This window comes from Monodon monoceros, unplaced genomic scaffold (assembly GCF_005190385.1).
Source record: "Monodon monoceros isolate NGI ecotype Baffin Bay Population unplaced genomic scaffold, NGI_Narwhal_1 Super_Scaffold_13, whole genome shotgun sequence".
NCBI classification, from domain to species: domain Eukaryota; kingdom Metazoa; phylum Chordata; class Mammalia; order Artiodactyla; family Monodontidae; genus Monodon; species Monodon monoceros.
The window spans coordinates 70,789,370-70,908,759 of NW_021703769.1; the positions used below are offsets into that span (position 1 = coordinate 70,789,370).

Below are 119,390 nucleotides of genomic sequence, written 5' to 3' on the forward strand. Positions count from 1 at the left end.
GGCAACGGCAACCTTGTACACAGGCATATAAACTCCAAACTCCTAGGGACAGGCACCTGTCTGTTCCCACAGCATGGCACACAGGTAATGAAATTTTGTTGAATGGTTGATGCGAACCAGAGTAGCAACCCAAACCCAAGACTTCCTGTCATTTCTCTGGGGTGGTTCTTGGCAAAGGGCTATAACTGAACATCCCTCCATCTCAACACCCTGCAGCCACAACCCAACCCAATCCTCCCTGGCTGATCTAGAGCTCAGGCTAGAGGCTTCTACAGAGAAAGATACTGAGCAGAGTAGCTGGCTTGAGGACCAGAAGGGATAGAGCACTCTGAGGGAAAGAGGCAGTTTTTATCATCCTCTTTTTACCTGCAGCCTGAGACTTAACTTACTTATCAGGCACTTTCAGATGTGCCTTCTCACTTGATCTTCTAAGTCTATTTTGAGGCAGGCACGACAGGGTTTATCGTTCCCATTTTACAAATGAGACCTCTAAGGCCAGGAACAGTTAAGCAGATGTGAGCCCAGAGCCTAAAGGGGTCCAGAGTTTCTTAAGAATAGATACATGGATATGCCAATCTCCAGCCACATCACCTGTCCCGTGGGAGGCTGGGTGAGGCCTCTTGCCACTGGATCAGCACACATTGGCCACGCCTGGGGTGTGTACACAGGTGGTGGATAAGGTAAGAGTTTTTGAAATGGTAGTCACAAAGGTGACTGGAAATCCTCCCTCTAGGGTTATTTCCAGAGGCAAGGCCGTGAGGGTGTGAAGGCTCGTCACTGCTGGCCTGGGCTGAGGGCCAAGAAACCACAGTCCACCTTATTCAATTTGATGAACTCCAGCACCCCAAGTTAGGATCATAGGGCTGGGCCCTCCCCGCCAGATTCTCAGGCCCTTTCTTTAGGCTACTTCCTTTGCCCTCAAAACTCAGATCAGGCTTGCTCGGCCCTTGAAAGGTTTTCATTGCCCTGGAGTCTGGGAAACACCTGTGTATTTAAGCAGGAAAGTGAAAGCCTACAGGGGCCCTCTCAACTCATCAAAGTTGAGAGGGATCTCTACTCACAGCTGGAAGCATCACCATACCAGCAGGGAACATCCTCAGGCACCTGTGTAGCCGGCCCTGCTCCAGCGGGGAGAGAGAACACTTCTAGTTGGAAGAGCTGTTGCTTATTCGCACCAGAAGTCTCACCATGCATTTCCAGAGGCCCCAGCAGGCCTTGTGCTACAGAGAGTCACTGTAGTCCCAGAGACCTATCTGGATGAGTCCTTGGTTAGAGTCGGGAGTCTTCATTTTCCACATCAACTCTTACCGATGCTGTTCTTTCCATATCTTCCTTTCTGGATCATTACTCTTATCACTCAATCCCATAAAAGAGAATTATGCTGGGCTGAGTAGGTCACTCCGCACCTTCATCTCAGACCCAGGATTCTAGCCTCCAGGCTTTTTTGTTCTATCAAGAAAATAAATACTAGGGAATCCCCTGACGGTCTAGTGGTTAGGACTCCCAGCTTCCACTGTAGGGGGCAGGGGCTCGATCCCTGGTCGGGGAATTAAGATCCCGCATGCCCTGGGAGCGCGGCCAAAAATAAATAATTTTTTTAAATAAAGAAAAAAAAGAAGAGTACTAGTTTGGACCAGGGAATCCTGGGGAAGGAGAACTAGTGGAGGCATGGGCTTTGGTTAGGCAGTGAGGGCGCCTTCACAGTACAAGAAGCCAGTACATGCCCACTACCTCCCCACCAACAGCAGGCTCCTGGTATAAAATTTCCGTGACGCAGTCTCTCTAAGCAGCAGGATTCCATCCCCGATCCTCTACTACTAAGGACTATTTACACACCCCATCAGCCAGGCCCCTCTTGAAAGAGGGCTCGTGGGAGCCCCAGAGAAAAGCGGACCCATCAAGCACGCCAATGGTCTCCTGCAATGACGCCTCTGTACTGAGCCCTCCATAGAACACTCGGGTAAAGTGAAGCTCAATGCCCCACCCTCTTCCCCACTTTGACTGAGCCCAGTCTCTCCAGGCCACCGTGCGAGCAAAGGAGCCTGAGGCGGCACCAGCCCCAGCCAAACTCTTCCCTGCAACGTGGGAACCCGATTCAGGAGCCTTCGATGGTACTGGAAACGGGCTCAATGGGGCCTCTCTAGGAAATTGGGAATTTCACATATCGTTAGCACTCAGTTCACGTTTATTGGCCTAAAAACGAAAGAACCGGAAGATGCCCTTAAAAAACGTGGCGGCAACCTAGCTTCAGGACAGTTTCCTCAATAGCTCGAGAAACTTGCCATAGTCTTCGGCCACTCACTGACCGGAGAAGATGACGCCGTCCGGTCTACTTCGGTTCATCTGGTTCAGCGCAATCTGCCCTCAATTATAATGGCGGCGCTGCCAAATTTGGCTCCTTGCCCCTAGGGATGATGGCCGCCAGGCGGCTTCACTTAGTTTCTCACCACCCCGGAAGACGGGGACCGGCGATTGGGCGGTGCCCCAAGGCTTCGAGAAGAAGGCCCTCGGCGGTTGGGCAGTGCTGGGTAAGGCTAGTTTTAAAGGAGCCGGAGGTGGGAGCCGTCGAAGACCCGGGATCCGCGGGAGGCGGCGGTGAGCGGCGCGCGGGGGAGGGCACCGAACGGCTGCAGAGAGGGCGGGAGGAGGGAGGGAAAGAAACTTTTGAACCATCTGGTCCCCGGCTGGGGAGAGAGCTGGGCGGGGATCAGGGGAGGGCGGAGGGAGGGGGTCTGTGGGCGGGACCTCCCGGGATTGGAGTGAAGGGGGGGGTATCTGCTTGACAGTGGATCCCCAGGGATCCGGACTGAGTTCCTGATGCTCAAGCTCGGGCCGCCCCTGTCTGAGTGGAGCTTTGCGGAGCCGAAGCTCACAGGGAGAGGAGGATCCTCGCGCGGCGTCTGTTTGGAGGAACCGCGCTGTAGGATTCTTTCCGCGGGGGTCTAGTCTAGGGGATCTAGTGGGAGTGGGGAACCGTCGGCGTGTGGGAGTATTGCTTCGGAGTCCTCGGCCACTCGCTGGGGGTGGATGAGAATTGAAGAGGGTTCCGGCGGAAACTGAGCCTCCGAGGACTGGGATCCCAGCTGATCCCGGGGGAATCTCCGGGCGGAATCTGCAGGGACAAAGGCCCCAGGAGGCTCGGGCCGTGGGAGAACGGGGGCCGCAGCAATCCAGGTTTTCGCGGCCCAGACAGGGCGCGAGTGATCCGCTGGTCGCTGCGGCGGCAGCGGGAAGACACCCGTTCCTGGCAGCCAGGCGGGGGCGCCCTTACGCGCCCCAGGGCTCCGGCCCGTGAGCTACCGGGAGCCGCGGGCGGACCATGAAGGGCGGAGCCCCACGGGAGGGGCTGGCCTTCACTCCCGGCTCCCCCGCTCCCCCCCCACCCCAGGCTGGAGCCTGGGATCCCCCAGGGACTCCCCGGAGCCGCCGCTTCCCCCATGGACTTGCCCGGGGACTCCAGGTGAGAGCGCACCCCGCCCGCCTGTCTTGAGCCCGGGAAACGGGGAGCCTGGTGGCCGTACCGGGGAAACCACAGAGCCAACAACAGGCTCAGGCGACCGTCCTCTGCTTCTCTCATCCTCCAGCCCGCCTGGCCGGCAGGGTCTGTGCCGCCAGCCCCTGGCTCGAGCGTTATGGGGAGCCAGGAGCCCCAAACGGCCGAAGCTGCAGCCCCTCGGGGCCCCTTCGCCGTTGGAAAAAGCCTCTCGGCGGGTCCTGGCCGTGGTCCTGGAAGATGTCATGGCTGCCCACATGGTGAGCCCCTTGACCTGAGAGGCCCCCTTCTCCCTCAGGTCCCCTCAGTACCAAAGTCAAACTAGATCACTAGTGAGGATAACTGAGGTCCAAACACCTCACACTCACACTCGTCCATCAGGCAGCCTCCCTAATGCTTTGTTTTTCCTTGGCTCTCACTCCAGCCTGGAATTGGGCAGTGTCTCCAGTGCCCATTCCCCACTACCAACTCTGTTGGGCTGAAACCACATCCCTACAACTCTTAAGTATGAGAAACCCTTCTGCTTTCTTCCCAGCCCAACTTCTAGGCAATCCTTGGGAAGCAGGCTGAGGACTTTGGCTCCATTGCACAGATTAGAAAAACTGAGGCCCCAAATAGGGCAGTGACTCACTCCAGGTCACCCTCTCCTGTTCATTTCTTCAAATAGCCTGGGTGACATTATCCAGCTCCCACACCAGCAGCTCAGGACACTGTCATATCTGGCCCTTAATTGAGGGCCATCACTGACCTCTTCTTTGGGGATCTTGAATGAATTCTAGCCACGATTTGTGTCATTTTTGTGGCATAGGGCACTGTTAGGCACAGGGAGGTCCTGTCCAGCCTCATTCCATCACCTTGCTCTTGACACTTCCTCCTCCCCTAGGTCTCCCTGGTGCCCCAAGAGGAGATCTCCACCCCACGGCACTGCAGCAACCGTCGGGATTCTGTCCACAGCCATCCACCTGCCTCACCACCCCGACAGGCCACATGGTCCCCACAAGCCAGGTGAGCATGGCAGGATGGGGGGTAAGCTGGGAACACAGCTGAGCCCCACTGATATTCCTGGTCCCTCTCTAGGCCTCCCGACCCACTGCACTTATGCCGAGAGCCCTTGAGCCGTGTGCATCGGCCCCCTTCCACACTGAGGCGGCGATCAAGGACAACACCTGGCCCAGAGGAGGGCCCTTCACAAAAGGTGGACCAGGCCCCCCAACCCACTCTGGTGGTGATGCTAGAGGACATTGCCAGCTCCAGACCCCCAGCGGAGGTATGGAAACTTCAGGGAAAGATGTCAGGAGTTCAGCTGGGGGCAGGCATGCCAGTGGGCATAGAAGACAGGGGTAGGAGGGCTGAGTCTGGGGTGGATTTTGCTCAGATCAAGGAGGACAGCGTTTTAGGGTGGAAGACACTGTCTGAGCAAAGACCTATATGAAAAAGTCTTTAGTGTGAACCCAGGCAGGAATCTGGAGACCGAGAGAGTCGGGATGTGGGAAGCTACGGAGACCACAGGGGGCTTCCCTGCCTCCTCACAACCATCCCCTGTTTATATCCAGGGCTTTGCCGATGAGACTCCCAACTTCACCGTCCCAGCGAGAAGGTGAGAGGGCTGGGGAAGGGATTATCAAGATGTGCAGGCAACAGCCATTATCCAGGCAGCCAGAGCTAGGGACATCAGAATTTTCAAGTCCAGTCCTTCCTTGTAGCACTTTCAGAAGCCTTAAGGGACAGGGGATGTGCTGGCTCAGGTGGGATCTGAATCTGGAAGCTTCCTCAGCCTTTAACTTGCCCCTTCACCCCAGAACTGAGCCAAGGATGATGGTTCACCAGCCAAAGCCTCCACCCAGGGACGTGGAACCCTCATTCCAGCCATCTGCCCTGTCTGCAAACCCTCTGGAGAGCCCACCACCAGGTAAGGGCTCAGATGGATGAGACTTGGGGTTCTGGAACATTCTAGCTGAGCTTAGAGGTGTGAGGTGACGAGTTGGGGATGGGGCTTAACCCCCTCCCGGGGCAGAGCTTGGTGTATGAAGATGGGGTTTAGACTTCAGAGACCTGAAGCGTAACTTCTGAATTTAGGGCTTGGTATTTTAGGGATGGGCTTATTCCTCTGTGGGCAAAGATTAGTGTTTGGGGAGGGACTAAGGCTACTGAAGTGGGGCTTAGACACCTGCAGCTGAGGAATACCCACCTGACCCTCTCCTTTCCTCAGCCCCAGATCCTGTTCTGGAGCTCCCATCGACCCCACCGCCATCCAGCCTTTTACGCCCCCGCCTCAGTCCCTGGGGCTTGGCCCCCCTCTTCCATTCCGTCCGCTCCAAGCTGGAGAGCTTTGCTGACATCTTCCTCACACCCAACAAAGCCCCACGGCCCCCGCCCCCATCACCCCCCATGAAGTTGGAGTTGAAGATTGCCATCTCAGAGGCCGAGCAGTCTGGGGCTGCTGAGGGCACTGCATCTGTCAGTCCCCGGCCCCCTATCCGCCAATGGCGGGCCCAAGACCAGAATCCCCCAGCACCTCTCCCTAAGCCCTCTCTGGGCCGAAGCCACTCCTGCCCTGATCTGGGGCCCCCTGGCCCAGATACCTGCAGCTGGCCCCCTGCTCCACCCCACCCAAGCCGGCCACGGCCTCGGCGGCACACTGTGGGTGGTGGAGAGATGGCCCGAGCCCCGCCACCCCCTCGGCCCTGTCTCCGGAAAGAGGTCTTCCCTCTTGGAGGAGTGGGAGGCTCTCCTCCCCTCGTCACATCTTGCTCGTCTACCACGTCCACTTCTTCCTTCTCTGAACCTGCAGAACCCAGGTAGTGCTCTTGATAAACCCTCCTTAAAGCTCTGGCCATAGTCTGGGCCCAGCCTCCTTCCCTAGTATCCAGTGGGCAGGAGACGGGGATGTTGCTGTGAATGCTGTTTGGCCCTGAGCTTTGACCTTCTCTGCAGGTTGAGCTCAACCAAGAGGAAGGAGCCAAGGGCCTCAGAAGACCAGGTGCTTTCAGACCCCAAGACCAAGGTAGAGGTACAGATGAAGGGGGAGGAGACAAGTGGGAGCCTGAGCCCATGCTGCACTTTTACACTCTGCCCCGTTTTTGCAGACCATGGGAAAGGTTTCTCGATTCAGAATACGCAGGACACCGGCCCGTTCTCAACCAAACCTTACACCAATGGGGCTGCCTCGACCAGTCAGGTGAGAGGCTTCTTGTGCATGGAGCTGCCTTGGCCAAACAGGTGTAGGCTCAGATCCCCTGAGTGTGGCTTCATCTCCTCTCAGGGAGCACAGTCCAGCTTGGAGGAGTCAATTTGGTCTGGACATGGTTTATGCTTAGAACCATTTGTCTGCCTCAGGCAGCACTCCTGGCATGTCCTAGAAACTGAAATACAGACCAGGCCTTGATTATCCCTTCTCCAGGCCCACTGGCCCCAGGTTTCTCAGAGGCCTCTGCTCCTCTTTGCTCACAGGTTGAACAAGAAGGAGTTCAGCTTGGAAGAAATTTACACCAACAAGAATTACCAGTCACCCACAACCAGGAGGTGAGAAACTTTGAAGGCTTGGGGGTGACAGAGGGAAATCTGGAACCAGGGGGCGTGCTGGTAACCAGCACTCCTCCCTGCCTGGTCCAGGACCTTTGAGACCATCTTTGAGGAACCCCGGGAGCGCAACGGGACTCTGATTTTCACCAGCTCAAGGAAGCTCCGGCGAACTGTAGAGTTTCGGGACAGTAGTCTTCCTCGATCCCGGCGGCCATCTCGCGGGGCCCGGGCTGCAGCTGGCAGGACCCTTACTCCCAATCTGGCCCCCAGCCCAGATGTAGGACCCCTGCTGCAGCAGCGACTGCAGGAGCTGGATGCCTTGCTCCTGGAGGAGGAGGAAGGGGATCGAGAGCGGCCCCATCGGACTTAGAAGCTCCATCTGTTTGTCCATCCATCCTGGAGGGAGGGGAAGTCTCTGAGACAGTTATATTTTTTTCTCTGTGTTTCTAGTAAAGTTTTCGATATGTTTCTGATTCTTTTGTATGTCTCTAGCTGAGTTTGAGATTAACTGGCAGTACTGGCTGGTGTTTCTACTTTGGCACCCGAAACTGGGAAACGGGAGGGACCAGGGAAGATGATGAAGGTTGGATATAGGGAGGGGGTAGAGGAATGGTCATTGGAGATACCCTCTTGATTTGAGAATTTTCCTATGTGGAGGGATACTTCTGAGTATGCTCCAGAAGCTAATGTGACCCTGGTCAGGGTTCTCTCAGTTCACTTACATCAAGGAGGAGACCGAGGGAATTTCCTGGAAGTCCAGTGGTTAGGACTTCGTGCTTCCACTGCAGGGGGCACGGGTTTGATCCCTGGTCGGGGGACTAATATCCCGCAAGCTGCGCAGCGCGGCAAAAAACAGGAGACTGAAAGTCCCAGAGTGGACTAAGGCCTTGTTCAAGATGGTCCTGAGTTCCTCCTAACACGCAGGCCAGGAACCTGCTGCTGGATTCAAGAGCTAAGAGTAATCAGCTGTAATTAAGCACCTGCAACAACCTGTCACAGGTAATTGACCTACACATAGCCCCGTGAGAATTATACTCATTTTATACATAAGAAAAGCAAGTTGACTGTCAGTGTAATGTCCACATTAAAAGGGTAACCCAGGCAACCAGAGGACACAAGCGGCACTCTACATCTTTCATAACTTAGAGGCAGAACAGAGCAGTGGTAAAGAGCACAGCCTGGAGCTAAGCTTCTTGAGTCCAAATCTTGTTAGGAAACTAAATGTGCATCAATTCCCTTCTCCATCTGTAAAATGGGGCCGACAGCAGTACTTTCCTAAGATACTCCTAATTGTCAAATGAGTTAATATGTGAGGAGGTGCCCGGCACTATTTTTTTCTTGTTAGCACGCGGAGACCACAGGCCAGCACGCTCCCACTGCACCGAGCGATAAACGGGATGCGGTTTCCTTCCCGCGCGGCTGGCGCTCTCAAAGCACGCCGCGTGCTCTAGCCACCACGCACGGCGGGGGATCCCGCTGAGCTGCCAGCCGGATCGTGGTATCACCACGCGCGTGCGCGAGAAGCCAGGCTGCCTGTGGGCTAAGCCAAGCAGCGGAAAGGGAGAGAAGCCGTTGCTGGCTGTCGACTGGGACCTTCCGCGACCGCGCGCCGCCCAGCGGCCAACCGTCCCCTAGGCCTCGCGCACTACATCCAGATCCTCGCCTTGACGCCGTCAGGAGACGGGCCAATGAACGAAGAGCAGGAAGAGGCGGGGTCATCTGGAGAACCGCCCCAAGCACCTACTTCTAACCAGTCGAGTCACAAGACTTGATGAAGGGCGGAGCTAATCTGACATACCCAATCCAAGATTTGAGGGCGGTTACATATTACTCACTCCCCCTAGTTTGACTCCGCCCTTCGTCTTGACGTACACTTCTCAACCTATCAACGACTAAGGCTGTAGAGGGGTGAGGGGGAAGGGGGCGGAGAGTGGGAGGAGGCCGAGAGAGGAAGGAGGCGTAGGCTGAGAAGGAAGAGGGAGGAGGGGCAGGGAAGTCCTGGCGGAGAAGAGGGCCAAGACTCCAAAGGAGACGACAGGAGGGTGAGCTGGAGTTCCCTCGCTGCCCAACAGCCGTTTCGGATCCCTTAAGACGCAAGTCAGACAGAGACGGAGGAAAGGAGGAAGAGACTTTTATGTCGGCAGACAGACAAGCTTTACCCGTCACCGTTGCCTCACATCCGGGGCTTTGGAGGGCTGGCCCCGTGGCCCCGCCCCCCCCCCCGCGCCTTTCATGGCGACCGGAGGCGGAGGCTGGAAGAGCTGGGCCTGGAAGAGGCCCCTTTAAATCTCCTTAAAGGGGTGGCCACTGATCTCGGCGGACTACAACGCCAGCCTTTAAAGGGGAAGCCACCGAACCAGATGCTGACAAATTGAGAACTGTACTGTTGGGAGAAGTGGAGCGAGTGGGAATTCTCACCGCCCCTTCTCCCCCACGCAAGAAGTCCTTTAAATTCAACTTAAAGGGGAAGTGGCCGCTTGTGGAGGACTAGAAACTAACTCCCGAGCCTTTAAAGGGGTGGCCTGGTGTTTGGAGAACCCTGGACTCTTTAAAGGGGTGGCCTCTTTTAGCCGGCGGACTTGAGGCACTTTTAAAGGGGAGGTCTGCGATTCGGGGCGAGCTTTCGGCCCCTGGTAAAGGGGTGGCCCTTCCTCTTCCTCGGGGAGAGTTGTCTCGACCCCTGGCAGGGGGCGGCCACCGAACTAGGCCGGTCGGACACCGTTGGGTCGTCTTAAAGGGGCCAGGGGCTGGACAGCTTGAGGCCTTGCCTTAAAGGGACGACCGCCCCGTTTTCGCCGTCTCGGCCCCGCCGGCCCCACAGGGGGGGCTCTCAGGCTTGTCGCCCCGGGGGCGGCGCCGGCTCCCCGGGCCTTGGCCTTGGGGCAAGCTCGGGGCCAGCAGATCCTGCTTTAAAGGGGAAGCCGTGGCCCTCTCGTCCCTGTGCAGCCGCCAGCGCCGCGCCTGCGACCCCGGGCCTGCGGACAGGCCGTTTCGGGGCCCGCCGCCTCCGGATGCGGCGCTGAGGGCGGTCGCCATGGAGACGGCAGCGGCCGCGGCTCCGGGCCCGGGCTGGGCCGCTGAGGGGGAGCGGCGGCGGCGGCGCTGCTCGCGCCGAGACCGAGACCGGGAGCAGCGGCGCCGCCGAGGTCCCGGCGGCGACGCGCCCCGGGCCCTGTTGGCCGCCCCGCGCGGCTCGTCGTCGTCGTCGTCGCCGCCGCCGCCCGCCAGGCCCTGGTCGTCAGCTTCGTCTGGAGAGCGGCCCGGAGGCCCGAGACGGCGGCGGCCGCGTCCTAGGCCTCGGCCCCCACGACCCCGAGCTCGGAAACGGCCTGCTGGCTCGGGCAGCCGCGGGGAGGAAGAGGAGGAGGAGGAGGAGGGGGGCGCAGACGATGGGGAGGCTGAGGAGGAGCCTGAGGAGGAAGAAGAAGAAGAGGAGGACTTGATCGATGGCTTCGCCATCGCCAGCTTCGCCAGCCTCGAGGCCTTGCAGGTGGGGCCTGATGGGGCCGGGGACCTTTTCAGAGGGCCAGAGAGAAGGGTACGGTGCCTGGAGGGGGTGGAGTTGAGGGGGGAATGCTGGCACCCCAAACCAGAGCAACCGGCTCCTCTGGCCAGGCTGCTGCCCCACCCTGGGGTGGGAGGAGGTAGAGCTAGTCTCCAGGGACCAACCAGGTTACCTGGCCTGAGAGCCACTTTGGTAGCCTGGTCACCCCTAGAGAGGTCGGAGCTTTCCTTTCTCCATCTACTGTAGTTCCACCTTCTCCTCCACAGAAGGATGCGTCTCTTCAGCCCCCAGAGCGACTGGAGCATCGGCTGAAGCATTCTGGGAAGCGGAAGAGGGGGGGCTCCAGTGGGGCAACTGGGGAACCAGGGGACAGCTCTGATCGAGAGCCTGGCCGGCCCTCTGGGGATCGGGCCCGAAAATGGCCCAATAAGCGGAGAAGGAAAGAGGTGAGCTTGTCCCAAATCCCTGTCCTTTAAAACTCTCTGCAGAATGTTCTTCACATAGATCCATTTTCCGTCAGCAGTGCTGCTACCCATGGTAAACAGTGACCCCAGTCTCTAAGGGCAAAGAGAAAGGCAGAGCAAATTTGAGCTTCCACTGACCCATCCAGGTCTGACAAAGACATGTCCGCAGTCAGACTTGCCTGCTTTTGGCCGACACTACGTCTGCCTCAAAACATATTGATAATTCAGAGATATAGCAAAGGGACTTAGTTGAATCATAAGTTAGCTATGGTCTCTGCACACCTTTTCAAGTCGGTGTCAGTATAGCAGGAAAGAAGCAGTCTTTGAGCAAATACCTAGACGAAAACCTGAGAAGCAACAGAAGGCAGAGATCTGGGAGAGATGCTGCAGAAGCCCACATGAGGAAGCCACTCATTCTGTCTGGGGGATGGGAGGAGGGTTGTGGTTAGGGAAAGCCCCCTGGGATGTCTTAGTCAGGCCTTGAAGGATAGTCATAAGTTTGCTAAGAAGAGAAACAGGGCTAAGTTGTTTTGGGCGAAAACACAGAGATGTGAGAATCTGGTATATTTGAAAAATTGCCAGAGCATTGAGAACAGGGGGTAGGCAGTAGAAAGGGATTGAGAATAGGTCATGAGGGGCCTTGAGTGCCTTGCCGGGCAGTTTAGACTTTATCCAAAGGCCTCGCCAGTCAGCCTCCCTTACCTCTGGACTCTGGTCTTTCTCAGGCCTCCTCCCGTCATTCTCTGGAAGCTGGATACATAGTAAGTGCTCTCCACCTGTACCAGCCCCTCCCCTTTCGCTCCCTGTCTGAAATTCCCCTCTCGACCTTTGCCCCCACTCCTCTTCCCTCTTGTGACACCTCTGTCTTTCCTTCTCCCCAGTGTGACACGGAAAGCGATCTGGACGAGAGGGTGAGTGGGGCTAGAACTTGTTGGGTGGGCAGTATTACAGTTCGTAAAATGAGCTGCAGCTTAAAAGTTTCCTTGTGCAGCAGACAGAGTCTCCCCTTAAGTGGGGAACGTGTGTTAGGTTGAGCCAGAATTAGATTTTTAGGGAGGAAGTATGGGGCAGGGGATTGAGGGAGTAAGTGACAAATTATATTTGGTAACTAGAGCCAGTTGACCAAAGAATCAAAGGCCCATGCCTTGCTCTGCCATCCTTTCCAAAGTCCTTGGAGATGCCAGTGGTTCTCCACGGAAACCTGGAGTGGCTGTGGAATCCAGTTGGTCCTTCCTGCTAGCCATTAGTCTGTTCCTGTAGATTAGAGTCTGAGCTGAGACGATGGTCAAGGCAGTGAGAACACTAAACCATTGTAGTCAGTTTAAGAATGTATCCTGTAAAGGTATATTTCATTTTATCCTTAGGGCTGATGTGCTAATTTTGAAACAGTGTGTTCTAACGGTTGGTGCTTTACTCCTGTAACTAACTAAATTTGTACTCCCTGATGTGTGTCTTGCTGTAGTTTAAAAAGTTGGCTGGACAGGAACTGTGGTGAAACAAATAGTACTTGTCTATCCAAACGGGGCAGCCACTATTGGGAGAATAGCGGCCCATTCTCAAGAGAACCTGCAAGTCTGAGTTTTTATGAGGAATCTCCGGATTTCTAAATATCAGCAATTAGTTTAAGAATTTTGCTAACGTTTATGGACCAAACAAATCTATAAGCCAGGTAGGCATCTGAGCCAGCAGTTAGTGATATCTGACATTTTTGATTTGCTTGTTTCTCTGCTACTTCCATGCTGCCTCAGTTCAGTCCTCCCAGCCTATCAGATTCTCAGGCTCAGTTGCTCTACCCTTTTCCCCAAGCATAGGGCCCCCTAGAGCCCACAATCTTTGGTGGATTTCAGCTAAGTTGATGGAATAGACTTGTCACCACTACCAGTTCCTAGCAGACTCCAGAGGCTGTTGGCCTTCCTGAGTGAGGGCCCGACCTGACCAGAACCTGACCCTGTCCCTGTCCTTCTTCCCCAGGTCTCCGATGATGACCTTGACCCATCCTTTACTGTCTCAACCAGCAAAGGTTGGTCCCAAGGGCTGGGGTTGGAGACAAGGGAGGGAAATTGGGTGAGCGTGGACCTCAACTGAATACATCTGCTGTCCTGCCTTCACAGCCTCGGGCCCCCATGGCGCCTTCAATGGGAACTGTGAAGCAAAACTCTCCGTAGTCCCTAAAGTGTCGGGCCTGGAGCGGAGCCAGGAACAGCCCCCAGGGCCCGACCCGCTGCTAGTGCCTTTCCCCCCGAAGGAACCACCGCCTCCACCGGCCCCTCGGCCTCCTATCTCACCCCCTGCACCCTTGCCGGCCGCCCCCAGTCTGCCACCCCCACCCCAGCCCCAGCTGCAGCTTCGGGTCTCGCCTTTCGGCCTCCGCACTTCCCCCTATGGCAGCAGCCTGGACCTCAGCACTGGCAGGTGAGTGGTCCAGGGGTTTGGCCTGGTCTGGAAAGGCCTGGTCATTTTGGTGTCAGCCCCTGCATTCTGTGGCTGGGAGATGGGATGGTACCTGTGGGATATGACTTGAAAAGGGGTTCGGAGGCTAAAAAGTTTGAGAGATGCTGGGTGGAACAAATCTGAAGAGATTACTACAGGACTTATCAGAACCCTTATATATTCACATAGAGGGGAATCCAGTTTGTGCCGTTTCCCAATCTTATTTGCTGGTGAGACATTTTTGCAAGGCACATCTGCTAGGAATAGTGTTCTTTGGAACATACTTTGGGAAATGCTGACATCATGATTAAGAGTGCTGGCTTTGGTGTCAGTCAGACCTGGATTCAAATTCTTGCTCTGCCACTTAATGGCTGTGTGATTTTCGACAAGTCACTTAACCTCTCTGAGCCTTGATTTCTTCTTTCTGTAAAGTGAAATAATAGTACCTTCATTGTAAAGCTGTTGTGAGGATTAATTACGAGTTAATGCAGTGTTTCCCAAAGTGTGTACGGTCTTTGTTAGTGGTATGTAAGTGCATTTTAGATGTTATGCGAGTAAAATTTTTTCAGCTCTGATGTGCTTTAAAAAAATATGAGTAGTTCCTCAATCCTTTTATTTCACGTGTTACTGCTTGGTGAGGCTAAGTAAAAACAAACTGAGTTAAGTTAAAGAAGTAAACGGTACAGGGGGTTCCATGGATGCGGCAGCAATTGGGAAGGTGATGTGGAATGTTGGAGACTTGGATTAGCATATAAAGCAGGTGACAGCACTTGGCCTACAGTAAGTGCTCACTAAAGGGTAAGAATCACTGACACTGTTATTATCATCGATGCTGTCTTTGTTATTATTATTATCATCATTATCATTCTCTTATTATTGGGAAAACTAAGGCTCAGAGAGGGGCAGTGACTTGCTCAAGGTCACCCAGGGTGTTAATGGCAAGATGGGCCTAGAATTCAGGTCTCCTGACTCCTAGGCCAGGCCAGGGCGGTGCTGCTTCCACTGTCTTAGGGTGGGAACCCAGGTGGCCTGTCGTAATTAAGCGTCAAAGTGAACGATATGTTTTGTGCTGTGGTCGAGTCAGAAAAGGGAAAGTCACGTGGCCAGAGGCGTCAGAGGCAGCTGTGTGGAAAAAGAGACCTAGAGAAGGAGAGAGGGGGCTGTTGGGTGTGGGAGGTACCTCAGTCTGAGGCTGGGTTCTCTGGGTCGGCGGGTGGGGGTCCTGGGGGCCAGGTTCTACCACCTTCCATGTTGGAGAACCAGGGTCAAGGTATCGCCCAGGCTTCTGACCCCCTCCCGTCAGAGCTGGCACCTCCCAACCCCTCACTCATCTCCCCACTTCTCTCCCCAGCTCTTCACGGCCGCCCCCCAAGGCCCCGGCCCCTCCCGTGGCTCAGCCTCCCCCCTCATCATCCTCTTCGTCCTCTTCCTCCTCATCTGCCTCCTCCTCGTCCGCGCAGCTCACCCACCGGCCCCCGACGCCCTCACTGCCCCTGCCTTTGTCCACCCACAGCTTCCCCCCACCCGGGCTGCGGCCCGCACCCCCACCCCCCCACCCCTCCTTATTCTCCCCTGGCCCCGCCCTGCCCCCGCCCCCACCCCTGCTGCAGGTGCCAGGGCACCCTGGGGCCTCAGCCGCTAACGCCCTTTCTGGTGAGTTTGGGGTCCTGGCCGGGGGGTGGGGGGCCATGGCCCCGGGCTTGGGCCCAGTTGGCTTCGGGGCATCTGGACCTTAGCAAGCAGCAGGGCGTGAGGAGGGAGCGGCCCAAGGCCAGAAGGGAAGGCCAGTCACCCGGGCCCAAGGAGGCTGACACGGTGGCTACAGATGTTAAAGCCTTCTCCCCCTCCCCTCCCACAGAGCAGGACCTGATCGGCCAGGACCTGAACTCTCGCTACCTGAATGCCCAGGGTGGCCCCGAGGTGGTGGGGGCAGGGGGCTCTGCCCGGCCCCTGGCCTTCCAGTTCCACCAGCACAACCACCAGCACCAGCACACCCACCAGCACACCCACCAGCACTTCACCCCTTACCCCCCGGGCCTGCTGCCACCCCACGGCCCCCACATGGTGAGCTCCTCATTGGGCCGGTGATGAGGCTCAGAGACCTGGGGGGAGGGTATGGCTTCCAGGGGAAGGCCCTGGGTTCCTGGCTGGCAGCTTACTCTTCCCTTCTCTTCCCTAGTTTGAGAAATATCCAGGAAAGATGGAAGGCCTTTTCCGGCATAATGTGAGTGTGTGAGAGTGTGTGTGTGTGTGTGTGTGCGGGTGTGTGTGGGTGTGTGGGTGGGTGTGTGGTGTGGGTGTGTGGTGTGTGGGCATGGATGCATCAATGCGTGTGGCCCTGATTGTTGGGGTCCAGTCTTCAGCTTCAAAAGCAAGAGCCTTGAGCCTGGGAGAGCTCCCTGGGGGGGATTTAGGGTGGAGGCCAGAGGACTGATGGGCAGACCACAGATGGGCTGCACCTCCACCCCCAGCTTGGACTAGTCCCCTTCTCTCCACAGCCGTACACGGCCTTCCCTCCCGCAGTGCCCGGCCTACCTCCGGGCCTCCCGCCGGCTGTCTCCTTTGGCTCCCTGCAGGGGGCCTTCCAGCCCAAGGTGAGCTCCCAATCCAGACGACACCACCACCTCCCACCCCTTACAAACCCGGATACCCCTGGATCCATTTACCTTCCCATTCCCCAAAACCATGCCCATCCTCCTGCCCTCCCCTTGTGGACCCAGGTTTCTCCAAAGCCATGCTCTCTCCCTGTCCCAGCCCCCAGCTTGGTTTTAGACCCCTCTTATGCCTGGTGTCAGCTCTCCTGACTGATCCCTCCACTCCCCTTTCCCAGAGCACGAACCCCGAGCTGCCACCACGACTGGGGCCAGTGCCGAGCGGGCTTCCCCAAAAGGGGACACAGGTGAGGGGGGCCAAGGCAGGTCCTCGGGCAGCTGGAAGATCTGTTGAGGGAGAGCAGGGTTGACTTGAGAGTGAACCACTGATTCCTCCCTTTAATATATGGTCAGGGGTGTCCCTGAGGACCTGAGAAGAGGGAATTTCTATAAATGAAGGATTTCTCAGGCATGAGGGATAGGAATTTCATGAAGTCGCCCCAGAAATAAGATTCCTAGGATGGTGGTTTTTGTAGGGGTTTTCAAATTTTTTAAGTCACAGCACTCATTTTTTCAAATGACATCATACCAGGAAGTTCTGTCCATAAAACAATGAAAAGATAAGCTGCTTCTTTGTGAAGTGACATGGGGAGCAGCCTTAAAGCCCAGGGCTTTGGGAACATCTTGAAAAGCACAGGATCTGTTTCCTAAAGGAGAGACTAGACCAGAGGTTTTCCAGCTTCTTTTAACAATAGTAAAGGCTTTTTTCTAAAGAAATCTTAAGCACATCTTCATTATATAAAGCTGTTTATCAGATAGCTGCTCTTCTTCTCTGAGAAACCTGTCCTGCCTGCCCACTAACCCACTCCACAGCCTTCCAAGCAGGGCACCTCCTTGGAGCCAGGTTCAGTAACTTGGTGCTGGAGGGGAGGTGCCCGGAGTGGGAGAGATGGGGAAAGGAAAGGTTTGAGGGAGCCGCACACGGTCTCAGGGAGGTGTTTGGGGGGGCATTGGGGACTGTGGAGATGAGGTGCCCAGGTCAGTAAACAGGTCTGAACTGCTGCCAATCTCTGCTTTGCTATTCCCAGATCCCTGACCATTTCCGGCCACCTTTGAGGGTGAGTTTGGTGAGGACCTCAGGCTGCATGAGGCTGGGGGCTGGCGTCAGGGTGTTTGTGTGAGGGGAGGGTCTTGCTTGGGAATAAGCAAGAAGCCCAAGACGTGGAGGCAGCCAGATGTGGAACAGCAGGAAGCGAAAGGCTTGCAAACCGCAGACCTGGGTTCAGACACAGCTGGCCGTGGGACCTTGGGCAAGACAGTTTATCTCTCTGAGCCTCAGTTTCCTAGGCTGTGAAATGAACCTAGTCATCCCTCAGGTGTAGGGGTGATGAGTGGGGACGTTGTGTGGCAAGGCTGGGCCCAGGGCCAGGTCTGGAGTGGGTGATGAGTGAACATTCTTTCCTTCCCTTTCCCTTTGGTCATCCTTCTGGGGCGGCAGAAACCAGGGAAGTGGTGTGCCATGCACGTGCGCGTGGCTTACATGATCCTGAGACACCAGGAAAAGATGAAGGTACTGGGGCCGGAGGGCTGGGGAGAGTGGGCCTGCCTGAGCTCTGGGCATCTACCTTCAGCAGAGCTTGGCAGAATCTTGGCCAGAAATGTTCCCTCCTGTCCCTGGTCACTGCCTGAGCAATTCCACAGTTAGCACTAGGTTCTCTTGCTAACTGGGGGGTGGTCAGAGAAGGCTCTGAGAGGCAGAGGCCCACCCAAGCCCTGTCTTGGTGCCAGGCAGCCCTCGGAGGGGGCCTCGGGGTGGAAGAGCAAGAGCGGGACCACACCTGGCTCCTCACTCACTGCCCCTCTCCCTGTCCCACGCAGGGCGACTCCCACAAGCTTGACTTTCGGAACGACCTCCTACCCTGCCTTCCGGGGCCCTATGGGGCCCTGCCCCCTGGGCAGGAGCTCTCCCACCCGGCCGCCTCCCTCTTCACTGCGACTGGTGAGTCTGGCCAGCCCTCTCTGGGCCTGAGGTTGCCCACCTGTAGCCCGAGGCCCACCTTGCGTCCACTCAGCCTCATCAGAATCTCCCGCCTCTCCGCCCCAGGTGCCGTCCACGCTGCAGCCAACCCTTTCACGGCAGCTCCCGGGGCCCACGGACCCTTTCTGAGCCCCAGCACCCACATTGGTAAGAGCCAAAGGCATGTTGGGCAACCTAAGCCTTGTCCCTGAGTTCCAGGAGGTGTTAAGTTGGGGATAAAAGTTAGACCTGAGAGGCAGCTGGAATGGAGGGTAGACCTGGTTCCACTTGCTTTGTGACCTTGGGCAGGTTACTCTACCCCCTCTGAGCCTTGATCTCATCCTCTGTAAAATGGGATAGGGAAGGGCAGAGTAATCGCCAATCCCTGACAGCTCAGTCACTGTCTCTGAAACTAGCAGTGGTAGTGGGGAGTGTGCCACCTGGGAGAGTGGGGTGGAGGAAGGCTGTGCAGGCCCAGCGGAGAGCATGGTCACTGGCTCCCAGTGATCTTGGCAGGCTTCTTGGGGAGATTTATCCTGGGTTTGGATGGACGAGGAGGAGTTAAGCCGGCTGGCCTAGGAAAAGGTGTTCCTAGAAGAGGAAATTGTGAGGTTCCCGCAGCTTGCTAGTTACATGTTCTGACTGGCTATATGACATATATACGAAGTTAGGGTCAGGTTGGGAGCAGCCCTGCATGCAGGTGGGAGGAAGCTAGCTGAGGCCTTCAGGCGAGTGGCTTGCTGTAGAGCTGGTCTGGGTGGCTGGCGTTGGGGGCTGTGGGGTAAGAGCCTGACCTCTGGAGTCAGAGGCCCTGGATTGGGGGTTCCACTCACTGGTTAGATGACCATTGATTGGCAAGTTACTTCATCTCTCTGAGCCTGTTTAATCATCTTTAAGTGGGAATGCTCCTGTCTGCCTCATGGAGCTTGTGAGGTTAAACAACACGTTGCACCTTAAAGCTCAGTGCTTTTCTGGGGCCTGCTTGGTGATCAGCCTCTTCCCTGCCAGTCCTTGATGCCTGCTCAGAGCCGGCCGCCCAGTGCTCTGACCATCCCCCTTTTCTCCTACAGATCCCTTTGGGCGTCCCACAAGCTTCGCCTCCTTGGCTGCCCTCTCCAACGGGGCCTTTGGAGGCCTGGGCAGTCCCACATTCAGTGAGTGCTGGGCGGGGTGGGGTGGGGGCAGTGGGCTCCTGTGCTCAGGCAGGGGCTGGGAGGACGCCTGAGCGGGACCTCCCTCTCCTGGCTCCCATCACTTTCTACTTTGTCTTCTGTCTAGACTCCGGCGCCGTCTTTGCCCAGAAAGAAAGCCCAGGGGCCCCACCAGCCTTCGCCTCCCCGCCAGACCCATGGGGCCGCCTGCACCGCAGTCCTCTGGCCTTTCCTGCCTGGGTCCGGCCCCCTGAGGCCGCCCGGACACCAGGCTCAGACAAGGAGCGGCCTGTGGAGCGGAGGGAGCCCTCTCTCACTAAGGAGGAGAAAGACAGGTGTGCTTCCCCGCCAGCCCTGCCCTCCTCCCTCCCTTACCTCAGTCCAACCTCCGGAGTACCTTCATCCTCTCCTCCCTGCCCCCAGGGACCTCCCCTTCTCACGGCCCCAGCTCCGAGTTTCTCCTGCTACTCCCAAGGCGCGGGCTGGCGAGGAAGGGGCCAGGCCAGCCAAGGAATTGGTGCGGGTAAAGGAAGAGCGGAAGGAGGAGGCTGCTGCTGCCGCTGCCGCCGCTGCCGCCGCTGCTGCCGCCGCCGCCGCCGCCGCCGCCGCCGCTGCCACCACCACCGGGCCTCAAGGCCTTCACCTGCTGTTTGAGAGGCCCCGGCCACCCCCCTTTCTGGGCCCTAGTCCTCCAGAGCGCTGTGCTGGCTTCCTGGAGCCAGCCTGGTTGGCAGGGCCCCCTCGCCTCTCTAGGCCACCCCGCTTCTATGAGGCAGGTGAGGAGCTAACTGGACCAGGGGCTGTGGCTGCTGCCCGCCTCTACGGTCTAGAGCCTGCCCATCCCCTGCTATACAGCCGCTTGGCTCCACCGCCGCCACCAGCTGCGGCCCCGGGAACCCCTCACCTTCTCAGCAAGACCCCGCCAGGAGCCCTTTTGGGGGCACCACCTCCGCTTGTGCCCGCTCCTCGGCCTAGTTCCCCACCTCGGGCCCCTGGCCCAGCCCGGGCTGACAGGTGAGGGAAGGGGAGGGGCAGGGGCATAGCTCCATCCCCCTTTTCTTTTGACAAGGTCCTAGAGCTGAGGTTTCAAGCCAGGGCTGGAGGGCAGAGGTCATGACCTCACCAGCCACCTCTGAGGTCGTGGAATCTGGGAGCAGTAAGCCCCAACCCCCACTGGATCAAGCATCAGTTGGATCTTGGGGTCACTGGGAGGGCAGAGGTCACAAGCCTTTAGAGAGGTGTGTGTACATGAGAGTGGGGGTCATTTCAGAGGTCATAGCTTGTGATCTCCTGAGGTGCACCATCGACCCTTCTGAGGGCCCCTAGGCCCTTGGCCTGCCTCCCCAAGGGCTCACTAAGCCAGAGGCCAAAGTGCCCCCCTCCTCTTCACCTACCACCCAAGTTCTCATGCCCTCTCAGGGCTGGGGGAGGAGGGGCTAAAGGAAGGGGGGTTCCATGTACATATTTATCTCCTCTTCCACATAGCCCCCCAGACCTTTTGTACATTTTTACAGGGGTGCCCCTCCCAATAATCCCCCTTCCTGGTTAATTAAATCCTAAGACTGGTGCTGTGTTCCTAGCCTCTGGCCTCTCTGTGGGGGGAGGGGGGATTGCAGTGGGGAGAGCTGGGAGGGAACAGGCAGGAACCCAGGGCTTATCCCTGGAAATCTGGGGCCCAGCAGGAGGTGGACCAACAGGAAAAGGGACCTGGGTACCTAGGCTAGAAAGAAGGGCAAGTGCTTCCTGCTTGGCTGTCAGCCCAGGTTCCCCCCACCTGTTCCTGTTACCTCTGTGTGCCCCCATCCCCAAAGGCGCAACCTCTAAGCTTCAGACTCCACCTTAGTGGCTTGGTCCCCCCCACTCTATTTCCAAGTGCCCCCAGGATTCCTGGGCCTTGCTCTCCAGAACCCTGTTCCCCAGAACCCTGCCGCAGGCTCCTTAAGGGGGGCCAGAGAAGGTCACCATGTACCACACACCAAAGAAGGGGGTTGGCCCGAGGGTGGGCAACACAGGCAGCTTCTTCAGCAGCCTCTTGGCAGCAGCCCCAGCCTTCCCAAAGCAGCAGGTGCCCCCAGGCTGGGGCCCAACCTAGAAGGCAGGGGTCGGTTTAACAAAAACATAACATTGACTTTTTTCCCCAGTGGGACTTATTCTGTAACATGACTTGCGGATATTTATATAAAAATGAGTGTTACAATGAGGCCCCTTGGCTCCTCTTTGTGTGTGGGTCACCTGGGGGGGATTGGGCTGGGTCCTGGGGTTGGGGAGGGATGAGGACAATATTGTCCATGTCCTGATGAAGGTTTTCCCCTCCTTCCCACCTGGGCAATTTGTTCTACTTCTGGATGGATGGATTGGAGTGTTGGGCACTGAAGTTTTTCACATTTTTCTACAGTCCAGGAGCACATATTCCAGTTGACCCTTGAACACGGGTTTGAACTGCACAGGTCCACTTATACGTGGTTTTATTCCCAATAAATACCTCATACAGTACCACATGATCAATGGTTGGTTGAATCTGTGGATGTGGGACCACAGATATGGAGAGCCAACTGTGGGACTTGAGCATCTGAGGATTTTGGTATCCATGGCAGGTCCTGGAATCAATACCCCAGGGTCAACTGTGTGTAAGATTCAAGCAGTAGGGCTTCCCTGGTGGCGCAGTGGTTGAGAATCTGCCTGCCAATGCAGGGGACACGGGTTCGAACCCTGGTCTGGGAAGATGCCACATGCCGCGGAGCAACTGGGCCCGTGAGCCACAGCTACTGAGCCTGTGCATCTGGAGCCTGTGCTCCGCAACAAGAGAGGCCGCAATAGTGAGAGGCCCGCGCACCGTGATGAAGAGTGGCTCTCGCTTGCCGCAACTAGAGGAAGCCCTCGCACAGAAACGAAGACCCAACACAGCCAAAAATAAATCAATTAATTAATTTAAAAAATACTTTATAAAAAAGAAAGATTCAAGCAATAAAGACAGCAAAACTAGATCTCCCGTTCACGTGTCAACATACCCCAGCCCTGCACCCTTCCCAAGGTAACCACTGTCAGTCATTTGGTATTTGTGTTCACCTGCACATATATATGAACATGGATAGTAGTTAATGTTAGAAAAGATAAAAGATCTATAATTTTTAAAAAATCCGTATTGGTTTTTCTTTTATACATGGTCATTATAAAACAGTTCAAATACACAGAAATACATAGTACAAAGAGAAAGTGCCTCATAATCCCATTCCTCAGAGATGGCCACTGTTAACTGTTGGGCATATTCTTCCAGTTATTTTACTAACTGTATGCTCAAAATATAATGAAAAAAATGGGATCCTGTGAAATGTACTATTTTACAACTATCTTTTTACACTTAACATTCTTTGATGTAATCATTAAAAACCAAGTGACGACTAAACTGAGCTAGAGAAGCTGGCTCCCACCCGAGCCACCCAGAATTGACTTGTTCCGAGTATACCCATCACCTTAGGAAAGATGCATCCAACACTCTCTGCTACCACCACACACACCCAAGACTTCTAGGGAGGACTCAGGTCTACCTTGCTCCAACAAGTCAGAAACGGGTTGACCAGGAGAAACTTGGCTTGCAGACAGTATTTCACCTGGCAGTCCTTGTTTTCAGCTTCTCTTGAAAAATCCAAAGATCTGTTAACATTGTACCTGCTCTCCCTATGACTGTCACTTGAGATGGGGCGTATTCTCTCCAGATTGTCACTGTCCTTTCCACTCTATTGTCTAGGAATGGGGCATTGGCATGATTCAGGGCACTTCCCTGGTCCCTGTAAGCATTTGGGTATGGAATTCTCAGTGAAATATTTTCTAGATACATATATCCAACCTCTCCTAGATCTCTCCCGCAAGTACCTCAGATCTCTGACGCTGCACACCACCCCACCCCTACTCCATTTCCACCTCTGAGAGTTTCATCAGCACCAAAGTCAGAAACCTCCCTCTGTCTGATTCCCTGTCTGCACTGCCTCTTATTCTTTCAACTGCTGTCCGCTTCATCTATCACGCCAGGCGCTGAACTAGTGACTGGGGATACAGAGGTAAAACAAAAGTCCAGCTTTCCTGGAGCTTACATGCTACTGTGAGAGAGGAGCAATAAACTCATACGAGAAGAAAGAGTGAAGGCAAAGAATCCCAAGGGCTATACCTTGTTAGGGCCTATCCTCAATAACCATTGTCTTCCACTGACCCATCTCTGGTTCTGACCCTAACTTATGCAGCTCCTTAGGCAGAGGTAAAATGACAGTCCAGAAAGGACTGTCAACATTGGGGAAATACAAAACAAAACCCAAATCATTCACCATCAGGCTGCTATTTGGAAATGTGTTTCTTTGTTCTGAATGAGCTCAGCAGAGTAGCTGTGTAATCTTAAGCAGTGTGCTCATTTCTGTGCCATGGTTTCCTTATTTGCAAAATGGAGGGTTTTAAAAACAAATTTACTGATATGTAATTCACATACCGTACAATTCAACCTGTCTTTTATGACTGGCTTCTTTCACTTAGCATTATGGTCTCAAGGTTCATCCCTGTCGTAGCTTGCATCAGTACTTCTTTCCGTTTTATTGCCAAGTAACATTCTCCATTGTGTGGATATGCCACATTGTGTTTATCCATTCTTCAGTTGATGAACATTTGGGTTGTTTCTTTTGACTATTACGAATAATGCGGCTGTGAATATCTGTGTGCAAGTTTTTGTATGAATGCATGTTTTCAGTTTTCTTAGGTATATACTTTGGAGTGGAATTGCTGGGTCATATGGTGGCTCTACATTTAGTATTTTGGGGAACGGCCAAACTAGTTTCCAAAGTGGCTGAACTATTTTACATTCCCACCAACAATATATGAACCTGGAGTTTTAATGGTTTCTTCTACCATTACTGCATGAATTTGCTACGTTAGTAAGCATAAAGTTCTTAGAACTGTGTCTGGCACAGGGTACATACTCCAAGAACGACTGCTGTCATTGCTGGTGATGCCTTTCTGATCGGAAACCATAAAAAAGAACTTAAAAGCTTTTGCACGGCAAAGGAAACCATAAATAAAATGAAAAGACAACCCTCAGAATGGGAGAAAATATTTGAAAATGAAGCAACCGACAAGGGATTAATCTCCAAAATATGCAAGCAGCTCATGCAGCTCAATATCAAAAAAACAAACAACCCAATTCAAAAAAATGGGCAGAAGACCTGAATAGACATTTCTCCAAAGACGACATACAGATGGCTAAAAAGATGCTCAACATCACTAATTATAAGAGAAATGCAAATAAAAACTACAATGAGGTATCACCTCACACCAGTCAGAACTACCATCACCAAAAAAATTACAAACAATAAATGCTGGAGAGGGTGTGGAGAAAAGGGAAACCTCCTACACTGTTGGTGGGAATGTAAATTCGTACAGCCACTATGGAGAGCAGTATGGAGGTTCCTTAAAAAACTAAAACTAGGGCTACCATATGATTCAGCAATCCCACTCCTGGGCATATATCCAGAGAAAACCATAATTTGAAAAGATGCATGCACCTCAGTGTTCATGGCAGCACTATTTACAATAGCCAGGACATGGAAGCAACCTAAATGCCCATCAACAGAAGAATGGATAAAGAAGTTGTGGTACACATATACAATGGAATATTACTCAGCCATAAAAAAGAATGAAATAATGCTATTTTGCAGCAACATGGATGGACCTAGAGACTGTCATACTGAGTGAAGTAAGTCAGACAGAGGAAGACAAATATCATATGATATCACTTATACGTGGAATCTAAAAAGAGGGTCCAGATGAATGTATCTACAAAACAGAAATAGAGTTACAGATGTAGAAAACAAACTTATGGTTACCAGGGGATAAGGGGGTGGGGTGTGTGTGGAGGGATAAGTTGGGAGATTGGGGTGGACATATACACACTACTATATCTAAAATAGATAACTAATAAGGACCTACTGTATAGCACAGGGAACTCTACTCAGTACTTTGTAATGGCCTATATGGGAAAAGAATCTAAAAAAGAGTGCATATATGTATATGTATAACTGATTCACTTTGCTGTACACCTGAAACTAACACAATATTGTAAATCAACTATACTCCAAAAAAATTTAAAGAAAAAAAGAAAGAAACCTTAAGAAAGGGATTTTTAGAGATTGATGAAAGAGAATGCTTAGTTACAAGCAGTTTGCTGGGGAAGCACATCTTTCAAAATGGGCTTTGGGGTGGGAAGCATCTACCAACGGGCATAGAAGAGGGAAGGAGGGATCTGAGCCAGTGGAGGACACAGGTTTAGAGCCTTTTACATCAGATATAACGGAGTTTGAATTTGGTTTCCACCAACCAAAGCTTTGTGTCTTGGTGTAGTTGCAGCCTCTTTCCATGGTGGACAAAGAAGAAAAATGACAATCTTACCCCACAGTTTCACTGTGATGGTTGCACGGGAATAATGCATGTAAAGGGTGCCTAGCATAGAATTTAGTACACAGTGAACATTCATTCACTAAATGAGAGTGTTGTTATTGATTGTAGTTGGAAGGATTCAAAATAATTTCCCTATTTCAAGATGGGGAAATTGAAGTTCAGAGAAGTTATATGACTTACGGGTTCAGAGAAGAAAGGAGACATTCTTATGTGGAGATGTTAAAAAAATAAACTTTATTATTCAGAAGTTTTAGATTTACAGAAAAATTGAAAAGATTGTACTGAGGGTTCCTGTATGTCCCCCCACTCAGTCCTCTATTAACATCTCACGTTTGTTACAATTAATGAATCAGTACTGATACATTATTATTATTAAGTCTATACTTTTTTCAGATTTCCTTAGTTTTTACCTAATGCCCTTTGTCTGTCCCAGTGTCATCATGTCTCCTTAGGCTTCTCTTGACTGTGAGTTTTCCAGGTTTCCTTGTTGTCTTTTCTTTTTTCTTGGCATAATGTAGTGATTTTATTTTATTTTATTTTATTTATTTATTTATTTACTTATTTTTGGCTGTGCTGGGTCTTCGTTGCTGTGTACGGGCTTTCTCTAGTTGTGGCGAGAGGGAGCTACTCTTTGTTGTGGTGTGTGGGCTTCTCATTGCAGTGGCTTCTCTTGTTCTGGAGCACGGGCCCTAGAGTGCAGGCTCAGTAGCTGTGGCTCACGGGCTTAGTTGCTCCGCGGCATGTGGGATCTTCCCAGACCAGGGCTTGAACCCGTGTCCCCTGCATTGGCAGGCAGATTCTTAACCACTGCGCCACCAGGAAAGCCCCTTGTTTTCTTTTTTTGTGTGTGTGTTTTTTAAATTAATTTATTTTTGGCTGCGTTGGGTCTTCGTTGCTGCGCGCAGGCTTTCTCTAGTTGCGATGAGTGGAGGCTACTCCGCAGCGGTGCGCGGTTTTCTCATTGCGGTGGCTTCTCTTGTTGCAGAACACCGGCTCTAGGCACGCGGGCTTCAGTAGTTGTGGCTCGCGGGCTCAGTAGTTGTGGCTCACGGGCTCTAGAGCGCAGGCTCAGTAGTTGTGATGCACGGGCTTAGTTGCTCCGCGGCATGTGGGATCTTCCTGGACCAGGGCTCGAACCTGTGTCCCCTGCATTGGCAGGCGGATTCTTAGCCATTGCGCCACCAGGGAAATCCCAGGTTTCCTTGTTTTTGATGATCTTGACAACTTTGAGGATTACTGGTCAGGTATTTTATAAAATGTCCCTTAATTGAGATTTGTATGTTGTTTTCCCTAGAAGTAGACTAAAGGTTATAGGTTTGGGGAGTAGGCAGAGGTAAAATGCCATTTTCATCTCATCATATCAAGGGTACATGCCTTCAAGATGATTTATCACTTTTTTTAATTTGCAATTTTTTTTCAGGTTGTATTTATTTATTTATTGGCACCACACAGCATGTGGGATCTTAGTTCCCTGACCAGGAATTGAACCCGTGCCCCCTGCAGTGGAAGCACGGAGTCCTAATGACTGGATCACCAGGGAAGGCCCAAGATGATTTATCACTGTTGATGTTAACTTTAATCACCTGGCTGAGGTAGTGCTTGTCAGATTCCACTGTAAAATTACTCTTTTCCTCCTTTCCCTATCCTACTCTTAGGAAGGAAGTCACTATGCACAGCCCAGACTACAGGAGTTGAGACATTATGCTCCACCTCCTTGAGGGCAAAAATATCTACATAAACTATTTGGAATTCTTCTGTACGGTAAGAATTTATTTATTCAATCATTTATTTATATTATATTATGATGGATTTATGGATATTCATTTTATACTTTAGGTTAAACACTAGTACTACTTTTATTATTACTCTCCAGTTTTCAGTTGGCTCCTGTGTCCCTTTGATGTACCCCCATCATTGTGGGTTTTTTTTAAAAATAAATTTATTTATTTATTTATGGCTATGTTGGGTCTTCGTTTCTGTGCGAGGGCTTTCTCTAGTTGTGGCAAGCGGGGGCCACTCTTCATCGCGGTGCGCGGGCCTCTCACTGTTGCGGCCTCTCTTGCTGCGGAGCACAGGCTCCAGATGCGCAGGCTCAGTAGTTGTGGCTCACGGGCCTAGTTGCTCCGCGGCATGTGGGATCTTCCCAGACCAGGGCTGGAACCAGTGTCCCCTGCATTGGCAGGCCGATTCTCAACCACTGCGCCACCAGGGAAGCCCCATTGTGTTTTTTGTTCTGGGTGTTTTGGGTATTTTTAGCAGAGACTTACTTTTTATTATTATCCTTTTATGTTTTTGGATTTTTGTCTCATGTGCATGTATTATCTGCTTTTCTGCCTAGGGTAATTAACATTAAAGTTTGTAGGTTATTAAAAAAGGTAGAATAAAAAGTTTTCTTCCTTCCTCTGGCCGTCCTACCCTGCTCCATTTCCCCTTCCCCGGAGACATCATTTGATTTCTTGTTTGTTTCTGCAGAACAATTCCTTTTTTTCTTTCTTTTAAACAAATGTTTACATATAGTACATGCTGTTCAGCACATTGCTGTTTTCAACTAACAGTCTCTTGTGGGTTATTCCATTTCAGCACATAGAAATCCATCTCCATTTTAGTCTCTACATAGTATTCCATTGTAAGGCTATACCATAATATATTTAACCAGTCTCCATCAATGGACATTTACGTTCTTTTTAGTCTTTTACTAGAATAAGGAGTGCTGCAGTGAATACCCACATCTTTGTATACTTGAGCAAATAAACCTGCAGGATCAGTTCCTAGACAAGGAATTGCTAAGCCAGAGTGCATGCTTTCAAGATTTAGATGCTGCTAAATTGTCCTCCACAAAACCTTTCACCAATTTTCATTCTCACCAACAGTGTATGAGAAGACCTGTTTCTCCACACCCTTGCTAACATGGAGAAGTAACAAGCGTTTTGTTTGTTTGTTTGTTTGTTTGTTTGTTTGCGGTACGCAGGCCTCTCACTGCTGTAGCCTCTCCCATTGCGGAGCACAGGCTCCGGACGCGCAGGCTCAGCGGCCATGGCTCACGGGCCCAGCCGCTCTGCGGCATGTGGGATCTTCCCGGACCGGGGCACGAACCCGCGTTCCCTACACTGGCAGGCGGACTCTCAACCACTGCGCCACCAGGGAAGCCCATAACAAGCTTTTTGATCTTTGTTAATCAGATAGGTGAAAGATGGTGACTCACTGAAGTTTTAATTTGCATTTCTTTTATTATGAGTGAAGGTGAACATCTTGCCAGACGTTTACAAATCACTTGTATTCTCCTTTTCTGTGAATTGTCTCTTCAGATCCTCTGCCCATTCCCCCCTCCCCTGCCCTTTAGACTTTTTCTAATCTTTGTTTTGTGCCTCAGTGAAAGCTACTCATTCATTAAGTCCATCAATATTTATTATCCTCAGTGTTATAGCAACATGCAGTGAACAGAAAAGACAAAGTTATTTTTCTCTGGAAGATTAAAATTCTAGAGGGGGCAGAAAGAGTAAAGAAATAAATATATGTCAGTTGGCGATAACTGTTAAGGAAAAAGAGTAGAATATAGGCTAGAAAGTTCTGGGGTGCTATTTTCTTTTATTTTTTTCAACATTTATTTATTTATTTATTTTTTGGCTGCACTGGATCTTAGTTGCGGCACCTGGAATCTTTTGTTGCAGTGCGCAGGCTTCTCTCTAGTTGTGGAGCTCAGGCTTAGTTGCCCCTCAGCATGTGGTATCTTAGTTCCCTAACCAGGGATCCAACTGGCATCCCCTGCATTGCAAGACGGATTTTTAAACACTGGACCACCAGGGAAGTCCCTGGTGTGCAATTTTCTATAGAGAGATCAAAGAAGGTTTCTCTAAGGGATGCCAAGGGAGCAGAGTGGGAATGAAGTGAGGAAAGGAATCATGCAATACCTGGGAGAGGAATGCTCGAGGCAGAGGGAGGAGCAGGGTGAAGTCCTTGAGGTGGAAATGTGCTGGGTGAGCTGGAGGATCAGCCAGGGGACCAGTGTGGCTAGAGCAGAGTGAGTGAGAGGGAGAGGGATGGGAGATGAGATCCAAGAGGTGTGCGGGGACGAGATCGTGTAGGACCTGGCAGGCCTTTGTAGGGACTTGAGGATTTTGGCTTCTACTCTGAGTGAGATGCTAGCCATTACAGTTTATTTAGGCTGTACTTTTTTTTTTTTTTTTGAGAATTTCAGAACAGTGGAAAGACATTACCTGATTTAGTTTTTTAAAGGACCACACAACGGCACAACAGTAAGGTCTGTGAAGGGGGTTATTACAGTCCACCCGTGATGGGGGCATTTCCCATCATTAGCCTGTTCTAACTGGACGATTTAGGGGCCTAGCCTGCTTTAAGCAAATCCAATGTGTGAAAATCCAGATGGACCTAATTTTCTCTAAGGGACAAGGTGGTCATTGCCATAGGCATGTGCTCAGTGTGGAGAGGGTAATGCAGAGATCCCAAGCCTCTCTGCGTAAAAATAAGCCCCACCCTTCTTCCCATTGGAAGTAATCATCTCCCTAAAGCTTATCCACCGCACCTCTAGAGGTGCCTCCTGCTGACACATTCAGGCAAGGCCATAAAAATATGTGTTCAAGAATGTTCCCAGGGACTTCCCTGGTGGCACAGTGGTTAAGACTCCAGGCTCCCAATTCAGGGAGCCTGGGTTTGATCCCTGGTCAGGGAACTAGATACCACATGCATGCCGCAACTAAGGAGCCAGAGAGCCACAACTAAGACCTGGTGCAACTAAATAAAATAAATAAAGTAAATATTAAAGGGGCTTCCCTGATGGCGCAGTGGTTAAGAATCCGCCTGCCAATGCAGGGGACCCGCGTTCCAGCCTTGCTCTGGAAAGATCCCACATGCCGCGCAGCATCTAAGCCTGTGGGCCACAACTACTGAACCTGCGCTTTAGAGCCCATGAGCCACAACTACTGAAGCCCACGCGTCCTAGAGCCTGTGCTCCTCAACAAGAGAAGCCACCGCAATGAGAACCCCATGCACCGCAACAAACAGTAGCCCCTGCTCACCGCAACTAAAGAAAGCTCGCGTGCAGCAACAAAGGCCCAACGCAGCCAAAAATTAATTAATTAATTAATTAATTAATTATTTAAAAAAGAAGTGAGTTGGAACTTTTTAAAAAATAAATAAGTAAATATTTTTTTTAAAAAAAAGAATGTTCCCAGAATTAGGTAGTGGTAGTAGTTGTACAACTTTGTGAATATACTAAAACCCCAAACCCTTGAATTGTATACTTTAAAAGGGTGAACTTATGGTATATGAATTATAAGTCAATAATAATAGTAATGTTCCCGGAAACCCTGTTATCATGGAAAGACTGGAAACAACCCAAATGTCTAGCCACAGGCATCTGTTAAACTCGTAGGATCATCAATGGATAAATATGGAACAGTTAACAAGAATGAGGTGTGTCTGTACTGGTTGGTGTGGCAGATAAGGAAAGCTCCCTGTGATGTAGTGTTAAGTTAAAAAAATTAAGGGAAGGGCTTCCCTGGTGGCGCAGTGGTTGAGAGTCCGCCTGCCGATGCAGGGGACACGGGTTCGTGCCCCGGTCCGGGAAGATCCCACATGCCGCGGAGCGGCTAGGCCCGTGAGCCATGGCCGCTGAGCCTGCCCGTCCGGAGCCTGTGCTCTGCAACGGGAGAGGCCACAACAGTGAGAGGCCCGCGTACTGCAAAAAAAAAAAAAAAAAATTCAGGGAAGAACTGTGTGTATAGTTTGCTACCATTTATGTGAGAAAAGTATATATCTATGCATGCATAGAGTATTTCTAGAAAGATATTTGAGAATTGCTCAATAGGAACTTCTAGGGAGTGGAGATAGGGCTTCACCTTTACGGATCATGTTCTACTCTTTCTACTTAAAAAATATATATATTTATATGTAAAACTTTTACAAAAACATAAAATTTAATTATCACAACAAAAATTAAAAATACAAAAATTGGGAGAGGAATGCTTCAGGCAGAAGGGGGAGCAGTGCCCAGCCAGTCCTTGAGGTGGGAGCGTGCTGGGTGAGCTGGAGCCTCAGCGAGGGGAGCCGTGTGGGCTGTTGCCGGCTACCGAGTGAAGAAGAGCCTGGGAGCAGTGTTTGTGGAGCACTTTCTACATGCCAGGCATTTCGCTGTGGGGTTGTGCGTGGGCAGTGGTGGGTAAGACTGACAAATGCCTTCACCAAGATGCTAGTTCCTCCCAAACCCTCCCACCAACTGGTGGGAGGCCCTGCCCTGGCTCTTGGAGGGAGTCCTCTCTTGCCTTCCTTCCCCCCTTCTCCCACCTTTTCTCCAGGACCCATCAAATCCAGAGTAGGCTTGAGCTGAGTGACCTTGAGCCAATGACTTTACCTTTCTGAACCTTAGTTCCCTCATCTGCAAAATGAGAATAGTAATAAAGCGTATCTCAATGGAGTTGCTGTGAGAATCACTGGTGTTCTAAAAATGGTTAAGATGCTTACTGATATTAGGCTGCCTCTAGCACCAACTTGCTTGAGTTGGTTATTTAATAATAAGAATGTAATGCCCACAAGGCTTGCTTGCAAGGCAGGTAAGACTGGGATGAGTATCCTCAGTGTATACTGAGGTGCAACGATGAAAAAGGCTCATGCAAATTCAGTGAAAAATTCAAGAGGGACAGACTTTAGGGTCACACAAAATATGGGTTTGAACCCTGCTTTGCTAGCTGTTTGCTTTGTGATTTTAGGCTAGTTACCTCTCTGAACCTGAGAGTTAACCACACCTACCAAAAAAGGGACAAGTCCTTGGACCTTAAAAGCCTGGAGGACTAAAAGCTGCGGCAAAAGAAGAAGGCCTCGCACAGCGCTGGGGACATAGTAAACGCCCAGGAAATAGCAGCTGTTAGGGTCATTATTCTGTAAATGTCCTGAATGATTATAACATTTACGGAACCAGGTGTCAGAGCCTATGTTAGGTGCCTAGAGACCAGGTCTCATGGTCTCTAACTCTCTCCCTAATACCAGCCCCTGCCCTCCCAAGCTGTGAAGGAGAAGAGGTCTTCAGTGATGCAAATGAGTGTTTACTCTTTTCATTAACGAGACAATGAGCCCTTGATGGAAATGTTTGGAACTTTGAAAAAGGAGAAAGATTGGTTAATAAGTGTTTGTTGATATACTCACACCCTGCTTTACTGTCAATAAACATTTCCTGAGGCCAGCTGGGACAACCCCAGCTTGGAATCCAGTTGAGGTCTCTAAAACGCTGGGTGAACTGGGGCCTCAGTGTCTAAGGCTAATGTAGGAATAACAGCGATGTAATGATGCTCACCTCTCAGGGCTGGGCCGGGCGGCTGTGATGAAATGTGTATGAAACACTTGACACACCTTAGAAATGAAGCAATTTTTATTACCTAACAAAATCACTTTATTTTACTCCAAATCTCCCCACCCCACCCCTAGCTTCAGGAGAAGCAATTGTAGACTCTCTAGGGGACCCTGACCCCAATACTTAGGGATCACAGAGCCATTGCCAGTCTCCTGGGGAAGACACAGCAGGAGGAAGACGGTGATGAAAAAAGACGGAGGACATCTAGACCCATTGTGCTGGGTGCAGAACAGGCTAAAGTTAGCAATAAAGAGAGACTTAAAAAACAAAATCAAACACTGTTTTTCATGTACGTGAAGATATTCACTACAGGTTTTCCACAAAAATATTGTTCCTAGAGCTAGAGAATGAAAATAATTCAACTGTCCAAAATAGGAGAGTGATTAAATAAATCACTCAACATTCACACAATGGTCTAGTATGGCCTTTTAAAATATAAGGTAAAATAAAATATAAGGTAGATCCCAACATGCAGATCTGGGATAATCTCCAAGATTTATTATTAATAAGCAAATGGGGCTATCTTGTGTTCATGGATAGGAAGACAATACTGTAAACATACAGTTCTCTCCAAATTGATCTGTAACCATCAATGCAATGTTAATAAAGCTTACAACAGGGTTTTTCATGAAACTCAACAAGCCAATTAAAAAATATATACAGAGAAGTAGGAGCTAAGAACAGGTAGATACTTCTGAAGAAGAATAAAGAGAAGAGACTTGCTCTACCAGAATTGTTAAAAAGCTATTGCAATGAAGACAAGATGGTGTTGGTAGTGATAGAAATTCACCAAAATCAACTCATGAATAAAAAAATTTTGATAAATGACAGGGGTGGCACGGCAGATCCTAGGAGGGTCTATCCAATAAATGGAGCTGGAAAAAAAGTTCTCCCTATAGGAAAAAATGAAATTAGATAATTGCCTCACACTATACACAAAAATCAACTCCAGATATAAGGACTTAATTATCAAAGGCAAAACATTAAAAGTTTTAGGAGAAAATATAAGAGAATTTCTTTCTGACCTTGGAGTAATAACGAATCTCAAAACACAAAAGGTTAGTTATAAAATAAAATATTGATAAATAAAACTATATTAAAATTAAAACAAAATTATAAGCTACAAATTTGAAGAAGATATTTGCAAACACATATCACTATTCAAGGATATATATATTGAGATGATCTAAAGACCGTCTACGAACCAACAAAGCATAATAAATCAACAGAAAAATGGGCAAAAGACTCAAACGGCATTTCAAAGAAGAGGAAGCATGGCTAAGAAACTTACTGAGAGATGTTCAACATCATTCAAGGAAATACAAATCAACGTCATAATGAGATATCCAGTCTACGGCAAGAATTAAAACACCAAGTACTGGAGAAGAACTTCTATACATTGCTGGTGGGAATACATATCCATACAACCATTTTGGAAAACAATTCATCATTCTTTCTTGTCAAATTGAACATTTACACACCTTAAAGCCTAGCACTTCCACTCTTGGGCAGGTATCCAGGAACAAGTCTTGCTCAAGTACTCCAGGAGACATGTCTATGAATATTCATAACAGCAGTGAACAAATGGCCAAAACCCAGAATGAACCCGAAAAGCCCTTCAACAGGAGAATGGATAAATACATTGGGGCATCTTGACAAAATGAAATAGTACACAAGAGTGGAATTGGAAGTAACCACAGCTACACATAACAGTATGAATGAATTTCATTAATAGACCATTGAGTGTAAAAACAGAAAGTGAGAACCTGAGGACTCCTACACCGTGATAACCTTTCAAAAAATTCAGAAATAACTAAAACTAAACAATATATTGTTTAATCATCATAGATAGGACAAAACTACAAAACTAAAGGCAAGAAAACAATAAACACAAAGTTCCAGATAGTGGTTTCCTGGTGTGGGGAAGGGGAAGCAGCTTGAACAGGACAAAGGTAGAGCCCATCAGAAGATGGGAATTATTGTCAATATTATTGTAATATTAATAAGTAAATATATAAATAGATGAATAAACAAATAAAAACATAAAACAAGTGGATAAAGAAATAAAAGAGGGCTATAAACAGATAATAGCCATGTGTTATTAAGGATTTTAATTAATCCAATTCTTAGTACCTGAAGTCTTTTCTAAAAAAAAAAGCATGTACCTTACACTAAAAAACACTAGCGGGGAAAATATTCATTCACTATGCACAGAACTTTTTATTTTTATACACCAGCCTTTCACAGGGTATCTGGGTTGGATGGGGTAGGAGGGTCATATAGGGAGACTTTCTCTTTACTGTATGCCTTTGTGTACTGTTTGGAATTTTTGTTTTACTTTGTGCATAGAATGTCTTTTCAACAAGGGTTTGTGTCAAGATGAAAAAATTAAAATAAAAACCAGCTTTTTATTCGGTAGAGTTGATGTTTCACAGGAGATGTTTTTTGTTGTTGTTGTTGTTTTTTGCAGTACGCGGGCCTCTCACTGTTGTGGCCTCTCCCGTTGCGGAGCACAGGCTCCGGACGCGCAGGCTCAGCGGTCATGGCTCACGGGCCTAGCCGCTCCGCGGCATGTGGGATCTTCCCGGACTTTCCGGACCGGGTCGTGAACCCGTGTACCCTGCATTGGCAGGCGGATTCTCAACCACTGCACCACCAGGGAAGGGAAGCCCTCACAGGAGATGTTTTAAAAGCCTACTAGGGACTTTCTTGGTGGTGCAGTGGTTGGGAATCCGCCTGCCAATGCCGGGGACACGGGTTCGAGCCCTGGTCAGGGAAGATCCCACATGCCGTGGAGCATCTAAGCCCGTGCGCCACAACTACTGAACCTGCGCTCTAGAGCCCGCGAGCCACAACTGCTGAGCCCACGTGCCACAACTGCTGAAGCCCGAGCGTCAAGAGCCCATGCTCCACAACAAGAGAAGCCACTGCAATGAGAAGCCTGCGAACCGCAACTAGAGAAAGCCCACGTGCAGCAACGAAGACCCAACACAGCCAAAAATAAATAAATAAATAAATAATTTTATTAAAAAAATAAAAGCCTGCTAATTAGTGATATTAATGAGGGAGGGGCAAAGGGGCACCGTTCGTACCCTGTTGGTGGCACTAGAAATTAGGGTAGCACCTTAGGAGGGCAATATTTAGTAGTGTCTATGGAAATCTTAAATGCACATATTCTTTGACCCAGCAATTCTCTTCCACTTTAAGAATTTACCTTGTAGATTTACTTGTACAACTCAAGATATAAACGTACAACGTTGTCCATCACAGCATGGTACAAAGTTAGCTAGACATCATGTTACATGCACACAATTGATGGGCAGCTATTTAAAAGTAAGAGATATGGACTTCCCTGGTGGCGCAGTGGGTAAGAATCCGCCTGCCAATGTAGGGGACACGGGTTTGAGCCCTGGTCCGCGAAGACCCCACACGCCGAGGAACAGCTAGGCCCGTGCACCACGACTACTGAGCCCGCACACCGCAACTACTGAAGCCCACGCGCCTAGAGCACATACTCCGCAGCAAGAGAAGCCACCGCAATGAGAAGCCTGTGCACCATAAAGAAGAGTAGCTCCCGCTCGCCGCAACTCACGAAAGCCCGTGTGCAGCAACGAAGACCCAACACAGCCTAAAATAAATAAATTTAGTTTTAAAAAAGTAAGAGATAAGTCTGTATGTATTCATGTGGAAAGATGTTACACATATATTAAGTGTAAAAAGGCACGATGTAGAACAACATATACAGTATGATATCATTTCTAGGTATAAAAGACATACTCATGGAAAATTTCTGAGGAAATACAAGTAACAACACTGATTACCTCTGGGGAGTGGAATTAAGAAGGTGAAGGAAAGACACACCTTTTGGTTTATACTTCAAAGTACTGGATTTTATGTTTGATGAAAAGCAAAAAAATCTTTTTTTAAAAAAAAAGATTTTAAGAGTTCAAAACACAATGTCAATTATATCTCAATAAACCTGGGGAGGGGTAAAGTTCATAAATTAAAAAGAAGCAATGTATGCTCATTGCAAAAAAGTTTTTAAAGAAAATAAAGAAGAATATAAAGAAGAAAAGATCAACAGCTTTGCCTTCTCATCTTCAACAAGATGATCACATTTAACAGTTTGGTATATTCTTCTAAAAATTTTTGTCTGCGTTTTTGTTTGCCTACTTAGATTTAGTTATTTTTATGAAATGGAATCATATTACATATGTTGTTAGTCTTTTTTTTCACATTTTATCATGTTAATAATATATACCTACAGCATTTTGTTTCCAAAACCATAAATAATTGTACTTTTTTCTGACTGTACAAGTGTGATTCACAAACAAAATATCTCTATAGCTGTGTTGTTAAATAAGAAATGCAGGTTGTAGAACAATAGGTACAGTGTCCTCTCATTTTTGTTAAAAAAAAGAAAAAAGAAAACGTGTGTGTGAGGTCTGAAAGAACAGTCGAGGAGAATAGTCATTAAACTCTGTTTAGAGTAGTTATGTATGGGAGATTGGATTGAGGTTGTTTGGATTTTTATAGCATGTTGCTTTTATAATGATGATACATGCCTGTGATCAAAATTTTTTAAAATTCAGACAAGCTCACAAAAAATTGAAATTATCCCAAATCCTACCACGCAGAGATAACCCCAGTCGACACATTGGTGAGCACACTCACATTTCCTTGTCTGCCTATACAAATATATTCATCCTCTCAATTTATAAGTTGCAATTGTACAAAATGCACTACTCTGTACCCTGCTGTTTTCAATATGTTCCATGTCAGTACATCATTTTAATGATTGCGCATTATGCCATGTAACAGCTACATTGAAATTTAATCAAGCAATCCCTCACTGTTGAATTTTTTAACAAAAACTTTTAAATTGTAAAATACAACATACATCAGAAGAATGTATAAAGCGTATGTACTTCTTACGAAGTAATTATAAAGCACACATTAGTGTTACCTCTATCCTAGACACACTTAAAAATTGTTTTTAAGTTAAAAAAAGAAAACTAAAACAAACACGTGTGTACCATCTCCTAGAATTAACAAACACACATTTTGTTATTTTTTTGCTTTCATTTAAAAATTTTTTTTTTCAGTAACAAGACGACAAAATAGGATTATTTTATTCTATTCACCCGTTTTAAAGAGTTCAGAACTTTATGTTCACTCTTCTGTGAATACTTTAGTGGACCAAGCCCAACACTGACCTCAGCCCAACAGGTTTTTTTTAGGGTTTTAATGGTCTTAGCGTTGGCCAGCGGGAGCCCCTTTGTCAAGATTCTTGTCTTTCCAACAAGACTATGTTAATCTTTGAAAATTTCCTTGCTTCCTGGGTCTACAAGATGTTCCAGGCTCATCTTGTACCTTTCAGCCCTAGACACAGACTTGGCCTTTTCTGCAACCAGCCCTAGTTAGAGACCATAATCTGGGTGCTAAGGTGCATTGTTGGGGTGCAGAATTGTTAAATAAAATGCAACTTTACAGGTAAAGGCGAAGTCCTCCTAGTTTTGTGAAATGGTAATGTTATCACTTTTACATTTCCCTGATTATTCATGAGGGTGACCATCTTTTCAATATATTTATTGGTGATTTGACTTTCCTTGTCTCCCAACTACTTCTTCACATACTTGTCTTTTTTTTTTTTTTTTTTTTCCTCGCCTTGTGGTTTGTGGGATCTTAGTTCCCCGACCAGGTATTAAACCCAGGCCCTAGCAGTGAAAGCTCCAAATCCTAACCACAGGACCGCCAGGGAATTCCCCTATTTTTCTTTTGTTGAAACTTTATGTCATATCCAAATTTTTTTGCCTTTATAAACAATGCTGTGATGGACTTCTTTGTCCATGGATATTTGCTCATTTTTCGGATTGATTCCTTAAATAAATTTCTAAAAGTGTGATTTCTGGGGAAAGAATAGTGTTTTTTTTTATTTTTAAAATAAATTTAATTATCTATTTACTTCTGGCTGCGTTGGGTCTTCGTTGCTGCGCGCGGGCTTTCTCTAGTTGCAGCGAGCGGTGGCTTCTCTTGTTGCAGAGCACAGGCTCTAAGCGCACAGGTTTCAGTAGTTGTGGCACAGGGGCTTAGTTTATCCTCATCATGTGGGATCTTCCCGGACCAGGGCTCGAACCCGTGTCCCCTGCATTGGCAGGCGGATTCTTAACCACTGCACCACCAGGGAATTCCCAAAGAATAGTTTTTAAATTTAATACTTTTATTTTCTTTTTTTAAAAAACAGTCTTTTAAAAAAATCCAAATCGGGACTTCCCTGGTGGCACAGTGGATAAGACTAAGCGCTCCCAATGCAGGGGTCCTGGGTTCCACCCCGGTCAGGGAACTAGATCCCACATGCATGCTGCAACTAAGAGTTTGCATGCCACAACTAAGGAGCCCCCGTGCCACAACTAAAGAGCCCACGAGCCGCAACTAAGGAGCCAGCGAGCCGCAGCTAAGACCTGGTACAACCGAAAAAAAAAAAAAACCAAATCAAAATGATTGTGCCCATGTACACTCCCCCTGCAGCATGTGAGTGCCTGTTTTCACACCCTTCCTAGGACCACGCATCATGATTTTAGTTTCCCTCTTTTAGTGCTGGGGATGCTTTTGATTGCTGTGCTAACTTAAGATGTGCTGGAATCAACCCATAAAGTCTCTGTGCTTGGCTGTGTTCTCACAAATTCCCAGTCCTCCCAGAGAGGAGAGAGGTATTCTAGCAGCTTGCCACCCTCTCCTAGGCTCCTGGGACCTCACCCACTGCACAGCTGACTTCTGGAGGCTCCTCTGGGAGGTCCCCTAGAGGAATTATTTGTTAAATCTGGCAACCCTATCCCTGGGTTCCCATGCTGCCTAAACATTTTGGTGTCCATCACCTCTCACCTAGTCTACAGCAGTCGCCTTCTAATCTCACCTCTATAATCCATTCTCAACACTGGCTTCTGCTCAGAGCCCCCCTGCTACACTTATAATTCCATCTAAACTCCTTCAAAACCCTACTAGATCCAAGCCTGACCCCCCTCTCCGGCCTCATCTCCTACTGTTCTCCTGTCCCCTGCAGCCTCCTGAGCCTTCTGGTTGTTTCCTGTCAGGATAAGCTGGGCAGCCTCTTTGTACTAACTTACCTTCGCTTAGAATATTCTTCCCCCAAAGCATTCTCTGTTCAAATGTCAGCACACCAGAGATGCCTTACCAGACCGCCTTGTCCAAAAAAGCACCACCCGTGCCCCTCACTCCCTCTCCCCAGCCCCGCTTTATTTTTTCATAACACATATTACCTACCATTATTTTATACTTTTACTTGCTTATAAATTTGTTCTGTGTTTTTCTCCATCAGGAATATCAGCTCAATAAAAACCTGAATGTTGAGTTTTTTACTGGTTTGTTTTTCCAATACTATCTTCCTAGTGCCTAGAATAATACTTGGAGCTTCATAGACCTGGATTTGTTAGGCTGTGTTGAACAGCAGTTACGGGCACACACGTGAGCCAGTCTCTCTGGGTTTGAGTCCCTGCTCTGCTGCTTCCCAGCTCTGTCACTTGGGACGAGTTAGTTAACCATCTTTTTTTTTTTACCATCTGTAAAAACGAGGATGACAATCTACTCAATAAGGTTTTGTGAGAATTAATTTGTGTAAAAACACAGGTTGGTGCTTACAGTGTTTGTCACTGTTATAATTTTTGAGTGAATCTCACATATGTGGGTCATAGAGACAATAACCGGGCTTCCCTGGTGGCACAGTGGTTGAGAGTCCGCCTGCCGATGCAGGGGACGCGGGTTCGTGCCCCGGTCCGGGAGGATCCCACATGCCACGGAGCGGCTGGGCCCGTGAGCCATGGCCGCTGAGCCTGCGCGTCTGGAGCCTGTGCTCCGCAACGGGAGAGGCCACAACAGTGAGAGGCCCGCGTACCGCAAAAAAACCCCATAGAGTCAACAACCAACCCCTATCCATTGATATTTAGTATGTGCCTGTCACTCTTCCAGACATGTGCACATAAGTGAACAAGACAAATGTGACACCTCTCTTGCCATGAGCCTTCAGGAAGTCGAGTAATTATTTCCAGTGTTAAAGTGCTGAGAGGCAAAAAAAAAAAAAAAAAAAAAAAAAAAGCACAGAATGTAATAGGAGATATAATGTAGTCTGAGAACCAGAGAAGGGTTCTGGAGGCAGTGATGTTACTCTGTAAGCTTTGACTGGGTGGAAAGGAAAGAGAACCATGTGTGAGAAAGCCCAGAGTAGAGAAAGAGCCTATAAAGGGACACGAGTGGGAAGACCAGCGTGGCTGGTGTGTGGAGGGCTGGGAGAGATGAGGCTGGAAGATTTGGCAAAGGCCACCAAGTAGGGCTTTGTGGGTCTCAGAAAGGAGTTTCATGGGAACCATGAAAGGATTTGAAGTCGAGTGACTTTATCAGCTTTGGAGTTAGAGAGGTTTTCCCTGGCTGCTGTGTGGAGGAGATACCTTCAAGTCTCTGTTCAACTGCCACCTCACCAGAGACTACCTCGTCTAAGATGGCATCTCCCAGACCCCCCATCTCTGCCCCTCTCCACCTGCTTTACCACGTTATGAGACCCTGACATTGTACTACACTCTCTCATGCCTGTTCTCTGTTTACCCCCATTGGAATGGAAACCCTGCCAGAGCTGGGACTTTAGCGGCAGGAGAGACTGGCCACAGGGAGACCACTCAGGAGGCTGGTGAAGACTGCGCAAGCCCTAGGAGGGTTAGGAACAGCTGTCTGGGGGAGGGTTAGGAACAGCTGTCTGGCTGGTAGAGAGCAGAAGGCTAGAGGACTAGACTCCCCTAGAAACTTCATTTGCATATCACTTTACATAAGACTGAGAAAACAGTCATTGTCCATATCAAAGAATGGGGTGGGGAGGCAGTTAGAGATATTGGTAGTGGGGCAGGGGAGGACTAAAGTCCCTGCAGTCCCAACAAGCCATTTCTTGGTACTGTCACTGGTTATAGGTCATCAAGGGCTAAGAATTGGGTGTGGGACTGGAGGGAAATGGATAGAAATATCCATTGGAGAGAAATATTTCAGATGTAATGGAAAATACTCGGTGGCTTGATGTGAGGTGTGAGGGAAAGGGAAGGTGTTGCCTTCCATTCTGGTTTGAACTGGGTGGATAGTGGTGGACTGCAGAGCGGATTTGTGGTTCAGATCATGAATTCAGTTTAATTAATTAATTAATTTATTTTTGGCCGCACCATGAGGCACGCAGGAACTTAGCTCCCCAACCAGGGTTCGAACCTGCACCGCCTGCAGTGGAAGCCTGGAGTCTTAACCACTGGACCACCAGAGTTAGTTTTAAATGTATGTGTCCAAAGTGCCTGGGATGCCTGCAGGGGGAATCTACGAGTTAGATGGGAAACCAGGTTCCAAGGTGGGAATAACTCTTGCGAGTCCTTGACTTAAGAGGTGGTCATTGGACTGCATGAAGAAATCATGACAAATTACTGGAGCCTTAGGGATTAGTGTCTTTTTCTTCTCTTTAGGCAAATTATCAGAAATGCTTATGTGCAAATGCTTTCGGGTTGCAACCTGGCTTTCCCACCTCACCTAGACTGTTCTATAACCCCCAGATACTTCGAGTAATGAAGGGTCCCTGTAAGGGAGGGGTCCTGAAGCTTTAGGGTACCTGCCTCTGCCCTTGAGAATGTGCTGGATGAGAGAAGGCAATTGAGGGAAGTATGCTGAGGACCCCCTACAATTGATGGAGGTGTCCAGGAGAAGTGGCCTGTAAGCAAGACTGAGAAGGAGCGTCCAGGGAGGTAGGAGGTAGGAGGAGACTGGGAAAGGCTAGCTTCACAGAAGGCAAGAGGAACTGCTGTTTAGAGGATCGTTATCACTAGCAATCAACTGTCTGCCAAATCCTGCTAATTCTTCCTCTTCAGTGTCTCTCCCTCCATCTCCACTGCCACCTGCTGGCCAGTAGCCCCCATTACAACTGGGTAACAGCTCTGGCCTCTCTTATCTCCAGCCTTACAGCTATCTTTACAGCCACCCCATTCATTCTGTTAGATTGTCCTTTGGAAAGTGGAGTCTGGACCATGCCAATTCCTGCTCAACAACTTTCAATAGCTCCCTGTAACCTCTGAACGAATCCCTTACTACCTAGCGTGGCATGCTAGGCCTTTGGCAGCCTGGCTCCATGCGACCTATCTGTCTCAATCTGTTCCCTTATAAAGAAAATAAGCTGATCTACTCACTGTCCCCCACAACCCTCAGCTTCACTGAGGCCATGTCATCTTCTTGAAGTGCCTACCCTTCATGCCTAAATTTTTCAAGGTCAGACTCAAACGACAACTTCCCTTGGAAGTCCTCCCCACTGGATCTGACACGACCCTTGACCACCGTGGCATCAAAACGCTCTGCCCTGACTTTTTACCAAGCTCACAGCTCATTCCGTAATGAGACTAAATTCTTGAGAGCAAGGGCTGTGTCATCTTTGCTCCTGTCTCTCCCACTCACGTGTAGGAACAAGAAGTTGCAGATTCAACTGCCTTCAGGAGCCAGGCAGATATGATGAATGTGTGAGGTCGCCCAGTAAAAGACAATTAGAAATGGTGGGGCTTATGGCAAGTAAGAACCTTCATTCTCCTGCCTAAAGTATTAATAATACTCAGAATATCAAAACATTATGTAAAGCACATCTGAAGGCTAAACTTGACCTGAAGATCATGAGTTTGAGACTCTGAAATAGAGGTTTAAAATACACCCCTGCATTTAGCTGGTTCTTTAGAGCTTTCAAAGCAATTTTACATCAGCAACTCTATCCCCACTTTACAGATGAGGGGAGAGAGGCTCAGAGAGGTGAGGTGAATTGCTCAAGGTCACATAGTAAGGAATTAGTAGTACAAGGCTATGTTCAATCCATTCAGACTCTGGCTTGGCCTCGTCTTCTGAGGATGATGGGAGGAGGGTCTAAAAAGATGGGCATCATTCACCTTTTTTTAAATTAAGACTTTATTTTATTTATTTATTTATTTATCCCGCTTGCGGGATCTTAGTTCCCCGACCAGGGATAGAACGCAGGCCCCTGCAGTGGAAGCACCAAGTCCTAACCACTGGACCACCAGGGAATTCCCCACGACTTTATTTTTTAGAACAGTTTCAGGTTCACAGCATTGAGGGGAAGGTACAGAGATTTCCTCTATAGCCCCTGCCCCCACACATGCATAGTATCGCCCCATTTTCAACATCTCCCATGAGAGTGGTACATTTGTTATAACTGATGAAACTACACTGACACATTATCACCCGAAGTCCATAGTTTACATTATGGTTCACTCCTGATGTGCATTTTATGGGTTTGGACAAGTGTATAATGACATGTACCCGCCAGTAAGTATCATACAGAGTATTCTTTGCCCTAAAAATCCTCTGTGCTCCTATTCGTCCCATCTCCCCACGCCCAATCCCTGACAACCACTGATCTTTTTACTATCTCCATAGTGTTTCCTTTTCCAGAATGTCATATAGTTGGAATCATACAGTATGCAGTCTTTTTTTTATTTTTAAAATTCATTTATTTATTGGCTGCATTGGGTCTTCGTTGCTGAGCGGTCTTTCTCTAGTTGCGGCGAGCGGGGGCTGCTCTTCATTGTGGTGCGCGGGCTTCTCATTGTGGTGGCTTTTCTTGTTGCGGAGCATGGGCTCTAGGTGCGTGCGCTCCAGTAGTTGTGTCGCGCAGGCTCAGTAGTTGTGGCGTGCGGGCTTTGTTGCTCCGTGGCATGTGGGATCTTCCCTGACCAGGGCTCGAACTCGTGTCCCCTGAACTGGCAGGCGGATTCTTAACCACTGCACCACCAGGGAAGTCCCAGTATGCAGTCTTTTCAGATTTATTTTTTTCACTTAGTAATGTGTTTAAGATTCCACCATGTCTTTTCATAGCTTGATAGCTCACTTCTTTTTAGCATTGAATAATAAATAGCCCATTGTCTGAATGTACCACAGCTTATTTAACCATTCACCCATTGAAGGACATTTTGGTTGCTTCTAAGTTCTGGCAGTTCTACATAAAACTGCTGTAGACATCCATGTGCAGGTTTTGTGTGGACAAAAATTTTCAACTCCTTTGGGTGTTTAAAGGGAGTGATTACCGGTTTGTATGGTAAGAGTATATTTACTTTTGTAAAAAAATACTAAGTTGTCTTCCACAGTGGCTGTACCATTTTGCATTCCCACCAGCAATGCATGAGAGTTCCCACTGCTCCACATTCTCATCAGCATTTGATGTTCTCAGTGTTCTGGATTTGGAGCATTCTAATAGATGTGTAGTGGTATGTCATTTTTGTTTTAATTTGCCTTTCCCTGATGACATATGATGTGGAGCATCTTTTCATATGCTTATTTGCTGTCTGTGTATCTTTTTTGGTGAGATGTCTGTTAAGGTCTTTGACCCATTTTTTTTTAAACAGGTTGTTTTCTTATTTTTGAGTTTTAAGAGTTCTTTGTATATTTTGGATAACAGTCCTTTATCAGATGGGTCTTCTGCAAATATTTCCCCTCTGTCTGTGACTTATCTTCTCATTCCCTTGACATTGTCTTTCACAGAGCAGTTTTTCATTTCAGTGAAATCCGGTTTATCAATTATTTATTTCATGGATCATACCTTTGTTGTTGCATCTAAAAAGTCATCATTGGACTTCCCTGGTGGCACAGTGGTTAAGAACCCGCCTGCCAATGCAGGGGACACACAGTTTGAGCCCTGGTCCGGGAAGATCCCACATGCCATAGAGCAACTAAGCCCGTGCGCCACAACTACTGAGCCTGCGCTCTAGAAGCCTGCAAACCACACCTACTGAGCCCACGTGCCACAACTACTGAAGCCCACGCACCTGGAGCCAATGCTCCACAACAAGAGAAGCCACCGCAAGGAGAAGCCCGCGAACCACAACGAAGAGTAGCCCCTGCTCACTGCAACTAGAGAAAGCCTGCACACAGCAACGAAGACCCAACACAGCCAAAAATAAATAAATAAATTTATTTTTTATAAAAAGCCCGAGCACCGCAACGAAGAGTAGCCCCCACTCGCCACAACTAGAGAAAGCGTGTGCACAGCAATGAAGACCCAACGCAGCCAAAAAAAAAAAAAAAAGTCATCATTGCCACATACAAGGTCACCTAGATTTTCTCCTGTGTTATCTTCTAGGAATTTTATAGTTTTGTGCTTTACATTTAAGTGTGTGATCCATTTTGAGTTAATTTTTGTGAAGGGTATAAGATCTGTGTCTAGATTAAATTTTTGCATGTGGATGTCCAGTCGTTCCAGCGCCATTTGTTGAAAAGACTACCTTTGTTCTATTGTATTGCCTTTGCTCCTTTGTCAAAGATCAGTAGACTATATTTATGTGGGTCTATTTCTGGGCTCTCTTTTCTGTTCCATTGATCTGCCTATTCTTTTGCCAATACCACACTGTCTTGATTACTGCAGCTTTATAGTAAGGCTTGAAGTCTGGTAGTGTCAGTCTTGCAACTTGGTTCTCCTTCAATACTGTTTTGGCTATTCTGATCTTTTGCCTCTCCATACAAATTTTAGAATCAGCTTGTTGATATCCACAAAGTAACTTGCTGGGATTTTGATTGGATTGCGTTGAATCTATAGATCAAGTTGGGAAGAACTGGCATCTTGACAATATTGAGTCTTCATTATTCACTTTTCATTCAACCAAAATTTCATTTGCCTAATGGAACAATCTATTCTTCACAGGGTTGTTTGAAATGGTTTTCATATATTAATTATCTAGAGATACTGTGAATGCTGTGACAATGTACCTGCTCTCAAGGAGTTTATCTTTTAGTGGGAAGGGGGCAGACAATAAACAAACATACAAATAAATTAATAACTTCAGGTAAGCGTTGTGAAAAAGGCACGTGATAAAGAGTGACAGGCAGTGAAAGGGCTATTTAATGTCAGGGAACTTCTCTGAGGAGGCAACATTTGAACTAAGACCTTCATGAAAAGGAAGAGTTGGCCATGAGAAAAAATTTTATTATTATTTTGGGGGATCTGAGTTCCCCGACCAGGGACTGAACCCAGGCCCACGCAGTGAAAGCGTTGAGTTTTAACCACTGGATCGCCAGGGAATTCCAAGAAAAATTTTTAGATGGAGGGAACAATGGAGATGAAGGCTCTGGAAGCAGAAGTGAATTGGATGGATGGTTTGGAGAAGGGCAAGGTGGCTATAGTATAGTGAACAAGGGGTAAATGAGGTTAAAAAAAATAGACAGGGATCATATCCTGTAGGGTTATTTTATTGAAAAAAAAAGTATAAAATACATGTTGTGAGATACATAAAGTGTACAAATTTTACGTGCACATTTCAGTGAGTGTTTACATCTGTATACAACCCTGGATGTGACCTCATCCAGATCAAGATATAGAACAGGAAGGAGTCAGCAAACTTTTTATTGTAAGATGCCAGATAGAAAATAGTTTAGGCTTTGTGGGCTATGGTCTCTGCTGCCACTACTCAGCTCTGCTACTATAGCAGGAAAGCAGCCATAGTTGCTATGTGATGAAGAGGCATGGTCAGATTCCCATAAACCTTTAGTTGCGGACACTGAAATTTGAATTACTTGTAATTTTAATGTATCACAAAATATTTTTTCTTCTTTTGATTTTTTCCTCAACCATTTGAAAATGTAAAAACCATTCTTAGCTTGCCAGCTGTACAGAAACAGGTGGTGGGCAAGACTTGCCCTTTGGGCCATAGTTTACCAACCTGATACATTTCTAGTATCCCCCTTGTGCATCTTTCCAGTTAAAACCTTTCTCTCCCAATGGTTATTGTTCTGATTTTTATCACCATCAATTAACTTTGTCTGCTCTTGAACTTTATATAATTGGAATCATATGCATTTACTCTCGTGTCTGGCTTCTTCAGCTCAACATAATGTCTGTCCTATGGGAATTTTAAACCATGATACATCATTTTCATTTGAGAGAACTAAGATGATCTGAAGTGTGAGAGCATGATGATCTGATTTATATGAAAAGGTCACTCTGGTTGCTGTGTGGAGAACGGAGTAAAGGGAAACAGGAGTGGAAGTGGGAGGCCCAGTCAGGAGTAATCCAAGCCAAGAGATGATGGTGGCTGGACCAGGGTTATAGTCAATGAAAATGGAAGACAGACTTTAGACTTACCTTGAGTTTGAGCTCACACATCCAATACGTTATTTCTGTGTTTCATAAGGTGTGATAATACTAGTAAATTTCCTGAATAATCTTTCTGAGACTGGCATAGTGAATTGTCAGGTATAAACCATGTCTTTACTCTCAAGGGGTTAACAACAGTTTTGGGCGTGGGGTGGACAGACCATGAATCCAGATACAATGCAATCAGTTCTTTATGGAGCCCAGGAGGCTATGGGAGCCAGAAGGGTAGTCAAGAGAGATCATCTGGGGGTTGTGGCCCTTGAGCTAAATTCTGAAGGAAAAATATTGAAAAAGGATAAAAAAGTATATGGGAAGGCCAAGAAATGTGAGCTCTCTTGGGAGTTCAGTGTGGTTCTATGGAGTCTCAGGAATATGTAAGCTTGGCCTGGAAAGATTTTGAACTGGGCCTAAATGGATGGGCACTTACCCACTTTTTCAATCAAACAATCCATCCTTGATGCTTCTGTGTGCCCTGAGGCTCCAGCATAGGACAGAGGTAGCAAACTGACAGCCTGTGGCTGAATCTGATGTATTTTGCCCCCTTTGCTTTATTTACACTACCTTCCTGGTCCTCCTAGGTTTCTGAGTTTTCAATCCCTGGTTTTTGCTGTAACAAAAACAGTACTTCAAATCAACGACACAGAGAGAGAATCAGCTCTTTGAGTAGAATGGGGAAGAGCTCAACTGAGTGGATGAAGAGGAGCTGAATGAGAGCTTTATCTAGGATTCTGTACCTGGCTCCTAGGGTGGGCTTTAGGTGGTAAATTTTGTTTGTATCCTTGTGACTTTGACCGCTTTGTTATGAATCTTCGTTCTGGACTCTGTCACTAGTTAATCTATGAGCCTCAAATCATTTGTAAAATGGAGCACTGCTGGGATTAAAAGAGATAATCAAGTGCACAAAGTGGCCTCAATAGAAGGTATCTGTTATTATTATTATTTTATTTCGGGGTGAGGGTATCATATTCCCAAAGGGGTTCTTAACCTAAAAAGTTGGCTAACAGATGGCATAAGTGCTTAGGAGTTACTGGGAATACCATCCTTGTGTAAAACGAAGCAGCTCTACATAAGTGGACTGTCGTGGGAATCCAGAGGCCCAGGTTCCACTGCTAACTTCTTGAAAGTACCTGAGAAATTGCTTCAGCTTTCTGGGTGAGCTATCAAAAAAAAAAGTGGGGTGTATCGATCCGAGTTGGCAGCCGCAAAGCAGCCCCAGCGGCAGGTTCCGTGGTGGAGGGTAAGCTTTCCGCCGCGGACCAAGCGGCGAGCCTCCGGGAGGACTACATCTCCCAGCCTGCCTTGCGCTTCGGACAGCGCCCTACGCTAGCACGCGAACCTCTCCGCTCCCCGAACCTCCTGTTACTGTCTCTCGCGAGAGGACGGGCCGCGCCGGCGGTAGCGATAGTGAGCTGTGGTGGTGGCGGTGGTGTTGGTGGTGGCGGCCGAGACGGCGGCGGCCATTTTGGTGAGGCCTCGGAAGCGGCGGTGGCGGTTTGCTGCGAGTAGCGTCTCCCATTTTTCCCACCCACCGCCCGCATCTCTGTGCCGCGAGAGGAAGCAGTGGAAGCAAGGCGGTGATAGTAACCGCGGGCCCCAGGGGAATTTAAAGGCCGCGAAGGCGGCGGCCAAGAGGGGGCCCTCCCCCCTCCTCGGCGGGAGGGGGGTGGTGCGCACGCCCCCGAGGACGCAGGTAAGGAGAGGGAGACAAGATGGCGGACGCCCCACAGCTCCCCCTCCCCTTACGGGTGACTGCGCGCGCATCTTTCCGCCACCGCCTCCCCTCCCACCTTCCCGGGGTGCTGCGCGCGCACCTTCGGCCGGGGCCCCGGGGCCGGTGCGCGAGGCTGTCGGCGCGCGCCCATAGCGACAGGCTGAGGTGGGCCAGGCCGGCCGGTTCTGGGCCCGGGCGCGTCTTCTCTCCCCTCCCGCCCGTCTGCGCACGCGTGCCTGAGCGAGCGAGCGAGCCCTGAGAGGACGGACCCAGGTGCGCTCCTGCCCGCCCACCAACCCCAGTCCCCCCTAAGGGGCGCGCGGGAAGAGGAAGGGGGGCGTGGGACGAGTAGTCGGGGCCCGCGCCCACCATATCCAGTCAGGAGCCAGGATCTGCCGGCACGAGCCCTCCCTTATCTCAGCCTTTCGCGGTCTGGTGGTGGGGGCTCCCTGACGGGCAGGGATGAGAGGCTTCCTAGTCCTGCGACCCTTGGGTGCGTGGGCTTGGGTTCTGGCGGGAGCCCCCGGGCGGTGCGCGCAGCCGGCTCTCTCCGCCTCCAGGCGCGCACGCGCGGGCCCCTCCCCCAGTCGCGCACGTTGGGTGGGGTGGGAGTCTAGGAGGGGGCGGGGCTATCTTAGGGCTAGTGGCAAGTTGGGGCAGAGGTCAGGGGTCACGCTGGGTCAGGCTGTGGGGACGGGTTGGGAGACGGTAATAAAGAAGGGGGTCGAGAGTTCAAGCTTCTTGGATTCTGGTTAGCTCGATTCCAGTGACTCTTGTGGAAGGTGGAGTGAATCGAAGGCTGCACTGTGGTTAAAGAATTTCCTTAAACACTGGGGAAACACTTCCGGGCCTTGTGTGGGTTTACCCTGCCTATTTCCGGGGTATGGTTCTTTGCTGTTCGGGCTTCCTTACCTCTGCTCCTCTAAGGTCTCCTGCTCTAGTTCTGCTGTTTGGGGAAGTGTCATATGGCGCAGGTATAGGAGTCGCAGGGCCTGCCCTGAGGAAGGGTGGATCCTCCTACGTTTAGCCCTCACTGGAAAGGAGAGCCGGCTGCCAGGCAGCTAGCACCTTTTGAGCTTCTGGATGTGACAGCTTTTTTGGCTTTGTTAATTTGTCCTCCATTCAGAAGTTGGAACCTTTTACCCTTAAGCTTTTTAAACTTGTTTGGGGGGCTTCACTTCCCTGCTTCTCCTCCCCAGCCAGAATCTCACGTTACTAGGGAATTCTGTTTTCACAAAACGTGGTTTGTTTTTATTTTTCTGAAATGTGATTTTTTTTTACTACTGTAGTTGTCTTCCGCCTTTAAACTGATTTGGGTATATTTTAAAGCCTCAAAAGTTGGTGTAAAGAAGGCTTTGATGGGTGTTGGTAAATGTGGATTAGTTCCTCACTGCTGTTTTCTTCCCTTTTTGTTTCAGGCGTGATTCCCCTCAGTACGGCGGCACCGTGGAAGTACAGACTTTCACAGGGGGTGTGGTCTCAGCTCACACAGGTGAGGGCTCATATACCATTTCATGTGTTGATGCTAATGGGAAAGATGTTTGAGATAATGATTGTGGTGCAATAACAGATCTGGGACTATGGAGAGAGAAAGATCTGATCACCCTGACTCTACCAAGGAGAGTAGCACGTTCTCTTGGTTTTGGCATCAGACTGTCTAGGTTTGTCCTCCTCCTCGCACTTCCTTACTGTGACCTTATGCAAGTCTTTTGGTCTCTTTGTATTCTGATTTCCTAATTTATAAAACAGAGGAAATATTAGAAGGTAAGCTACGTTTATGTCAGCGGTCTTTTCTGCGTAGCTCTGTTTTTGGTATGTAGAAGGAGCTAAGTAAGCATTTATCACAGCATGAAAAGTATCTGGTTTATAAGGTAGATGTGAGGATTATAGAACACATCAAGTAAGTACTCAGTAAAGTATTTGACACATAGTAGATGCTCAAGAAACGTAAGCTGTAATCACTGTGTTCGATTATCTTTATTTGTTAGTGTTATCCCAGTTTTTTAAGAAGATTCTTTAATCTTTCTAAATCCCATTTCTACTCTTTTTACCCTACTTTAGGTGCTCCAGAGGCCGGTGAACCTGAGTGGAGGCTGGGACGCCCTAGTGGGCCCCGGGCCCTGGAAGGCGGGTCCCGGTGGCCGGTGGCCCAGAATGAGGCCAGCTCCCAGCATGCCCTGCAGCCGGACGCCAGCCCCTCGGCCAGCAGCAGTGGTGACAACGACCCAGTCGTTCTTCAGGCATCCAAAGAGGAGCCTGGGAGTGGGACCATGCAGAGCAGCCCCTCCCCTGCTCACCCTCAGCTCCCAATCTTGCAAACACAGGTTTGAAAGTGGGGAGGGCTCCTTCTCTGCTTCTGTTTTGTGGGCTGCTGGCTTTGAGGCAGAAGAAATGTGGAAGGTCTTAGCCATGTTTCCATGATCCTAGCTACCTTGGTAACTGAGTTTGGAGAATCTTTGATGCTCAGGTGGGCTGTCAAGCCTGTTGGATACTCATATTCTACTTGACATTAGTATAATGTTGATCTCTAAGAGCATGGAAATTCCTCGTTACCTGAAAAAAGTTGAATTAAGCCAGGTTGGAAATGGCGTTTGTGACAAAATGCTTTTAAGACTGCGTACTTTGAGAATAGCTCGGTTTCTTTTGGAACTGGAATGAGGTGAGCCTTATGGATGGTGTGTAGTATTCATTCTTTTCTCATACTGAGGGAGTGCTGGAGGTGGAAGAAAATCATGACTTTTAAAAAACTGGACAGACCTAGGTTTCCCGTACAGTAGGCTTTTGATGGTTATGGGTTTGATATTATTTTCCTGAGCAGCTGGGAAATTATGGGACATAATGTCTTTCTTCATTTAGTTGAGGTAGGAATTTGAGTGGCCCACTATGAGGCTTGTGTGCCAGAGTGAATTTCATGAGTTCCCTCACTATGCACATTTAAGTAGGACTTTGTTCTATACTCATTATTGCTTATACGGTACCTTGTAATAGGTGGATATTTGAGAACAGTGACTAATCCTCCCTTTCCCCATCTACCTCTCCAGTAAAGGAAACTACCGAGGCTGGTGATGAACATAAAGAGGTTTAGGTGATCTTGGATTTTTTGATGCTTTTTGAATTTGGTGGTAGCTCAGATTTATTCACATGGGTGAATCTGTCATACTTGCTGTGAAAAGGAGGGAAAAACAGGGAGTTGTTTATGTGAGTGAAATCATTGAGGTTCTGAAAAGATCATTAAAATTTGAGGTCATGTGCTATAGTAGTAGTCTTGAATTTGGGAATTGTGTAAATGTCAGGCTCTAATTCCTCTTGCATGCCAAGTGTTTACTGGAAACTTGGCTTTGCCGTCTTGAGTACCTTATTAAAACTTTATCCCAAATGTCGTGTTTATAAAAATGAGGTTGATACCTTACTCCAGAGCTTTTTCTTGTGGAGATAGAATGAAGGAATGTACTTAAAACCCATGGTAGAGTGCTGCTAAGCATTCATCTTATCTGTCATTTCTCCCTTTTCTAGATGGTGTCGGACGGCATGACAGGCAGCAATCCTGTGTCCCCTGCCTCATCCAGTTCCCCAGCCTCTAGTGGGGCAGGTGGCATCTCCCCCCAGCATATAGCTCAAGATTCCTCTTTGGATGGACCTCCAGGGCCCCCAGATGGTGCCACAGTGCCCCTGGAGGGGCTCAGCTTACCCCAGGCTGCTGACCTGGCTAACAAGGGCCCAAAGTGGGAGAAGAGCCATGCTGAGATTGCAGAGCAGGCCAAGCATGTATGTATTGGGAAGGCCCATGAGGCTTCTTGGGAGTCTTCCTCCCTGAACTCCTATGTCCCATGGGTATTTTACATTTCTTTCCTTATCTTTGATTTACAGTACAGTCTCTGCTTTGATCTTGAACAAGTTTCTTGAACTCTGAGCCTCATTTTCTTTTTTTTAAAATAGGGATGGTGTAGGAGTGAATAGGCTGTTAAAAGGTTTAAGTTAAAGGAGAAAATAGACACAAAAGTGCTTTGTAAGCTATGAGCCTCCTAAGATTTACTGGTTTCTACTTCACGTTTTTCTCCTGTAGTCTCTGTTAAACTTACCAGAGGTAAATGTCGTCTCTGGGCCAGCAACATCAGCATTACCTGGGAACTTATTAGAAATGCAAATTCTTCGTAGCCTTCTTCTACCTACCCATTTAAAACTCTAGGCGTCGGGTCCAGCACTGTCTTAAAAGGCACTACAGATGATTCTGATGCATGCTCGAACTTGAGAGCCATTGGTCTAATATCCATGTCTTTCTTGGTGTTTCCTTGGTGACCATCAGGCCATTTAGTTCCTTGTCTCATCTGTGGCTGTTAGTTCCTTTGATTTAGTTTTTGTCAGGAGAGGACAAAAATAATGAGGGCAGTTGTTCTGAGTTTATAAGTCACCTCTGTTAAATAAAAATTTCAAGTGCTTTCATTTTTCTTTTTATGATATAATGAATGTAGAAACATTGTTATCTTTTTGTAATACTAACCACTGTTAATCTTTTTGTGTATAACTGTTCAGTATTTTCCACAAAAAAGTACATTTTAAAAAAAAAGTACATTTTTATAAAAATGATATTTTTTAAAAACAAACAGGATTATGTAAATTGGATTTTATAGCATATTTTTAAGTACGAACATATACTCTTGTGTAAGTAGAATTCTGCGGCAGTGAAGGTCCCTTCAATGTATCTAGAGTCAGTAAGGAAGCATGCTTTCCTTGTTCTCTGGGAAGCTTCCCTTGGATATGTTTTCCTAAGTTGTGCCTATATTCATAAGGTATGGAGTGTGAAAAAATGGAAAAAGCATGAAATCTGGTGTGTGGAGTCAGACCTATTTTTAATTCCCAGTACTTATCAGCTCCTATCTTTGTAATCTCAAGTAAATCACTCAATCTCCCTGATCTTCTTTTTGCTCACCTGAAGAGCGTATAATATCAACTCGTGGGATTGGTATGTGGACTCAAGACAAGCATATAACACTCAGTCCAGTCAGTGCCTGTACGTAGTCAGAGGTCAGGTATTCAGCCATGGTCATGAGGTGAAGTATATGTCAAGTAACTTGATTGACCTAGCTCTTCCTCATTAGGAGGCTGAGATTGAGACTCGGATTGCTGAGCTGCGGAAGGAGGGTTTCTGGTCACTGAAGAGACTGCCTAAAGTGCCCGAGCCTCCCCGCCCCAAGGGCCACTGGGACTATCTGTGTGAGGAGATGCAGTGGCTCTCTGCCGACTTTGCTCAGGAGCGCCGTTGGAAACGGGGTGTGGCCCGTAAGGTATGTCCTCAACTGGACCTACTACCTTCCATTTTGTTTTCAGGTTTGCTTTTTCTTGATGGGTAGGTTGGTTGGAAGGGAACCAAACATACTGGTGTACAGTGCTTGTAAATGCTTCTAGTCTCGAGAGGCAAGCTCTGACTTCCCCGGTTTCTTGGCTTTGACTTTTCTCTTTACCCTTGACTTGGGGACGGGCCAAGCGTCTGGCCTTGGAGTGTTTTCACCTCATTCCCACAGGTGGTGCGAATGGTGATCCGGCACCACGAGGAGCAGCGGCAGAAAGAGGAACGGGCCCGGAGGGAGGAGCAGGCCAAGCTGCGCCGAATCGCCTCCACCATGGCCAAGGATGTTAGGCAGTTTTGGAGCAACGTGGAGAAGGTAGGCAGCAGAGATTGGGAAAGGGAAATGCCTTGGGGTTGACTAGTGGGTAGCATGGTAGCAGGAATGATCAAAAGTTCTCCTCGGGAGAGTGGATAATTATTTCATGCAACTCTGATGACGTTTCTGTTGTGTGCTGGACCTTTCAAGCATTGAGTTCTACGAGGAAGAGAGAAGTACAATGGAAAAATACGGGTCCTGCATTTGGGGATTGCTAATAGGACTTCTTGACTCCCCTTGGCCATCTGTCCTTTGCAGCCCGTTCAGCATGCTTTTTCACGTGTGTGCCATTTACCTGCTTAAATACCATCAAAGTTCTCGTTAACTGAATTGTTCTCATTTATTAAGTTGTAATTGTTTCTTTTTTTTTAATGTTATTTTGTTTATTTTTTTTTATCTTTTTGGGCTGTGTCAGGGTCTTCGTTGTGGTGCACAGGCTTCTCTCTAGTTGCGGTGTGTGAGCTTCTCTCTAGTTGTGACGTGTGGGTTTTCTCTCTCTAGTTGTGGCGCCCGGGCTCCAGGGAACATGGGCTCTGTAGTTTGCAGCACATGGGCTCTGTCATTGAGGCGTGCGAGCTCAGTAGTCATGGTGCGTGGACTTAGTTGAACCACGGCATGTGGGATCTTAGTTCCCCAACCAGGGATCGAACCCATGTCCCCTGCATTGTAAGGGGGATTCTTTACCACTGGACCACCAGGGAAGTCCCTGTAATTATTTCTTAAGTATTACCTGGCTTCTGTCTATATTTTCATTCTTGTATTCTGCCAGTTCCTTTTCTTTTCTTTCTTTATGGTACGCGGGCCTCTCACTGTTGTGGCCTCTCCCGTTGCGGAGCGCAGGCTCAGTGGCCATGGCTCACGGGCCCAGCCGCTCCGCAGCATGTGGGATCTTCCCGGACCGGGGCACGAACCCGTGTCCCCTGCATCGGCAGGCGGACTCTCAACCACTGCGCCACCAGGGAAGCCCCCTTTTCTTCTTTCCACTTCAAACATTCTCTTGTATGTCCGTGGCCATTTACACGTGCTTTTTCTGCTGCAGGGGATGCCTTTTTCCTCATCTTCACTTAGGGAACACCTACTTAATCTTTAAGATTCAGCTCCAGATACATTTGTAAGTCTTTCCCCACTGCCAGAGACTAAGCTGGCTCTTCTCTGTTCTGTGCTTCCTTTCTGCTTTCCTCAGAAGCACCCTTAAGGTCATTTAGCTCTTCCCTCCTGAAAAGCCAGCCCAGGGCCTAGCATAGTGGAGGCTTCCCTAAATGTTGAGTAAGAATACATGAGTAAAAGATTATCTTGGTGATCCCTCCATTTCATGCTTGTGTCAGGTGGTGCAATTCAAACAACAGTCCCGGCTTGAGGAAAAGCGGAAAAAAGCCCTGGACCTGCACCTGGACTTCATCGTGGGGCAAACTGAAAAGTACTCAGACCTTCTGTCTCAGAGCCTCAGCCAGCCACTAACCTCCAGCAAAGCTGGTTCCTCCCCTTGCCTTGGCTCTTCCTCAGCTGCCTCTAGTCCTCCACCCCCAGTTTCCCGGATGGATGATGAAGGTGTGTGTCCTCTTTAGCTCTGTTACTCTTCCTCATGTACCCTTTCCAGAGCTGAAAACCCACCCTGTGGCTTGCAGGGCCCCGTGGACTTTGTGACCTTGTTCTCCTGCTATAGATGGGGACTTCCAACCCCAAGAGGAGGAGGAAGAGGATGATGAGGAGACGATTGAGGTTGAAGAACAACAGGAAGGCAATGATGCAGAGACCCAGAGGCGTGAGATTGAGCTACTTCGACGTGAGGGAGAACTGCCACTGGAAGAGCTGCTCCGTTCCCTCCCCCCTCAGCTGCTAGGAGGGCCTTCCAGCCCCTCAAGAACCCCCTCATCTCATGATAGTGACACCCGAGATGGGCCTGAAGAAGGTGGTGAAGAAGAGTCCTCTCAGGTGTTGAAGGTATGGGCAGAAGGGGATAGAAGGTGGGTTCAGAGTGGGAGCAGAGGGAGAGCCTTAAGGACTGAGTTCTTCCGGTCTATGAGGTTGGTTGTGGTTTTTAGGAGTCCTCCGTGGTCTGAGCAGTTGGGCTCTCATTTGAGGTTGGATAGGAAAGAACCTGGGTTTGGGGCAAGTTACAGTGTGAGATGGCCAGGTTTCTGATGTGTGGAAGAGTGTACTGTACTCTTAGAATTGCTGTGTGAGCTTGAAAAAAAACTTACTTTGGTCCTTGTCACTTCTGTGAAATGGCCCTAATACTCACTTGCTGGTTTGTAGGTTCGGAGCTGAGATGGTAACCTTGAAGTCTCTTCTGGACCTAAGCTTTTTGTTTTTCCATGTGTCCGACTGCATGGGGTTGGTGTTGGGGGCCTGTGTTTCTCTTCTAGCACTTTCACAGGTCCTCCCCCGGGCAGTGGGGCCAGGATTTGGTAGCTGGTACTGAAATTGAAAACCCTTGGTTGTATCCTTGCTCTGGGACGGTGTCATTGGCAACTGTCACTCAGTGGGACAGAGAGACTATTCTGTGACATCTTATTCAACGTTGTGTCTTTCTCTTGCTGCTCTAACCATAGGCCTTCTCCTTTTTCATCCTCTGCCAAACAGGTAAAGCCCCCGCCCTCCTCTGTCACACAGCGCAACAAACAGCCTTGGCATCCAGATGAGGATGATGAAGAGTTTGCTGCCAATGAAGATGAAGGTCAGGCCTGTTCTCAGTCCTGTTGCCTCTTACCCCTTAAATTGTCTGGACCTAATATTTCAGACTTTCTCACCTCTTCCACTTGGACTGTGTTCTGAGCCTCTGTCCCCGCTGATCTTGGTTCATTCTCTTTCCTAGCGGAGGATGAAGAGGATACCATAGCAGCTGAGGAGCAGTTGGAAGGGGAGGTGGATCATGCCATGGAGCTGAGCGAGTTGGCTCGAGAAGGTGACACCAGACATTTTACTGAGTACCCACTTGGTGTCTCTGTGCAGAATGCCAGAGATAAAGAAATGAATAAGACACTCTTATCCTTTCTGGAGATACTCCAGATCTAATGACAGAGACAGATTTATAGATGGTTATAAGTAGAAAATTATGATTGGTTATGATGGAAGTTTGAACAAAGTGATGTGAGAGCTGAGTGGAGGGAAGAACTATTGGAAGAGGATAGTGTCCATGTTTGATCTGAACCTTAAAGGGGAGGTTCCTCGGCTTGATGCCGTCCTTCCCAATGGAAGGCAGGACCATCCACAGTTCTAGCCCACGTTACGGGGCTTGGCTGAAAACAGCTGCTGCTGAAAGTAAACTCTTTGGCCTCCCTTCAGACCTGGGCCTGGCAGTGTCTGTAGAAGCTGAGGTAAAATGAACTGGTACCACTCAGACCTCCCCTTCTTCCCCGTGAAGCATGTAAAGGCTTATCCTTCACTTCTCTTCCAGGTGAGCTGTCTGTGGAGGAGCTACTGCAGCAGTACGCAGGAGCCTATGCCTCTGATGCCTCTGCCCCAGGTTCTGGGAGTAGTGAAGAGGAAGATGAAGATGAAGTTGAGGCTAACAGCTCTGACTGTGAACCAGAGGCGGCCACAGAAGCTGAGGAGGCTACTCAAGAGGATAGTAGCAGTCAGTCAGGTGAATGTGTGGTCATGAGGCAAGAGCTGGGGAGGGCAAGACTGGAGGAGTAGGTATGGTGAACACTAAGCCTTGATCTTGTGCTTTAGACTCTGCTGAGGAACAGAGTGAGGATGAGGAAGATGAGCATTCAGAAGAGGAAGAGACAAGCGGGAGTTCGGAATCGGAGGAATCTGAGTCTGAGGAATCTGAGGAGTCCCAGTCACAGAGCCAAGCAGATGAGGAAGAGGAGGAAGATGATGACTTTGGGGTGGAGTACTTGCTTGCCAGGGACGAAGAGCAGAGTGAGGCAGATGGAGGCAGTGGACCTCCCACCCCAGGGCCCACCACCACTCTAGGCCCTAAGAAAGAAATTACTGACATCGCTGCAGCAGCTGAAAGTCTCCAGCCCAAGGGTTATACCTTGGCCACTACCCAGGTATTTCCAGGCCCAAGCTTCTGCTTTCTCATATCTTTTTTAAAATAAATTTATTTATTTATTTATTTTTGGCTGCCTAGGGTCTTCATTGCTGCATGCAGGCTTTCTCTTGTTGCGGCGAGTAGGGGCTACTCTTTGTTGTGGTGTGGGGGCTTCTCATTGCGGTGGCTTCTCTCGTTGTGGAGCATGGGCTCTAGGCATGCGGGCTTCAGTGGTTGTGGCACTTGGGCTCAGTAGTTGTGGCTGGCGGGCTCTAGAGTGCAGGCTCAGTAGTTGTGGCACACTGGCTTCGTTGCTCCATGGCATGTGGGATCTTCCCAGACCAGGGCTCGAACCCGTGTCCCCTGCATTGGCAGGTGGATTCTTAACCACTGCGCCACCAGGGAAGCCCCTGCTTTCTCATATCTTGAGTGTCCTGTTTCTCAGTGACAGATTCCTCAATTCCATTGTGTTACCTCTCCTCCTACCTACTAGGTGAAGACACCCATCCCCCTGCTCCTACGGGGCCAGCTCCGGGAGTACCAACACATTGGGCTGGACTGGCTGGTTACTATGTATGAGAAGAAGCTTAATGGCATTCTTGCTGATGAGATGGGGCTAGGCAAGACGATCCAGACCATTTCCCTGCTTGCCCACTTGGCCTGTGAGAAAGGTAACTAGGCTGGGCCCTTTTTCTTGGGTCTCCCTTGGCCAATTTCCTGGGAAGCTTATTTAATGACTTCAGCTGTAGCATGGTGAAACAGTCTCTTGCTGATAAGTAGCTTCATTGACTCTGGTCAATAACTGTATAGAGAGCTCATTGTAGGCACTAGGATTCCCCAACCCCCCCCCCCCCAAATTTTGACTTAGTTGACTTACAATTTTCGGTTAGTTTCAGGGGGTACAGCAAAGTGATTTGGTTATGCGTATGTATGTATATGTTCTTTTTCAGATTCTTTTCCTTTTTGGTTATTGTAAGATATTGAATGTAATTCCCTGTGCTATGTAGTAAATTTTTTTAATCTATTTTACATGTAGTAGTGTGTATGTGTCATTCCCATACGCCTAATTTATCCCTTCTCTCCTTTCCCTTTGGGTAACCATAATTTTGTTTTCTGTGTCTGTACGTCTGTTTCTGTTTTGTAAATAAGTTCATTTGTATTATGGTGCTAGGATTCTTAGGAAGGGCCATTAGGACAGAATCGTCAGGGTTTTATACCTGAGTTCCAGAACCCCAAAGTTTGTATTTCCTTACCATCTCTCATCTTTTTTAAAATTCCTCTGCCCCAGATCTCTCCAAATCTTACTTTATTTTTTAAAACTGAGGTATAATTAACATTTAACACTATATTTCAGATGTACAGTATAAAGATTTGGTATGTGTATACACTGCAGAATGATCATCATAGTAAGACTAGTTAAGGTCCATCATCATACATAGGTACAAAACATTTTGTTTTTTCCTGTGGTGAGAACTTTTAAGATTTACTCTTAGTAATTTCACATGTGCAATACAGTATTATTAACTGCAGTCACCGTGTTGTACCTCTCTCATTCTTTTCGCTAAACAGGTAACTGGGGTCCCCATTTGATCATTGTCCCCACCAGCGTGATGTTGAACTGGGAGATGGAGCTGAAACGTTGGTGCCCCAGCTTTAAAATCCTTACTTACTATGGAGCCCAGAAGGAGAGGAAGCTCAAGCGGCAGGTTTGCTTCCCCATGTGATTGCTCCCTTCCCCTGTTGATGTTTCCTATACTTTTAGGCCCTTTCCTCAAATGAGTTCCTTTCCCTTCCCTTTCTGTTACCCCATTCTGCTCCTGGGACTTTTCTCCTTTCTCCCAACATGATTTCTGTCCCCTGAAGATCTTAGGATGTCTTCTTTTTGCTCTTTCTTTTTACCCCACTTTCTGCTACTTTCTCCTGGTACTGCAGGGCTGGACCAAGCCCAATGCCTTCCATGTGTGTATCACATCTTACAAGCTGGTGCTGCAGGACCACCAGGCCTTCCGCCGCAAGAACTGGCGCTATCTCATTCTGGATGAGGCTCAGAACATCAAGAACTTCAAGTCTCAGCGCTGGCAGTCATTGCTCAACTTCAACAGGTGGAGATGGAGATGTCTGAGATTCATGGGAGGGTTGACTTGGCCTGCCGGGTGGGATTCTTGCACAGTTGGGACTTTGCTCACCATCCTCCCTGTAATTCCCTGTCTCTTTGCAGCCAGAGACGCCTGCTCCTGACAGGAACACCCTTGCAGAACAGCCTCATGGAACTGTGGTCCTTGATGCACTTTTTGATGCCCCATGTCTTCCAATCTCATCGCGAGTTCAAAGAATGGTTCTCTAATCCCCTAACTGGCATGATTGAGGGCAGCCAAGAGTACAATGAAGGTCTAGTCAAACGCCTTCACAAGGTAGGGCCTGTACCAGTTTGTCAAGGGCATTGGGAATGGCAAGGAACTAAGGGCAATACCCAGAAAACCCTTAGGAAGAGGGAAGTCAGTGCTAGGCTGAATTACCCAGTTGTCAAACTGCAGTGTTCCAGTGACTTAACTCATTGCCAGATTGAGTGACCCCATCTTAGTCATTATTCTGCTTGTTTTCTTTAATGGTAGCATTTCTGCTTTTATTCTTTGAGTAGAATGATAATGCTGATCAGTTCCTGGCTTGGGTTTCTCTTTACCTGACTTTCCACAATTACATAGTTTTGTTGTGTTCTCTTTTTCTTTTCTTCTTTAATTTTTTTAATTTTTTTATTTTTGGTCTTCTCTGGCTCCTCTTCCTTTGTCCAGTGTCCAGCTTTTAAATAACATCTCTCAGCATTCTGATCTTTACTTTTTTTTTGTCACCCAGTTTACTTATCTCATCGGCATACTGATTTATATAATTCCTTGACTCTCTAGACCACTCAACCTGTATTTAAATTTCTGATAATGTCTTTAATTGAAAGTTCCTCTGTTTTTGAAATTTTATTTATTTATTTTTGTTATCTGCCCCCAACCCCTTTGACCCCCATCTGATGGACATTTTTATACAGAAAACAATAAAAATTTCCCTCTCAGGGCTTCCCTGGTGGCGCAGTGGTTGAGAGTCCGCCTGCCGATGCAGGGGACACGGGTTCGTGCCCTGGTCCAGGAAGATCCCACATGCCGCAGAGCGGCTGGGCCCGTGAGCCATGGCCACTGAGCCTGCGCGTCCAGAGCCTGTGCTCCGCAGTGGGAGAGGCCACAACAGTGAGAGGCCTGCGTACTGCAAAAAAAAAAAAAAAAAAAAATTTCCCTCTCAGCTTAGTGCCTCCAGCCTGACATTTTTGGAATGCAAGGGGCACTTCCCTCTCTCCTTAGCCCCTGGGGCTCAGCCCTGCCTTGGCAGCTGTCGCCTACCCTGCCAGAAAGTTCCTCTTGAACTCACTCTGTTATAAGCCAAACATCTCAAGCCTTATAGCCTATTATTTCTACTCCATTTTGGTCAGTCACACCATCAGTTTGGTAAATCAAGCTATCAGTAGAAACCAAGATGTCTTCCTTAACTATACTTCCTCCTTTTTAAAGTTTTAAAATATTTTTAATATTATTTGTTCCCATTTTATTGAGATATTATTGACATATAGCACTGTATAAGTTTAAGGTGTACAACATAATGATTTGACTTATATACATCATGAAATGATTACCACACTAGATTTAGTGAAACTATATCTCTTTATTTTCTCTTTTTTCACTTCTTCCATGTCAACTTGATGACTGTGTCATATCAGATTTTATCTCCTGAGATCTCAGATTTGTCTTTGGTTTTCTATGCTGCTGTCAGTGCCACAGATTTGTTCTCAGCTTCTTGGCTGGATTTACTTTCACAATCTTGTAAATTTACAGTTACTCCTTGGAACTGTAGTTTGACTCATCCCTTCTGCTTAGTTAGTTGCTCTGTCCTCAGTGCCTTCTTTATCACTTGTGTTGTGGTATTATCTTTATGTTCGTCTCTTTAATTATAATAAATTCCTTGAGAGGAGGGCTTGCATCTCATTCACCTTTGTGTGATTGGTTCCCGGCATGCTGCATGGCTCCATGAGTGTTTACTGATGGGCTAAGCCAGCGCTCTGCTGGTCTAGGCTGGGGTATAGTGCCCGCTGTTCTCCTGTCAGCCTCCTGCTTATTTGCTTTTAGGTTTTGCGGCCTTTTTTGCTGCGCCGAGTTAAGGTGGATGTTGAGAAGCAGATGCCCAAAAAATATGAGCATGTTATCCGCTGCCGGCTCTCCAAGCGCCAGCGCTGTCTCTATGATGACTTCATGGCACAGACCACGTAAGGGAGGACCGAGGGTGGGCCTGGGACCCTACAGTGGAGCGGAGGTGACTATCAAGATGTCCCATTTATTTCTCCTTTCTCCCAGAACTAAGGAGACACTAGCCACGGGTCATTTCATGAGCGTCATCAACATTTTGATGCAGCTTCGAAAAGTCTGCAATCATCCAAACCTGTTTGACCCTCGACCCGTTACCTCCCCCTTCATCACTCCAGGCATCTGTTTCAGCACCGCCTCTCTGGTGCTAAGGGCCACTGATGTCCACCCTCTCCAGGTAAGCAGTTGCCTCCAAGGTTATTGGCCCTACCCAACCCTGCACCTCTTTTCTTTATGCTGGAGTCTGACCTTTTGCATACTTACTTGCCCTGGCACCTCAGCATTATTCCAGTTTCATTGTTTTCTAACTGTGTCACTTTGGGCAAGCTAATTATTAACCTTTAACCCTAAATTTGCTTGCCCTTCAAAACTGGGGTTATAAGGCCTATTCTGCAGTATGTTTGTGAGAATTGTGTTAATATTTTTAGAATTGCTTGGCATGTTAATAATGCTTAAATATTTTAACTATTTCTAAGCATATGGTACAGTGGCACTAAGTACATTCACATAGTTGTACAGCCATCACTATCATCCATCTTCAGAAATTTTTTCATCTTTCTAAACTGAAACTCCATACCCATTAAATAATAACTCCCCATTCTCCCTCTGTTCCCAGCACCTGGCAGCCACCATTCTACTTTCTGTCTCTATAAACTTACTATTCTAGGTACTTCATGTATGTGTGATCATACAGTATTTGTCCTTTTGTGACTGGCATATTTACTTAGTAGAATGTCTTCAAGCATGTGTAAGGATTTCCTTGGTTGGGTAATATTCTATTGTACATGTTCTTGTGTATGTGTATACATGTATGTGAGTATGCACATGTATACATTTACATACATAGAGACAAATACCACGTTTATCTGTTCATCAGTGGACACTGCAGTTGTTTCCACCTTTTGGTTACTGTGAATAATGCTGCTGTGAGCATAGGTGTGCAAATGTGTGTTTAAGTCCCTACTTGCAATTCTTCTGGGTATATATACCCAGAAATGGAATTGCTGCATCATATGATTATTCTATTTTTAATGTTTTGAGCAACCGCTATACTGATTTCCATAGCAGCTGCACTATTTTACATTCCTACCAGCATTTTGCAAAGGTTCTGAGTTCTCCACATCATTGCCAACACATGTTTTCTGTGTTTTTGATAACGGCTGTCTCAGTAGGTGAGGTGGTATCTCATTGTGATTTTGATTTCCCTAATGATTAGTGATGTTGAACATCTTTTCACGTGCTTATTGTATATTTTCTCTGGAGAAATGTCTGTTTGAGACCTTTGCCAATTTTTATTTTTATTTTTTCTTTTGGCCACGCTGTGGGGCCTGTGGGATCTTAATTCCCCGAGCAGGGCTTGAACCTGGTCCCTCAGCAGTGAAAGTGCAGAGTCCTAACCACTGGACCGCCAGGAAATTCCCGCCAGTTTTTAAATTGGATTGTTTGTTTTTTTTGTTGAGTTGTAGGACTTTGTGTGTTCTGGATGTTAGCCTCTTACCAGATACATGATTTGCAAATAATTTTGGTCCTAATCTGTGGGTTGCCTTTTCACTTTATTAATAGTGTCTTTTGATGCAGTCTAATTTATCAGTTTTTTTCTTTTGTTGTCTGTGCTTTTGGTGTGATATCCAAGAAATCATTGCCAAATTGGCTCCTTTGACACTATGCTCTTGTGTTCCTTCTTATGTCAGCGGATAGACATGGGTCGATTTGATCTCATTGGCCTGGAGGGTCGTGTCTCTAGATATGAGGCCGACACATTTCTACCCCAGCACCGCCTTTCCCGCCGGGTTCTGCTAGAGGTGGCTACTGCTCCAGACCCCCCACCCCGGCCCAAGCCAGTCAAGATGAAGGTCAACAGGTACCAGGGCCGAGGAATAAGGAAGTGGGTTCCTAGAAAAAAGTGGCTGCAGCTGGCTGGGGGGAATTGGGGTGGAAAGGTAAGAGTTGGAGGCTAGGCTGGAATGTTCATATAGATGGATGAAAAATACTTGGAGGAACTGGGGGATAGAATAACCAGAAGATGGTTTGGGGAGAGGCCCTTGTGTTTGTCACTGATTTTTTTTTTTCTCCCTCCTCTCTCTGCTTCGTGCTTTTTCTTTTTTCTTTTTTTGCTTTGTGCTTTTTGGTTATCGGATTTCTTTCCCTCTTTCTCCATTGGGTCTTACCTTTCCCTCCTTTGCTTTTATAATCTGTTTTTCTGCCTCATCTTCCTTATTAATTTCTTTTCCTACTCTTCGCTCTCCCTCCTTCCCTACCCATCCCCTTGTTTTTTCCTTGTAGGATGCTGCAGCCAATGCCCAAGCAAGAAGGCCGGACAGTGGTGGTGGTGAACAGTCCACGGACTCCCCTGGGCCCTGTCCCAGTCCGACCCCCTCCAGGCCCTGAGCTCTCAGCCCAGCCCACCCCTGGCCCAACCCCCCCAGTGCTGCCAGCACCACTGATGGTGTCGGCCTCGCCTTCCGGGCCCCCACTCATTTCGGCATCCCGGCCTCCTGGCCCTGTTCTTTTGCCCCCACTGCAGCCAAACGGTGGGCCTCTTCCCCAGGGTGAGTTCCAAGGGAGCCAGGATGCTGGGGGGTACTTCAGGCAGATTGTTCAGATTGGGGGAGAAGTAATGAAATTAGTGTTTGAGGAGCTGGGTTGGAGACAGGGGTGTGGTGTTTGATGGGCTACAAGGGATTGTGTATGGAGGTTTCTAGGACCAGGCTGAGGCTTTAGTCAAGGTCTATCTGACAGGTGTTTGCTTTGTGTTTACAGTGATGCCATCCCCTCTGGGGGTCTTGAGTGGGACCTCACGGCCTCCCACGCCAACCCTATCCTTGAAGCCAGCCCCACCTGCTCCTGTTCGCCTGAGCCCTGCCCCGCCCCCAGGCTCCTCCAGCCTGTTGAAGCCCCTTACCGTGCCACCAGGCTATACCTTCCCTTCTGCTGCTGTCACCACCACCTGTACCACCACAGCCGCAGCTCCCACCACGGCAGTGCCAGCTCCTACTCCTGCTCCACAGCGCCTCATCCTGTCTCCCGATATGCAAGCTCGCCTGCCCTGTAAGTTCCCAGGGCTCTGTGAGGGTGAAGAACTTGAGATGGGAGGAAAGCCTACATGCCATGGAGCTGGAGAGGAAAAGCTCAGGACCATGAGTGTATCATGGTGGCTAACATATATTAGGTATTTTGCCAGGCATTGGTAATTCATAATCAAGTAAGAGCCCTCAAGTAGTTCACAGTCTCTAGTTGGGGAGATGATCCATAGATGAATAAATAGTGGTAAGCCTAGCAGTAGAAAATTATTTGGGGTAAAAGGGCAGTGTAGAGGAGGCAGGTGGTGATTAGCTCAGTATGGTGGAAAGCTGTTAGAGGATGTAAAGGAGATTGCAAAGCAAACAGGTGGGATTGGAAGGAGTAGCATGTCAAAAGCTCAAAGGCTGTAGGTGGAGGCTAAGCTTATTGGAACATGGTAAGTTGAGGGGGAGGGTTGGAGAAACTGGAGACTTGTGCCTCATGAAGGTCTGTGAAGTGAGTTTGAGCAGAGTGAGCCCCATGTACATTAAGCCTCTTCTTTATTCATAGCAGGTGAAGTGGTCAGCATCGGGCAGTTAGCCTCACTGGCACAACGGCCAGTGGCTAGTACAGGGGGAAGCAAACCTCTCACCTTCCAAATCCAGGGCAACAAGCTGACTTTGACTGGTGCGCAGGTGCGCCAGCTTGCTGTGGGGCAGCCCCGCCCGCTGCAAAGTAGGTAAAACCCACCCCCTGTCCTGCCTTTTTCCTCCTCCTCTTTGTCCCTTTGTTTTTGTGGCTCTTTTCAGATGTCAGCCTTTATGTTTCTTTCCCTACCTTTTGGTGGGTGGGGCCAAGGGGAATGGTTGGAGGGGGTCTTTTGATCAAGATAGGTATGAGTTTATTCTGGAGAAGTTATTCCCTCTTCGTTCTTTCTCTCTTCTCTTGCCTCTGCCCTCCTCCGGCTGATAGCTGCTTCTTTCTTTCTTTCTCTCTTCCCTTAACCCAGGGAATGTGGTGCACCTGGTGTCAGCAGGGGGGCAGCACCACCTCATCAGCCAGCCTGCCCATGTGGCCCTCATCCAGGCCGTGGCCCCGACCCCTGGCCCTACCCCTGTCTCTGTGCTGCCTTCTTCGACCCCCAGCACCACCCCTGCCCCCACTGGCCTCAGCCTTCCGCTTGCTGCTAACCAGGGTGAGGCTTCTGGCCTTCCTACTTACTTAGCCCTGCTGGCCTTGGTCCTTCCAGGCATGCCCTGGGCTACTGTCTCTCTAGCCTTCCCTCAGTGTTGTTTTCCTTTGCCAGTATCTCTGATATCTGTCTGCTACCCTCTCCTGCCCTTGGACTTCTTCCATCCTTTGGGTCTCTTGTTTCTTTTCTACCTTCCCCTCAATCTAGCTTCCTCTTGCAGTGCCACCAACCATGGTGAATAATACAGGCGTGGTGAAGATTGTAGTGAGACAGGCCCCTCGGGATGGACTGACTCCTGTTCCTCCGTTGGCCCCAGCACCCCGGCCTCCGAGCTCTGGGCTTCCAGCTGTGTTGACTCCACGCCCCACATTAACCCCTGGCCGGCTACCCACACCTGCTCTGGGTACTGCCCGGGCTCCCATACCCACGTCCACTCTGGTGAGGCCACTTCTCAAGCTGGTCCACAGTCCTACGCCTGAAGTCAGTGGTGAGTTCAGGTGGCTGAGGCCACAAATTTTTGTCAGGAATGGAGATAGGGTGGCCCAGAGGGTTTCTAAGTCACAGTAGATCCTTTCGTTATCAGTATACTGATTTGCATTAGCCCCCAAAATGGTCTGCTGAGCCCTTGCCTAATTCCAAGATACATAAGTTGGAACTTTGGAGGGAAAGGAAATGTTGAATTGTTAGATTCCTTGAATCTTTGACCTCATGGTGTGGGAGTGAAGGTTTTCTGGGAAACAGGTGAAGCTTGGGGGTAAGGGAAGGGGTGGGACAGGGTAATAGAAGGAGCAAGAAAAGAATTTGGGGGCTAACTTATTCTCTGTCTCCACAGCTTCAGCACCCGGAGCTGCTCCTTTGACCATCTCTTCTCCTCTCCCCGTGTCATCCTCACTACCTGGGCCAGCCTCTTCTCCAATGCCAGTTCCCAACTCCTCTCCCCTTGCTAGTCCTGTGTCTTCTACAGTCCCAGTTCCAGTATCATCTTCACTCCCCATCTCTGTCTGCACAACGCTTCCGTCCCCAGCCTCAGCTCCACTCACCATCCCCATCTCAGCCCCCTTGCCTGTTTCGGCTTCAGGCCCAGCTCTGTTGACTAATGTGACTCCAACACTGGCAGCGGCTCCTGGACCTCCCTCTTTGGCACCAGTTGGGGCTTCTCCATCAGCGTCAGCCTTGACTCTAGGTTTGGCCACAACTCCATCCCTGTCCCCATCTCAGGCACCTGGTCACCCTCTGTTGTTGGCTCCAGCCTCTTCACATGTTCCAGGGTTGAACTCAGCCGTGGCCCCAGCATGTTCACCTGTCCTGGTGCCAGCTTCTGCTCTGGCCAGTCCTTTTCCGGCAGCATCAAATCAAGCTCCAGCTCAGGCTTCCCTTTTGGCTCCAGCACCTACTGCATCTCAGGCTCTAGCCACCTCTCTGGCTCCCATGGTGGCTCCACAGACAGCAATCCTGGCTCCTTCTCCAGCTCCTTCTCTGGCTCCTCTTCCAGTCCTGGCTCCATCACTAGGTCCTACTCCTGTACTGGCTCCATCGCAGACTTCGGTTCCACTTCTGGCTTCATCATCTACTCCAGGAACTCCTTTGGCCTCAGCTTCCTCACTGGTGCCAGCCCCAGCTCCTGTGTTGGCTCCATCATCAGCTCAAACTATGGTACCAGCCCCAGTTCCGTCACCTCTCCCAAGTCCGGCTTCTACGCAGACACTGGCTTTACCCCCAGCTTTAGCATCCACTCTTGGCGGATCGTCTCCATCTCAGACACTCTCTTTGGGAACTGGGAACCCCCAAGGTTCTTTTCCAGCTCAGACATTGTCATTGACTCCAGCAGCATCCCTAGTACCAGCTCCAGCCCAGACACTGTCTTTGGCACCGGGACCACCACTGTGTCCATCTCAGACGCTGTCTTTGGCTCCAGCACCCCCTCTGGCTCCAGTTTCTCCAATGGGCCCGGCCCCAGCTCACACACTGACTTTGGCTACGGTGTCGTCATCTGCTTCACTCCTGGCCCCAGCTTCAGTGCAAACACTGACCTTGAGCCCTGCCCCAGTGCCGGTGCCCACCTTGGGCCCAGCGGCAGCTCAGACTCTGGCACTGGCCCCAGCCTCAACACAGGCCCCAGCTTCCCAGGCATCTTCCCTCGTGGTTTCGGCAACCGGTGCCGCTCCCTTGCCTGTCACCATGGTATCCCGGCTGCCTGTTTCCAAGGATGAGCCTGAGACACTGACATTACGCTCTGGTCCCCCCAGCCCTCCCTCCACTGCTACCTCGTTCAGTGGTCCCCGACCTCGACGCCAGCCCCCACCACCACCTCGTTCCCCTTTCTATCTGGTAAGTTTTACTGCCTCAAAGGAGAGGGAACAGGAGATTGAATTTCTTTGGAGTGTTGCTACAGAGTGGATGGAACAAAATAATGTCACCTTTATCTTGGTAAATTACGAAGCCTAGTTTTGTGGACCTAATACTTGAATGTCACTGGACAAAGCCCTTCCCTGGGCCTTTACTCTTATTTGTAAAATGGGAAGAATAATCCATGTCCTACTTTTCACAGAGGAAGTAATTGAGGACATAATGTGCTTTTAAAACTATTAATCACTGATGTGTTCAAGGCTTTCTTGTTACATTTGGTCTCTTTGGTTCTTGCTTACTCTTTTGAGTTAGTGTTGGCATCTAATTGCCCCATTTTACAGATGAAACTAGCCTACTAAATGATCTTTTAAAATTTATACAACTTGTGAGAACACAGATGTGCTGGCTCCATTGCTTTCTCTTCTTCCCCACAAGAGGCAGTCCTCAGAGACAGGAGGATTTTTCTCAGTTGCTAAAACTGTCACCATTAAGTATTTGAACTTCTAGGGTAGAAAGGACACCACGGAATGCAGTTCCCTAAAGATCATGAGCGTTTGACTTTGACGGTCATTTGCTGTAGTTTTTTACCTCCATGGTGATTAAGTGGGAAATAAAAAGAACTCTGTCCCTTCATGAGCTTTCTGGTAGCCATTTTTTTCTATCATATATATAGTTGTATATATATTTGGTTAAATAAAAGTTGCAACTCAGAGTAAGTAACCCAGGACCTAATAATGAGAAAGATCTAGTGAGTCCTTCCAGGCCCTCTTGTCTTTTTCTCACTCTGATAATAGAGCTGCTTATTCTCGGCCCCAGTCCCCCACCCTCCATCTTTGCCACTTGCTTCCACCTTTGGTCTTTCTCTAATGCTGCCAGGTTGGTCTGGCTTTTTGGAAGTAGAGAGAGGAGAGCCTAGATCCTAGCCCAAGGGTGCAACCCCATGGTCTGTGTTAAATTTTCATTGCTCTGCAAGTAGGTAGCAGCTTCTTGATACTTTTTCTTTAAACAGTTTGAGATATAAATCACATACCATACAGTTCACCTATTTAAACCATACAATTCATTGGCTTTTAGTATATTCACAGAGTTATGCAACCATGACAACAATCAACTTTAGAACATTTTCATTGCCCTAAAAAAAAAGAAACCCCACACCCTTAACCATCATCCCTGACCTTTCCATCCCTCCTAGCTCTAAGTAACTTGTATCTGTAGATTTACTTATGGAGTTATATACGTTTTTTTGTGACTGGCTTCTTTTACTTAATATTTTTGAGGTTCATCCATGTTATGCTATAACTGACATATATATATGTATATATATCAGTACTTCATTTTTTAAAAATTGTTGAATAATATGCCATTGTATGAATATACCACATTTTATATATCTATTCATCAGTTGATTGGGGGACATTTGGTTTGTTTCTTCTTTTTGGCTGTTATGAATAATGCTGCTGTGAACATTCATGTATAAGATTTTGTATCTTTTCATATATGTTCGGTTATATTGGATGTAAATTTAGGAGTGGAATTAACTGGGTTATGGTAACTATGTTTGACTGTTCGAGGAACTGACAAACTGTTTTCCAAAGTGGCTGTACCATTTTACATTCCCACCAGCGCTTGTGAGGGTTCCAGGTTGTCTACATCTTTGCCAAAAACTTGTTATTATTTGTCTTTTTTGATTATAGCCATCCTAGTGGGTTTGAAGTGGTATCCTGTGGTTTTTAAATATTTATTTATTTGGTTGCGCCGGGCCTTAGTTGCAGCGGGGGGCTCCTTAGTTGCGGCTCCAGGGCACTGCAGTTGCAGCTCGCCAGCTCCTTAGTTGTGGCATGCGAACTCTTAGTTGAGGTATGCATGTGGGATCTAGTTCCCTGACCAGGGGTCGAACCCGGGCCTCCTGTATTGGGAGTACAGAGTAGAGTCTTATCCACTGCACCACCAGGGAAGTCCCTTTTGTGGTTTTGATTTGCATTTTTCTGATGGCTAATGATGTTGAGCATCTTTTCAGTGGTTGTTAGCCATTTGTATATCTTCTTTGAAGAAATGTCTATTCAGATCCTTTCCCTTTTTTAATTGGGTTATTTTATTCTTTTCCTTTTTGTTATTGAGTTGTAAGAGTTCTTTATTCTGGATACAAGTCCTTTTTCAGGTAGATGATTTGCAAATACTGTCTCCTTTGCTGCTACTTAATGAGAGCTGGCCTTAATGATTTTTCCCTCTGCTAGGATGCTTTCCTTCCTCACTTATTAGACCACCAGGAGCCAAGAGGTCAAGCTTAAGGTAGCAGTCAGGAAGGGAGATTTGGGACACTGCTTTTTTTCAGGACCATCTTGTAGGGTCCAGTCTCCTTCATTATTTGTTCATTCTAATAACATATTTATTGAAAGCCTACTTTGTGCCAGATACTGAGTTGGATACTGGATGGTTACAGTGAGGGGCTTACACTTTAGTGGGTAGAAGATGTTAATCAAAGAATCCTATACATGTAAAACTACAAGTGTGATAAGTGCTACAAAAGAGTTAGGTGGTTTTATAGCCTGTGAAACTGGAAGCACAAAGATGGGAAAGGATTGGGTCAAAGTCATACAGGTATCCTGTCAGCCAGGGCACTCCCCTTTTCTCTCTCGGGGTTACCTAGATGTCTGGTTAGCTGTTCCCATCCCACCCCATTCCAGTCTGACCTTGGACAAAAACCTACCATGGATTTGATTAGCCTCTCTGTATCCTGGTCAGTGATTTGAGGAGGGATTTTAATAATTGTTTTGGACCTACTGCAAGAAGATAAATTAACTTGGATATTCTGGATTTAAGTGTTATATGGGAAAACTCACGCAAATCATCCATTCTATAAGTTTGTCAAACATATGGATCTTAATTTTGAATATTCAGGCACCTGCTTTGGTAGCATACAGGGAAGATCAGTTTTCTTTTGCGGAGAAGTTATTTCATTTAACATTGGGAAAAGAATAACTCCCATTATTGACAATTTGGAAGAACTAAAATAGTGTATTGTTGAATCTTATGGTTTCCACAGATTATGTTTAATTCTGGGCGGAACTGCCAGATTTTCTATAAGGACGCTGATCACTTTTTCTGTGTTTTTCTCCTCTTATCCTCAGGACTCTCTGGAGGAAAAGCGGAAGCAGCAGCGGTCTGAACGCCTGGAACGGATTTTCCAACTTAGTGAGGCTCATGGGGCCCTGGCACCCGTGTATGGGACTGAAGTCTTGGATTTCTGTACCCTGCCCCAACCTGTTGCCAGCCCCATCGGCCCTCGTTCTCCTGGCCCCAGCCACCCCACCTTTTGGACTTATACCGAGGCTGCCCGCCAGGCTGTACTGTTTCCCCAGCAACGACTAGACCAGCTGTCAGAAATCATTGAGAGGTTGGCAGGGCTAAGTGCTAATGGGAAGTGGGTCTTGGGGCCTCTGAGTGGATATAGTGGTTAGGGCTGGTAAAGGTGCTAACTTCTGGGGCCATTCAGAGTTCCATATTTTATACTGCTTGCCTTCTTTTTACAGGTTCATCTTTGTCATGCCTCCTGTGGAGGCACCTCCCCCTTCCTTGCACGCCTGCCACCCACCTCCTTGGCTGGCCCCTCGTCAGGCAGCCTTCCAGGAGCAATTGGCTCGTGAGCTCTGGCCCCGGGCTCGTCCTTTGCACCGTATTGTGTGTAACATGCGTACCCAGTTTCCTGACCTGAGGCTTATCCAGTATGATTGTGGTGAGTTCTTTGGCCAGTGAGGGTCTCTTGACCTCTTTTCTTGTCTTAGCCTGAAGACTGTTACATCAAAGGGATGCTGTACATAAGGTCTCTGTGGATTTCATTAAACATCAGATAGTCTTTTAGGTTATGCTTCTGGGTGAGATGCAGAAATGTAGGCCTCATGATAGATTCTTGGCATTCATGAATTTGACTTTGATGAAAGTTGAAAATGTTTGCTAACTCATTTATTCAGTGATTATTTTGTGAACATGTTACATCATTTGGGATACAATGGCAAATGCCATAGCACAGCGTGGAGTTTTCAGATTTATGGGGAAAGGTGTGTGGTGGTATAAGACTGCACAGTAAATAGTAGATTTTGGGGAATTCCCTGGTGGTCCAGTGGTAGGACGCCACGCTTTCACTGCTGAGGGCACAGGTTCCATCCCTGGTTGGGGAATTAAGATCTCGTAAGCCAGGTGGCCAAAAAAAAAAAGTAAATAGTAGATTTTGTTTTGGGGAAAGATTTGAACAAGGATGCTTGTCTTTTGAATAGAATCTTATTGATTAGAAGAAATTTGGCTGCAGGTAACAGAAAACCAACCAACGGTGACTTAAACCACAAGATCATTTATTGTTTACTAAATGAGAAATGCCGAGAATGGTGGTATATGGCTGGTTCAGCAGCTTAGTGGTATCTTCATGGACCCAGGACTTTACCTCCTATCCTTAGCTTTTATCTTTTTATTCTCATGGTTATTTCTTCATGGTCTTAAGATGGCTGCTATAACTCCAGGGAGCACACCAGTGCTCCAAGCAGGAAGCAAGGGGTTGAAATAAAACACTCGCAAGTCTTTCATTTTTTTCTGGGAAAGAAAGCCCTCCCAGTTGACTTAGATTCAAAATTTATTGGCTCAGATTGGGCCATATGCCCATCCTTAGAGTAATCACTGACAAAGGGAAAAAGGAACTGTGGCTTATTTGGAACAATAATGATTCATTTTCTGGGGTTGGTTTGGCGTGCGCCTTCCGTGGGAATCAAGGGATCTCTGCCAGGTGTCCATAGGATTAGTCAGGTTCTGTTAACCGAGAATGGCTGTTGGACAGTAGCGAATAGTTTCTGCCACAACTGTGCACAGGTATTTCTATAGTAATATGTTTGCAGATTTCTTAAACGTCTTAGAACATAAGAAAGTCAGCAGAATTTTTATTAATATGTGTTCAATAAATATTTTAGTAAAAAGATAATTTTATAACATTTGAAACCATTCAGAATAGGTGAATTGAAAGTCTTTGTTAAAAGTGTTCAAACTGATTGAATCACTATTTTCATGTTTGATGGGAGGTTAAACTACATAACCTCATAAGATCCTGCCTCTCTGGTTCTTATCTCAGTGACCTTCCATCCAAGTGAGCTATGACATCAATGGATTTGTTGATGTTTATCTTGTGAATGGCTTGTGCTGCAGCTGGTATAACTCAGTGTAGTACTTGAAGGTCTTTTCTTGCTCATACACCATTGAGGATTTCTTTTTTCCCCCTGAGGGTCTGTATTACCCTACCCCTAGTTAGACTGAAAGAAGTCAGATCCAAGACAGGAGCAGACTGAAGAGGAAGAACCCTTAAGGGAAGAAAATATATAAAGTTAAATATTTTTGATTCCCCTGGGTTGATCGAAACCCTGGCGTAAAACTTGATCTTTCAACTACACAGGCTTCCAGTGCTGTGTTTTTCTTACTCCAGTTTATAGCTAGCTCCCTGTACCCCTTCATATCTCTTTAGGAAAGTTGCAAACGTTGGCAGTGCTGTTGCGACAGCTCAAGGCGGAGGGCCACCGGGTGCTCATATTCACCCAGATGACCCGAATGCTGGATGTGTTGGAGCAGTTTCTCACCTACCATGGCCACCTCTACTTGCGTCTGGATGGGTCTACTAGAGTTGAACAGAGACAGGTAACCCAGGCATCTCCAGCCCTTAGAGGCTCGCCTCAGCTCTGTCTCCTTTTTCCAGGGTTCAGAGTCCCAGGAGGGGCCCCCACTAAGCCTTGGTGTGTTTTTGGGGATATGTCTCCCAATACTATTTTTTTTTCCTTTCCCTCTAGGCCTTGATGGAACGATTCAATGCAGACAAACGCATATTCTGCTTCATCCTTTCAACTCGGAGTGGGGGTGTGGGCGTGAACCTGACGGGGGCAGACACTGTTGTTTTTTATGACAGCGACTGGAATCCTACCATGGATGCTCAGGCCCAGGATCGCTGTCACCGAATTGGCCAGACCCGAGATGTCCACATATATAGGTATTGCCTAGTCTCCCCTTACCTTACTTTCCCTTTGCTAATAGGGTTTTATTGATGTATTTGTCTGTTTATACATGTCCTTTATCACCCTCTAGGCTTATCAGTGAACGGACAGTGGAAGAGAACATCCTAAAAAAGGCAAACCAGAAGAGAATGTTGGGAGACATGGCAATTGAGGGAGGCAACTTCACCACAGCCTATTTTAAACAGGTACTAAGATCTTCCAGTCTGTGCAAGAGAGAACTGCTATGCCTGTAGGAGTTACTACTGCTTATTAAAAAGGATGCTTTGGTCTCCACAGATCTGCCTCTTCAACTAGTGGTGCTTCTGATACTACTAAGAGCTATCAGCTTCATAGCTATAGACCTGGGACTAACATTCCGTTGGCTCTGACACTTTTCATATGTTCTTTCCAAAGCAGACCATCCGAGAGCTGTTTGATATGCCTCTGGAGGAACCATCTGGCTCATCTATACCCTCTGCCCCTGAAGATGAGGAAGAGACTGTGGCCAGCAAGCAGACCCATATCCTGGAGCAGGTGAAAAAAGAGTGGGCAGGGACTTCACTGGCCATCCAGTGGTTAAGACTCTGTGCTTCCACTGCAGGGGGCACGGGTTCGATCCCTGGTTGGGGAACAAAGATCCCGCCGCAGAAAAAGAGTGGGCAGTCCCTAGAGTAGAGCTAATGGTTGTAGTGTGTGTTGTCTCTCAGTCTTTTGAGTTTGTCCAAGGGGAAAGAACTATTTCTGCTGCTTCCCAGATTACAGTTGGCCTTTGATAGTTGTGAGTAGATTGTTTATTGGTTCACATGATTTCATAGATAGAACACAGGATATGGAGTCCACGGTTCTAGGTTTGAGCTCCAACAGTGCTTCTTTATTTTGGGCGGTACGTAGGCCTCTCACTGTTGTGGCCTCTCCCGTTGCGGAGCACAGGCTCCGGACATGCAGGCTCAGCGGCCATGGCTCACGGGCCCAGCCGCTCCGCGGCATGTGGGATCTTCCCGGACCGGTCCCCTGCATCGGCAGGTGGACTCTCAACCACTGCACCACCAGGGAAGCCCCAACAGTGCTTCTTAATAGTGTTCGTTAAGCCACATCCATTTAATCTTCTGAGCCTCACTTCCGAGTTTTCTGAATTTTGGGCTGGAGAACAACATCCCAACCACTCTTTTTTTTTTTTTTTTTTTTTTTTGCGGTACACGGGCCTCTCACTGTTGTTGCCTCTCCCCTTGCGGAGCACAGGCTCCAGACGTGCAGGGTCAGCGGCCATGGCCCATGGGCCCAGCCGCTCCGCGGCATGTGGGATCCTCCTGAACCGGGGCACGAACCCGAGTCCCCTGCATTGGCAGGCGGACTCTCAACCACTAGCGCCACCAGGGAAGCCCCCCGAGTTTTCTGAAATGCTAAATTAGAAGGAAGTAACTGAAGGTTAAATAGCATAGTGGATGTAAGAAGTGCTTTGTATATGGTGTAAAACTCTCATTTCCCAAACATTAATGCATACTAGAATCACTTGGAAGGCTTTAAAAAAGATTGATTCCTGGGTCCCATCTCACAGTCTACTTAAATCATGATTTTGAGTGGTGAGGTCTGGGCATTTGTATTTTTTCAGAAGTAGACAGGTGTTTAGGAACTGTAGGTGTGGATTATCATGGAGAAATTTTCCCCTACCAAGTGCCTTCCTCTCATGCTCTAGGCTACTTCCCTCAGTGACTTTGCTGTGATCTCCCTGGATATTCATCTCAGGGGAATGATCATATGTTAATCTGTTGTCATGAGGCATCTCAGTGCAAAAAAGAATTGTGGATTATTTTGTATTCAAAACTTCTGGGATTGCTTTTTTAAAGAGATTTGAGGCTTACTTGAATGGAAAGTAAGTGGAACTAGAGGTCTCTAAAACAGTTATTTTGTCCCTGGTGGCACTCCTGGTTGAATCTGTTCCATTCTTTGTGGACCACTGTGTTGCTTTGGTAATTTTGGGGGCCCAGAAGAGAGTTGAGTTCTGATGTAAATCTGGTTTGGTGTAAACGTGGCCTCAAACATTTGCCAGAATCAAATCACAGGATGTAAAGTTCTTTAATTCTCATGGTTATTCTTCCCCACACCCTCATAGGCATTGTGTCGGGCAGAGGATGAAGAGGATATCCGTGCGGCCACCCAGGCCAAGGCTGAACAGGTGGCTGAGCTTGCAGAATTCAATGAGAATGATGGGTTTCCTGCTGCTGACGGAGAGGAGGCTGGTCGGCCTGGGGCTGAAGATGAGGAGATGTCCCGGGCTGAGCAGGAAATTGCTGCCCTTGTAGAACAGGTCTGTGTTGGATCCACTAGTTCTCAACCTCACCCTCCACAACTCCTTCCTCTGGACTCTGCGACCTTCTTTCTGTCTTCTCTGGTGAAAATATTCAAGGGTGATGGGCCCTGGGCACCAGGTCCCTGTGTTCATCATCGCTGCTCTTCCCCACAGCTGACCCCCATTGAGCGCTATGCCATGAAATTCCTGGAAGCCTCACTGGAGGAGGTGAGCCGAGAGGAGCTCAAGCAGGCAGAAGTGAGTATGGGGGTGGGGATAGAAGTGAAGTGGCTGCTTTCCATCCACTCCCCATGCCTCTTGCCTCCCTCTGACCACTCATTGGGCTCTGTTTTTGGTAGGAGCAAGTGGAAGCTGCCCGCAAGGACCTGGACCAAGCGAAGGAGGAGGTGTTCCGCCTACCCCAGGAGGAGGAGGAGGGGCCAGGGGCTGGGGATGAGGTTTCCTGTGGGACTGGTGGAGGCAGCCACCGGCGCAGTAAGAAGGCCAAGGCCCCCGAAAGGCCAGGGACTCGCGTCAGTGAGCGTCTTCGTGGAGCCCGGGCTGAAACTCAAGGGGCAAACCACACTCCTGTCACATCCATGCATCACCCCCGCAGCACCTCTACACCCCCCCGCTGCAGCCCTGCCAGGGACCGAGTTCCCCGGCCAGCGCCTAGGCCTCGACCCACTCCAGCTTCAGCTCCTGCTGCAATTCCTGCCCCAGTCCCTGCCCCAATCTCTGCCCCAATCCCCATTTCAGCCCCAAATCCAATAACCATGCTTCCTGTCCATATCTTGCCTTCTCCCCCTCTTCCTTCTGCACAGATTCCTCCCTCTTGTTCTTCTGCCTGTACCCCTCCTCCTGCCTGTACCCCTCCACCAGCTCATACCCCACCTCCAGCCCAAACTTCTCTCTTAACTCCTTCCTCCCCTCTCTTGCTTGGTCTACCTTCTGTGCCCATTTCCCCACCAGTCACCAACCTCCCCTTGGGCATGGGGCCTGAGGCAGAGCTGTGTGCACAAGCAATGGCATCTACTGAGTCCCTGGAGCTGGCTGATATGGCCAGTTCCGAGACTTCCCCAATTACTCTTGTGCCCCCTAAGGATCTGTTGCCAGTTGCTGTTGAGATCCTGCCTATGTCAGAGAAGAACCTTTCTCTCACCTCTTCTGCACCTAGCCCAAACCTGGCAGCTGGCAGCGTCCCCAACGGTCAAGAGCAGGAGGTGCCCGAGCCTGCTGAGGCGACCATCCTCTCAGTGCTGCCTGATGGTGAGGAAGTGGCCGCGTGTCTGAGTGAGAGCAATAGGCTGGAGCTCCCACCCTCAGCAGCATCTGATGAGCTACTTCAGGAGCCACTGGAGGCTGACAAGAACTCAGAAGAGCTGGTGGAAGCCCAGACCCCAACGTCTACCCCAGAGAAACCACAGGAACTTGTTTCAGCTGAGGCCGCAGCCCCATCAACCTCATCCTCGGCCACCTCCACACCTGAGGGTCCTTCGCCTGCCCGGCCCCCTCGGCGTCGCACCAGTGCCGATGTAGAAATTAGGGGTCAGGGGGCTGGTCGGCCAGGGCAGCCTCCAGGTCCCAAAGTGCTTCGCAAGCTGCCAGGACGGCTAGTGACTGTGGTAGAGGAAAAGGAACTGGTGAGGCGACGGCGACAGCAGCGGGGAGCTGCCAGCACCCTAGTGCCTGGGGTCTCTGAGACTGGTGCCAGCCCGGGAAGCCCATCTACCCGCAGCATGTCGGGGCCAGAATCCTCACCTCCCACCAGTGGTCCCTGTGAAGCTGCTCCCCCATCCACACTGCCCACCCCAACCCAGCAGCCCTTCATAGCTCGCCGTCGCATTGAGCTGGGGCTGACTGGTGGGGGCAGCCCAGAAAATGGAGAAGGGGCACTACTTGCCATCACCCCTCCTGCTGTGAAACGTCGCAGGGGGAGGCCCCCCAAGAAGAACAGGTCTCCAGCAGATGCTGGGCGAGGGGTGGATGAGGCACCTTCATCCACCTCTAAGGGAAAAACCAGTGGGGCTGATTCAGTCCCTGGGGCTGAGACCCTTATTGTTGCGGAGCCTGTCCTGGCACCCCAGCTTATTCCTAGGCCCCAGCCTCTTGGACCCCAGCCAGTTCATAGACCCGAGCCTGTCGTCCTATCACCTGTGGAGAAAAGAAGGCGTGGGCGGCCCCCTAAGGCCCGAGATTTGCCCATTCCTGGGACCATTTCCTCTCCAGGGGATGGCAGCTTAGAGAGCCGGACACAGCCACTCCCGATACCGCCACCCCTGCCACCGCTCCCACCACTCCTAGCCTGTCCCACTGCTACCGTCGCCAACACTGTCACCACTCTCACCATTTCAACATCCCCACCCAAGCGGAAGCGGGGCCGACCTCCCAAGAATCCACCGTCACCTCGGCCCAGCCAGCTCCCTGTCTTGGACCGCGACAGCTCTCCTGTCCTTGAGAGCTGTGGATTGGGGAAGCAGCGGCAACCCCAGGGCCAGGGGGAGAGTGAGGGTAGTTCATCTGATGAGGATGGAAGCCGCCCCCTCACCCGCCTGGCCCGCTTACGTCTTGAAGCAGAAGGAATGAGGGGACGAAAGAGCGAAGGGTCCATGGTAGTGGCTGTAATTCAGGATGATCTGGATTTAGCGGATAGTGGGCCAGGCGGGTTAGAATTGACACCTCCCGTGGTCTCATTGGCTCCAAAACTGCGTTCGACCCGGCTGCGTCCAGGGTCTCTAGTTCCCCCACTAGAGACTGAGAAGGTGCCTCGCAAACGGGCAGGGGCCCCAGTTGGCTGTGGTCCTGGGCTGGCAAAGCGGAGCCGCCTGCAGCCCCCAAGTCCCCTGGGGCCTGAGGGTTCAGTAGAGGAGTCTGAGGCTGAAGCCTCAGGTGAGGAGGAGGAAGGGGATGGGACCCCACGGCGCCGGCCTGGCCCCCGCCGGCTTGGTGGGGCCACCAACCAAGGGGACCAGCGTATCTTGCGCAGCAGCGCCCCTTCCCACTTGGCTGGCCCTACCATTAGTCACAGAGGCCGTAAAGCCAAGACGTGAGTGGGCTGCCCCCCTTCACCTAGGCTTTCTGCCATGGCCCCTCTCCCTCCATGACCAGGCCTGACTCTGTTAACCACTACTTGAAGTCTTTTGAGGGGGGAATCCTCCAGGGAGACATAGGGGCCTTCTCCCTTCTTTCCACCAAAGTAGGGGGTAGGCAACTGGTTGTCATGGAAACGGGGCTCTTCACATATCCCCTTCCCTTCCACCCCACATGGCTGGGCAGTGTTAAGGGTGGCAAGATAGTCTTTGTCCCCACCCCCTTGTACTTGATTTCCCCAGCTATCTTTCACAGCCCCCCCACCCTTAGGGGAAGGGGGAGGGGCTTCTCTACAATGAGTTTTTTTCTTTTTTTCTTTTTTTTTTTTTTTTTTAAGAAGAAAAAAATAATAAACTTAGTTTCTGTATGAGCATCCGCGTAAGGAGGCTTCTGATTTTCTGGTCTGGTGGAGGGTTGGGTGGGAACTTGGGTATCAGTTTTCTCTTCTCTCTTGCTCTTGCTAAGACCCTAGTACCTGATCTCTAACTCAGAATTATGTATCTTTGAGGCAGAAATCTCCACGCAAGAAGAGGGAAGAATGGCAAATCTTATCTGGTAGGGTACCTTTCCCTAAAGTTTCAATTTTAAGTCATTCAGACTCATACTTTTCCTCTCCTACCTTCTATTCCCTTGGTTGCTGGACTTTCCTTGGGAGCTATCTGATGCCTCAGACTTTTCCCTGCTTTAATCCCTCTTGCTCAGGTGCTTTCACTCCCTTTCCAGAAGGCAGGCATTCTACCTCCAGTTACTCCATCTAGCCAGACTGGTTTGAATCAGCCACACCCCCTTCCGAGCTTCTGGGGCTCTTCGGATGGTGGCTGGCCACCCAACCCCACCCCTGGGCTTGGCTTGGAGCCCTGAGTCAGCTCCATCTGCACCCAAGCCAAATCAAACCTGAGGCAGGAGCCGAAACTCACAGTTCCTCAAGGCCTATAGCCAGGTAAGAGTCCCCATTTGTTTTTACATTTTCTCTGATCTCAATTCCCTGGACCCTCTCCTTGTGTTCTCCCCTGATGACTGTACTGTGTTCACCTCATCTCAGTTCTTTACTCACATCCATTCTCCTGCAGCTTTGTGGCACATATCATTCTTGGCTCTTGCCTCTTCTCTTTAACCTTTCCTATCCTTTGTTACTTGTGTTCTGAGAACTGCAAATGTTTTCATTTTGTCTAGGGTGAAAGGGGAATGGTTGGGGATGAAGGTAGAAAGGCAGTTTGATGCCAGGGCTCTGAGGGCTTGGGAAATAGGGAGATGAGAAATGATTAAGTAGGGCATCATTATGCAGGTTTCTGTGTGGCTTATGAGGTCATTTGGACTCAGTGTTAATCTGATTGTGTTGTATGACCTGGGTTAAATGGAGAGAGGAGGTGGAAGGGAGTCAGCATAGCAAGGGAGGCTCTGATTTGGGGAGGGTGAGGTGTTTCTGAAGTTGAGTTTCCTCAGCTACAAGGAGAGCTTAGATGGGTACTTTTCCCCTACTTTCCCCCATCCCCAGCACTGTGTTTTCACATGAAATGGCTGATTTCCTTAAAGTGGAGTACAGGACCTAGGATGCCATTCTCTGATTCCTCCTTAATATTTGAGGGCAGCCTCTAAGGAACTTCAGGGCCCTTTGAAATACAGTTTAAAATCACTGAATTAGGTAGTCTCAGACTCCTAGCCGTTTTTGAGATTCTGTGTTTTTCTACTGCCTCTCAGCATGCACCTGTCATTTTGCTTTTCCCCACTTGCCAAAACAGTAAGTAAAACAGATAATGCTACATTCACACCAGCTTGCCTTTAAAGACTGGGAACCTTAGGCTGAGGAAAAAGGATTCCAGACACTCATTTCCTCTCAGTCTATGAGTCACTAGGGGAATTCCCCAGGTAAGGCAGCATTTCTGAGAGTTCGACTAGGCCGTGACACGATCAGAGAGGCAGGTAGAGTCTGAGCAAGACTCTACCAGGGGTTCAGTTGTTGGGCTTACAAGTATCTTGACTGTATCGCCTACAGGTGATGGAGGACGAGGAGAAGGCAGTGGAGAGCTTGGTGAGCAACACGGAAGCTGCTCGTTCTCCATCCCCCATTCGCTGCTGCTCGCTCCGCCTCCGCTACTTGGCAGCTACTAGCATTATATGTGGCTGCTCTTGCCTGGGAGTCGTGGCCCTTGTGTTTGCCATCAAGGTGAGGAAAGCAATTCCTATGGAAGCAGGGGTGTGGGTGTAGTAAGGCAATGGTTCTGTATACCCGATCTATCTATATTGATCAAACAGTTAATAAGTACCTGCCAGAGCCTGGCTGTGGGCCTGGTGCCAGAAATAGGAATAAGACATGGTTCCTGCCGTCAAAGGGCCCACAGTCTAGCAAAAGAGATGGCTGTGAAAATGGGTAATTATTAATGGAATACAGCTCATCAGTACTATGATAGAGGAAGCACAGTGTATTCCAGGAGCTATGTATGTGTATATATATGTATGTAAGTACATGTACGTGTATAATAGAGTAGGTGAACAGGAAAGGCATCCTAAGGGAGTAAAAAGAAAGTAATCTTAAAGGATGAGTGAATAAGGGTAAAAGCGCATTCCAGGCGAAGGGAGCACAGGCAGCCTATACAAAGGCAACCTGGACTATTAGTTCAGCGTGAATGAACCAGTAAGGAACAGTGAGAGATGAAGCCAGAGGATCCAGATTCCCAAGAGCCTCCAGTGCTGTGCTTAGGAGTTTCAGCTTTATCTGGGAAGTACTGGGGAGCCTTTCAAGGATTTTTGCAAAGGAGAATGACATGGTCAGATTTGTGTTGTAGTTAAGGTCTACTCTCAAGGCCTATACAGAGGATGAATGGGAAGGGGCAAGACTCGGGGCAGCCGAGCAGTAACTAGAACAATCTATAGGAGTTCGGAAGAAGCTATGAAGTTTTTGAGAGGGCTTCACCATTTCAAAACATCTAACAGAAACCTCATGTGTACCTTTTGGAATTTCCTCGACCCTAGCTGTATTTTTATCAGAAACTGTTTTCTTATCGTCATAATTTCTGGATTTCATTAGGGCAAAATCATAAAAAGAATCCTTAATGAAAAAGATGAGGCCCATTGGGCTAATGAGAATGGAGTGTTGTTTGGTTGGACATGAGTGAAATACTCCAAGATTGGTCACTGTTTCTTGCCAAGAATTCCAAATTCTGAATGAATCTGAAATGAGTAGAAAAGGATGGGGAATAAAATGAAAAGTATTTTTCCGTATGTGATCTTCTGAGCAAACAACAGCCATCCTGAAAAGGAGGCAGAGCAGAGTGGGTACCTTACTTTGCAGTTGAGACATGAGAGTTAGAAACTGGAAAGGGAGGTGGAGGGTTTGGGTGTGAGATTTTGAGCCAAGATGAGGATGTAGGATTGGAGTGGGGCAGAGGGCATTTTGGGGCAGAAGCAGGGGGAGAACCTAACCAAAAACCTGCCCCCACAGGCGGAAGAGCGGCATAAGGCAGGCCGGTTGGAGGAGGCAGTGCACTGGGGGGCCCGGGCCCGGAGGTTCATCCTGGCCAGCTTTGCCGTCTGGCTTGCTGTCCTTGTTCTGGGCCCGCTGCTTCTATGGCTGCTCTCCTACGCCATCGCCCAGGCTGAGTGACCCTAGCTGGCCTTTGCTGAGAGTCAGCCGAGACATCCTGAATCCTGCAATGCGGCATTGCTAGGGTCTGGTGCCAACAATGGTACTTCCTGGCTGGAAGGATGGTGCCTCTCTCAAAGGGCTTTGGAAGAGAGAGGCAGCAGCTGAGACTGATGAGGGGAGGTCAGCCTGCTCTGTCCTTTCAGTGCCCACCATCCCCTATTCCCCCCAATCTCCTCCATCCTAGGGGCCTCTAGGAGGTGGGATTGAAGCCCAGGCCTGATTTTATTAGTATTTGTTTTGTAATAAAAGTCTTTTTTAGTGGCGAAATGCTCCTGTCTAATTGTTCTTCCCCTGCTTTTCCCTGGGCCCTTAGTGAGAGCCAGACTGGACATCTGACTGATGGCAGAAGCCTGCATCTCCCCTTACCTAGGGGCTTCAAGAGGAGGAAAGGATTTTTTTCTCCCTTTTCCTTCTTCTTCTGGAAGTTTCCCTTCTTGGAAAGACCCAAACTTCTCCCTTACCTATCAACAGAGACCCTTAGGCCACAGAGGAAAAGTCGTAGCAGCAGCTACTAGTTATTGAGTGCTTACTATATTCCAGGCTGTGTGCTAAGCATTTTATATTTCTTAACTTCTTCAGTCCTCAAAATCACTCAATAGTAGGTACTACTGTTTTTATTTTATAGTTGAGGAAACAGGCACAGATTATCCAAGGTCACACAGCTAGTAAGTGGCAGAGCTGGAATTCAACCTAGACAGTTAGTTCCAGAGCTGAGAGAGGAGTGAAAGGATTGGATAATAGCAACCACCACCCCGTATGTAGAAACTTGTATGATTATAATGAATTTTCATGTCCTTTATCTTGGGCCTTGTGATAATATTTTAAACATTTTTAAAATTGTGAGGTACACAAAGCAAAATATCCAAAACAGAATAGACAGCTCAATAAGTTAACACAAAGAAAACATCTGAAAAACCACCATTCAGTCAATGTAACCAATTTAACATTGCCAGCACTCCAAAGCCTCCTTTATACCCCTCTCAATCACTACACCTTCGTTTCTTCCCACAGGTAACTTTCTGTTTGTTACCCACACGTATTCTGACTTCTAACAATGTAGTTTAGTTTTGCCTGCATTTGAACACTATATAAATGGAATCATATGTATTCTTCTTATGTCTTGCTTCTTTTACTTAACATTGCTTGTGAGATTGATCAATATTTGGTGTAGCTGTAGTTTTCATTACTGTATAGTATTCCATTATATGACTATATTACAATTTACCGATTTTTCTGTTAGTGGACTTTTGGAATGTTTCCCATTAGGATATTATGAATCATGCTGCTTTGGACATTCTTGTACATGTTTTTTGAAGTACATGTACCCTGGGAATGAAATTTTGGGGTGATTTCACCAGCAGAGAGACCAACAGAGCACCTAAAGGAATTAGAGATGTTGCACGATGAAGATTAAAGGGGAAGGAGGGGCACATGATGGTGGTTTTCAGTGTTCCAGAGTGTTTCAGGAAGGAAAAGTGAAGGGAATCCATTGTTGGTCCAGAGGTTAGAACTACAACAATGGGTAGAAGCCATATAAACAGCAGTGGTTCTGAACCTTGACTTCACAATGGAACCTCCTGGGGAGCCTTAAAAAGTAACTTATGCCTGAGCTTTACCCCCCCAGAGATTCTGATTTAATTTGTGTGAGTTGCTGCCTGGGCATCAGGATAACTCATTTTAGAGAGATTTTTTACAAAAAATTTTTAAAGCTAGTATTTGATTAATTAGCAGCTTCAGTTTACTAGAATATCCCATTTCCCCAAACTGATTACATGAGGTCTTGCTATTTTTTAACTCCTTATTTTGAAAAAATTTCAAATCTATAGAACAATAACAGTACAATGAACTCATGTGTACTCTTACCTAGATTTATAATGTTTAACTTCACCACATTTGCTTTATATCTTTCTAAATATACGTAATTGTTACTGCTGAATCATTTGAGGGTAAGTTGAAGGCCCTTCATCTTTAAATACCTCATGATCTATATCTCCTAAGAACAAGGATATTCTCTCACATAACTACAGCACAATTATATAATTCAGAGAAGTTAACATCAGTACAATATTATCTTCTAACATATAGTCCATATTCAAACTTGCCAGTTGTCCCAGTAATGTCCTGTATAGCAATTTCTGCTTTAGGGTCCAGTGTGGGAACACTTACTGCATTTAGTTTGTCATATCTCTTTAGCATTCTTCAATTTTTAGTAGGTCCTCACCCTTTCTTTTTTTGTCTTTCATGACATTTTTGAGGTGAGGCCTTTTGTAGAATGTCTCTCGGTTTGGGTTCTTATGACTGAATTCAGGTTATGCATTTTTGGCTAAAATATTACATAAGCTGTATGTCCTCAATACATCATATCGAGAGGTATATGTCAATTTGCCCTTTTACTGGTGGAGGTAACATTGACAACTTGATTTTAAGGTAGTGTCTGTCAGATTTCTGCAGAGGTAAAGATACTTTTTTCCTTTGTAATTAAAAAGTTATCTGTATAGGGACTTCCCTGGTGGCGCAGTGCTTAAGAATCCGCCTGCCAATGCAGGGGACACGGGTTCAAGCCCTGGTCTGGGAAGATCCCACATGCCGCGGAGCAACTAAGCCCGTGCGCCACAACTACTGAGCCTGCGTGCTGCAACTACTGAAGCCCGCGAGCCTAGAGTCCATGCTCTGCAACAAGAGAAGCCACCACAGTGTGAAGCCCACGCACTGCAACGAAGAGTAGCCCCCGCTCACCACAACCAGAGAAAGCCCGTGCGCAGCAACGAACACCCAACGCAGACAAAAATAAATAAAATAAATTTACCAAAAAAAAAAAGTTACCTGTATAAATACCTCAGCAAATTTTTACCAGTAACTTTAATGTCCATTTTGCCCAAGTCAGTTATTCTGAGGCTTACAAAATGTTGATGTTTTAACTTTATCATTCTTTCTATACTTATTAGTTGGCATTCTACTATAAAGAAGGTCTTTTTCTCTTTCATTTATTTATTTACAATTTTTAGTGTCAGTATGGTCTCAGATTGTTTTTAAATTCAATTTGTTATACCCATTACTGTCATTAGCCTTCTTAAATTGTTTTGTTGAGGTATAATTTACCTACAGTAAAGTACACAGATCTTATGTGTGCCGAATGGTGAATGTTTTTACACGAACACACCTGTGTAATCACCACCTAGGTGAATAGAACATTTCTAGTACATCAGAAGGCTCCCTCATAGCCCTCTCAGTCTCATTATCCTTTTTGTCCCTGATTTCAACCTGGTTCTTGTGTTTAAATCCCCATCTTTCTTCACTTGCTTTCTGGCACAAATTATTCCAGGCTCATCTTGTACTTTCTCTGCTCCAGCCTGGGAATTGGCCATTTCTCCCAAGGAGGCCTGGTTTCTTTTATTGAGGACTGTTACTTTGAAATCAGTATCTAGACACTAGCTATGCTCACTCTACTGGGACATTATTGCTTCTAGGCCCTTTCAGAGGTTAGAGCTAGAAAATATCTAATTTTATCTATCTTAAGTCATTTCTTAAAATCATACCTCCAATTTCAATCAATCATAAGGTGCTCTCCTTTCCCTATTCCAAATTCCATATTCCCACAGTAAGAATCTAGGCTGCCAACTACATCAATCTTTATTGACTTGCTCAATTTCAAAATAATTATCCCATTATGCTACCAAACAACAAGTCTACTAAGTACAAGATTTCTTTGCAACTATTTTGTCTTTAGATTAATGGTATAAGGTCAAAGTACTCTGTTAAAAAGTTACTTGGATTCGTTTTTCTCCTCTTACATGCTTGCAATCCCAAAGTGACATTTCTAAGATAGATTAAATGAATTCATTCTCTGCCTCCTGGAACACAACCTCCACAAGGGTAGGGACCTTATTTTTTTTCATTGCTATTAGTCTAACTCTTAGACGCTCAACAAATATTTGTTGAATGAGTAAGTGAATGCCAGGGTTGAGCTGTGCACTGAGATTTATGAAGTGAGTCGCTCCTGGCAGAATCTCATAACCTGGTAGGCTTCGAACGAAGTGTGATATTCCCCCAAGGCTTTCGGGAGGTGGTAGTGGAAGACTGGGAAAATGTATAACCCCAGATGGTGAGCACTAGGGCTTTGGAGGTATTCGAGAGTCGGAGCAGCCACAGGACGACAAAGCCTCTTCTGCCTGACGGGCCGTGGCTCGTACAAGTTCGTACCAAGTAGCCAAGTTGAGGTCCAAGCTGCACGCTCTGCCCCTCAAAGCAGGTGCTTTGGACTAGGTTGCTAATATTTTTAAAAGCCGAATTGAGATAGGGATTCTGAGAGACTGAGGGGACCATGCCCAAGTCCGGGAGTCGAAGGCGCAGCGAGTCCCGCGTCCCAGGTACCCGGAGGTCACACTTACCGGTAAATCTAACTTCCGGGTCCCGTTCCAGGCCTCCAGCCCCACTGGTCAATAAGCTCCGCCCCCTGCTGGCCCCAGCAGATGCCGTGCCCTGATTGGCCGTATCTGAAGCCCCGCCCTAGCGTCGCAACCTCAGGTAACTCCGAGCTCCAACTCCCGCGCCAGCCTCGGGACTCTCGGCTTCTTATTGGGCTACCAGTTTCCAATCGGAAGGGTTTTTGAACCTCAGTCTTCGGGTGGCGCTGACCATTGGCGGACAGAATGGGGGCGGGGCCTGAGGTCGTCGCCGGCACTGCCTGTGGATAAGGTAAGGGACTAGAAGCGAACCCGGCGACAGGGCGGCATCGCGTCGACTCTGACTTCTCTCCCCGCCCCCGCGGGTGAGCCCGCGCGAGACCCCGCGCCCCCTCCCAGCGCCCGCCCAAGTGCGCCTGCGCAGCAACAGCCACCAGCTCGACTGCCCCTTCCCCACTTCCTCCGCACCTTTTCCCTTCCTCTCCCCCGCCCCCCTCCCTGCCTTGGTATCCCGTCCCGACCCCTAAGGCTCTTTCGTGGGGTCTCCCTAGTCCCTGTCCTTCCCCCACCCCGTCCCCATCCCACAGGATCCTGGCTCCCCAGCCGCAAGGGCTGCGCCTCTGCGAGCCGCGATGTTCGTCCTCTCAGAGCCTGTGGGCCTCCCTGCCTTCACTGCCTTCCGTTTCCTCCACACAGGCCCCCACCTACTTCAAAATGACGCTGGACGTGGGAACGGAGGATGAGCTGCCCGACTGGGCTGCGGCCAAGGAGTTTTACCAGAAGTACGACCCGAAGGACGTCATTGGCAGGTGAGCCCACGGCAGGGAAACAGAGGTCCAGAGAGGTCAGGTCCTAGCCAGGGTACACAGTTCTCTCTGAGGGCTGAAGAGTTCTAAATGAGAAGGGTCAGTGGTGAGTGGAGGAACATTTGGTGACTAGACTCTTATTCTGGGTCAACCCCTATTTTTTCACGAATTCATTCGTGTGTTCAACAAACATAATTCAAGCACCTACTGGGTGCCAAACACAAAGATAAACATGGGGAGTGTAGAAGAGATGTTTATGCCTTGGAGGTACTCCAAGTGATGTGACTGAAGGAGACACATGAACATATAAAAAGTATCAGGCTGTGTAAAAAGTGCTGCTGGGTCTCAGAAAACCACATCTTCCCAGAAGTGGTGATATTTGGGTCTTGAAGGATGAGTAGGAGTTCAGCACACACCAAATAGAAGGAAGCCGTCACCTGTAGAGGCAGTGGCCGATACATTTATTCATCAAGGTTTCCTAAGCATGTACAATGTGCTGGGTGCACTGTGCTAGGCACTGGAGATGTAAGACCCACACCTTAACATCTTACAAGATTTCTGTTCTCCTGGAGTTTATGTTCCAGTGGTAGAGAGAGACAATAGACACGAAAACAAGTTAAAGTTCATTGTAAGTGCTAGAGAGAAAATAAATAGGGTTATGGAACAAGAGTAATTAATGGAGCTGAGACTTGGACGATGAGAATGAACAGGTCATGAGCTGAGGCAGGATATATTCCGGGCAGAGGGAACTGCCGTGTTCAAAGGCTCAGCATAGGAAAGGGCCTATTCAAGCAACAGATAGAAGATCATAGTGACTAGAATGTTGTAAGAGTGGGAAAAGTGGAGGAAATTAAGTTGGAGAGGTAAATAGAGGTTGGATTATGTAGAGCCTTGGGCCAGGATAAGGAATTTTTTTAAAAATAAATTTATTTATTTATTAATTATTTATTTTTGGCTGTGTTGGGTCTTCGTTGCTGCCTCGGGCTTTTCTCTAGTCGCGGCGAGTGGGGGCTACTCTTCGTTGCGGTGCACGGGCTTATCATCGCGGTCGCTTCCCTTGTTGCGGAGCACGGGCTATAGGCGCCTGGGCTTCAGTAGTTGTGACTTGTGGGCTCTAGAGGGCAGGCTCAGTAGTTGTGGTGCATAGGCTCAGTTGCTCCACGGCATGTGGGGTCTTCCCGGACCAGGGCTCGAACCTGTGTCCCCTGCATTGGCAGGTGGATTCTTAACCACTGCGCCACCAGGGAAGTTCCAGGAATTTTTTAAAATTTTTTTTTTGATGCGGACCATCTTTTTTTTTTTTTTTTTTGGACCATCTTTAAATTCTTTACTGATTGTTACAATATTGCTTCTGTTTTATGTTTTGGGTTTTTGGCCGCAAGGCACGTGGGATCCTAGCTCCCCAGGGATCGAACCCGCACCCCCTGCATTGGAAGGCAAAGTCTTAACCACTGGACTGCCAGGGAATTCCCTAGGGTAAGGAATGTAAAGTTTACTGTGGTGATACTGGTGGCTTCCAGTAGGGTAGTAATATGATCTGATTTACATTTCTGTGATTTGGGGCCTAGGAACTTAACCTTTCTATGCCTCAAAGCCTCTCCATTATAAATGGGAGAATTAAAAAAAGAGCCTACCTTGTAGGTTGCTGTGAGGACAGAAAGAGTTAATATGGTACTCTTAGGACACGTCCTGGCACATGGTGAGGGCTTAATACAGGTGTGTTGTTACATTTAAAAAAGATCATTCTGGCTCTTATGTGGAGAGTGGATAGGAGAGGGGCAAGAATGGAAGCATAGAGACCAGCTAGGAAGCTATTGATTCATTCAGGCTAGAGATGGTGATGGTTTAGACTAGAGTGGTAGTGGTAGAGATGGAGAGAAGTGGATAATTTAGGTGATGGCTTGAAGGGAGACTTGATACAATTTCCTGAAGGATTGGATATGGACCACAAGGGAAAGGGAAGAAAACAAGAATAAATTCTAAGGTTTGGATTTGAGTGCTTGAGTACCATTTACTGAAATGAAGAAGACTGGGGAAGATCAGTCTGGAGGGAGGTGTGAGCAAGTCAAGAGTTCCACCACCTGGAGCTGTCCAGTGGGCATGTGAGTCTGGAACTCAAGCAAGAGCGCTGGGCTAGAGCTGTTTACTTGGGAGGCATCAGCATATAGATAGTAGTTGGCAAGAGAAATGTGAAGTAGTGAAAGAGACCTAGGCTCAGACTGTGGGGCGTGTCACCATTAAAGAGTTAGAGAAGGAGGAGCCAGCAAGGGAAACTATAGAGATGCCATCTGTGAGTTAGAAAGAAAAACACAAGAGTATGTTTGGGACTTCCCTGGTGTGCAGTGGTTAAGAATCTCCCTGCCAATGCAGGGGACATGGGTTCAATCCCTGGTCCAGGAAGATCCCATATGCCACAGAGCAACGAAGCCCGTGCGCCACAACTACTGAGCCCAATGCCAGGCGCCTGTGCTCCACAACAAGAGAAGCCACGGCAGTGAAAAGCCCGCGCACTGCAATGAAGAGTAGCCCCCCCCCGCTTGCTGCAACTAGAGAAAGCCCGCGCGCAGCAACGAAGACCCAATGCAGCCAAAAATAAATTAATAAATTAATTTTTTAAAAAACCCACCAACTTTAAAAAAAAGGAAGAGTGTATTTCTGGAAGGTTGGCATGGTCTGCTGTGACACATGCTGCTGAGGCCAGGAAATCCAATGGTGGTGTGACCGTTAGATTTGTTCAGGCTCCTTTTAGATAGCACATGGAGATGTCAAAAAGATTGTTGGAATCAGGAATTCCGGAGAGAAATCAAGGCTTGAGACAGCGTAGCAGGAAGCATTTGCACATAGTTGGTATTTAAAGCCCCTGGGGGGAATTCCCTGCGGTCTAGTGGTTAGGACCCTGTGCTTCCACTGAAGGGGGCACGGATTTGATCCCTGGTCAGGGGACTAAGATCCCACATGCCGCGCATGGCGTGATCAAAATTTTAAAAAAAAACACAAAACTCCTGGGTCTGGTTGGAAGTCACAGGGAAGAGAGAATATTGGGAAAAGAAGAGAGCTGAGATCCAAGTCCTGAGATGCTACAAGGTTTCAGGACCAGGTGAGGGAAGATGCACTGAGGCTAGGAAGAGCCCTTAGGTAAAAACAGTGGTTCCACTGCCAAGGGCACAGAAGGACCGGTTTTGAAGAAGGCAGATCAGAGAGTAGGGTCCTTATCATTTCATTCCAAGATTACTGTGGTAGCATCATCCCTCGTCTCTCTCTTCTACCTTTTCCCTCTTGTTTTTCCTGCACAGTAAATTACCTGCACACTCTAACTAAATTACTTTTTCCAGAGTAGCAATTTCAGACCTGAAGCTTTAAAAGAGCTTGACACATTCTGGAAATTGGTAACAAGTTATAAGTCACTGAAACAAAGGTTGAAGAGCAGGGTTATAGCCAGGGATGAGGCTGAAAAGAGACTAAGAAGTTGGTGAAGGCCTTGAGTGACAGATGAAGGAATTCGGATTTGACTTTTATCTTGTAATTAATAGGGAGGCAGTACGGAAAGAAAACAAGAATTTTGAATGCATTCCACAGGTAACTGTAAGGTTGAAAGTATTAGGTATCATTTAAAAAGAGGACAGTTGCTTTAGGGGTACTGCTGAGGAATGAGGGAACACAGAACTTAGTAAAGAATTTAAACAGGGAAGTTTTTAAGCAGTGAATGACACAATTGGGACTGTTTTAAGAAGCTAGTTCTCAAAGCAGTGTGGCAGATGGGTGGCAGTGGTTGAGATTAGCACCAGGGAGATCAGTTAGGAGGCCATCGTCGTGGTGGGGATGGAGTACTAGGAAACAGATTTGAGAGATAATACAGGATGGGCTGGACTGGTTGGATGTTGTAGATTGTGAAGGAGAGGGCGAAGCCAAGAATAGCACCAGGGTTTCTAGTTTGGGAGTCGGATTGAATGGCACTGCTATTAATTGAGATCAGGAATTGAGGAGCTAGTGTCGGGAAGATGAAGTGTTCAGTGGTCATGATGACAGTGAGAGGTCTCTAGGACCCTTGGGAAGCAATTTATTCAGTAAGATGTGTTGGCCTGACATCTAGGGGAGTTCCCTGGTGGCCTAGTGGTTAGGCTTCCGGGCTTTCACTGCCATGGCCCGAGTTCAATCCCTGGTCGAGGAACTGAGATCCCGCAAGCTGTGTGGTGCAGCCAAAAATAAAAAAAAAATGGCAGGGGGGGTGGGGTAGACACCTCGGCATGAATGTTGAAGTCATGGAGGTGGATAAGATTACTGAGAGTGTATATAGCCTGAGAACAGGGCCAAGGATGGGATCCTGGGGAAGTCTTAACATTTAAGGGGTGGGCGGAGAACAAGGTACTGGGGTGCATCAGTAGGAAGAGTTTGGACTTTGAGTCTGAACACCCAGGTTTCCCATGTAGATAGTCATGACACATAGTAGGAAGGCTTAATTAAAAGGGAATGCTCCTACAGGTAGGGGCTTCCCTGGTGGCGCAGTGGTTGAGAATCCTCCTGCCAATGCAGGGGACATGGGTTTGAGCCCTGGTCTGGGAAGATCCCACGTGCCAAGGAGCAACTAAGCCCATGCGCCACAACTACTGAGCCTGCTCTCTAGAGCCCGCGAGCCACAGCTACTGAAGCCCGCCTGCCTAAGCCCGTGCTCCACAACAAGAGAAGCCACTGCAGTGAGAAGCCCGCGCACTGCAATGAAGAGTAGCCCCCGCTCACCTCAACTAGAGAAAGCCTGTGCATAGCAACGAAGACCCAATGCAGCCAAAAAAAAAAAAAAAAAGAATAAATAAAATAAATAAATAAAAGAAAAAAAGGGGAATGCTCCTACAGGTAACATGCTATAGGATACCAGCGAAGGGAGTGGTCCCTCCCTCCTGGAGAATAAACAAAGAATTGGTAGACGCAGCATTCATTTTGGGCCTTAAAGCGGGGATTCTTTGCTTTATGGCTTCAAAGGATCTTTGACCACCCCCCCGCCCCGAAATAATAAAAATGTTGGATATATGTGGCAGAGATCTCCAGCTTTCCACAAATTCTCAGAGGTTCATTAAAAGATGAGTAATAATTAGACCAGGGACCTCAAACTCAGGTGCCCTTTGTAGTTGGACAGAAAATGAAAACTGTGAAGTGGCCAAGAGTTAAAGAGTAGGAAGTGGTGGGCTTCCCCGGTGGCGCAGTGGTTGAGAGTCCGCCTGCCGATGCAGGAGACGCGGGTTCGTGCCCCAGTCTGAGAAGATCCCACATGCCGCGGAGCGGCTGGGCCCGTGAGCCATGGCCGCTGAGCCTGCGCGTCCGCATCCAGAGCCTGTGCTCCGCAATGGGAGAGGCCACAACAGTGAGAGGCCCGCGTACTGCAAAAAAAAAAAAAAAAAAAAGAGTAGGAAGTGGTGAGCATTGTGGCAGCTGGAGCGTTCTTGTTCCAACTAAGATATGTGAATTCAGATTTGTAAATAACAATGCACTGACCACAGTGTAATATATCTGTGGGCTGTGTTTGCCTGGAGGGTCAATAGTTTGCATCCACTGATTGAACCAGAGATGTGGGTGACAGGCATTTCAAGCAAAAGGAGTTACATAAAGGCAAGGAGGCCCTGGGAGCACGGCAGTGAGGTTGTGAATGGCAGCCAGGGAACCAGCATGCGAAATGTGGTATGAGGTCAGATCCTGGAGAGATTTTCACCTTAGCCTGAAATACTTGTAGGGTCACACGGAGTTGGTGACAGAGCCAAGCAAGGAAATCCCTGTCTAGGACTTGGTCTTTTTTTCTTTTTTTCGGCCGTGCCATGCGGCTTGTGTAATCTTAGTTCCCTGACCAGGGATCGAACCCGAGCCCTCTGCAGTGGAAGAGTGGAGTCCTAACCACTGGACCACATGGAATTCCCTAGGACTTTGTCTTTACAAAGCCAAATGGGCTTTCCTGTCTCTACCTCATTAACGCCTTTCAGCATCCCTTCAAGATATTGTTGGCTACGTTTCAGAGCAGGTGAAGTGGAAGCCCAGAGACCTTATGTCAGTGGGTCACTTGGAGGTTAATTAGTGACAGATTTGGGTCCTAAACCGAGATCTCCTACTTCTCAACTTTGGTCTTCTGGTCAGTGGCCCAATATTTATTTGGAGCCTCCTTCACTTGAGATATTGTAGGGGAACTTTGGGATTTAGATGGGGTAACCGTGGAAGTGGGTAAAATCTGGAGGAAGCCTTCCCACTTTCTCCTTGTGGTGTTCTAGGGCAAGGGGCAGGTTCTGGGGCCCAGTGCCTAGGCTCACCCATGGAGGGAGTGGCAGAGACTGGAACCCAGGACCACTGCCTGCCTGCCCTATGAGCTTTGTGTTGCACATTGCTGGATGCCCAGGTTGCTTGCTGATGCTGCTGTGAAGCTCCTGCAGGCCAGGGTGAGCTCCTTGGGAGTTTGCCCTGTTGTCTAAATGGGTTTCCAGAGTCTGGCATAGTGTGTGTGAGGCTGCCAAGGCTCTACTCTGCGTGGAAATGAGAGAGCAGGAGGCCCTGACTTGTGCGTTGTCTGACTCTGGCAGAGGAGTGAGCTCTGTAGTCCGCCGTTGCGTTCATCGAGTTACTGGCCGGGAGTTTGCGGTGAAGATCATGGAGGTGACAGCTGAGCGGCTGAGTCCTGAGCAGCTGGAGGAGGTGCGAGAAGCCACGCGGCGAGAGACACACATCCTTCGCCAGGTCGCCGGCCACCCCCACATCAGTGAGGCTGCATTCCCTGCTCCTGTTAGCCCTGCCCACAGCCCACTTCCCCCAGCACTGCCTCCATGCCTCTGCTCCCTTAGTCCTGGCTCCGCTGCACCTCAAAGTGTGGCCAGCCTTTGGGCCCCTACTGCCTCCTTTGGTTCTCCTTCCTTCCTAGTAACAGCCCACTGCTGCCTCAGGGTGGAAAAGGCCCTTTAATGTGCATCTGCTCCTTTCCATCTCTGTCTCTCTGCCTTTCTGCCTCTTTCCCCAGTCACTCTCATCGATTCCTACGAGTCTTCTAGCTTCATGTTCCTGGTGTTTGACCTGTGAGTATCTCCCAGCCCCAATCGAGAAGCCTCCTCCTCACCTCCATGCATGGCCCCAGCCTTACAGCACAGTGGGCTGAAGACCTTCCTCTGCTCCCGCTCAGGCCTGCCTGCCAGCTCAGGGCTCTGGCCCTTCTCCCTAGGTGCCCAGATTGAGGCAAGTTCTTCAAGAGTCATAGTGACCAGCTAAGTACAAAGGGTCTTCATGAGACCCTGTTTTAGGAGGAGGGTGTTTATTCGTGAGCTGACCACATATAAATAGACTCTCCCTCACCAGTCTCCCAGTGTTTAACACCCTCCACTGGAGTCTCTGTCTGCCCATCAGTTTTTTTTCTGGTCGGTCTAAAGCTGAATGTCAGATATTATACAGTGCTATAATGCAAACCAGTTGCAAAGGTACTTCAAAAGAGAATGGTTTGGATACCAGATGATTAAGAGAGGCCCTTGGAAGAAATTTACAAAGTCTTCAGACAGAAATGACCCTCTGCAAAAGTCGAGGGGAAGTGGGAAGTGTCTGTTACACCACCATGCAACTTTGCAGAACCTGGTGTGTTCTTTATTTCAAGGATTGATGCAGAGTTGCAATGATAACCTCAGATTTTAAAGACAAGATAAAATAAGCAAAATTCAAAATAAAGTCCCATTCAACTTTCTTCCTACTATTAACTGGAAAATTTTGGTCCGTGGTCTAAATAGATTCACTTCAGAAGGCGTTTTGTGAGTGTATTCTCAGATAACACAGACTTCCTGTAAATGATTATCACAAGGCACTTATTCTTGCTAAAATAGCCCCCTTGTGGCACAGTGCAGATATTTCGACGGCCAACCCATTGGGCCAAAGTGCCCCTGACATCCGGTTCACTCTTGGAGTGCTCTGTCTCGAGTCCCTTTCATTTGTCTACAGAGGGATCTCTTTACTGGCCTCTTCCGTGGTATTTTCTGTGAGCACTGGCTTCTTTTCTCAGCCACCACTGTGAGGTGCACCTATCTCCCAACCCCTCCTATCCCTTAGGATGCGGAAGGGAGAGCTGTTTGACTATCTCACAGAGAAGGTGGCCCTCTCAGAAAAGGAAACCAGGTAATGGGTGAGCCTGCAACCCCTGGGATGAGCAGGGGGTGGGGCGGGACAGGGAGAAGCAAAGGAGACTGTGCCTCCCTCAGGTCCATCATGAGGTCTCTGCTGGAAGCAGTGAGCTTTCTCCACGCTAACAACATTGTACACCGAGACCTGAAGCCTGAGAATATTCTCTTAGATGACAATATGCAGATCCGACTGTCAGATTTTGGGTTCTCCTGCCACTTGGAACCTGACGAGAAGCTTCGAGGTGAGGGGACCTGGTACCCTGAGAGGCTTGGGAGGGAAAGAGGCTCAGGCCTGGGGCTGGTTGGCTGGGTCTGAGAACTGGGTCCCAAGTACCAAGGAAAGGAAGGTCAGTGAGCACTTGCCAGGTCCCCACTGGGTGCAGAGCCTCATGTGCAAATCAGTGTGGGCTTCCTGACCTGGAGGCAGACAAGTGAGAAGATCATGGCACACAGCAGGCAAGGAGCCATGCCAGGAAGCCAGGAAGGAGTACCTGATTCAGCTGTAGGGACCCACAGAGGATGGGGCTCGGACCTCGGCCTGGGGAGGCTGGGCTTGTCACAGGAGGAAAAAGAGGGAGCGAGGGATAGCAGGGCTCAGCTGTGCCTTTGGGGTCTGGCAGAGGCAGGTCCACAGTGTGCTGCTTAGGTGCTATGAGGAGCCTGGTGTGGCGCGACAGCCCTTCTCACCTCGTGCCCACACATTTGTTGTGACAACCATTTCTAGTGCAAGTGGAAAACTAAACAAAGTTCAAGTGTGAGACTCCACAGAGCCTTTAATATACTACTTCCTCTCCTTCAGTGGCTCTGCATTGGACTTACTAATAGCTAACATTCACTGGGCACTTATTGTGAGTAAGGCACCACGCTGCGTCTACATGGCTTATTTCTCTAGATCCTCTCAACAGCTCTGAAATAGTATTTGTGTCTATTTTATAAGTGGGCTTAATGAGGTGAGGTGACTTGCCCAAGGTCACATAGGTGTGATTTGAACTTGGGCAGTATGACTCCAGAGTTCATGGTCTTAATCTGTGGACTTACACATCTTCCATATGCTGTGCTTTGTGTCCCTTTGGGCTGCCACATATACTTCCCTATTCTGCATCATTTTTGCCCCTGCCCACTCCAGCCTCTCCCTTGGCTTGGATAATTTAGCTTTTACTTTAAAGTTCTATGTCAGGTTAGAGCCCTTGCTTTTTGCTCTTATATCTCCCCCACTTCATGATACATGTCTTACTCTGTTATTTGTTTGCTTTCTGGTAGGTGGTGAACTTGGTAAGGGCACATCAAATTCGCCACTGTGTCTAGTGTGGTGCTTGGCACATGGTAGGCGTTCAGTAAATAGTTTGAGTTGGAATGAATTTCCCCAGAGAAATTCAGTTTCTCAATTCAGGCCTATTAAGATCTCTTCGAAGTGTGCCATGGATCACAGTTCGGAAATTGCTGGGATGGAAGAATTGGTGCCAGAAGAAACTAAAAATACAGGTTTAGATCAAGGCATGGAGGGCTCTGTGCTGTAGGAGTCTAGACTTGATCCTGAGGCCATGATGGGAAGCCAGGGAAGGGTTTTAAACAAACAATTTACCCAGAATGTGCCTTAAGAAATCCCATATTCCTACTCATTCCCCTAGGTTGAGTGGTGGTTCCACTAACTGCAGTAGAGATTATAGGAGGAGGAATAGATTTGGGCAGAAAGGAATGTAGAAAAGATTTAAGTTTTGTTTTCTATGTGTGTATATATGTAAAAACGTGGTAAAAAGTTGTGTGAGGAGTGGGTTGGCTGGAGGGTTGGGGGAGGCAAGTGATACAGTTGGATAGCACCTTTAAGTCAATCTAAAAATCAGGTTTTCCCAGGAAGGCCACCAGGAGCCTTGGTGGGTCCTTGAATTGTTCAGCAGGGCTAGGGTCTAATACCGAGACTTGGCAGAAGGCAGGCAGGAGCAGAATGGGAACACTTGGGGCTCTGGTGGTGTTGAGGCTCCAGCAGAGGTCTGGTGTTAAGGGTCCTTGAGGGGGCTGTGACATCCCATCAATCTCAGGCCTCTCTCCCCAGAATTGTGTGGGACCCCAGGGTATCTAGCACCAGAGATCCTTAAGTGCTCCATGGATGAAACCCACCCAGGCTACGGCAAGGAGGTCGATCTGTGAGTTTCTGGTCTCCCCCTTCCCTGCTCCTTTGTGTAGTGTCCTTCAACACATTCGCTCACCTAGTCCTCCCTGACTGTGGTCTCTTTCTCAGCTGGGCCTGTGGGGTGATCTTGTTCACACTCCTGGCTGGCTCGCCACCATTCTGGCACCGACGCCAGATCCTGATGTTACGCATGATTATGGAGGGCCAGTACCAGTTTAGTTCACCTGAGTGGGATGACCGTTCTGACACTGTGAAAGACCTGGTGAGCTGGGGCCATGAGAGGGCAAGGAGGGAGGCCCAAGAGCTGCCCTTCATGCTCTGGCATTTCCCGTAGATCTCGAGGCTGCTACAGGTGGATCCTGAGGAGCGCCTGACAGCTGAGCAAGCCCTACAGCACCCATTCTTTGAGCGCTGTGAAGGCAGCCAACCCTGGAACCTCAGCCCCCGCCAGCGGTTCCGGGTAAGCCTGAGAGTGTCAGGGTGTGGGCCTGCTCCTCTGTCCCATGATTTTTCTTTTGGTGGATGTGCCCGTGGAGCTCACACTGCCCCCTTTCCCAGGTGGCAGTGTGGACAGTGCTGGCTGCTGGACGGGTGGCCTTAAGCACCCACCGTGTACGGCCGCTGACCAAGAGTGCACTGTTGAGGGACCCTTATGCGCTGCGGCCAGTGCGGCGCCTCATTGACAGCTGTGCCTTCCGGCTCTATGGACACTGGGTGAAGAAGGGTGAGCAGCAGAACCGGGCAGCCCTCTTCCAGCACCGGCCCCCAGGGCCTTTTTCCATGATGGGCCCTGAAGAGGAGGGGGACTCAGCTACTATCACTGAAGATGAGGCCATGCTGGTGCTGGGCTAGTACTTCAGCCCTGAGGAATCCCAGGAAGCAGAACTCTCCAGGAGGAGGATTTTTATCATTCCAGCCCCTCTGGGCTATGGCCTCAGGCCCCCATGCCTGGCCAGGCCCGCCACTGATCAAAGTATCATAGAGACCAGCCCTGTACACCTACCCACACTGGCCAGGGCTTTGAGATCAGAGCTGAGGTGGAAGAGAGCCACCCAGAGTGCCATGCCTGGCCTTATCCATGCTGCCTGTGCCACGTATGCAATAAAATCTGCTACACGCCAGGGAGAGCCAGCGTCCTGTGTCTGGTGCAGGGAAGCCCAGAAGGTGCTCAGGATGGGGGCGGGGTAGGGCCACTTTGGTCCAGTTCTTTATTGGGGAAGAGGGTGGGGGTCACTAGGTCTTGTTCTTGCCTTTGCCTGGAGGTAGCTGGAGGGGCTGCTCGAGTGCGGTCAGCTTGCTGCTGAGCCTTTCCTCACTGGCCTTGAGCTGTTCCTCCACCAGTTGTTGGAGCTGCTCCAGTTCCTTGTTCATCTGGGTCTTGATGTAGGCCCGGAGGATGGAGACCTGGCCTGCAGGGGCAGGGAAGAAGGGACGGGTCAGAAGAGATGCCGTCTGGGGCTGAGGGATTGCCCCTAGCCAGGCAAACACAACCTTCCAGCGTGCCCCTGGGAGCTACACTAGTGGCAGTGTTGCTTCAATTCAGAAAATGTCAGCCAGCCCTTCGGTGAGAGAAAGATGGGCAGAGTGGCTATGCTGCTGCATTTTCTGGATTGCTACTTAGTAGCCTTGTGACCTTAGGCAGGTGACTTAACCTTTCCATGCCTCAGTTTCCTCTGTGTAAAATGCAGATAGTGATAGCAACTAGGATTGGGAGAGGATTAAATGGGTTAATAGATGTAAAATGTGGGAATTCCCTGGCAGTCCAGTGGTTACAACTCCACAGTTCCACTGCAGGGGGCACGGGTTCGATTCCTGGTCAGGGAGCTAAGATCCGGCAAGCTACACGGCACAGACAAAAAAAAAAAAAGGTCTCTCTCTCTCTCTCTCTCTCTCTCTCTATATATATATATATATATGCTTAAAACAGGGCCTGCCTGGCACACAGTGTTGTCAAATGTGTGCTGGCTATTACTGTCATTGGGTTGTTTTTTTTTCTTTCTAATTTTTATTTATTTATTTATGGCTGTGTTGGGTCTCCATTTCTGTGCGTGGGCTTTCTTTAGTTGTGGCGAGCGGGGGTACTCTTCCTTGTGGCACGCATATTTCTCATTGTGGTGGCTTCTCTTGTTGTGGAGCACAGGCTCTAGGCACGCGGGCTTCAGTAGTTGTGGCTCACAGGCTTAGTTGCTCCACGGCATGTGGGATCTTCCCGGACCAGGGCTTGAACCCGTGTCCATTGCATTGGCAGGTGGATTCTTAACCACTGCACCGCCAGGGAAGCCCTATTGTCATTGGTTTTATAATCCTTTTCTGGGACTCCTGCCTCACCCCCAGCAGCTGTGCTTTTATCTGTTTGCCATCTTGGACTTCTGCATAAGGAATCATTTGGAGAAAGGACACCATGACTAAAACAAAAATTCTGAAGTCCTGATATGGTCTAAACCCTTCATTTCACACCTGCCCAAAGTCACAGGGAACCCTAACCCCTCCAGGTCCTCACTTGGCTCTGGCTCTGGCTGGACCACTGTTTCTGGTTCCTCCTCATCTGGGGTGAGTGCCTGCTCCTCCACCTCTTCGCCCTCTTCTTTCTCTGCAAGCCAGAAGGCAGGAGGAGGTTTCAGCCCCAGCCCAGTCCAGCCCTCGCCCCGGCATTCTCCCTTACCCGTCTCATCCTTTGGCCAGAGCTTGGGTGCCTGTAGCCCCATGTAAGTCAAAGACAGATCCAGCCGCACCTGGGAAGAGGGAGGAAGACGTCTGCACTGAGGGAAAGGGGGGAGATGAGGGGTGGCTTCTTGTAGCCCATGGCCCAGTACCTGGGGTGTGAAGACATATTTGTAGAGCTTGAAGTGGCGGAAGTAGGTGTTGACCACATAATCTGCCAGGGCCAGCAGCTGTTCCTCCTTAAAGAGGTTGATACTGAAGGGGGGCCGCTGTGGGGATGATTGGGAGTTAGAGGACTGACCACCTCCTGAAGCCCTCACCTTTTCTCCAAGTGCCCGGCAATCCAGGAGCAGGAAGAGCCCACTGTGGCCTTCAGAGGAAGATGAGGGTCATGTGTGTAAGAGAGGGTGGGAGGCTGGGCTAGACCTTATCTGGGGGGAGAGTGAAACTGACCTTGATTCCGTGGCAAAAAAGAACACTGGTGAAGTAGCGGTAACATTCCTCCACGTTGCCCAAGGGGGTTGCTGGGAGGGAAGGCAAGATGTGACAGTGAGTACCCTCCCTGATAATCATTCATTTTAGTCACTCAACAGGTACTTATTGAGCATGAGCTTTAGAAGTAGAAAGATATAGGCAACAAATATTGAGTACCCACTGTGCACTGTTCTGGGCACTGAACCAGACAAGTTCCTGCCCTTAAGAAGCGTATTTTCTAGTGGAAGTGATGGACAATAAACCAAGAAATACATAGTTTAGCTCTCGTTAAACATTCTGTAGAAAATTAGTTCCAGGAGTAAAGCAAGAGCTTTTATTGAGCACTGTGCATATATCTACATCTATTATATATAATATTTCTCAGAACAGTTTCATAACGTTAGTGCTGTAGCCTTATTATAGATAAGGAAATAAAGAATTTCAAAGGTGAAATAACGGGTGTGATACTGCTGCTAGTGATGACAGAACAAAGATTTCAGGTGCTAATCCTGCTTTTACTTCCCCTGGTCACTTGTGCCAGCCTTCTTCTCTCCCCTGGACTCACAGCCTTCGGGGGCCTTCTCTTACCAATACAGGCCTTGTGAAGATCTTGGAGCAGGGCACAAGCCGTTGATGTCTGCTCCAGGGAGAAGCCTTGTTGGCGGCAGAAGATGAGTGCATGGGAGAAGAGGTCCAGGGTGATGGCGTCCCGCAGGCTCTGCGCAGGAGAGCCTAGTCCCAACAGCTCGGCCAGCACCCTTGGGAGGGAGAGAGGAAGGAATGAGCGACAACCGGAGCCTCTCTTCACCGCCCCACACTAGTGTACAACAGGCTTTGGAGCCAGGCATTCCTCATGCCTTCCCAGCCCATCCACCTCCCAGCCTTCCCCAAGAGCTAGCTCTTATTCCCCTCCCTGCTCCCGCCGCGTACTCCCTCATCTCCTCAACGTTGGCTGTCTTCTCCAGCCTGTGCATGGAATGGATGTCCAGGTACTTCCTGTCATAGGAAAAGAGGGGAAAAGGTGTTGGTGGCCATTATGCATTACCCTCATAACAGGGCTATGCTAGAGCACTGGACTGGGAACCAAGAGACCTGAGTTAGAGGTTTGGCCCTTCCACTGAATTGCTTTGTAACCTTAGGCAGGTCACTTCCCTCTCTGGGCCTCACTTTCTCCATCTGTAAATAGAGGGTATGGCCAAAATGAACTCTTATGATCCTCTTCATTTCTAAAGCGTAGGGTTAGGAAACTTGAGTTCTGGTCTCTGCCACTCCCTACTGTATAACTGGGCAAGTCTCCCTCTGTGAACCTCAGTGTCCCCATTTGTACAATGCTCCATAGAGGCACTAATACTACATTTACATTCTCAGTCTTTGGCTCCCCTCTTCTCACACTCTCTTTGGACTGGGGCAGCAGGAGACCTGACTTAGTCATCTCGGGTAATTGCATCTCTGGGCCTCAGTCTCCTCATCTGTAAAATGAGGATACCGTTGCTGTTTGACAGGATTGTGGGGAAGCCCTAAAGGAATAATACAAGTGTGAAGGGTAACTTTCCCCCAAAGCTCTTCACACTCACCATATGCAGATCCGGGGCTGGGGCAGTGGCGGCTGCAGAGAGAAAGCGGATTGGGAAAGGCAGAGCTGTGTTGTTCATGGCCCCTAGTTCTTGAGCCGTTGCGAATCTCTAGCGGGCCTAAGAACGCGCTAACTTGCCTTCTCATCTTAAAGACTAGCTACGAGCAATGCTGGCGGGCTGGGCTTCAGCGACCCCTAAGTACTATTCATGAGCATATTAACAACGGGGGGTCACACACCCCTGTCTCTTCACCAAGGCAGCCCGGGAAACGTCTTGAACGTTAGAAAGCATAACGACGGGTGGCGCCCTGCTGGGGAGCCCTTTTATAAACATTCATGAGCGGACGACTCTGTCCAGTCCTCACCGGGAACAAGTCGGCTGCAGGATCTTCATCCGCATTCACCGAAGCCACGGTCCCCGACTCGGTATGCACACCTGTTCCCATCCGCGTGGCCGATTCATCCAATGACCTGAGGTCTTTCTTGGGTTCTCTCCGCAGTTCGTAGTGCTGTTCAAGCTCCGATTGCATTTTCAGTCCCTGGAATTGGCTGGACTTCCGGCGGATCATCTTGTCGCTCCTCTGTGCCGCGGGGCACCACAGGTTCTGTCCTGCCTCGATTCTGGGACAGCCGATTCTCCGGCAGAGGCTGCCAAGGCCTGGACCTCTATCGACGCTTCAAGCCAATCCACGCTGCAGAGAGGCCCGGTGCAGCCAATCCGCTGGGGGCGTCTTCCTCCGTCTCAACGGTGACCGTTGCTAAGGGGGTTCTTGGAGCAAGAGAGAAAGTGTACGGCGCTCGCCAATCAGTGAGAAGAGAATGCGCGTGCGTAATAAGCCGCAAGGCCCGCCCCCGTGCCCTCGCTTCAAAGTTGCTATTCTGAGGCAGGCGATGTCATTAGGACTGGAGAGTGGAAGTGTGTTGTCGGTTACCATAGGAACTGCCTACTGGCCAATCACTGAGAGGAAGAGGCGGTGTTCAGGAAGAAACCAAACGGAACCCGAAAGGCGGCACAAAGCGCGACCAATAGAAACAGGAAGTGGAGAAGATTTCGCCACATCCGGTACTGCCTGTGGCGCCTGCGCTCTGTGCTGGGGAGGCCAGTGACGTCCAGGGGAGTCCAAGATGGTGGCGATGGGGTAATTCTGCTGCCGGTGAGGGGCCCGGAGCCGGCGGGGCGGGGTCCAGCAGGTGGGTGCGGACGAGGCTCGGGGCCGCAGGAGCTCCGGCCGCTTCCACATCTCTGCTCTCTGTGTTCTGCAGGTGACGGAAGCGTCGCCTCCGCCTGCCTGACGTGCCTCGGGAGAGCCTGCGCCGCTCCTCCCCGCCGCGGCCATGTCTGGGCCCGGCAACAAACGCGCCGCCGGCGATGGGGGCTCGGGGCCCCCAGAGAAGAAGCTGAGTCGCGAGGAGAAGACCACAACCACGCTTATAGAGCCCATTCGTCTTGGGGGCATCTCTTCCACGGTTCGTGGGCTCCTGTTTCAGGCCTCACAACTTACCAGAACTCCCATCTCTGTTCTCCGTCCACGTCGTCCAGAACCTTACTCCCAGTTCCCCAGGTTTAGCAAGATCCACTTTTCAGAACACTCTGTTGAAAGAAACCGAGGACACGACGTCTGCCTTCCCTTTACAGATAGGAAAACAGGTTTCCAGAGGGCGTGTGACTTGTCAAAGACTTCAGAGTTAGGAAGAGGCAGAAGCAGAACGTGACCCTCCTCACAACCGAGACGCTTTCTCTGTGGGTGTCTGAGCCTCTTTAAATCCTGTTAGCAGTTAGTCTGGGGATACTCCCCTCTCCCATCCATTCCATTTTGCTTTTCTTTGTCTCTTTCTATGATTGGGTTATTGGTCCCTGCTTGACCGTCTTCTCGGCCCCTTTGTTTCCTTGGTAGGAGGAGATGGACTTGAAGGTTTTGCAGTTCAAGAATAAGAAACTGGCAGAGCGGTTGGAACAGAGACAGGCTTGTGAAGATGAACTCCGAGAACGAATTGAGAAGTTGGAGAAGCGGCAGGCCACAGATGACGCCACACTCCTCATTGTCAATCGCTACTGGGCCCAGGTGGATGCCCTTCTACTTTCCAAGACCTGGCCTTGATCCAGCTGCCAATCCTCAGACTCCTCTGTTAGGAAAGGAGTATCATGCTGGGAAGCACCTGAGGGATTCATAACATTTTTGGTGCTTTCTCCCTTCAGCTGGATGAAACTGTGGAAGCCCTTCTCCGACACCATGAGAGCCAGGGGGAGCTGTCTTCGGGGACAGAGGCGCCTGGGACCCAGGAGGGGCCAACACGTGATGAGACCCCTCTCACAGAGCCAGGGACATCGGAGCTGAGGGGTAGGGCCAGAGCCCTGGGATCTGGGAAGCTTAATTAAGTTCTGGGGAAGGTCCTGGAGAGGAGGGAACTTTGACATTAGGCTGCTGAATTCCCTGCTTGCGCGCGCGCGCGCGCACAGACACACACACACACACACACACACACAAATTGATTTCATATCTGGGCAGCAAAGGGCAGTGGGTAAGAACACAGGTTTTGGAATCTGAGTGACATGGTTAAGAGTGCAATTCTTGTTTTGACACTCTTAGTTCAAAAAAGTATTAAATGCTGACTGTGTAGTTGACATTGTTGTAGCTTTGGAGGAAACAAAGAAAATAAAAAAGAAATACTTACTGCCTCAACCATTAGAGAGGAAATGATCATAAACCATAAGAAAAAAGTATAGGGGTCCCTGAATGGGAATTAGTGTGTATGCACACTAGTTTAGCTTGGGAAGGCAGAGAAGGCCTTCCCTGAGGAAGTGATTTGGTAGCTCTCTGGCTTTGAGGAAATTACCTCACTGAACTGCAGTTATTTCACTTTTAAGATGGGGATAACAACAGTACTACAGGTGTTGGTTATGTTGACTCAGTGAGCCATAGAGAGTTGAAGGAGGCGATCTGGAACTTGGTAAAGAGTGGTGGTAGCTGTTACCATTATCCTCATGAGGGTCTGTCCGTCCCTCCCAGAGCCCCTGCCAATGCAGCTGCGGCCACCTCTCAGTGAGCCAGCCTTGGCTTTTGTGGTGGCCCTGGGTGCAAGCAGTAGTGAGGAGGTGGAGCTGCAGCTGCAGGGCCGCATGGAATTCTCCAAGGCAGCTGTGTCCCGTGTCGTGGAGGCCTCTGACCGCCTACAGCGCCAGGTGGAGGAACTCTGTCAGCGAGTATACAGCCGAGGTTAGTTCTTTGTGTCCCCACCCCAGAGGGTCCAACTCCATTTGCATCTTTATGGTATCCCCTCCTCAGTGCTCCTGGCCCAGAGGCAGCCACAGTTCCCCAAGGAATAAATCAGCCATGTTTTCAGGTGCAGGGTTAGGCTGTTGATGGTGGCTCTCGCTTTGATTCCTGGAGTTGAGCTCTAGAGAGATGGGTGGGAGGAGTTGTTGATGCTGGGGGAGCTTCCCCCTTGTGGCTGGAGACCTCTTGGGAGCATTGTGCACGAATCTAGGTGGCAGTTGCTGATCCACGAGGCATAGCAGCACGTGCCCAGGCTTTGCAGGCAGACTGACTTCTCTCAGCCTTAGTTCTGTCAGTCCAGCCTGGGCGTTCTGAGCAGATGGCTCTCCTCTCTGAGCTGGTTTCCTCCTTTGTGCAGTGGGGACAAAGACTCCTGGCTTTGTCATGAGAAAATGGCAAGACAGCTGGTGGATCACACTGGGCAATGACCTAGCAGACTCCAGGATGAGTTAGTACTTTGACCCATTGCCTTGGACTTGGCTCTTACTCGAGCCCTCCCTTCACAGGGGACAGTGAGCCCCCCAGTGAGGCGGCTCGGGCACGCACCCGGGAGCTGGGCCGTGAGAACCGGCGACTGCAGGACTTGGCCACCCAGCTACAGGAGAAGCACCACCGCATCTCATTGGAGGTGGGAGTTGGGCTTTTAGGGTGGGATTAGAACGAGGGCAGGGTTTGGATTAGATGGGCACCCAAGGATCTCAGGGAGCTGGGTCTCTTATCTAAGTACCTGTCCCCTTCCTTGTCCCCAGTACTCTGAGCTCCAGGATAAAGTGACATCTGCAGAGACCAAAGTGCTGGAGATGGAGACGACAGTAGAAGACCTGCAGTGGGACATTGAGAAGTTGCGGAAGCGTGAGCAAAAGCTCAATAAGCACCTAGCGGAGGCCTTGGAGCAGGTAGGGTCAGACATTGGGTCAGATGGAGCCAGAGCAGGGTACTTGGGGCCCTCGCTTCTCTTCTCCACACCCATCTATTCCTCTGTCTTCTCTCCACAGCTCAACTCTGGCTACTATGTATCTGGGAGCTCCTCAGGCTTTCAGGGGGGCCAGATCACACTCAGCATGCAGAAGGTGAGCAGCAGCATTCTTCCTCGTCCCTCCCACAACCTTTTCTCTACCCTACCCTTGAACATCCCCTCAGAATTAAGGACAGACGTCCAGCTGTGGTCTCGGAGGTCTTTCCCCGTTACTCACAGTGCTCTTTATTTCATTCTTTCATATGTGTATTCAGTAAATAATTGCTGAACACTAAGTGCTAGGTACTGTGTAGGAAGCAGGCATTTTGGAGAACGAAACAGACAGGGATTAAACCTTTCATGGAGCTTAAGTTCTAGTTTGGGTAACTGACAAGAATTAGGTAAGGTCGTATGTACATCAGCTGGTTAAAAGTACCACTTAGGGGCTTCCCTGGTGGCGCAGTGGTTGAGAGTCCGCCTGCCGATGCAGGGGACACGGGTTCGTGCCCCGGTGCGGGAGGATCCCACATGCCGCGGAGCAGCTGGGCCTGTGAGCCACGGCCGCTGAGCCTGCGCGTCCGGAGCCTGTGCTCCGCAGCGGGAGAGACCACAACAGTGAGAGACCCGCGTACCGCCAAAAAAAAAAAAAAAGTATCACTTAGAAAAGAGATGTTGGGGTATGTTGGAGTCAACTGGCATTCTCAGTTGTGTAGCTGAGAAAGGGCCTTGCTGTCGCTGTCTCATTCCTTGTCCTGCTTTTGCTCTCTCAATTCTTGGTCGTTGCACACTTTTTTGGTGCTACAGGGTCACTGCGCCCTGTCTCCCCTTGCTCAGCTTGCTCTTCAGGTCTTCCAGGAAGGCTTCCCTGACCCCCTGTCAGTTACAAGCCTTGCTTCCCAGCACTGACCAGGCAGCACTGAGTTTTCTCCTACTTGCCTGGGAGCCCTTAGGAAAGTGCCTGGGTCCGGCTTGTCCCTGGGCCTTCAGAGTACATCACTGCTCTGCAGAGGGGAGCTTGGGTAGGGCATATGGTGGGGCTATGAGGGAAGCATGCGTCCTGGCCCGGCCCTGCCTCCCACTGCCCTTCCCACTCCTCAGTTTGAGATGCTGAATGCGGAGTTGGAGGAAAACCAGGAATTGGCCAATAGCCGCATGGCAGAGCTGGAGAAGCTGCAGGCGGAACTTCAGGGGGCTGTGCGGACCAATGAGCGCCTCAAGGTGAGCTGTGTTTGGGACTGGGAGGGCCTGAGCCTGCACGGTAGGAGCTGAGCTCTGAAACCTCTTGCTGATTGCCTTTGGACATCCCTGCCCCTAGGTAGCCCTGCGGAGCCTTCCTGAGGAGGTGGTACGGGAGACAGGGGAGTACCGAATGCTGCAGGCGCAGTTCTCACTGCTCTACAATGAGTCTCTGCAAGTGAAGACCCAGCTGGACGAGGCCCGTGGGCTGCTGCTGGCCACCAAGAATTCCCACCTGAGGCACATTGAGCACATGGAGGTATGCCCTTGGAACAGGGGCCGGGGGACAGGGGTAAAGGCCAGACCCTTAGGGTCAGATTGTTCCTGGGTCAAGGGTGTCAGAGGCCCTGTGTGCCTGCCAGAGGTCCCTTGGGAGTAAATTCCTCCTGAGCTGCTGAGGCCTGAGGTAGGGGGGGCTTGCCGGGAGCTAAGGGGTTGGGTGGGTCCTTAATGCCTCAACCCACAGAGTGATGAGCTGGGGCTGCAAAAGAAGCTGCGCACAGAGGTTATCCAGCTGGAGGATACGCTGGCCCAGGTACGCAAGGAGTACGAGATGCTGCGCATCGAGTTTGAACAGAACCTGGCGGCCAACGAGCAGGCGGGTATGTGGTGAGGACAGGGTTGAGGTGGGGCCTTATCTGGGATTGCTGGGCCCTGGTGTGGCCAGATGCTTATCCAGATGTAAGAGGTTAAGTCCTTTCTTCTCCCAGAGCCTCATCTCTCTGTGGAAAATGGGGACCACACCACCTGACTCAAAGGCGCAGTGAGGCTTACAGCCAGATGAGGTGGCTCATGGAGCAGACTCAGCCAGAACGGGAGCTGTCACCCTCATCCATACTTCTCTGGCCTTATGGTGCCTCTCTGAGATACTAATTCATTTTTCACAGATTTATTGAACACTTTCTATGACCCAGGCTCAGTTCTAGGCTTTGGGATGATACCAGTGAACAAAACACGACGGATCCCTGTTGTGGAGCAGTGTTATAGTGAAGGAAGACAGACAACAAAGGAGGAAAAAATTGAACGTGTATATTAGGTTGTGACAAATATATCAAGAAAAATAAAGCAGGGAGGGAAGATAGGAAGTATTATGAGAAATGCCGGGGAAATGTAACTAAGAAGATGATATTTGTTTAAAAAGCTAAAAGAAGTGGACTAACTTACTTCTGTGAATTTACAGTTAGTTAATGTGTTCCTTTGAAAGGAAATTTGGAAATATTTTAGAAGTCTGCATTAGCATAAATAGCACACATAGGCAGTGTCAAGTTATGTTTAGGTGAATTCTCTTCATTTATTTGATGAGATAACACTTTCTACATAAGGCTTCAGTTGTTATCTCCTTTGTAATGAGAGTGATGGCTCTTGCCCTGCCCCTTCCCCCACTGAGGGGTTGGGCCCTTAACCCAGGGACCAACCCAGCCTTTCAGCCCAGCCTTGGTTTCCTGTACTCTTCCAGGGCCCATCAACCGGGAGATGCGCCACCTGATCAGCAGCCTCCAAAACCACAACCACCAGCTAAAGGGGGACGCTCAGCGATACAAGCGGAAGCTGCGGGAAGTGCAGGCTGAGATTGCCAAGGTGAGGAGGGGGCTGTCTGGGGAAAGCTGCGGCTAGACCCCAGTGAGCACGTCTCACCTCAGCCCTGTTCTCTCTGTGCTTTGCAGCTCCGGGCCCAAGCCAGTGGCTCTACCCACTCCATCCCCACCCTGGGCCACCCGGAGGACTCTGGCCTGAGTGCCCCAGCCCCAGGGAAAGAAGAGGGTGGGCCAGGCCCTGTTGGTGCCCCTGACGCCAGAAAGGAGATGGCTTCAATGCCTGGTGCTGCCATTACTACCTCCTTGGTGAAGAAGGAAGACCTGGTCCCTTCTGAGGAAGAGGCCCAGGCCCTGACCCCTGGGGCCCAGGGCCCCTCCTCCCGGGCCCGAGAACCTGAGGCTAAACCCAAGCGGGAGCTTCGGGAGCGGGAAGGGCCTGGGCTGGGACCCCCATCTGTAGCCTCAGCTCTCTCAAGGACTGATCGGGAGAAGGTCAAGGTGGAGGAGGCCAAGAGGAAGGAGTCAGAGCTCCTCAAAGGTCTCCGAGCAGAGCTCAAGTGAGGCCCTGTTCCTTTCTCCTTCCCACCCCTGCCAAGTGGCCTCCAACCCTACTCACCAAGCCTTCCTCCTGTGCCTCCCCCCAGGAAGGCCCAGGAAAGTCAGAAGGAGATGAAACTGCTGCTGGACATGTATAAGTCTGCACCCAAGGAGCAGCGGGATAAGGTGCAGCTCATGGCAGCGGAACGCAAGGCCAAGGCTGAGGTGAGGGCAGGTAGGGCCTATGAGGTGTGCAGAGAGGCTGCCCCAGGGGGTTGTAACCAGAGCAGAGCCCTAGGTCAGCAGGAAGCAGTGACAAGAGAGCTCCCTCCTTCTGGTGGTTATAGGTCGATGAGCTACGGAGCCGCATCCGGGAATTAGAGGAGAGGGATCGGAGGGAGAGCAAGAAGATCGCGGATGAGGATGCCCTGCGGCGCATTCGTCAGGCAGAGGAGCAGATAGAACACCTGCAACGCAAGTTGGGTGCCACCAAGCAGGTGCGACCCCGTTCTGGTCCCCTTGCTTCTGAATATTGGAATTCCCTAAACCTCCTGTTCTAGCACATGACCTGGGTCCATTCTGTGGTTCTTTGCTCAGCCATATTTTCCTGTGGTTTCCCCACTGTCGTCTTGTCCATCTACTACATTCCATCTTGTCCCTGCCCACTTGCTGCAGGAGGAGGAGGCTCTGCTCTCAGAGATGGATGTGACAGGCCAGGCTTTTGAGGACATGCAGGAGCAGAATGGGCGGCTGCTACAGCAGTTGCGGGAAAAGGATGATGCCAACTTTAAGCTGATGTCAGAGCGGATCAAGGCCAACCAGATTCATAAGCTACTGCGGGAGGAGAAGGATGAGCTGGGCGAGCAGGTTCTTGGCCTCAAGTCCCAGGTATGGCTGCCCTGGGCTTGTTAGAGTGGAGCTGGAGAGGCAGGGGCTCCCCAGCACTGAGTCCCCACCCCTGTCCTCAGGTGGATGCCCAGCTGCTGACCGTGCAGAAGCTGGAGGAAAAAGAGCGGGCCTTGCAGGGCAGCCTCGGGGGTGTGGAGAAGGAGCTGACACTGCGCAGCCAGGCCCTGGAGCTCAACAAGAGGAAGGTGAGGCCAGACCTGTGCGAGGGGACAGCAACCTGGGATGCTGGCTCACAGCCTCACTTTGTGACTCTGCCTAGAGAACTTGAAGCAGATGACCTGGGCCAAAGTCTGGCTCTGCTTCATCTCAGAGCCCAGCTCATGTCTCAGACACTTACTGTGTTCCAGACTGTGCTGGAGGACTTTGCATGCTTGGTCACATTTCAGTCTGAAAATAATCCTACAACAGTTTTTGTTGTTACCTTTCATAAATAAGAAGGTTGAGGCTCAGGGAGGTAGCTGACTTGCTCAAGAAAGAGTGGGACTGGAATTTGGGCCCGGGGTCTCCTTGGCTCCACAGTCCACGTCCTGACCACTGCATTGGTTAGCTGTGAAATGTGCATGGTGGTCTCTGCCATGTAGTTGTATTAAACCTAAGAAATGTTTAGCTTGTGGTAGTTATTCTTCTGAGGGTAACAGAGTTAGGAATGATCTGTGGCGCCCTCTTGGTGACATCACTCCTCTAGCTTATGGTAAAGGCTTAAGATTAACATTGACTTTCATCTTTTTTCCCCTTCTGGACTTTTTTCCTTCTCCATTTGGCTCATTCATTTAAGCAGTATTAGTCATACCCTTGCTATATACCAGGACCTGCACTGAGTGCTGGGGAGATCACGGGAACAAGACCGTCCTGCTGGAAGTGGGAACTTCCAGTTTTGAGGGGCAGATAGCAAGCCAATAATCCCACAGACAAAATAACATTATTACAGGTCATAGCATGTTTTGTGGGGGGGGGGCACGCTGCACAGCTTGTGGGCCACGGCAGTGAAAGCCTGGAATCCTAACTACTAGGCCACCAGGGAACTCACAGTATGTCTTATGAAGGAAATAGAGACGGATGAAAGAAAAATAGGACAGCGTGTCTCAGGAGGTGACATTTGAGCTGAGGCCTCAGGGGGTTGCAGGAAAAAAATGTGTGTTGAGGGGAGCAGAAAGAGGAGCCCGGTGAAGCCTCAAAGACAGGAGAGAGCGTTATGCAGTTGAGGAACTGAAGGTGTTGGGAATGAGGTAGACTAGGAGGAGGTGAGCGTTCAGAGGTCAGGAGACAGAACCAGTTCCAGTGAAGATACTGGACTTATCCCAAGAGCAGGAATCACTGGATGGTTGACACAAGCATCTGTGGGCCATGGCTCCACATGCCTGACTCCCCAGGCTCAGGCAAACGGTGCCCCTCCTCCCCGCTCCACCCACCTCAGGCTGTGGAAGCAGCTCAGCTGGCCGAGGACCTGAAGGTACAGCTGGAGCACGTGCAGACACGGCTGCGAGAGATCCAGCCTTGCCTGGCAGAGAGCCGGGCTGCCCGTGAGAAAGAGAGCTTCAACCTCAAGAGGGCTCAGGTGTGTAGTAGGCAGGGGGTGGGGGCGGGGTGGGGGCAGGAGGTTCAGATTGAGGACCCTTGCACTCAGCCTAGCCCCTCTCCTGCCCCAGGAGGACATCTCGCGGCTGCGGCGCAAGCTGGAGAAGCAGAGGAAGGTGGAGGTTTACGCAGATGCCGATGAAATCCTCCAGGAGGAGATCAAGGAGTACAAGGTGGGGCCTTGGGGCTGGGTTGTGCTCCAGGAATCTTAGATGACCTAGGAATCTTAGATGGGGGGTTGGTGAGAGCTCTGGTGGGTAGTCTGGGGAACCCAGAAATAAGGTAGGGTGGCAAAACCTGCGCAGAACCCGATGTGGAGAATCAGATAACAAGTATGGTACACATACTATGTGCCAGGCAGAGTGCCTGGCTAGGTATGAGAGGGCTAGGCACTAGACCTGGTCTCAGATCTCTTGAAACTGACAGTCTGTTGGAGGAGGCAGCCAAGTAATTCTCCCATCTGAGTGATGAGCAGTGTGATGGCAGAGGCCAGAGGGGCTGTGGGAAATCAGGGGAGCCCCTTAACAGCCCTGGTGGTCAGCAGGCTTCCTGGAAGGAATATCATCCAAAGAAAAACTGAAGAGTGAGTCAGGGTTGGCCGTGATGAACAGGGATGAAACGGTTCCAGCAAAGGGAAAGGCAGAGGTGGAGGCCCTTAGTTGAGAGAGGCGTGCTGGAGGACAGAGCTGGACAGTCGTAGTTGCAGGACAGAACGTGGGTTTTGTGGTGAGTGACAAGCCTGGTGGGAGTTGGGCAGTGTTAGATCCTGAAGGGTTTGTAAACCAGGTTGAGCTGCTTGGCGTATCCTGTAGTCAGTGTGCAGAGAGCGATGTCTCAAGGATGTTGAGGATGAGGTGCCTGTGGGACTTCTTGGGAGGCTGTCTGGGAAGGCACTCAAAGCAAAAGGGCTGGTGTGGAGGACAGGAGTTTGTGGGGGATTGTCAGCAGAGGCAAAGGCAGAAGCCACATATAACTGTTGTCACCCAGGGAGGGTCTGTGGCATGACACGGAACAGGGGTCACTCCCCCTGAGGAGCCTCGAAACTTAAATGGACAGAGGAAGAGGAGCCTGTAGCTTAGGAGGAAGGAGAGCGATCTAGAGGGAATTGATTGGGGAAGAGTTTCAAGGAGGCAGGGGTGAGCTCAGAACTGCCAAGAAGGCAAATGAAGCAGGTGTTGAGAGATGCCTCTTGGATTTGGCAGCCTTGGTGGGAGTTCTTGGGCAGAGGTGGAGGTGGAGGTCAGATCACCTGGACTCTCACCTACTGCAGTGAGGAAAGGGTGGAGAGTGAGTCAGTAAGTAGACAACCTGTTGAAGCAGTTTGGCCTTGAAGGGGCAGAGGCAGCTCGAGGCAGCCATGAGGGAGCAGGGAAGGGTTTTTGGAGAAACCACAGACTGCAGCCTGTCAAATGCTGATGGGTAGGGTTCTGAGAGCTAGGGAAGAGGTGATGCTTGTGGGGAGTTGCTGAGGTGGCGGGCAGGGCAGAGGATGAATGTTGGGAATGCTGAGTTGTGGGAATTTCCTGTCTGGAGTTGGAAGTGAGACCTGGTGGCAGGTGGGAAGTTTCAAGATAGGAGAGGAGATTTGTAAAACCTCCTTAGAGAGAAATGAATCCCAGGACCCACAGCAGGATTTCTGGGCAGCACCAGGGATGGGCCCAGTTGAGGGTTGAGAACAGCAGATTTCTAGTGGCACTGCCATATCCAGCTGTGACTTACCAGATGCAGGTAAGAAGGTAGAGAGAAGAAGGTGGAGAGAAGGTAGACAGTCGGCTTAAGCCAGGATTGGGGTTTTGCTAGAGAAGGCCAGAGGGGCAAGAGATGAAGCCCCAGGGCAGAGGAGCTCAGGTTGGAGCCTGTGGGTCATTGACCTTTAGAGGGGACATGTGACCACTGGCCATCACCACCCAGATTAGAGTCTAGACTGTGCTACTTTCTAGTTTTGAAACCTGGGCTTTTGAGCCTCAGTTTCCTCATCTGGAGGGTGCTTATCCCTACCTCCTAGGGCTATGGTGAGAGTTAGGTGCAGTCTGCTCTGTGGTGGCCTTAGTCTGGACCACCTCTTGCTATCAGCTTGGGATCCGGGCCCTGTCAGGATTGTTCCTGAGCTGATGCCTTTGCCCTGCCCAGGCGCGGTTGACCTGCCCCTGCTGTAACACCCGCAAGAAGGATGCAGTCCTCACCAAGTGCTTCCACGTTTTCTGCTTCGAGTGCGTACGGGGCCGCTATGAGGCCCGCCAGAGGAAGTGCCCCAAGTGCAACGCAGCCTTTGGTGCCCATGACTTCCACCGTGTCTACATCAGCTGAACCCGTAACTCAGGGGACTTTGGAACACCCATGGACCCTGGGGGCTGTGCCTCCAGTCCATCCCCACCCCACACCCAGTGGCCCCCACCCTCCATTCTGGACCCTGTGGGCCCAGCCCCTCCCCATGTAGTTGGTTTTGGGGGCCCCAGTGCATGCTAGTGGGAGTGGGATTAACCAAGCTCAGTTTCACCTTTTCCCCAAGGTCAGAACTACAGCCTAGGGGGCACTTGCCCTGCACAAAAGGTCTGCTGTGAGAGGCCTGAGGGGCCCAGAGCACTCAACAGAACTTCTTGGAACCTGGCCCTAAACCTTCTCCAACTGACTCCACGGGCCCATCCCAGCCCTAAAGGGGAAATTCCCCAGGCTGTGACTTCCCACACAAGTGGAAGTTCACTACCTTCTTACACACCCACAAGTAAGGACCAGGGGTGGGTCAGATCCCCAGCTCCTTGCTCTGAGACTGGGCTCTGGGGCCCAGGGAGTTTCTTTACCCTCTGCTCCCCAGACCTGGGCAGACCTTCCCTCCTGTGGAGTTCCTTGGGCTCTTTGGTCTGGTCTTATACTAAGAGCACCTCCTTGGTGGGGGCACTGTCTTCTGGGAAGCTCTAAGGTTGCTGCAGTCACCTTGCACTCATCTTGGGAGTGCTGAACTAAGATCATCAGTTTCTATTCTAATCAGACCCCTCCCAATCTCTACTTTGCTTCCAGGCCCCACTTACAGCCCTGATGCTTCCCAGGGCTCCGCTGGGTCCCCAGCCCTGACCCTGCTTTCATCCTGGTGGCCTTAACTTTAGTGGAGGCAGAACTTCCAGGGGGAAAAAGGGACAGACTAGCATGCTGGGCCGACTTCCAATCATTCCAGGTAGAAGAGCATCTAACACCCTGTGACTGAGCCTATACCCACAATGCTTCCTGTGCTGCCTGCCCAAGCAAACTCTATGGGCTGTGAAGGCAGTATGCAGGGGCCTGGAAGGTGGAGCTGCTGAGAGGTGCAAGGCTCCTCTTGGCCCCTGCTCTAGAGATGTCTTGTATAGGCTGTTAATTGTTTTGAATAAACGTCCAATCCTCAGCCTATAGTCCGGGTAGCCAGGCTTCCTGCCCTAAATGTGGTTCCGGATTTTGGCTGTTATACTTGTTCCCAGCGCTGCCCTGGCTGGCGTGTGAACCTGGAGGGCCTGCACAGATGAGACCCCCCACTCCCAACACCTGGTTAGACTGGGCCTTTGGGAGGGGCGCGTCTGCAGGGAGAAAGCGTCGTGGTCAGCACTCTGTCGCCAGCCGGCCCCACCTGTTCCCATGGGAAGGGGCTGACACACTCTGGATCTCCGCATCTCTGCCGGCCGGTCCGTGCGGGCTCGCGACAGCCCGCGCAGTCATTGGCGGCAGGGATGCTGGGAACCCCGAAGTGCATCCTGGGAAATGTAGTTCCATATTGGCACT

At 49.3% G+C, this 119,390-nt stretch overlaps 8 protein-coding genes and 1 non-coding gene across 23 annotated transcripts; 7 read left to right on the forward strand and 2 right to left on the reverse strand.

Moving 5' to 3' along the window:
- Positions 1 to 2,498: 2,498 nt before the first annotated feature.
- Positions 2,499 to 7,488, forward strand: PRR14 (proline rich 14). Of its 4 annotated transcripts, none has more exons than XM_029222212.1 (12): positions 2,499 to 2,595; positions 3,389 to 3,460; positions 3,585 to 3,753; positions 4,377 to 4,498; positions 4,571 to 4,760; positions 5,047 to 5,090; positions 5,293 to 5,402; positions 5,703 to 6,291; positions 6,428 to 6,497; positions 6,580 to 6,671; positions 6,944 to 7,015; positions 7,106 to 7,488. In XM_029222212.1, exons 2-12 carry the CDS (start codon positions 3,438 to 3,440, stop codon positions 7,383 to 7,385), a joined length of 1,761 nt encoding a protein of 586 aa, XP_029078045.1. In that variant the 5' UTR covers positions 2,499 to 2,595; positions 3,389 to 3,437; the 3' UTR covers positions 7,386 to 7,488. The 4 variants fall into 4 exon arrangements, with proteins under 4 accessions (XP_029078045.1, XP_029078043.1, XP_029078046.1 ...); XM_029222210.1 differs by having other exon boundaries at positions 2,521 to 2,595; positions 6,428 to 6,503; positions 7,106 to 7,482; XM_029222211.1 differs by lacking the exon at positions 2,499 to 2,595 and adding an exon at positions 2,654 to 2,920.
- A 1,467-nt stretch (positions 7,489 to 8,955) lies between these two features.
- On the forward strand, positions 8,956 to 21,374 carry FBRS (fibrosin). The gene is made up of 18 exons (XM_029221288.1): positions 8,956 to 10,505; positions 10,787 to 10,966; positions 11,710 to 11,745; positions 11,866 to 11,895; positions 12,956 to 13,004; positions 13,096 to 13,396; positions 14,766 to 15,067; positions 15,273 to 15,478; positions 15,594 to 15,638; positions 15,913 to 16,008; positions 16,245 to 16,313; positions 17,094 to 17,123; positions 17,504 to 17,575; positions 17,884 to 18,004; positions 18,110 to 18,190; positions 19,093 to 19,176; positions 19,301 to 19,508; positions 19,597 to 21,374. Exons 1-18 carry the CDS (start codon positions 10,050 to 10,052, stop codon positions 20,189 to 20,191), a joined length of 2,961 nt encoding a protein of 986 aa, XP_029077121.1. The 5' UTR covers positions 8,956 to 10,049; the 3' UTR covers positions 20,192 to 21,374.
- Positions 21,375 to 49,091: 27,717 nt separating this feature from the next.
- LOC114893770 lies at positions 49,092 to 49,699 on the reverse strand. The gene is given in 4 exon segments (XM_029219517.1): positions 49,092 to 49,163; positions 49,165 to 49,288; positions 49,495 to 49,544; positions 49,547 to 49,699. Coding segments are annotated over 4 exon segments (369 nt in total). The 5' UTR covers positions 49,670 to 49,699.
- SRCAP (Snf2 related CREBBP activator protein) lies at positions 49,509 to 82,186 on the forward strand. Of its 5 annotated transcripts, none has more exons than XM_029219485.1 (33): positions 49,509 to 49,596; positions 51,261 to 51,334; positions 51,904 to 52,166; positions 53,356 to 53,607; positions 54,939 to 55,124; positions 55,362 to 55,502; positions 56,828 to 57,050; positions 57,166 to 57,443; positions 58,086 to 58,179; positions 58,318 to 58,407; positions 58,900 to 59,088; positions 59,178 to 59,506; positions 59,981 to 60,158; positions 61,057 to 61,193; positions 61,420 to 61,589; positions 61,706 to 61,898; positions 63,648 to 63,784; positions 63,873 to 64,059; positions 65,573 to 65,742; positions 66,165 to 66,430; positions 66,642 to 66,929; positions 67,452 to 67,616; positions 68,294 to 68,560; positions 68,906 to 70,401; positions 73,548 to 73,813; positions 73,950 to 74,152; positions 75,917 to 76,086; positions 76,236 to 76,432; positions 76,528 to 76,642; positions 76,851 to 76,970; positions 78,547 to 78,741; positions 78,898 to 78,981; positions 79,083 to 81,773. In XM_029219485.1, exons 3-33 carry the CDS (start codon positions 52,113 to 52,115, stop codon positions 81,771 to 81,773), a joined length of 9,531 nt encoding a protein of 3,176 aa, XP_029075318.1. In that variant the 5' UTR covers positions 49,509 to 49,596; positions 51,261 to 51,334; positions 51,904 to 52,112. The 5 variants fall into 5 exon arrangements, with proteins under 5 accessions (XP_029075318.1, XP_029075317.1, XP_029075321.1 ...); XM_029219484.1 differs by having other exon boundaries at positions 49,558 to 49,821; positions 79,083 to 82,186; XM_029219488.1 differs by having other exon boundaries at positions 49,558 to 49,821; positions 67,455 to 67,616.
- LOC114895082 lies at positions 57,865 to 57,995 on the forward strand. Its single transcript, XR_003793395.1, has one exon. It is a non-coding gene; the product is annotated as a small nucleolar RNA SNORA30/SNORA37 family (small nucleolar RNA).
- A 35-nt stretch (positions 82,187 to 82,221) lies between the features above and the next one.
- TMEM265 (transmembrane protein 265) lies at positions 82,222 to 85,718 on the forward strand. Its single transcript, XM_029219515.1, has 3 exons — positions 82,222 to 82,753; positions 83,807 to 83,977; positions 85,253 to 85,718. The coding sequence occupies exons 2-3, from the start codon at positions 83,810 to 83,812 to the stop codon at positions 85,412 to 85,414; spliced, it is 330 nt and encodes a 109-aa protein (XP_029075348.1). The 5' UTR covers positions 82,222 to 82,753; positions 83,807 to 83,809; the 3' UTR covers positions 85,415 to 85,718.
- Positions 85,719 to 90,030: 4,312 nt separating this feature from the next.
- On the forward strand, positions 90,031 to 102,038 carry PHKG2 (phosphorylase kinase catalytic subunit gamma 2). Of its 2 annotated transcripts, none has more exons than XM_029219499.1 (10): positions 90,031 to 90,224; positions 90,556 to 90,668; positions 97,217 to 97,392; positions 97,648 to 97,702; positions 98,715 to 98,780; positions 98,864 to 99,027; positions 100,836 to 100,926; positions 101,022 to 101,175; positions 101,248 to 101,373; positions 101,472 to 102,038. In XM_029219499.1, exons 2-10 carry the CDS (start codon positions 90,574 to 90,576, stop codon positions 101,763 to 101,765), a joined length of 1,221 nt encoding a protein of 406 aa, XP_029075332.1. In that variant the 5' UTR covers positions 90,031 to 90,224; positions 90,556 to 90,573; the 3' UTR covers positions 101,766 to 102,038. The 2 variants fall into 2 exon arrangements, with proteins under 2 accessions (XP_029075332.1, XP_029075333.1); XM_029219500.1 differs by having other exon boundaries at positions 90,069 to 90,151; positions 101,472 to 101,957.
- A 38-nt stretch (positions 102,039 to 102,076) lies between these two features.
- CCDC189 (coiled-coil domain containing 189) lies at positions 102,077 to 106,441 on the reverse strand. Of its 6 annotated transcripts, XM_029219504.1 has the most exons (9): positions 105,987 to 106,441; positions 105,623 to 105,654; positions 104,979 to 105,044; positions 104,637 to 104,806; positions 104,028 to 104,098; positions 103,727 to 103,843; positions 103,576 to 103,645; positions 103,414 to 103,503; positions 102,103 to 102,322 (listed from the first exon to the last, which is right to left on the reverse strand). In XM_029219504.1, exons 1-9 carry the CDS (start codon positions 106,188 to 106,190, stop codon positions 102,147 to 102,149), a joined length of 996 nt encoding a protein of 331 aa, XP_029075337.1. In that variant the 5' UTR covers positions 106,191 to 106,441; the 3' UTR covers positions 102,103 to 102,146. The 6 variants fall into 6 exon arrangements, with proteins under 6 accessions (XP_029075340.1, XP_029075336.1, XP_029075335.1 ...); XM_029219507.1 differs by lacking the exon at positions 103,414 to 103,503 and having other exon boundaries at positions 102,077 to 102,322; XM_029219503.1 differs by having other exon boundaries at positions 102,077 to 102,322; positions 103,414 to 103,645.
- Positions 106,442 to 106,604: 163 nt separating this feature from the next.
- On the forward strand, positions 106,605 to 119,023 carry RNF40 (ring finger protein 40). 2 transcript variants are annotated; one of them, XM_029219490.1, is made up of 20 exons: positions 106,605 to 106,775; positions 106,885 to 107,088; positions 107,517 to 107,684; positions 107,819 to 107,960; positions 108,630 to 108,836; positions 109,403 to 109,524; positions 109,646 to 109,792; positions 109,892 to 109,966; positions 110,950 to 111,069; positions 111,167 to 111,346; positions 111,554 to 111,689; positions 112,544 to 112,665; positions 112,752 to 113,179; positions 113,267 to 113,384; positions 113,507 to 113,656; positions 113,835 to 114,047; positions 114,128 to 114,253; positions 115,483 to 115,623; positions 115,715 to 115,816; positions 117,774 to 119,023. In XM_029219490.1, exons 2-20 carry the CDS (start codon positions 106,957 to 106,959, stop codon positions 117,948 to 117,950), a joined length of 3,006 nt encoding a protein of 1,001 aa, XP_029075323.1. In that variant the 5' UTR covers positions 106,605 to 106,775; positions 106,885 to 106,956; the 3' UTR covers positions 117,951 to 119,023. The 2 variants fall into 2 exon arrangements, with proteins under 2 accessions (XP_029075323.1, XP_029075324.1); XM_029219491.1 differs by lacking the exons at positions 106,605 to 106,775; positions 106,885 to 107,088 and adding an exon at positions 107,112 to 107,362 and having other exon boundaries at positions 117,774 to 119,019.
- Positions 119,024 to 119,390: the final 367 nt, after the last annotated feature.

Coding starts and splice junctions, on each gene's coding strand:
- PRR14 (XM_029222210.1), top strand. CDS start 3,438: ATGGACTTGCCCGGGGACTCCAG. Junction 3,461..3,584: donor GACTTGCCCGGGGACTCCAG/GTGAGAGCGCAC, acceptor CTCATCCTCCAG/CCCGCCTGGCCGGCAGGGTC. Junction 4,761..5,046: donor GCTCCAGACCCCCAGCGGAG/GTATGGAAACTT, acceptor GTTTATATCCAG/GGCTTTGCCGATGAGACTCC.
- FBRS (XM_029221288.1), top strand. CDS start 10,050: ATGGAGACGGCAGCGGCCGCGGCTCCGGGCCCGGGCTGGGCCGCTGAG. Junction 10,967..11,709: donor ATAAGCGGAGAAGGAAAGAG/GTGAGCTTGTCC, acceptor GGTCTTTCTCAG/GCCTCCTCCCGTCATTCTCT. Junction 17,124..17,503: donor ATTTCCGGCCACCTTTGAGG/GTGAGTTTGGTG, acceptor CTGGGGCGGCAG/AAACCAGGGAAGTGGTGTGC.
- SRCAP (XM_029219485.1), top strand. CDS start 52,113: ATGCAGAGCAGCCCCTCCCCTGCTCACCCTCAGCTCCCAATCTTGCAA. Junction 55,503..56,827: donor TTTGGAGCAACGTGGAGAAG/GTAGGCAGCAGA, acceptor TGCTTGTGTCAG/GTGGTGCAATTCAAACAACA. Junction 59,089..59,177: donor GGATAGTAGCAGTCAGTCAG/GTGAATGTGTGG, acceptor CTTGTGCTTTAG/ACTCTGCTGAGGAACAGAGT.
- TMEM265 (XM_029219515.1), top strand. CDS start 83,810: ATGGAGGACGAGGAGAAGGCAGTGGAGAGCTTGGTGAGCAACACGGAA. Junction 83,978..85,252: donor CCCTTGTGTTTGCCATCAAG/GTGAGGAAAGCA, acceptor CTGCCCCCACAG/GCGGAAGAGCGGCATAAGGC.
- PHKG2 (XM_029219499.1), top strand. CDS start 90,574: ATGACGCTGGACGTGGGAACGGAGGATGAGCTGCCCGACTGGGCTGCG. Junction 97,703..98,714: donor ATGTTCCTGGTGTTTGACCT/GTGAGTATCTCC, acceptor CCTATCCCTTAG/GATGCGGAAGGGAGAGCTGT. Junction 100,927..101,021: donor TACGGCAAGGAGGTCGATCT/GTGAGTTTCTGG, acceptor TCTCTTTCTCAG/CTGGGCCTGTGGGGTGATCT.
- CCDC189 (XM_029219501.1), bottom strand. CDS start 106,190: ATGATCCGCCGGAAGTCCAGCCAATTCCAGGGACTGAAAATGCAATCG. Junction 105,655..105,986: donor CTGCAGCCGACTTGTTCCCG/GTGAGGACTGGA, acceptor TTCTCTCTGCAG/CCGCCACTGCCCCAGCCCCG. Junction 104,807..104,978: donor AACGTTGAGGAGATGAGGGA/GTACGCGGCGGG, acceptor CTCCCTCCCAAG/GGTGCTGGCCGAGCTGTTGG.
- RNF40 (XM_029219490.1), top strand. CDS start 106,957: ATGTCTGGGCCCGGCAACAAACGCGCCGCCGGCGATGGGGGCTCGGGG. Junction 114,254..115,482: donor TGGAGCTCAACAAGAGGAAG/GTGAGGCCAGAC, acceptor CACCCACCTCAG/GCTGTGGAAGCAGCTCAGCT. Junction 115,817..117,773: donor AGGAGATCAAGGAGTACAAG/GTGGGGCCTTGG, acceptor TGCCCTGCCCAG/GCGCGGTTGACCTGCCCCTG.